Here is a 144179-nt window from a genome sequence, read left to right as displayed (position 1 = left end):
ACTGGTAAAAAAAATAGGATGCTATCTGACAAGGACAGTAGGGAATCTTATTAATAAAATGTGATATAATCCTGCTCTACTTGGTTTGGCTAAATTTAAATTGAATTACTCTGTTCAGTTTTAGAGAGATGTAGTGCAGTGGCAGAAGACACACAAAAGTCCAAGAACAGTAAAAAGACTAGAAACTGTGACATGTAAGTGGAAGGAATGAGGATTATGTTGACTTTTCTTTAGAGAAAGATTGCAGGCAGATATGATACGGTTTTTCACATATATGAAATCAAGAGTAAAGAGGAAGGGAATAAAATATCCTCACAACCTAGTGCAGGTAGAACAAGAAGTAATAGGTTTAAATTGCAATAAGAAAGATTTAGGATAGCCTGTGGGGAAAAATGTAAACATAAATGTAATTAAGTACTGAGATGGATTGTTTTGCAAGGCTGTGGAATCTCCAGTACAGGAGGTGTTCAAGAACAGGTAAAACAAGCATTTGTTGGGAATAATGCAGCTATCACTTAGCTAAGGATGGTTTCCCACAATAGACTAGCTGACTTTCCAAGGTTCCTTCCATCTTTTTACAATTTTGAGAGGGGAATAAGCTGTAATGTGTTAACTACAGCACTATAAGTATGGAGCAGAACTCTAAGAATATCCTTACTGATACCCCTAACATGTGACTTGATTAAAATACTTCTTTTTCCACAATAGTCTTCCTTAACTTTTAATTGCTTATCCTCTAACTTATTGCATTGTACTTCTAAGTATCTTTGATTCAAAAATTTACTTTCAAAAATTTATTTCTTTTCTATGTGCAGGTTTTCATATAGCCAATTATATGGGTCAGTAATCAGCTAGGGTATAAAATAGCATGAGGGGGTTAGCAGAAGATGATCATCATTTCTTAAAATCCCCACTATCCTGAATAACAATTTTATATTAAGACTAAGGACTTCTGCATTTCCCTCCCCTTTTAGACAGCCCTTCCACTAAAATATTCCAGTTAAGAAGAATAACTTTAGCTCCTGGATAATACTGTTCGTGTCTTTAATTACATTGCTTAGTCCTTCAGTCTCTTCTTGAAAATTCAAGTTATTACATAGGGAAGATTTGAAAATTTCATTGTATTGGAGCAGCAAAGTCAATATAATAGGTTTCAGAAGAAAGAAGATTCAACCCACAAGCCAGGACAAAACCATGACAGAGTACCCCAGGATTTTTGAAGACCTTGGCAGAAGTACAGAATGCAAAAGGCAAAGCATTTTTATAATATTAAACAGGAAGTGACTTTAATACTGTACATATATATTTATATATATAAATATATATATATGTAGATATGCCTTAGTTGAACGTTGCTATCTGACCATGTTCCTTGGATGAGCTGAATATGGTCCTTCTCTGTGTGATCTGGAGCTCATGCCATAAATTAAATTCCTCTCCTCTTGAGGACTGCTTGCATATTTGAGTGACTGATTACTGTGCAAACAGAAAGACATGTCCTGCCCTGAGCAGTTATGAGGAGTGACTCTGAGGAGCAGGGTGGATGCCAAACACATTGCTCTGCAGATCTTTTCCCTGCTTTCTTTTCATTTTGGATGCAGTACTGGTAGATTATACAGAGCATGTATTCTGAAACTAATTAAATTTGACTGTTTATTATGTATCTAAAAAGGCAAATGTCTAATTTCCACTTTTTAATATTCTGATTTCATATTTTCCTTAGCAGATTGCTAGTGAAAGCACTTTAACTAGAAAAACTATGACACATCATCTCAAGAAATAAAGATAAGGGTGATTTTTTTCCCCCACGTTTGCAGAACTTTTTTCCATACACTTCTTTGGATTGAAAATTCTCATCTTTGGGACACATACCACAAAGCAGAAGGATAAACCAAAATCTTCCTTGGCTGCTATTGCAGCATGTTGCAGGAATCCCCTATATCCTTTGGGACAGAGCAGAAAGCATTGAAACAACATTTCAAAGAAAATAAATTGTGCAGAATGCTCTACCCCAAAATGAACCTCACCTAGAGTGGCTTCCTAGACCTTAGAGGTGTTCAGTTACTGTTTTTCATAAGCACCACTTTGATGCCCCCTGTTTTGCCTTGGGTATTGGCTGTAGATCCTGCTGGCTTTGGGATTGTACTTTTAAGTCAGCACAGGCATTTTCCACTGACTTTGCTGGTTATGGGATCAGGCCCTATAAGAACATATCCCCCTTTGTGAGTATTTCATTAAACCACTGCATGGGTCCAGACCATCTCCCTGGCTCTCAAGCCTGTGAAGGTGAGGTATGTGGGTAGTTAGATCAGGCTCCCTGATGCTGTCAGATTTTTCTCTTTTATAGATGATTTAGGAAACACTGAAGGAGAATACCTACATACAACACATCATAGAGGTAGGATGAACACACCTATGCAACACCTGTGCAACTGAAAACCCAACTAGGAGCTGAGACATGGAATCACAGAATGATTTGGGTTGGAAGGACCTTGCTCCAACACCTACCATGGGCAGGGACGCCTTCCACTAGGCCAGGCTGCTCAAAGGAGCATTCAGCCTGGCCTGGAACACTTCCAGGGATGGGACAGCAATCACTACAGATGCTACTGTCTCTCTGAAGTAGACTTAGAGGAATTCTCTGGAGGAACTTGAAATGCTTTTGCTAGTCATGCAATATTTTATCATAGAAAGAAATTTTTCCCTAGTGCTGAATGCTTTTAAGATATGACAGCCCCTGTGATTTGTTAATATTTACTATTTTGATTAGTTTAATACTTTAACAGATACAAGGAGGACCAAAGGGGAAAATGACATCCCACCGTGGCCAGAGATGAAAGAGGCTGTAATTTAAAATAAGAAATAACATCTCAGACCATTGTCTTTAGCTTCTGTATTGCCTCTAAAGGCTTATCCTTCTGCAAAACTCTTGCCATAAATTAAATACCTTCTCCACCAGCTGTAAGAAGGAAAAGATGATTTTGAAATCTGTTCTCCACTGGAAGAAAATGTGTATTCAAGCTGGACACAAGGTTGTGTAGGAGGGGACCAGGAGCCAGGTGCTTTGGGGCTGCAATATCTTGATGCTGATCTTGCCATCTCTGTAATACATTGAACATTTTTTTTTGCTTGAGAAAGGCAGCCACTCTCTTTTTTAAAATGCAAATTCTATAAAAATTAACTCTCATTTATAATACTGACACAGCACAGTTTTCTGATGAATAAAAAAGTCCTGTCTTCCTCCAATATATTGATTGCTCTCAAGAGTAAAATAATTGAATACTCCCTTATCATCAGGAGTGAAGTCATCTAAATTTTGCTTAAGGATGCTCATACTATTTGCCTCCAGATCCTTTGAACCAAAATTCTCCCTGGCTATGTATTCTTTGCCTAAAACAATGCCTCCTTCAATTCTTATGCTGATGTCATCTGAGGCATTCAGGATGTGCTTACAAAAACTGATGGATTAAACCTCACAATGACCCTGGAAAACAGAGAATTATTATATTTCTAACTTGGTAGAGTGGGGAATTGAGACAGAGCAAAAAAAATTCTCTTTACCCAAAAGACAGCTACATACAGTCTTAGCAGTGGAAGGCCTAAGCAAACAGAGCCATTTTTTGTTCTCTGCACTTCAAGTCCATTTTCTAGCAGTAATACAACACTTCCCCTCCCCTATGTAATACTTTCCCCTCTTCCTTCAAACATCTGTCCTTGAACCTCCTGCCTCGCTTAAATGCATTTTAATCCTTAGTTTCAATATTTCATTCAAGTCACCCCAATAACAGACACTTTCAAGAGTAAATAATTCCATTTTGAATCATCCCCTTTTGTATGTGAGTCATTCTTCCCATGTATCATATTTGCAGTCAGATGCTTTGTGCTTTCCAGCTGAAAAGTACCTCTTGTCTCAGTAATTATTTAGGAATCAGTATCAGCTTGCTATATATTAGTAAGGGAAAGCTTCCAAATATTCTCAGAAGCTTTCTTGCATTTTCATCACAGCAAATTCAATGGCAAATCTGATTTTTATTCATATAGAATAAGCATGTCAAATTTTGAATCCCAGTACAGTCTTTACAGCAACCCTATATTATGTGTTCAGTTTATCCCATGTTTCCATTGTCTTCAAAAAGCACTGGATCAGGGAGGGATAGAGCTGAGATTTTGGAACAGGTTTTCATTGGCAAAAATAGAGTGAGGTGCCTGACCCGAGGCAGTTTGCATGCACAAGTATCATGGCTGTTCAAAACCTCTGGGGATTTGAAAGTCTCTTCCCAATGCCCAGTGCAGTAAAACAACCAGATCCACACCTGCTTTGTGGAAAGTGTGTCTGGATGGGGTGGAAGTGCAAAAGGGAGTCTGTGCTGTAAACTCACACCTGAATTTGATTCATAGCTGCCCTGTGTAGAGAAGCCTCCAAATTTATAGCAAAGGCAAATAAATTGCATTCACCGCTCTGCTGTTTGCTGTGATCATATTCAATTGGACATTGGAGTTCAAAATTAAGGTCTTGCCATCCTGTTATACCCAAAGTCTGGGTATAAATATGACATTTCCAGTGTCTGTGTGAAATAATACATCATGGTCCTTGCAATATTCTGTGAAATTATTGTCCCATGTCACATCTGTGTCCTGTTTTCTGCCTTGTTTTGTTTTTAAACCCAGGAAGATAATTCACTTAAAACTTGAAGTTTTGGAAAAAGAATAAGAATTTATCAAATTCAGCAGAGGAACAGAATGCTTTTCCTGTAACCTGAAAGTTTATGTGGGATTTTGACAGCTAGAGGGAAAATTATTTCTCTTTTCTTTTAAGCCTGTCTCTCATCTCAGGAATTGAAGCTTCAAGGCTCTGGGCAGGCGAATGATGCCAGAGTCTATTCCAGGAGCACCCTGCAGTGACTGAAAGGACACTTGGCACACCCAGATCTCCTCCCCCATCCATGTTAATGGAGGATTCTCAGCTCGGGTTGGCCTTGGTCACTCAGGCCAGAAAATCCCCATCCATGCTGTCACATGTATAGGAAAGGCTGACTGATTAAATAATTCTTCTACACCATTTTCCAGGTCCTTATGGAACAAATGAGACAGAAAGAAGCCCCAAGAATGCCTGAAATAAGAACAGCAAGGTTCAGCATTTGGTACCCATTTGGGGGGCGGGGAAAGTGAAACAAGGCAGCAGAGGCAGATATGCAAAAAATTGCATTTGGCATCAGGGAGTCAACAGATAATGAAATGTAGCTCAGGAGAAATGTGGGCAGAGGGAATTTGCCTTAGCTTATAGCTGGAATTAATTTGTGCTGTTGTGGTGTTCACACATCAGAGCCCACCTGACAGAAGTCTGCGTGTCTCCATGCCTCAGTAGTAACTCAGTAGTTACTCACAGCAACTACTGAGTAGTAACTACACAGTGTAACTGTAAATGTAGATTTCTAAGAAAGGCTATAAGGATCTATTTGGTGTTTCTAGAGCCTGTTGTTATTTTGTCATGTGTTTGATACCTAGAGGTAATACCTGGAGTTGGTTCCACCTTGGTTCAGGTGAGACAAGCACGGTGTAGGCTGAATCAGGGAGTCAGTCCTTTCCCCACTGCCAAGCACAGGTCAAGGATTTGCTGATCAACAACGATTTTTGGTTGATCCATTTTCAGCAAGTATCTTTTGCATCAGCAAGTCCTGCCTCTTCAAAAACTAAAGTGCTTTGCAGAAGTGTGTCCTTTTGATCACAAATAGGTGAAGGCAGCTGATGTCTGTCCAGTGCTCACACCCAGGCTTGAGCTGTGCAAAAGCTGTGCTGAAATCCGTGCTCTGCCCACTTCACAATTAAGATTTGAACCTGCACTTTCCTATTTCTCTGGAAAGTTTCCTGGCTGTTTAATTGCTTTTTTTTTCACCAAAGAGTTGTATCTGCCTAGCTGGAGTTAGTGCCCTGCTGTTGAAGTACCTGTGTACGTGTTAGTCCTTCTACAACAACAGCTGCTCACATGGCCAGTAGGAAACAAAAAAAAAACCCTTAAGCACAAAAAAAACCACCAAAAAAGCAAAAAAAAAAAAAAAAAAAAAACAAAAACAAAAAACAAAAAATAAAATTGAAGGACTTAATTAAAATGACCAAGTGACCCAATGAACTGTAGCAATCCATGCAAGTTCTTGTCACTTCTTTAAGGTCTGGAGGGGAATTGAAATCTGCAAAATCTGCAGAAGAAACACTCTTCTGACAGCTGGGCGAAGGTGCAGGGTATGGATCTCATCAAAGACAGGCACGACCAGGAGCCTCTTTGGTTTGTGCTCATTCATGCCTTGCCAGGTCTGCTCACTTTGATGATAAAATTCCTTCTCGCTGCAATTTCAAGGAAATGGGGAGAAAACACACAAAATACTTCGGAAAATGTCACTAAGGCTTTTAGAACAATTTTCTGTTAAGGAGGCAATGTTTTGTCTCTAAGGGGGATTTGCAGTGTTTCAACCAATCCTAAATAGGAAGCTGAACCAACCTGTCACTAAAAGTGAAACATTGACTCGTGTTGAAGTTTGAGCCTAAACTCATAACAGGCCTTGGGAAGAACAGCTAAGATCTCCTGCATCTGCTTCCTATCTGGAGGTAGAGGTAATTAACTTTGCTTTACTTTTGACTATGATAAAAAAAAAGATGAATTAGCACCAAAAATATAAACTTGAGTTAAAAATAACAAGTCTCCTCGTATTTATAGTGCCTCTCACAGAGAAGCAAACTCTAGATAAAACTGTCAATACTTCCACAGAGTCACAATGCTCATTCTTTAAACCTTTATTAATCCCATTCAAAGAAAGAAAGAATTCAAAGTATTCCTATTGTTAAATGTGGTGAAGTGGGGAAATGCTAAGAATTCTGCTCCAGTAATATTCACTGTTTGTAACAGCTAAAATAACAACGCCCAAACTCATGGACAAATCTGACATGGAGACAACTTTCCTGGCCTGAAAGTTCTGAGAGCAGCAGATGATGCACATCAACTGTGTTGAGGAGACAGCCTAGGAATATTAAAACCTGAAATACACATAACAAGTGACAAGCTAATCAGTCTTCCATAAAACTTAACACAGCTCTCCAAGGAAGAGCTACAGCCCTTAGGAAAACATCTCTCTAAGATATCTGTCAGGAAAAAAGTAAAGAGCAGCTATTTCCATGAGATTTGTGATGGTTAGAAAATACAGCACATCGACTAAATCCTGGAATACATGACCACACAATGGTAATAAACTGTCTGTCTCAGAGCCTTAGTTTCCCAAACTCTGTTGGAGGTGACTGAGACTCATTTCTAAAGCTTTCAGCTGGGATGTTTTATTTAATAGGTTTTGTTGTGTGGGAACTGATCAACACCCATGATATGATAAGGTCTGCCACTTAATTGGGAAATGGTTTGACTTAATGAATTTGAGCTCAGCCACTGCCAAGTGCTATCAGAGGGTGAAATCAATGTACCAAAAAGCCCCACCAAATGTTGTGTTATGGAAATGGGTGTCAGGATCTGGCTGGATCAGATTCTGATGGACCTAATTTGAGAATCACATGGTGAGGTTTTGTGGTTGGAATTATGCAGAGAGCCAGTCTAGGTGATCTGAATGGTGCCTCCTGGCCCCAGCAGACATTAAACCAAGGGATGTTTTGATCTCTGTGTTGTTTAAAACTTATTTCTTGTGTCTGTTTTCACACTATGAGTGCAAGGCATCCACTTGCACTCATATTTGTGAGCTCTTAGCTGCTCTAATCAAGATCCTGCAAATGTTGTCTTTGGGAATGGGGCTAAATATATTCAAAAATGTTTGCAGGAGCAGGCATTAATCAGAGCAACCCTTTCTAAAAGGACTGCATTTAATTAAATTAATTATGTTTCTTTGTATTTAATTAATTCCATGCTTCAGGGTTTCCACTGGAGGCCTAGAGAAGCCAGGAAGATTTTTCTTCCCACCTTTGATGAACAACTTGGCTGCTGATTTTTGGTGTTTATTTTTTCCCTATTTTACTCAGATTCATCACAGATTGTCTGACATGGGACATGAGGTCAGGGGCACTGCTGCTTCCCTCTTGATTTCTTTTTGCTCCTGTACTCAGGTTTAAATTGCTCATCCATTATAGGGTCAGGAAAATCTTCTCCATATCAGATTTGCAACAATTCTCTGCATTGGGTGGATTCCTTGGGCATTTTCACCTGGCCAGTGTCCTGCAATTGAAAGTGCCAAAATCAATGGTGATGATTTCAGTCTGTTTTGGTCTCATCATGTTCAATATTACAGTTTTAAAGGTGTTTTCCTTTCTGGTGCTACAGATTTAATTTTTAACTTTTTTTTTTCCCCAGAGTGTTGGGCAATGTAGCTGATGATATTTGGATTTATGCAGAGAAAAGGCCCTTGGGGGACCTCCCAGGCTTAAGCATCTGCTACATCTGCTCACAGAGGAGTAGATTCTGTAACCCAGGTAATCTGACATCCCTGAAATAGCTGAGCCTGAAGTCAGAGCTTAAAATTGTTTTCATAATTCTTGGAGAAAATTATGCATCTAACAAAAGGCAAACTACACAAATGACAACAAACCACAAATTTAAAGAGATTCTAATGCTGGGCTCAAAAAAGATAAGTGATATATTTCAGAAATTATAGATTCCCATTACAGTTTATAGCAGCCACCACCCTGTTAAGGGCTCCAACATTGATCCATGGGGAAGACTGTCCCTTGCTGCAGAGGGAGAATGCAGAGCAGAGCCAAGGATGGAGGGTGGGATCTCCTCATGGCTGGCATGAAAACAAGGAGGAGACCATTTCTTGTTCTCCCTCCATGTGACAGGGCTGCATCTGCGTACTCAGCTTGAAAGAAAACCTTATGATGAGAGCTGGGACAGCAAGGTAGCCAGGAATAGATAGGGATTTGTGGTGACCATAATTAATTAGGGCTGTGACAAAATACTTTGCTCAGAAGGAACAAAGTTCATTGAACTTTGTTCAGTGTTGCAGTGGAATTAATATACTGATAACAAAACATGGCTTTATTTTATTTTTCTTTTTTAGAAATAAAGCATATTATCGATCATAGGGTTTAAATTGGGTTTTCTACTTTGCTTTTGATTTGGTTTTCTGTTTTGTTTTTTTTATTTGGTGTGCATCAACACAGAGACACATTCCTCAGAAAGTCCCAGAGGAAAGGTCAACATCCAAGACTACCTTCAATGTGAATAACACAGGGATGGAATTGCAGAAATGCCTTAAGATCATTCTGTGTCTGTAGAGGACAAAGCTTGGTTCCCACTGGGACAGCTGAGACTAAAACCAGTGCCCTTAGAGTGAGGAGCAGGGGTCTACTGGAGCCTTGGGGCTCAGGCCAATGCTCTGGTTGTCCATGTAAGAGATGTAAGGAGACAGCAGCATAGCTCCTCAGCAGTCCACCTTTCTGGGCTCTACCATGTGGAAACCTTAATTATCAGGCAGGTCTTGCTGTGAGCTAAGCCAGGACCAATGTCACTAGATCTTCTCAAAATCCTCCCACCCTCAGGTAGAGAGAGGATGACAGAAATGTTTTGATACAAGTACTCTGTGGTTCAGCTCACAAACTGGGCTGGGATTGCAAATGCTGTGATGAGGCTCAATGTAGAGTGTTCCAGGGCTTGCTTGAGATCAAAGGCTGTGTCATTTTTCTGCCAGAAATATTGGTCTGTGAGGGAAGGAAAATGATTGCTGTTAGTGCATCCTGTCAGGTGTGACTTGCGGGGGTTTTGTGCTCTTAGGGTTCCCTATCAAAAAAACCTGACTTTCCTGGCTCAAGTGAATTTTCTGCAGTAAGGGTAAGAAGAGAGATTTTTTTATTTCCTGGGCCTGATTGTGGAATGAATTTCCCCAGGAATTAATGAACACCACAAGACTCACTGTCCTCTGATAAAATGCAAGGCATCTACCTCTGTGGTACCTCCTCTGACATGGGACTTGAAAATATTCCTTGGGAAAGCAAAATCCCCTATGGCACACTGGTGTCTGCTGGGGAAGGAGTGACACAGAGCAGATGACAAAGGTCAGTCACATCTCTCAGTGGGCTCCTGGAAGGTGGTCATGCACTGTGGTTAGGAGCCCAACACAAAAAACATTCAAACATACCATCCCAGGGTCTGCCAGCCCAGCACGGCCCCAGATTTATAGTACAGCCACAAGTGGATTCTGCCTCAGTAACAGGATGCCTCTTACAGCCTCAGTATTTGTTGCTCTAAAACTCTAGAAGATTTTAGGTTGATTGTTGCATTTTACTTTTTCCAAAAGGTTTTAAAGGGAAAAAAAATATACAAGAAATTCCTTCCCTTTAACAAAGCTGTCTCCTTTTTTTAGATTTGCAGCTGAGGAAGGGTGTGTTCAAGGAAGAGAATGCCAGTTTGTTAGGAAAGCTTTTATTTAACAACAAAAGCAACCAAACACCAACCAAAACAAAAGTCAACAAGCTCACGGGTAAATAGTGCAACACAACAAATCAGAAACTAAATGTAATGTCAGTCAAAAAAAAAAATTATCACTTCTAAGTAAAAGCTACAGATAGAGCAAGCCAGATGCCAAACTGATTTTATTATTCCTCTATTTAGCATGAATAGGCAAATGTCAAAATGCAGCATCTTTTCATTCGACAAAGTGGAATTTTACTAAATTAAATCAAGTTGAACAGAGAGACAACTGTAGTTTAGACAGGCACTCCCTCCCCTTCTGACACTGTGGGCCTGCTTGGCAGAATGCTCAGGTTTCAAATGAAAGAAATGTGTTGGAATAGAGCAAGCGATGAAAAAAATGTCCTTAACAGGAACTTCATTAATTAAAACCCAAGAGGCTGACAAGCCTTGAGCTAATATCATGCAATGTTGGGGTAGAGGGTATATAGTACTCAGATCTACAAGCCAGGTTTATCCCCTGCCCCTATTATCAGGACTGGAATACTGTAATTTAAACAGTATTCACTGCTGGAAAAGAAAAGAAAAGAAACACAACATCAATAAAACTGAGCATGTTGTACTTCTGCTAACCTTAGGGCAGTGTGCAGCTCTCATCATTTATAAAACTCTGGCTATCAGTGTGAGGGTGTTATGCTGGGGCACATCACCAGAGTATCTCTCAAAGTACCTAAAGCAGATTAGCCCCTAAAGCAGATTAGCCCCAGACTGCCTTCACAGCAGTTGTCATGGACTTGTTGACTTCTGGCATTTGAAAATCCACCTTGGATAGGATTGTGGCTGATTGTCCATGAGTTTTGAGTTTCTCTTAGCTTTCTACAGCTGGATTGGACTCTAGGCTGGAGGGGCATCACCCGAGGGCCTTTTGAGAACTTTTTCTGGCAACAGCAGAAGAGATGTTAAGGAAGAAGGGGTACAGCATTTCCTGAAGATCACACAATCAACTAGGTTGGAAAAGACCTTTGAGATCATTGAGCCCAACCTATGACCAAATGCCACCTTGTCAACTACTGTCAGATGTACCTTGTCTTCCATAAGTCCTATAAAGCAGATTTTAACTTCTGGTTTGCAGGGTTGTTCTGCCTGCCATAATGCTGCAAGGTATTTTTCATCATAGGATCCCCTGTAATTATTCAGTTTGTCTCTGAATATTTATCAGAACTTTTTCCCTGCCACTCATTGCCCTTCAAGCTGGTTTTCTCTGGAAGTGTCATCAAAATATTTAATCCCCTTGCCAGTAAGAGCACAGAAAAAATATTTATTCCTGTCAAGTAAGACAAGGAGAGAGTGACTGGAGGGGAGTTTAGACCAGACAAGAACCTTGACAAGACTGATGAAAAATAAATCCAAGAACAATTAAAATAGGACCTCTGGGGTGAGATGGTTCAGCAGTGTCTTGACGGAACCTGAAAGCAAAGAGATAGAGAGACTGGTGGAAAGGCACGTTCCTGGACATTATGTAGTTGCATGAACCAGGCCTCATGTCTCCTTCTACAACCTTTGTCACTTTTAGCTTAATTTCAACATGTGGTGATAAGGAAATTTTGTGATAATGAAGCAGGAACAGCTGTCTTTTCAACTGGTGAGTATTTAGTCTTTTCACTGAGTTCCTGCCCTGCTCACTGACAGAAACAGTGATCCAAAAGCAGGGAAATACCACATCAGATTGGGAAATGTGAAATGGACATTTTTCACTGAGGACAATAGAAAGGAAAGGGCAGGAATTAGGGTTAGCACCTCGCTCATTGTACACTTCTTTGCAACAAGACAAATTAAAGGATCAGTAGACCTTATGAGTCTCCTGTTGCACTGAGCATCTGTGGGATTAACATGAGGCAGAGAAAGAAGAAAAAAAATTGCAATATTGCAAAGGATATCATAAAGGAAACTGGTTTGCTAGCTTTCCTTTTTGATTTGGTTTTAAATTTAATGTAAATTTCACACAGAGGAGGGAGCATATTTTTAAACAAAACCCACAGCCCTGTGAAATTTCATCTTTTCATCATGAAATAACAGGCCTTCTTTCCGTTCCTTCTGCTGGTCAGTCCCATCCCAAACCCAGAGTCCAAAACCCATGCTCAATAAAGTATATGGAATAAAAACAATACACGTTAGAGTACCAAACAACTGGTAATAATCAGGCTTTTGAAATCAGGGGAGCAAAAGAAAAGGAGTTGGGCCCATTTGCCAAAGAAAAAGGAAAACATAACCAAGGCTATTGTAAAAAGAAGAAAAAAAATGGCAATCAGAAAAATTTCTTTCTCTAAACAGAAGTTGCTTACTAATATAAAGGTCTCCTCAGGGCAGAGGAAGGCTAGCAGCAGTTAGACGTAATTATCTCATGGACTTTCACCTCCAGCTCTATGGCAGCCCCAGAAATCTCAGCGGAGGTGGACAAACCATCTGATGACTCCAAGTAAGTTCTCCATCCATTATTTTAGGCCATATGAATGTCTGCATCCAAATCTAAACACAGCTTATAGCCTATGCCTATTTCTAAATTTATCTTGACAGTGTCTAAAATTTATCTTGACAGTAGAGTATTTTTCTATTACTATTATTGGAAACAAGATAAGATTCCAGCTTTGACAAGTGAAGTTAAAGATTTCCACATGGGATTTGATCACAAAATTCTGGAATATTTCCTACGTAAGTTCCTAATGACTTCATGTTTAATGAAATTTTGAAAAATTGGACGGTAAATCTCAAATTACTAGAAATAGCTTTCAGTGAGAAATTCAATCTCAGTTAAAATTCTTCAGTTCATGGAGTTTATCATAAAGATAATTGAGCAGTGATGCAACTAGAAATTTTCACTAGAAAATCTGTGAAAATGCTCTTAAGGTGGGAAGCCTCAGCATGCAATCAGTCTTTACCCAATCAGAGAAAGGGATAAAAGGAATGGAAGCTCTAAAAATTATGAATAGAAATATGACAATGGAAGTGATTATTCATAATTACAAGCTACAAGGAAAGCAATGATATATTCACCTGAGGAACTTTTCAACAGACTATAAAATTGTCAAAGATATATTTTCACCAATTCAGTATTATGGCTTTATCAAACAAAAATTATTGGAGTATTTAGCCAGGCTAGTTTGGATAATCTGATAGATACATCTCCATATTAAATGTCTTTTCATCACTTTTCTGGCTTTAAATTTGATGACTAAATTAGTCTAGTGGTGATGTTCCAGCCTTGAACATCTATGAAGCCACAGACCAAATCCTTGCAGAATGAGCACATGGTTGTGGTGCTTTGGCACAGCTGAGGGTGGTGAGGCACTGGAACAGGTTTGTCATAGAAGTTGTGGAGATGCCCCATCCCTGAAGTATTCAAGGCCAGGTTGAAAAGGGCTTGGAGCAACCTGGTCTAGTGGAAGGTCCCTGCCCATGAAAAGGGACTGGAAATAAACAGTCTTTAACATGCCTTTTGACCCAAAACATCCTGTGATTCTGTGATTATGGTGTTAAAATTTGAAGTAAATTGCATGTTTCTATTTTAAAAGTCAATGCAGGATTCGTACAGCTCATGTATGTTAATTCCCAAATGAGGTGAAAGGGGTTTCGGCTGCTGGAGAAGACTCTTCATGTCAGCCTGTGCAGATCTTCCCTCTGAACAGAAATATGCAGAGCAAACTGCAATTTATCAGCATGAAAGAACTGCCAAGGGAGAAATTAAGATCTTCCAGTGTCTCACATGGAGCCTTTGAATTCAGGCTGTCTTCATAGTAGGCATATTAAGTGATCTGAGGAGACTGCCTTACAGTCATTCCCAGGCTTCTTTGTGGAGTAGCTGGCAGAAAAGATGGGAGGGAAACAGCAGAGAAAGGTGAAAGATAAAAGGAAAATTTTCAAGTGAAGTGTTCCACTTATTTAACTGACTAAAGTTCACCATCTGTGTAGAGCTGTGTTGAGAGCCAAGGAATTTGCATGTTACAGTGAACCATTTATGAAATACACAAATACACATATAAATATATTATAGTAAATTTTCTTGTAGCTGGGGTTTTTTTACCATTAAAAGACCCTGTTTACACTAATGTTCATAACTTTACATTGATCACTTGCTATAAGGAATCAACATTTTTCTAAAGATGCTAAGGATTTCACAGAAAGTTTCTCAGGAATACAGCTAAGGCACTCTTAAGCATTTACTTGAAGTTTTCATTTAACTTCCAAAATGGAAATTTTTTTTTTTTTCCTTCTAAGTGCTCCCACTACCACTTTTAGCTGCCTGATTCCTTATTTTGTTTTAATTGGATTTTACAGTGTGTATTAGGATCAAACCAGGAAGAATGTTGCAGGTGAAAATTTTTTCACTTCATTACACAAATTGACCTCCCTAATCCTTTCTGACACATAAATAAGAAAAATCCTCTCAAGGATGAAGTCACACGTGATATCTCTATGGGTTTGCATGAAGAAATTCAGTTTCCAGCTTAACTTTGTTTATGTGAAAGGCTGCAGATTTACAACAATGAAGAATCTGGAGGCTCAGCTGCTATATTCTAGTAGATCTTGGCATAAAATGAAGTTCTGGGCACACCTGGACACTTAGTGGCAGCGTGTATGGGTAGGGAGAGAACAAGAGAAGATGCACAGAGGTATCTTGCTCCTGTGCATTCTTTTGCAGTATTTGTCAGTCCAGCAGCATGTATAGCTCTAAATTATTCTGCACCTTCAATATCCAATCAGTCTTCAGCTAAACTCTCTGCATCTCTTTAAGGAAGTCGTGATGGGGGTTCGGTTCTATTGAACTCATTAATTCTTCTACCTTCTCCATGAAAATCGAGGTTTAAGTAGATAAAACCTACAGAGGGGTCTCCCCTGGTCTTGCACTTTCAGTATGGGATGGATTTGGATCAGGATGAACTGATCAGGATGAACTGATCATTTGTCCAAAGTGGACAAATGATCTGAAAGAACAAATAGCAGCACATACAAAATTCCAGACTGAAGGATGAATAATCAACTGTACATACACAAGTTGAGGAGTGAAAGTTTTAATAAAAGTGTCAGGGTGTTACAGTGGATCAGAGGCTGAGTGAAGGTCCATCAAAGCTATCATGCTGTTGAGAAAAAAAAAAAAAAGGCAAACACAAGACCATGAAGCCCCTCTTGCTCTCTTCAGGATCAGGATGTCCCCAGCAGATTACAGCATCCAGTTCTGACACATCTCTTAGGGAAGAGCATTCCCTGACCAGGACAGCAGAGAAATTCACCTGAGGTTGGGAGAAAGGCTAGAAAACCTGGTCTGGGAGAAAAAAATTAAAGAACTATTTTTAAGAAGACAATAAACCTGCAGCAGCTCCTGAAGGTATCTACCATATATTCCTGTTTACGTGCAATGTCCATTTGCTTTCCTACTTTAGCCACCATATATGGACACATTTCCCTCTGCTCCCATTACTGAAAACTCCCAGGGATCCATAGAGTCCTCCAAATTTGGCTTTGACCTCCTCATCTCAAGCCTTTAGACAGCTCCAAACCTGTCAGCCAGCAGGTCAGGGCTCTCCCCAGCCAGCTGCCTCGCAGCTTCTGGATGAGGACTTGGCTGGGCCCTGCCTGCTGTGTACAAAATAATCTGGGTTTAGGCATCAACATGTACTTGATTTCTTCGCCCTGTAGAGCAGTGTCTTCCCAGCTAAATTGCAGGAGTTGTTATTTTGTAAGATAGCAGGAAAGTAGTCAGGTATGAGCTATAAATGCAGATCCATTGCCTATTCAGCTCCACAAAATAGCAACTGCTCATCCTTAGGGCCATAAAATAAACTATAATAAAACACATACTTTCCTAAAAGAGGCTGTGATTCAGTGAAGCTGAAAAAGCTTCTTTCTGAATAGGCAATAGAACAGGTATTGGGATTCAGCTCTTCCACAGGTGCAGCATTTGAGCTACACCAGACTTCCATGCTCAATGGCTGTAGAGAAATTTGTGATTTATTGAATTTACTCTGCACTAGGGAGGGTAAAACAAGTAAAGGTTGCAGGAGCATGTGCATTGGCATTGCAACACTTACTGTTGTGCTAAGCAAAGGTACTAATCACAACACAAAAAAAAAGCCTAAACTGCTCAAAAAACCCTAAAGATGCATTTTCATAGCAGAATATCTGATGCAGGAAAAAGTGTACAAATGTATGCAAACAGATGTACTGTACTGGGTAAAGTGTGGACACTCCCATCGAAAAACCTGGCCATGACTGACCAGCAAGTTCAGAATAATTTGCAAAAATTGTTTAATAAGTAATCATTAATATGGAATAATTCCAGGGGAATCATGGAAGCTAAAAAAAATGAGATAGACTTATTAGTTACATATTTTTGTGAATTATTAGCCTGCAGTCTGCAAATAGCACATATATCTTATTAAAGAAACTAATTTTCTTAGAAAAGAAGTCTTAGGATAGGCCTGAACTATAGTCAATATTCCAGCTGTTCAAACTGATTTTATCTTCATGAAAATAATTCAAGCCTCTATTTATTTTTTCTGTTGCTACTGAATGAGAGAACTCTGACTCCATGTGTTGCATATTCACCCATTCAAATATCTGATTATTGGCATTCCAGTCCCCTTAGTCTTTAGGCAATATCTCCAATGAAAAACTTCCCTATGAGGTGATGGAATATTAGATCAGACCTTGTGGTCATGATCAATCCACGAAACGAAGCTAAACACAAGGGAATTGTTTTTAAACATACATTGAACAAATCATCTGAGGGCATTGCAAACACTGAACAAAGGTGCAATTTGGAGAAGAAAATATCTTGTTTTGCCTCAAATGTACCAAGCATCTCCAGGAGCCCACCTTATGGGTGGATGTGTGCACCTACACACACTTGCACACACGCACAGAGCCAGGCACATGCACACACACATCCATGTGCATATAAATAGTTTCATGGCAGGTGCCTCCAAATGGCAGTGTTCCCACAGAATCCCCAGCTCTGTTTCTTGGCATGGAAGCAGACTTCCCTGCCGTGTAAAGACATGCTGTTACGCTCTTATGAGTTTTAATTTTCTGGCTAATTGTTGACAGAAGATCATGAAATCTCAGGGCACCCAGTCAACCCTGAGACTGCAAGGGAAAGTGAGGAGCCCAGACACACTTAGCAGCTCTTAATAACTTGTTGAATCTGAACTTCTGTCAACTCTGGCCTTTATTCTTTCCCTAAATCTGCCCTTGGAGCTGTTTTCTGTGTTGAGACATCTTGGGAGCCAACAACCAGCATGAAAGGAAGGATTGCTCTGCCCATCCTTGTAATCCCCTCTCTACAGGAGATGTGCAGACATCTAAATAAAGAAAATTGCACTTTGTATGTCACCAGGCTCCTCATCCATCATGCTGCTCAGCCAAAATGTGTGCAAATATGCCCCCAGTGAGCTATCTATGGGGGAACAGAAGAGAGAGCAGGAGGGATTGCTATGTCTGCCTGGTTTCTAAGAAAGCAATGGACTCCCAGCCTAGGAAAAAAAAAAAGTGTTCTGATTAGAACACCACAGCCCTTTTTGATTCATTGCCTTGGAGAAGTGAGAGCAGCTTTGGCATATACCCCTGCTATTGTGTGCCAGCTCTGAGAGAAGCCACACTGAGAAGCCTGGGGCTGTACACCATGAGCAAAAAAAAATAATCCACCGCAGTAATTGCTTCTTGTTAGTGCAGCTCAAACCCACAGACTGCAAAAGGTCAAGCTTTCGGTATAAAACCTAAATGGAGTCTGTCATGTTGTTCCCTCATAAATACAGTACTGTACTGTTTAGTTTGTTGTTTAAATCCTAATCTTGCTGGTGCCTGGACCTTCTGCAGAAGTCTGAACATGAGAGAAGATTTCTGATGTCAAATTCATTTTGAGAGTAGACATTTATTTTGTTTTGTTGGGTTGTGGTTTTTTTGGTGGTGATGTAGTTCTGGTTTATTCCTGATTATTTTTTTAATTAATGTTCTTACTCTCTTCACTGGAGTCAGCCAGTGTGAGCATGTGACATGCAGAAACACACGTGTATGATCATGAAACAATATTGTGGCCACGTGCCAAGGAGAAGGTCAGGTCCTCAGGCCATGAGCCCGTGGGTCTACGTGTGAAGACCTTCACTGTGGGAGCACACCTGAAAGGGTTGGAACAGGGCTCCAGGCTCTCTCTAGGGAGGCTGTGGAGAAGCCACAACCCCCTTGCCTGGGCTCTGAAGAGAAAACAGATTTCTCAAGCATGGCTAACACTGTCCCAAAAGACTCTACACACAGTTAACCTGGGGAACTCACCACCACTAGACAGAATTGAAACCAAGGTAGAAGTGCTATTCAAAATATGGCTGCTGAAGAACACCACAGAAACATCCAGAAGTACCTTAGCTTGCATAAAAATATGTGCATATGGAAAGCAGCAGTGAATTTACATTCCTAACAGGCAAATTTCTGCAGTCTACACTCATTAACAAATTGCCTTAAAAGGCAGAGAAACAGTTAACCAAAGCGACATCTCCCTGCAGAAACACTGCATAAAAATGTACAAATGTTGTTTTCCTTCTCTGTATCAGCTTGTGTCCCAATGAACTCCTATAAATTATTCTGCAATACAGATTCTGAGTAGTACAGTTAAGCTCATCCCAGATAAGAAAGGTTTGTTGTTTGCAAAGATGTCATGGTTTTACCCACAGTAATAATGTATCCCTAGACACAGGAATCTCAGCCTGCTCGTGTGAATCCTCATGACTTGCTACAGTGGGAAAATATCAGAGTTAAAGATGGGTCAGAAGATGTCGAGTGAGGGATCAGCAATTCAGTCCCCTGAACTAACCTCTGGAAATGCTTTTACCAAACTCAGGGTGAAACAAAAGTTCATCTTGAGCCATTTCAGCATGACCTCAATTGTGCTGTTCAAGCTATACAGAAGGCAAGAAAGCATTTCATAGCAATTTCTCTAATTAAAAAGTATTTTCATTTAACAGATTTCAAACAGATTCCATTTTTCTATGACAATTTTTGTGAAGCAATTCATTTAAGCACTTATCAGTATGACAAACAGGATATAAAACCAACTTGAGAATGAATGAGATTTCTAAAAGCAATTATTTTGCTCTTGGTTAAGACAAGAATTTTCATAATACTTTTAATTAAACATGTCTTGTAAATAGTCAAATAAAACTAATAATATTGGCAATTGTGCACCCACAAAAATTTATCAGACAACTTCCCTTCTTTAAAGCAAGCAATTTAAAGACATTTGTTCACCTGCTCTACTCTTTTGCTTGAAGCTATTAAACATTCAGTTACACTGATCTGAGATTGCAATCATGTCTGGTGTGATGAAATGTGTTAGATTAGATTTACTGACTGGGGAGCCTGGATCACAACTGCTTCCTATTCACTTCAGAATGAATCTGAAATTACTCCTTTCAAAATCATTTTATGAACCTCAAACCTAATTCTAGTCTCATTTATAGGGTATTTTACGAAAACATAACTCAATTTCTATCCTCTGTCCTGACAACCCTTGTCAGATTCCTGCTCCACCAGCAGTTGCCCATTAGATTGGGTTCCTCAAGCATGGTCCATGCTCTCCTGATCACCTCTGTTGCTGGTCTCTGATTTGGGGGTGGTTGGTTCTGCCCCAACTTGCTCACTCCTACCCTTCCCTTTGGTGTCTGCTCTCTCTTTTCATGTCTATGCTGCCTCCCACAAATGGAACTCACCACCAGCTGCTTCTCTATCACCCCTGTTGGGTACAGAGACTCTTGGGGAGCCAGGGTTTGGCTGATTTCCCTCTTACCCAGTATATTTTCCTCTAATTTTGCTAGTCTTCTAACTAATTTTTTTAGTTGTTATTTCCAGATAACTCTACATCATAATTTTACCAAACCCTTCAGTGCAGTTTTCCTCAGCTCACTTTTCCCTCACCATCTCCACTTTGGAGCTCCTTTCTTCCTAAACTTTCACCACGTCGGATCTCACCAGTGCTTTCAAAGTTGCAGCATCACCTTCCTCTGGGTTTTGGTGCCATTTCTTTTGCTCCCTTTCTGTCTCAGAGCATTCTGCTTCCCTCTTTCTGATACAAACAGGGGCATATGTGTTCCTGCTTTAGCACTGGCAGCCCTACCTACATGATGCCTTGTCAGATCCTGTCATCCTTTCCTCTGAATTTCTCACTTTCTTTTCAATTTTACTGCATTTCATACCCCTCCTCCAATAATTGTTCTCTCACTGCACCTCCAGAGATACTGGTCAGGATTTAGGGTGCCAGCACACTTTGACTGCTGGTTGTCACACTGAGCAGCAGCTGTCACCTTACCCCACCCTTGCTGTCCACAGCCACCTCTTGTTCCCTGTCTCACACCTACAAGACCTTGTTACCAACACCTGGAGAGTCACCAGGACCCACTGAGTCACCAGGAGAGCCTGTGTGTGAGCCATTAGCCCTTGGCAAACACGGTGTAAGACATCTAAAGTGGGAACTTTATTAACACAGGGTCTGTATTTATACAGCTCCTAGTTGGGGACCTGACCCCAGAGTTCAGGTTCCCCAGGGGCTGAGGCACAATGACTAATAATAGTACTAATCCCACAGATATCCGCAAGGGAATGTTTTTCATTACAATACAGATGCTGATGTTTGAGCACAGGGTTTCAAAATCTGCTTGCATTGTAATTTAAAAGAAATGGTTATGCTGTGGAAGGCCCTTTGACCCGTCTATACCTGCTCCCAAAGTGATATGAAATTCATCCCCTGCAGAAAGGCAGAACAATGAGCCAATTAGACCCCCAAGACCCACAAAGGGTGAGTTATGTCCATAGAGCACCTACATGTTATGAAAGTACATTGTTGAAAAAAGTACCCTAGCTCTGGAACAGTCTCTTTGAACACAATATAAATGCTACTGTGGACCACAGGGGTTAATCCATTACAACAAGGCAATTAGATTTAGTGACTGTTTGGAAGATAAAAGCAGCGAGTCATAATCAATCCTGAGAACCCAGACATGATAAATTTCCATAATTTCCTCTTACTTCATAGATCTGAGCATGACAAAGCGAGTTAGGGTGGAGTGGTTACAGTCCCATGTCAGAAATGCAAGAGGAATTTTATTTTTATTAAACAAGTTACATGTGAAAAAGGAGTCTTTCTCTCACTCTCCTTCTGGCAGTCCCATTCCAGATGGTGATGTGTTTAGCCCTCAAATATTTTGACAATGCTTTTTCCTAAGCTTTGAATGTCAGTTTCTGGAGGAAGACAGGAACAAAAGGGGCTTCTTTCCTGCTACAGCCAGGGCACCTAAAATGGAAGGTCCTATTCACCATTTTCTGGTTAAATCCTGATCAGGATAGTTATACTCTGCTTGCAGCTTGTTTCACCCACCATGGTGGGTGGGAAAGCACAATTCCAGTCTTGTCTGGAGGTGGGACATAGTGTTATGCACACCCAGCTGCTTCCCAAGGCACACTTCAGCAGTGGACCTAACAATTTCTGCAGCTGAGAGTGGCAAATCCCCCAGCCATTAAGCAGTGTGCTGTCCACAGAGCCAACACCTCAGGCCAGTGTGAAAGGCTGGCTCAAAAGAAAACCACCCTGGTAGTTTGAGTTCTGCAGCACAGATCAGCCTGGCTGCAGGAGGATCCTGCCTCCCTGACCATGTCCTCCAACCGCTGTGTTGGCCTAAATTAGGTAGCTGAGGTTGGATGCCTGCTTGGTGTAACTCCACTGACCTCTCTGTGTTGTGATATGCCTACAGAGGAAAAGATTTTGTTCTCACTGGGCATTGAAATGTTGACGTGGGGAGTCACAGCTCAAACTTTTCTGGAGATTTGGGTTAGAGGAACAGGCACTGCCACCCTGCACAGCACAGCTCCTCCTGCCAATGCTGCCTGGGGCTGGGGAGCAGCTGGGGAGCTGGGATTTGATCACAGGCAATGGGATTCATCTCAGTTTTGGCTCCCCAGAAATTAGTGGCCTAACCTAGGCAAGCTATTGAGACTCCTTCTGAACTCAGGAGGAAAATATAAGAGAGGGATTAGAATGATAGAAGCATTAGGTTGGGAAAGACCTTTAAGATCAGGAGTAGGCAGAGGTTACTGAGGGATAAAATCCCTAAATAGGAGGGATTAGTATATTGTGAAGGTGCTAACCATACAACACAATAAGCAACTTGTTTAGGAAAGAAATTTAATGTTTAAAGAGCTAAAGCAACTCTTTTAATCTCTAGCAAGTTAAAAGCAAAAAAAATTAGATAAGATACCTGAAAATGTTTGATATGTCCAACAGCTAGTTAGCATCCTACTCACCTTTTCTCCTTTTCCTAAAAGAAAGCCCCAAATTAAGCAGATTGGTCTGGCACTTTGTAAAGATATAAGTTCAGAAAAACCACACAGGGATTCTCAGTAAGAAAAGCTGTCCCTAGTGGGACAACCCTATTTTTTCCTAGGAGAATATCAGAGTTGCCTTCTTCAGTGAACCCCCAGCTCAGCATCACAGGAGTTGCCAACCAAAAAGGTGACAGAGCTCTAAGAGCAAATAAACAGCATCCTTCTCCTCTCCCCATCCACCCATCAGACCCAGCACTGTGCATCTGCTGGCAACATTCGGGTCGGGAGAAGGGGGACGAGCTGCCTCTCTGGCTGTGCTGTTACTCAGTGACACATAATCCCCTGTTTGACAACTGGCCTGCATGTCTGTGGTGATGTGACCAGCTAACAGCAGTTCAAGCATTCCTCTACTGTGTGCAGCTTATTAGGCCTTTCAACATTTTTTCTTATTAATATGAGAATATGTGAGGAGGAAGAACATGGTACCAATTAAGTACAGCCATGAATTTTATGAACAGTATGCTGGAAACCACATTAATGACTTCATCAAGGCTAAGTGCACACATCAGCCCAGTGATATTTACTTCTTAAAATAAATGTAGAGCTCAGGAAAGACTCCCAGCTGACAGCCCTGAGGACCAAAGCACCCTCCCAGCCACAGAAAAGACACAGTGAAAGCAGCAATGGGATATACCTCACTGCATTGCCATGCACGTGTGGGCCCCAAGCCCATGCAAAAAGGTCACCTCTAGACTGGCAGAATAATTCAATATTCCATCCTTTGCTGCTTATCTGCACTTGGAAGAGGTTCCTGTTTACGCCAGCAGTAAGGGGATCTTTAGTGCTACAGTATCCAGAGCCTGGATTCTCCTCTGAACTGCAGCAAAACAAATCAAATTACAGTTCTCCAAGAGTCAGCATCATTTCAATGCACCTCTTTGCCTGGTAGGAAGCAGGGGCTCTGAGCTGCCTGTGAATTTAACCTTTGTTGTCTATTTGCTATTTTTTCCTAATATATTCACACCTTTTTTTCCCCTTGGGTTCGAAGAAGTTTACCATAAATATCCCTAAACCTTGCCTATTTTCATTACTGTGGTTCCCTTCTTCAACACATCCTTTGCCACACTGTCTAAAGATGACCAACATGAAAAAATATCTTATCCCATTCCTTATCATACTGACCAGCAATGCCTCAGTGACTTTACTCCGGGCATACCTGTTGGGTTATTCCCATCCAGCGGGTGGCCAGTGGTCAGCTCTATCCCACTGGATGATTTATTCCAGCTCCAGACATCAGACACTCCCACTGCATTGGTACACCTCAGGAGTGGACAGTCTCAGACTATTCTAATGAATGGCTGGCTTCTGAATGCAGAAAATTTGAGGTTTTTTAAAGACTTTGGGTTTTTTAATGGAAGAAGTCACTTAAAATGCAGTTTATGCAGCGAGAACAGTGAGGTCCAGATCTCCTGCAACAACAACAAATATTTCAGACAACCCCAACCACAAAATTCATATCCAGTTCAGGATTTGAACATCCATAAACTTTGTTCTTGGTTGTGAAATTCAGCTCAGATTCTCATGGCAAATAATTTCTAAGGCCAGTGTCAGAACTGGACCCAGGCCATTCTCTGCTAGGAACTGAATCACTGCACATAGAAAACGGGAAAATTGTCAAGTGAAGTGAAATATACTGAAAAAAATGCTAATGGACAACCCCTTCAACAATGGCTGTTACCTGGGCACTCCATGCATAACCCTGTGGGCTGCTTCACCCTATTTTCTTCAACTTTTATTCCAGTGCTAGTGAAATTTATCACATGCTGGTTTTGCACAGGTACTATTTCATGAGAGGATATTTGAGATAAAACACAAAATCAAGTTTTGCTATGTATTCTTCCTCATACTGAAGGAACTAAAAGAATAAAAGAAATGGAAACAAAGTTTTTCCAAACACATGACAGAAAAGAATTTTTTAACAAACTGAATGATGAACTTGTGAAATTCATTACTTTTACATAAGATTACCGAATACACCTGAGGAGCTAAAACAAATAATTGATTTTAAAGTAATCTTCTTTTGATTACTTTGAGCAATGAGCAGAGCAGATCTATCCTGGAAAAAAAGCCATAATTTAATCTCTCTATAAAGAAATTTCTGAGGTTTATTTTTATGGGTTTTAATGAAGTTAAGCAAGTGAGGAAATCATTCTTCAGATAAATCCAAGTAATTGTGTTCTCTTCAACAGAATTGCAAAATCACAGATCTTCTGGGTCTGGAAGGCATCTCTGAAGATTGCCCAATCCAAGCCCTTGCTCAGAGCAGGGTCACCTGCAGCAGGTTTCCCAAGACTCTTTCCAGGTGGGTTTTGGATATGCCCAAGGATGGAGATTCCACAACCTCCCTGGGAAACTTGTCCTTGTGCATAACCACTCTCCCAGTGGAAATGGTTGCTCTTATGTTTAAGTGGAATTTTGCTGTGTTTCACTGTCCTTTCTTCATTTACTGGGCTCCATGAGATGAGACTGGCTCTGCCTTTCCCCCTAGCCCCTTCAACCAAGCATCTATACACAGTGGTACTTTTATTTTTCTGATGTAAATTCTATATCACACAGTCCTGAAAACACATATGTGTGTATATATATCGATCTAAAAATATAAATAATCACAGTAATGTGGCTGGCTTTAAAACTGCACATGGTCCTGATCATTTTATAGTTACTCTTGTGTGCAAGCCTGCACAGGATCAGAACATTTAAAATAACCAATCTGGATCCCAACAAGAAATATGCATCTGACCTCAGGATGCCAGGCATCACACAACCATAGCTAAGAATTATGTGTGTCAGGAAACTTACGTGGAGAAAGATTAGAAATGGAAACTATGAATATTTAAGTGTCTCCTTGGGTTTTTTAATGTAAATTTCACTGAGGCCAATCTCTTCAGTCCATGTTTTTTTTTAAATATTTCCATACCTCTCGAAGTATCTAAGGTATGTTAATAGCCAGCTTTTATGCAACACAAGCAAAACGACACCATTTCAACTTATCAGAGTTCCTGCTTAGCAAAAATGTCACCTTTACACAGTTTTTCACTTATTTTTGTTGAGAAGTAAAGTCTCTTACTGCACCTTTTCTGAATTAAAAAAGGAAGGGCAAAGGTGGATGATGAAACGTGCTGTGAAACACAGTTATATATGAGGAACCAGGCATGTAATGTGTATTTTCATAACGTTCCCAGCAGCAGCCAAACTTCCACTTCAGAAGTGCTAGCCTTTCACATTTCTTTTTTTCTATGGGAGGGAAGATTTCCAGCACTGTGTTTAGTTTCCATATCACGCTTTTGCTGGAAATGTCCTCTTTCCATACAGTACCTCTGAGTCACGGCTCAACGGGAACGCTGACTATAATCTCCTCTTGACATTAAGATGTTGCTGAGAGACCAGAGGATATTTCAAGCAGTGGAATTCATGTTCAGCCACATGTTTGGGCTGAGGACCAGTTAAACCTTGCTAGAGCAATATTTTTCTATGCCGTTAGTTTTTATACCAAACAAGGTCTGTAGTAACTGGATGCCTCAATTGAGCAAAGCTGTTTACAAGAAATAAATCACTCCTGGCATTAAGAAAGCACAAGGCCCGTGACTCTCAAGCAGAGCATCATTTAGATCTTTATTTCTCATAAACCTAACCCCCAACCCTGTGCATTCTCCTACATGGTGACTTTGAGTTGTGGTCAGTGCATTTCCATAACCCTGTATTACCATGCTTACCTATTCTTGCAGCCTTACTTGGGTGCAAATGCATAAGCCACGATTTTACTGCTCAAAAAAGGTAAAAAAATGCAGGTGAAGACCTGACATGAGGTATAAATTTTATTTGCTTAGTAAACCAAACCTTAATTCTCATGCAAAAACCCCCAGTGATGCATGAGGACCAAAATTTGGCGCTGAAAACCGTGTGTGGCTGGTGCAAGCCCCTGAGTTTCAGGTCCTCTTTCCACCAGCCCACAGAGGATATGAGTTATTACAACTCCTGGTTCAGCTTTCCGCTCTGGAGGCTCCTGGGTTGCACCCTGACGTGTCAGGTAAGCAGGACCCATCTGAGACTTGTGAGCCTCAGGCCTCTGCTGCAGACAAGCTTCCTCCAAGCAGAGGGGGAGTGCAATCCCTGGTGATGAGGAACTCAGTTCTCAGACAGATTTCAGACCAGGAGGTGGTTGTTCTGTTCCATTTCTGGAGCAGCACCCTCAGTTTTACAAGCCCCAGGGAGCAGCTGCTGCCAGCAGGGAGCACCGAGCAAACGCTTGGAAGGAAAAAAGGAAACAGACCCCAGCAGGTTGCTTGCTTCCCTCTCCATCACAGGAAGGTGAGAGCAGAGTGCTGGACCAGAACTGGAAGTCAACCTCAAACCCACAAGATGTCAACCCTGCCCATGGCCATTTTTGCATCAAAGTGTCAGTGACTGGGCACAACCACAAGGTCATCTCCATCCCTCCGCCTTCCAGTGCAAGATCAGATCATACCCAAGAGGCTACAGAGCTTGGTGCTCCTTGGAATAGATTTCTTTCCAAGCTGGAAGTTTCTCATCTCAGATAAAACTGATATTCAAACCTCTGCGTGATGCATGTAGCTATTAGTTCCCCTTTTACAATGTCAGAAAAGGAGTACTTGCATTTTGGTGCCTGTAATCTCATCTCTCCAGACAGTTATCTTTCAGCATCAGAGCCTGCTTCTTCCTCTCTTTCTGTACAACATGTACCATAAGAAGACCTTGATTTTTGACTCAGACCTCTCATTTCCTCGCCATGGAACTGAAAAAAAGTTATTTTGAGACTTTAAACAAGTTCCCACGCAACAGAATTTCACTTTTTATTTCTCATATAGGTAGTAAAATGGTACCAAAAGCAGTTACTGCTCAAACATAAAGTGTTTTACCTAAATCATATATATTATATGATTCATTATTTTATGTGCACTGCCTTTGTCTTGAAACATTTTTTCAAATGTCCAAAGGGTTCTCAGCCCATTTTCCTCACCCTTTGAGATCATCAAGTCCAATCATTAACTCAGCACTCAAGTGCACCCCTAAATTATGTCCCTAAGAACAACATCTATAATAATAATTATAAGTTCTCATTTCTGCTGACAAATTAACAAAAATATTTGTCATTCAATCTCAAGAGTTTATGTGCAGAAATTTTGTTTACTGTAGGAAAGGTGATTGACTAGATATTAATGATGACACTTCTGGTTCTAAAAATATGGCTTACATCCACATGAGAGTCAATTCCCTGTATTGTTTTCAGGTACTCTGCTAATTTTAAACAATTTGCTAATTTTCCCATTCTGCAAATGGCTTTTTAAAGATGTACATTGCAAGACAGGCCAAAGGATCCTGCTCAGAACAGCTACATTTATTAAAATAAATTAAATGGGATCAAGCCCCTTTCTCTGGTCCTAAGAGCAGCTGGCAGAGCATAGATCATACCCATGTGTTCTACTTCATCCCCAAAAATTCCATGTCATTTCCTACAGTGCTTCTCAGGAACACCATGAAGCAGCCAGCACAGACCAGGTGAGTGACCAGGTGAGCGCCTGGCACAGGCTGAGTTTCAGTGCAGAGATTTAGCAAAGGTCACTTTTTCAGCTTTTTTGGGGATTTGTGCTTTTTTACATTATTGAATAAAACATAACCTTGACTGATAATCCAGAGAGCCTCCTTTTCCATACTTCAGCTATGGACAATCCCCTGCCCATCTCTGCACAGATGCAGAAAATTGCATTTTTGAGCAATTTTGAATTAATGGAAGCAGAGGTGAATGTTCCTGTCCCAGGCTCACTCCATGAATGCAGGAGCTGGGCTCCCTGTGTGGGCACAGGCTGAAGCTCTCCTGTGTGGGCAGATTTCCAGCCTCAGTGGCAAGAGCAGCAGGTAGATCTCCTGAGACTCACGACGGGAAACTCTATGGCTGTGAAGTGCCTTAAGATGCTTTGAAGTCTCAGCTGTGAATAATCATAACATTTCCACAAAACTGACATAAATTCTATGGTGATTATACTGAGTTCATGTTAACTGTGGAGCCAGAGGTATAAAGCTGTGGCACCGAGTGGCAAGTGTGCTCATGAAACTGGATAGCCCATGCTGTAATTTGTAAAACTGGAGCGTGTGTTTGGCCACTGGATAAAATTGGAACAGCTTAACTTTGTGTCATCAGTCCTAATAACATTAATAGCACTTTTTTCCTAGATGGTAATTTTGGCCAATATTCCTCAAAGTATTTTACAAAGTGACAAGTAAAATTAACTCTAGTTTATAGGATAATAATTCGAGGCACAGAGCGGTGAAATTTCTGGCATTAGGACTCACAGTCAAAGATCTGAACACCCTGCCCACCAGACTGCCTTCTTGGTGGTGCTAAATCCACATTTTGGACCAGCAGATACTAAACTCATGTCTTTATATACTCAAATGCCCTTTCAATGTTTCATGTATTTTGTAGGTATATTTGTAGGTATATATCTTCTATGTGTGATATAAAAGGTTCAGGCTAATTGTGCTAAAGAGAAAACAATTATTGGAATATTGTTTTGTGCCCAAAGCTGTGTGAGAGAAAAAAGCAGGAGAAAAGAAAGCAGGATAGATTTTTAAATGGAGCAGTATCACTCGTGAGTGCAATTCGCCTTTTTTAAACTGTTTAACCATCCCAAGAACTGTTGTTTTTCAGAGATAGTGAAATAGGGAACACATAGGCACAAACAATTTAGACAGATAAATTAAGAAAAGCAATTAGCAGGTAGGAAACACTCAGCCAGCTCTACTCATCTTATAAGCTCAAGTGTTGCCTTGACCCTCTCACACAGCAGTAAATAGGAATAGAGCCAGACACACTGGGTTTAAAGGTTCAAACACTTCCTCCTCCCCTGCCCAACAAAGAAGAGAGATGTCCAAAATATTTCCAAAGCAAATTACGATGGAGCCAACCACAAGAACGTCCTGCCATTTCACAGTGGCTTGTACCAAGCCAGTCCTGCTGTTTTCCCAGCGGAGTGGGGAGAAGAGTCGCAGCGTGTTCTTCAACCTCAGCCCCGTCAGCCTTTTCCAGCCTCAGGAATCTCTGCATAATTGATGACCAGCTGGCCTCTGTGGCCATCTAGGTGATTAGCAGTGTACTGGCAGAAGGGTGAGAGCCATGCACTTTGGATCACCCTCCATCAAAGATCTCTTGTGCTCAGTGACAAGGTTGAGGATGGACTTGTCATCTGCATGGTACTGCTCCACCATGAAACACACCACTGGAAATCCAGGAGGACAACACCAGTGTTTTTTCTTACTTTCTGACAGCTTGGTTTTCTCCAGAGTTTTTCAAGACCTTTCTCTTGGCTTTCTTAAGAGTGGCTTCAAGTTCAAATGCCCCATTTCTAAAGGGGACTTATTAAAAAGAGGGAAATAAGCTTTTTACAGAGGGTGATAGTGATAGGAAATGGGGAAATAGTTTTGAACTAAAAGAGAAGAGAATTAGATTAGATGTAAGGAAGAAATTCTTCCCTGTGAGGGTGGTGAGGCTCTTGCACAGGTTGCCCAGAGAAGCTGTGGATTCCCCATCCTTAGTAACGTCCAAGGCCAGGTTGGAAGGGGCTTGGAGCAACCTGGTCTAATGGAAGGTGCCCATGCCCATGGCAGGGAGATTGGAACTGAATGATTTTTAAGTTCCCTTCCAAACCCAAACCATTTTGTGATTTTGTGATTATTTATAATACTCTTCATTGCCCAGATGTTGGGGCTAAGAGCCACAAAAAGTCTTGGGTGCTTAACCTGTCCTAATTATCCTTCTAAGATCTAAATCCTTGAATTACCTCCCACCTAACTTTGGAGGTGCCTCCAAGGCACCATCAGCTGTACTCCCTGCATTTGCCACAAATCCTTCCTCCTGGCACTGCTAAAAAGCAAACAGTCTAACATGTGTGTCATTTCTAAATGCTGCCAATCCCCTTTTAAGGGTACAGCTGTATCTATCCAGGAAACTACTCAGCAGTGGGGAGGACAGGTGAATAAGGAAACTCTAGCTCTTCTTCACCACTTGATGTGGGATATCCCTCTGTGACAGCACTGGGAAGGAGCTGGCAGGAGCACAGCCCTCTGCAGAACAGCATGAGACCTTAACTCCATACTATTATTCAGACAACACTGTCCTATATGTGGCTTTCATACGATTATGACTCCTTTTATACATCTTCATAACTTTGTAAACTTAACCATTCAGGCTGAAATTTTACAATTGTGGTTCACCTGTTTACAAAACAGAGCCCAAGGAAAAATAAGTTCCATTGTCTCACAGTATAAAACTCAACAGAACACAAATAGGTGTTTCATTAAAAAATTCTCCTATCCCTCTTCTCCAGAGCAGGGATTTGGAATTCAGCAAGGGGCTTACCCTACTGTCAGAGACATGCCTTTTCCTGCAAAAACCTTCTCTGGTGAAATTACCCGGTGAAATTATCCTATGAAATGAGCCTTTGGGAACTCTGAGGTCGCACACACTCCACAGAGACTTTTTTTTTTTTCAAGTTTAACAGCTTTGGAGTTTCCTCCAGTCCTGAGCCAAATATGAGTTTCTAGATAATTTGCTGCTCTTGGCTGTGGAAGGGGTGCTGGTAATGCTGGGGGAGCACGGGGACGGGGGATGCTTCTCGTGTGCTCCCATTGCTCCTCCTGCTGGAGCTGAGCAGCATGAGGGAGGTTACTGGGGAGGGAGATGGGTAAAGCACCAGCTGTGTGGGTATAACTAGGGCAAGGAAAAAGGTTTGTCCATTAAGGCTTTTCCCACAATTACTGAAGTTGGCAATTTATATGATTTTTAAAGGATAAGTGTACTTTCTGTGCAAGCTTTTTATGCTGTCAGTTGAATAAAAATAAGTAATTCTAATTGCATGGGGAGATGTAAGCACAAGTGTTCCCAGCACCAAGAGCAGGGATCTTAACAAGAAAGCAGATGGGGCCTCTTACACCTCTCTTTTTTGTCCCTGTAGTCCCTTACTCTATTTCTCCACATCCTCTTGAGAGTTATGGGACTGCCACATGGCATCTCCTGGATCTCGAGACTTCTGATCCTGAGCACTGGATGAGACCAAGACAGTTTGGAAGAGACAGGATTTGATCCTTTCATTATAGAGCCACAGAATTGTAGAGGTTGTAAAAAACTTCCAAGAACCTTGAATTCAACAATTAACCCAGCAATGCCAAGCCCCCACTAAACCATGTCTACACATCTTTTAAATACCTGCATAGATCTTCTGCACATGGAAAGAAAACTGAGACTGCAAAAGCTCCCTAAACTATGGCTTTTCCTAATTTCTTGCTTGCCTTTGAGACCTAAAGCTTTTGAAGAATAGATAGATGTATTCATGTGTTTGTGTGTAATATCCATTTTCCCCAGCTCATTTTTGTCTGGAATAACACAGACACCAGACTATCCAGTGTGAAAATGTACAATATCCCAGGTAAAAATGCTGTCAGAAATTGGCATTTGGCTATGGGCTGCAAAGCTGAGAGAAACCCAAAAAGGAAATAAAGGAGAGTGTCATGAATCCAGTTGCTCAATAACCTAATGCAGTTTTTCAAAGCCTCAGTGGTGGATTCCTGTCTCCAGGCTCTCTTGTGGTCAAGGAAGTGTGAGGAGCCACAAATGACAGCATGTTCTTGGCAGCAGTGTGCCCGCCTTGCAAGTCCTGCAGGACTCTGGTTCTTCAGGTCTTCAGGTTTTCATTCAACACAGAAGTAAAAAGGGCATGCACATGATTTTCTAAATTTTCTTTCCATCTCCTGTACTTCATGCATATCCTCTGGTTCATACGTGTGTGAGTCTGAGAATGAAAGAGGAAACTGACGGATTTATCTATTTCACATCACTTTTCAGTAATGTTATTAGAAGGGAAATGAAAAAAAGAGAAGAAAACCTATCAAGCAATGAAAAAGCATTTTTAGAAATGGAGACAGTAGACAGAACTGAAAAAACCTGTCTGAAATGTCATAAAATTTTATATGGACATAATTGAAATTTCTCAGCAAATCCTGAAGGGAACAGATTTATTATACATAATTGTGACACAGGGTAGCAGATGGCTGGATTCACTTTGAATTTCACTATAGTGGTTTTCTAAGTATCTCTCACCACTAGAAGACACAATGTCTGAAGTCCTTCCTAATTGTAAAGGTAAAAGACTTTGTGTTGGACACCATGTGAGATAGACTTGCTTGTTGAGATTCCTAGTGAAAGGAGGTGTTCAAAAATCACTCCTGGCAACTGGGAGAGGAATAAAGAACCATTGCCTCACCTCAAGAGCAGCTCCTCACCAGGCTGCGCAGGGCTGCTTTTTGAGTTACTGAGTAAGACAAGCTCTTCCACAGCTGGAGAATACCAAAGCTTCCTCTAGAGCTTCAATGAAGAAAACCAGGTTAAACCCAAATAATACTCCATGGTGAAAGTGAAAATCCCATTCTTTTAAACCATGTCTTCTTAGACAGGGATACATAACTGAAGTTAAAACTTTCTTTGGAAGACAGAGAAATTGAAAACTCTGCTTTGGACAGTTCAGAAGTTTTATGAGCTTAGACACACAAGGTGCAGACAAGGAGCAAGGAAGGATAAACAAAAAGCGATAAGCTTGAAATTCAACAAGAACAATTTAGATTTGACTAGAGAAGAAACTTTTTAAAGCTAGGAAAGTATATTGCTTAGGAATTTGAGTTTGTCATTACAGGCTGCTTTTTAGAACATGCAAAAATGTCAAGAACAACATGGATCATGTTCAGGTCTTCTTCAAGACCTTCATGAAGTCTTTTCCAGACTTCCTGACTTAATACTCCTCAAATTCTGGTATGTCACATGCACACATGTAAAACTACATTAAAAAGACACCAGTAAGGTTACAAAGCAGGCTTCAAAACATTCATAGAAATTAGACTTTATGTTTTTCCTATCTTTTGCCCCTGCACACATGTGTGATGAGATGGCAGCATTATCATTGCCTGACTGCCATTTTCATTAGGAACAATGGCACTGGGGCTGGACTGGACAGGTATGGGGCCTAAATAACATGTGTCTTTCTATTCCAGACCTAAGTGATTATTGAAGGGTAAACTGACTTTTGCAGTGCATTACCAACAACTGTTCTGGATGTGCTCCCAAATCAGCTTTTTTTCTGCTGGATGTTACAGTGGGATGGATTGAAGACCAGTTTTGGAGCTGGTACAAGTGAAATTGTGCTGCACCTCCTTGCTGATGATGGTGAGACCAGAGGTGTTTAATGATATAAAGAGATTGAAGAGATGCTGTAGACCTTTTGCTTAGGTAGTTTTTGATTTGGGTCTCCCTCAGCAGAGCTTAGGCAGACATCACCAGTTCTACCATGAGTGTGCTTTGGGACAGGTCAAGAAGACCACTACATCCATAACTTGTATTTGTAAGAACACAAATTTGCTCGACTGTCTAAAATGCCTTCAAAAGTAGAACTTCTAATTTTTTTTTTCTACCAGCATGAGAGGAATTAATGAGATTACAGAATCTTGAAGGACTTACCAGTTTGCTGGGCAAAATCTTTGAAAGGTTTAATCATGTTTCAGTATTGTTTTGGTCAAAACAATAAAGGTGCAATAGCAATTCTGGTACATCTCTATAAATCTTCTAAATTTGAATGTGTGTGAAGATTGCATTTATGGTTTCACAAGCAGCTAGAATCTGTAATGCCTCAGAGGAACCACTTTGTCAAAGTGATGAGTGCTCAGATGGTTGGTTATAATCTGAGTCAACACTTCCCCAGTTACAGAGATGAAGAAGACATCATAATAATTGTCAAAAATTTATGATCTCAGAATTAGTGGTTTAATTCCCCTTCTGCAGCTATTAGCTCCTTTTTTTTTGCAACTCCACTTCTGCACTCTGCTCCATTTGATGCAAGCTTAATAAGCAAATCCTCCGTTTCTTTTTCTGCTCCTTAATGTTACATGGGCAGTACTAGACACAGGAGCCTTGAGGAAAAAAATGCATATGATTAGATAACTAAAGACTATCATAATTTACAGTGCCAGAAGGCAACATTTGGGACTTGATTGACACCCTTAATTCTGCCATTTATCAGCTTTTAAGTGCTTGATTCTACAACTATAAAATGTTCTTTCAGGTTGGTTGGATTATTTATTTATTTGTTTTGAAATATAATATCCTAGATCTCAAAAAAACCCCATTTTCCCTTCCCCTGCATGGCTCATCAGGTGCCACCATGCCAACATTCACGTGGGAAGGACTGGGCTCTATTGACCCAGACTGTGGACCAACCTCTATTAAAGATAAAAGAGAAACTTAGCACTGAGACTAAACTGTCCTCTCCTACCAGAGACTTGTGGAGGTGAGAAAACTTCACCAGCAATTTTCACAGACATTTACTGACTTCAAAGGAATAATGAGCAATAGAAATGCTGGGAGTCATCCAGACTGCAGTGAGCACAAAACCAGGGCTCATTCCTTCTTCCCCTTCCTCTCTTACTCCTCCCAGTCTCCTTCCTACTTCTGAGTATTCCTAATCCCATCCTTCTATGCTAGAAGACTCAAATACAGCTGTTCAACTCACAGCAGAAAAATATCAGGAGTCAAATTAAGCATGTGGACATTTAATGATTCCCTGGATGGACAGATTGAAGAACAGCAAGTCAGAAAAACAAATAGATAAAAGCTCCTAAATATGTAGCACAAGCAGAGGTATGATTTTGTCTGACCTGCAAAATACCTGATCTCAGATTTCATACTCTCACTGTGCTGAAAAACTGCATTAAAAATATTTAGGGATGCATTATACTAAATTTACAAAATCTGGAGTCAGCACTTGTTCACACACATCAAAGCCCCATATAAACATGGGCACATTTGACTCCGTTGTACAGATGTTAATGACTTTTTTTTCTGTAGAGGTTTACTTTTTGGTCACTCCTGTGGTGGGGAAGATAATTTTCAAGAAGCCCAGTAAGTAAATTCAGTAAGGCCCAAGGAAGTGGGTATTGTCATCTGTTAACTACCATGTTGAGCTTTGAAGTCAGGAGAAGCCACAGTGCTCACCACATGGCCATGGTTAATTTTGAGTGGTAATGTCTTCCTCCAGATGACATTATGTCAACCACTGTAATAATGTGCTCTCTCTAGCTTTGAAGGGTTTTTTTTTTTTTTTGATCAGTGTCTAGGATTTTATCGGAAGAGTCATGGACCTTAGGGGAACAATTGCCAAAAACTCATTGTGAAATTTTGCAGGATCAGATTACTGTGGTGGAGAGAGGGTGAGAGTCCAAGGCAACTTTAGACAAATCTGTCTAACTCAGTTTATTTGATACAGGTTGTACAATTGCACAAAGCCTTATTTCCCTGTCAATAAGAAAATAATGTTGCTTAATAACAAGAAAATTATATGATGTTATTTCAGCTCAACAGAATGAGCTGAAATCTTGTAGCAAAATCTTTTTTTGCCTTAAGATAGTATATTTCTATTAATATGAAAGAATAATGTAAAAAATGTTTGTGAGAAAGACGTTTTATGAATGACTAAACATTTGTCAACTCTTTATTACTCAGGTATTATGTACTGACAAGACTAGTGCTCTAATACTTTATATTCTTTACCTTTTTATCCTTTGAGTAACTCCTTTTCAGTAAAAAGAAATTATCTTTCAGATCTGTAACAGTTATTAAATTAAATTAGCTGAATCAGATCCTCATTATCTCAATTAAAATATGATCCAGAGCTAATCAGGCCCCCTGTGTATCATCCATTACTGTATTACTCTTACAGTACTACTTACCCATGATCAAACAGCAAAACCATGAGATGACCAGAAACTGAATTTATGTCTCCAATACCCAACTCCAATGCCTTGACCACAACATCATCATTCTCTTAAATTGGTTGCATTTGGTTTTGGTTATCCCGAACCTCATCAATGAGGTTTTGCACAAACAGAAAAGAATCAGCATTGGGCTAAAAGTAGCAGCCAGTGGTAGTTTTCCAATCCCAATGGCTTCTGTGGGCTTGAACTGGTATTAATGAGGGCAGGACTTGCCCTTCTGCTACTTGACCCACAAAAGAATTTCAGTATGCAGTGCTTGAGAGGTAGGGATAACAGGAAAAAGATGGTCAGGATATGGATTTGTGCATCTCAGCTAGTTGGTCTTTTTATGCATTTCTTTTTCTGGGGGAAATGATCAATCATTCCTCAAATGTACTCATCTCACATCACCTTCACTACTATAAGAAGTGTTGCATATTGTTAAGAGTAATTCATGTGTCTCATCTTAGAGTCACGTGTTTCAGCCAAGGCCTGCATGAGACCCACATACAGAGGTTCTCCTCAAGCTCAGGCGGTTTGTGAGTGGGGAGAGTTTGGATTCCAGCCTAACTGCCTTCAAGACACATGCTCTGGCAATCTGAGGAGTTAACAAATTTTAATTTAACAGATCTTGGTAATTTGCACCTAAAAACTACCCGAGAGAGATTTTGCTGGGTTCATGCTTATTTTTAATAACCACAGAAGCTCATAATTCCTGAAGACCAAAATTCATGTTCAAGTTTTCCAAGGCAGAAAAGTGAGATGATGCAGATAGCTGACTGAGGTGACTTAATTAATGGTAAAATTAAAGGAATGTAGTAAAGTGATTCAATAAGCAAAGAATTTAGAACTAACATGTAATTGAGGCCACGCAGTAAGTTCAAATTCAGATCCTTTTCTGAACCAACACATTTGGTCTATAAAAATATCTTCTGAGACATATGAGGTACATAGGCTTTTGCAAGGTCAGCTGGGTGTGTTGTCATTCTCCTGCAACCATGAACTTTGCACAGTCTCAATAGCACAGAAGTAAAATTAATTAAGAAATTATTAGCTAGGAGATGTCAGAAATAGGAATGTCAACAGGAAATTAGTATTTAATAGGGTACACCCCCCGGGCTCCTACAGGGGTTAGTATTGTGTCATGTCATCCAGTGCTTTGATCATTGTTCTGTGAACAAGTATAAATATTACTGTTCATAAAGTTTTCAGATTGCACAGTTTTCCAGGTGGCTAAATAACAAATGAAGACTAAGCCTCAGTACTGAATGAATTGGATCAGTCAGTAACCTCATCCCAATCAAGCAAGAGATGTTTTGGCAGGTACAAATGGAAGTATAGCTCCATAAATAAGTGGTTTAAACAGTGCAAAAGATCTCCAGACCAGCAATGGATGCTTTTCTAGAAAACACAGATAGTTGCATTAAAGTTATGATTTGTCCAGGCAAGATGTAGGTCAGATCACATTATTTCTAAATGTTCAGTTTTGGATCACAAGAACCAAGTTAATCTGACAACAGGTGTACACTTCTGCACAGAAGTAGTCACTCTGGACTCTATAACCACAGAGCCATAGTACCATGGAGTGGTTTGGGTTGGAAAAGGCACTCAAAGATCATCCAGACCAACACCCTTTCCCTGGGCTGGGATATCTTCTACTAGAATAGATTGCTCAAAGCCCCATCCAGTCTGGCCTTGAATACCTCCAATGACAGAACATCCACAGCTTCTCTGGGCAAGTCATTTCAGGGTCTCACCACCTTCATCACAAAAAAATTCTTCCTTATGTCCAATCTAAATCTCCCTTCTTTCAATTTAAAACCATTGCCCCTTGTAGACACAATACAGACAGTGGTAATAAATCTTTCTCCACTATTCCTATAAACCCTCTTCAGATACTGAAAGGACACAATAATTTGGAGCCTTCTCTTCCCCCAGCTGAACCACCCCAGCTCTCTCAGGGGGAGATGCATTTTAAACCCATGATGATCTCTTCCAAATATAGATAACAAAACCAGACTAGATTAAGCAATCCCCAAGGGATCTTATTTCTTTCCTTTGTTTATAGTAGATGCCTGGGTTAGCATCCTCAGTGTTGCTTTCTAAAGTTATACAAGGTAAATCCCACCTCAGGTGAGAACAAAGGAAACAATTCCCTCTAAGTCATGAGATACTAAATATCTTTTACCAAATTATACCTTCAGAACAGCATAAATCAGGAATAGCTCAATTCACTGTTAAAAAATGACAACTTATATTGGAAGATAGTTTAAGAAATGATAAAAGAGTCCAGTTTTCAAAAACAGTTTCCCAGTTTCACAGCGTGCTTTTTGAATCACAGACTGTGTACCCCTCATATTTCATTTGTATCATGATATTGCAGATTGAGTGAAACAGTGTTTTTGTGGTAGTAATGCCATCAGTTTTCTCTTAGAATCAATTCATCAAAGTAAATTTCAACAATAACATCAATGTTTTCTGATTGGTGGAGAGTTCAGTGTGTCTTTATCACAAACTCAACCACATCTGTCCTTCAAGCAAGTCTCCTGACATTTCCAATGACGAGGAAGGGAGAATGGCAGGCCTGCTCACCCCTACGTGTCTGGCTTGCCTCCCTGACGTGACATCATTGCTCATGCCCTACTCCAGCATAATCGAGCAGGTCAGTGGTTATTCCAACTTCACCCATTCCAGATTCCACCCTTAACCCTCCAAAACGAGTCTTTTATAGTTAAATGATTCACTTATTAGGTAAAATAAACACGAAAATAATGTCAAATTAAAATAAAGCAAAGTAGCATGAAGTTAAATTCAGGCTGACACTGAGCAAACAGTCTGGCTGGAATCATTATACCCTTTTGGAAACAGGCACGGATATCGGAGCATGGATCCAATTAGTTTCAATTGGGAGGACCCTTCCTGTTCCTGTCTCCCTGAGCTTAAATCTCACCATTTAGATGTTATTTTAGAGCCAGGGACAACTGTCCTGCAGTTGCCATCTACAGGAACTCAAGAAACCTGCAAACTTTCTTCTGGGCTCAAGACAACAAGGTACTGAAACAAAGCAAGTCATTTATCCTTTGAAAAGATCTTTAAGACCTTCAAGAGGCCTTGGCTTCTATGAAAACCTGGAGAGAGAGCAAACCCAAGCCAGGTTCACCAAGTGCAAGCACTGGTCTTCGTGTCTGGAGCCAACAGAGGGGCCAACATACACAGACAAAAAACGAGGGGAAAGGGATGTGCAAGGGCTGCTCTGCAGCTGCCTCAGAGAAGTGATGTACCACTCTTTCAGGCTGACTTTTATTAATTGTGATCCACAAGGGATTTATTTAGAGGCACTACCAGACCACCTACAGCTGCTTCTTGGCTTTTCTGGTACCACCCCTTACCTCAGCCCAGCAGAGGCACAATGACACACAAAGTGATGTGAAAGAGCAAGTCAGCAGCACTGGTCAGACAGCTCTCCCTTGTTGAAGTTGTGGTATCATATAGGGAAAACACAAAACCACAAAATTAACTTGGTGGTGCCAAGCGAAAGTCAGAGAGGAACTTTTTACAAGGATAGGTAGTGATAGGACAAGGGGGAATGGCTTTAAACTGAAAGTGGTCAGGGTTAGATTGGATATTAAGAGGAAATTCTTTATATGAGGGTGGTGAGGGCCTGGCACAGGTTGCCCAGGCAAGCTGTGGCTGTGCCATCCCTGGAAGTGTTCAAAGCTGGGTTGGATGTCACTTGGAGCAACCTGGTCTAGTAGAAAGTGTCCCTGTCCATGGCAGGAGGGTTGGAATGACGTGATCTTTAAGGTCCTTTTTGACCCAAACCATTCTGTGATTCTGATTCCATGCCAGATCAGGCTATGTTGGACACAGGATTCTTTACTGAGTATGGCTGCTGTTGGTACCACTCAAACACAAATCCCAGAAGAGGAAGGAAGTGCGTTTCCCCAAACTGAGCTTCCTTGAGCTCAGTGAAACAACATTTTTCATGCCCACATGGGAGAACAATTCCTAGCAGCACTTGTAGATTTTACACCACTATGGAAACCATGCCCAGGGTGTGTATAGTGCAAGGTTCATCCCCACTTGTTTGCAAACATTCCACCACTCTGAGAACTGGCAGTTCCTGCCAGCTATGTCACAAGAGGCAACATTTTAATATCCTGACCCAACAGAACCCAGGAACATCTCAGCAGCTACCTGTCATGAGGCAGCTGTGAGCACCACAGATATGAGCAGCTCCTGATTTTGTATGCAGTGAGAATCAAAAAGAGTGTCAGGATGTAATTTCAATAACTAGGTCTTTATTTATATTTTATGAGGAAATGTGGACATTGAATACTTTTTATTTTATTCAAATTATTTGTAAAATCTGAAAGCAAATCGAGACACAGTATTTCTGCTGTGGGTATTTTTCTTCTGATTTCTGTGTATTTTGTGGCAAGCAGTTTTCATCTCTCTCTCTCTGCTACACCTGGAATTAACAATGCACATAAGTGTGTTATCTACATACTTAAATTCCCTTTCAGCCCAACAAAAACCATACATGTATTTCTTATTAATGCACTCTTGAATTTGAAAATTGGGTAACAGTGATTAAAAATAAAAATCAAAGCTGATATCACCATTTCTGCCAAGTCAGAGTGATCCAATCAAAACTTGGCATAATCAAGGGGTATGAATTCTTCCAAACATTCATTACAATCTTTAAAACAATCCCTCATCCAAAATCTGATACAGCATCAGTCATCACTCGCACAAAGCATTAACAAAAGAGGTATAAGAAAAGGCAAAAGCAAGAAGTTCTTATTAAAAATCACGCAAATGGGGCAAGAAAAAGCCTAACTTTATTTTTGCTATACTTGCCCTTCAAATATGACAGCTGATGTTGTTTACTTAGGCTTGTGTAGGTTCAGTATTCTCTGGATGGGGTCATCAGCTTTTCAGCAGGACACTTCACATCCTGGCAGTGTGTCACAGGGTTCTGGCCATACAAATAAAAGCCATGTCTAGACAATTCTTGAGAAATAAAACCAGTAAGATGGCATTGCTGTAGAATTGCTCCCTTTCTGTCCCTAGAGAAGCTGATGATCTGTCTCAGCATTTGGCAGCTGCAGGCCAAAACTACAAGCATGAATGAAAAAAGCTGGGACATAAGTTTGGCTGGGGAAAGAAAAAAGACATGAAGATATTACAATTTGTAGATGTCTCCATTTACTATTTCACGTAATACAGCATTTCATCTCTTAGTACTAAGAATGTCTTAGAAAGAAACATTTAAGACCTGTTTTCATTGTCATCACACTGTGAGCAAGCTTAGCGGACACTATGGCAGGGTAAATGTGTTCCCATTGACCCCACAGAAATCAGAAACTAATAAGAAAGGCTTCTGGAAACACCACCTTGAAGACATCCATGAAGAAAAACACTGCTAATCTCATTCCCAGTAATGCATTTTTTACATTTGTTGCCCAGGGAACCTGTGGATGCTCCATCCATGGAAGTGTCAAGGCCAGGTTGGATGGGGCTTGGAGCAACCTGGTCTAGTGGAAAATGGCCTGCCCATGGCAGGGAATTGGAACAAGATGATCTTTAAAGTCCTCTCCAATCCAAAGCATTATGTGATTCCATGACTCTATGATTTCCACAGTCTTCCCTGGCACAAGGTAAAGTGCACAAATTGGAATCCCTCCCGTATCTACTTTGCGGCAACAGATTGCGCCCATTCTGGCCCCTTGAATTTTGTAAACTGTGCAGTCTCAGCACGCTGGCTACTGTTTTGTATATTAAATTGTTTGGGGGGGGTGATATCAATAAACAGCTGCATGGTCAAATTAGTACTGTTTACTGTCAAATTAACAAGGAAAGTGATACTTTCTGCTCTTTGTTTATAACCCTGCACAGTTGGCCCTGGCATCAGAAAGACTAAATGGAAATGGACAGCTCCTGATGGTAGATGGTCTCTGAGATCAAGCAGAAGGGAAATTTTGTTTGTCTTATAAGCTAAACAGTATCTTTTCAGGTTCATGTGTTCAGAATAACAGCTATTCAGCTGCACCAGCTGTTTTGTATTTCACTGCTAATTGTGTGTCTCATTCCTTGCAGGTCATTGTTTGATTGTTGATGTTCACTCAGGATAAAGGAACAGGAGTCCAGAGCACATATGTGTGCATGAGGTAGAAGAGTGGGGAGATGTTTAAATTCCTGGATGAAAGTTGTATACAGCTGTAGGGTTTTTTGTTGCTGTTGTCGTACTGAGCTTTGGAAGATAGACCCTGGCCTTTCAGCACAGTCTCCTAGCTCTGCTTTTGGAAAGATGATGTAAAAGCAATGTCAAACACTTGTTTGCAACAGTTATGTGATACTGCACCCACACCGAGGGTGTTTTACTCCAAAAAATGCCTCAAAAAATCTACAAACAGACTTTGAGTCTAAAGAAATCTGAGCTTTTCAGTCAAAATATAAATTTTGAACAGAACAGAATAATTGCTTTCATTAAAATATCTACTTTAATAAGGAAACTTAATTTATTCCAGCTGACCCTTTCTTTAGGTGTGGTCTATACTATTTGAATCATGAACATGTTACCTCTTCACCCTGTTTCTTGCCATTCACTCACTCTTCTGCCTTTTTTTTCCTTCACCTCGCCAGTTACTAAAATTTCTCTTATAATAGTTTATTTTCTATGCTCCTTTCACTCAGACAGAAATATAGAAAGGCTGTCATCACATAGCAAAATAAAAATAAATGGCCATAAAAAACAAGTACAACATTTGTTTGATAGTTTTCCCGCTAATTTTACATTATTTGCCTTATTGTCACTTCAAGACAGGTTTTTGCAAGACACATTGCTGTTGGTGTACCCTTGTCTTTAATCCAATAATAATTCTACCATGTATTTACAAAAGTATAGTTATGAGAGCTGTGTGGACAGCTTCCTCGAGCTGTATTTCTTGTCAGAGGAGACAAAACTTGGAGACAGTAAATACACAGACTGTTTGCATCCTTCTGTTAAATGCTCTGAAACTATGTGAATGAGTGTGGCATAAATGCTTGGATGCATTAAACCCAAAATGCAGCTCTTCTCTGTCTCCAGTTAAAAGGCTTTTGTGGTGATATCATGTTGATAAGAACTTTGAAATGCTATAAATAGGTAGATAGGATCTCTAAAGAATGTGTTTGAGGTCATTCTAACTCATCTATCTCAAGAAAAAATTCACTGCAGGCAACATTTGCAGACCACATAATGTTTGGCAAACAGCTAAAACAGTAAGAGGGGTCATTGTTCCAGAGGGGCAGATCAGTACCCGAGTTAGGCATGAAGGGTGGGATGAATCACATCCAAAGTGCTTTCAGGACACAGTTAGACATGTGCTGGGCATCTGACCTGTGTTTTAGTCACTGCAGGTTTCATCCCAACAGTCAGTGAGGTTCATCTGGCTGTAGGCACCCACATCTGGCCGGAAGTTCTTTGCCCAAGGTTCTACTAACCAGAGCAATAAGGTTTTGACTATAGTGGGAGTCAAGACAAATAGTTCACTGGTGGATATTGGCATCTGTAGACACCTGAAATGGTGAGTTAAGGTGGCATCTAAGTAACTTCCCTATGTTCCCTGTGTAAGAGATGGAGGTTAGAGAAGAGTGTTCCTCATTCCACCCTAAAGGGGTAACTGTAAAGTAACAGGTAGGATGCCATACTCTGCTAAATTCTGAAAAAACCTCCTTGAGTGATTTACACAATCCACACAGCTTTAGACAACTCAAATTCAATGAGATGAGAGAGAGGGGATGGGGAAAAGGCATGGGGGGAGAGAGGGGGGGAAAAAAAAAAGGAAGGAAGGAAGGAAGGAAGGAAGGAAGGAAGGAAGGAAGGAAGGAAGGAAGGAAGGAAGGAAGGAAGGAAGGAAGGAAGGAAGGAAGGAAGGAAGGAAGGAAGGAAGGAAGGAAGGAAGGAAGGAAGGAAGGAAGGAAGGAAGGAAGGAAGGAAGGAAGGAAGGAAGGAAGGAAGGAAGGAAGGAAGGAAGGAAGGAAGGAAGGAAGGAAGGAAGGAAGGAAGGAAGGAAGGAAGGAAGGAAGGAAGGAAGGAAGGAAGGAAGGAAGGAAGGAAGGAAGGAAGGAAGGAAGGAAGGAAGGAAGGAAGGAAGGAAGGAAGGAAGGAAGGAAGGATAAAATTGATTTTTCTTTTTTATTAGAAAACAGCATGATGTATTAAGAAACTATATGGTGATCTTTACTGGCATTCTTAGAGAACAAATGATAATGTGCTATAAAGCAAGATATCAAATCAGGATCCTATAAATTGAATTTTTTCCTGTACTTTCATCTGGATGTTTAATGATATACTTCTGAACCAAAAGCCTCTGTAATATTATTCCTTCAGTATAACACTTCACAAAGGACTAAACTTCAGAGATAACTGAAGCTATTTCTGAATGTTTCTGGACATTTTTAGGTTGATGAAAATGTGGAAACACAGCAGCAAAAGGTGCCCAAATAATATACAACATACCTCTGTTAAACTTTGAACATGGTGTCTACTTTATTTTACTCTAACAGCATTTCTGTTATGTGATGCCAACTAATGCAGGGCAACTGTAAAGTCAAAGAGGATAAAGGAAATCACTTTTTCAAATTTGTGCCAGACTCTTTCAAAAGACAACTAGGAATGTAGCAAAAAGTGATCAAAGGCAAAAGAGCCTGCCAGGCTTTATTTACTCTCTACTCTCTGTCTGTTGGGGATTGACATTTTTTATATTTTTGTTTCTTTTTTAAAAACAATAGTTTAGACAAATGTGTCTAGACTGATGGTAGAGCAAATGTGACATTAATTATGGATTCTTACACAGTGGCTCAGCTTATGCGGGCAGTTGCCAGTTCCCAGGGAAACAAGAACTGCCAGGCTGCCAAACTGGAAATAGCTGCTCATCTTACCATGGCCCCATCTCAGAGTGTGACTGGTATCAGATGTTTCAGCAGAGGCTGCTGGCACAGGGACCTGGGCAGCTGCAGGGCAGCAGAACCAGAAATGTGCTGCCATATGTCCAGGTGTTAATGGAGAGGAGCCTGCAAGGAGATTGATTTGTTCTCACAGCTCTGCAGGAGGTACTTCAGATCCCATCATGTGCCAGGTAAAAGCCAGTTTGGCTTGGAGAAGATTTTTCTGCAAATATGGTGAGGCTTTGTTAGCACCCAACCAGGCCCATTTAGTGAAATCCCTGAGTCTGATCCCACAGGATTGGTTTGCTCAGGCTTGACCACACAACAGCAGGGACCCAGGCATTAGGCAATATTGCAGATCTTTTGCAACAGTGGAAAACATCTTCCTTGCTGGGGACATCTTCCATTTTGGGAAGGCTTTTGTGCTATTCTGATTCCATTCCATTGGTGGCTCTGAATAAATGTGCTGTCAGCTAATAAACTAATGTCTTTCATGTCTCAGTTGCTTCAAAGTAATGGGTCTGATATTAAAACATATAATAATAATAATAATAATAATAATAATAATAATAATAATAATAATAATAATAATAATAATTTTGAAGTTAAATCCTTGTGTTTCGCTCTGCTGAAAATTGTGTCAGGACATCAGATCTCCCTGCATGATAACCCTTCTCTTTGTGACATCAGCAAAATATAGAATTATGGAATCACAGAAGGATTTGGGCTGGAAGGGAACTTAGAGACCATTCAGTTCTGAGCCCCTGCCATGGACAGGAGCACATTCCACTGGACCAGGTTGCTCCAAGCCCCTTTCAACCTGGCCTTGAACACTTCCAGGGATGGGGCATTTATAGCCTCCCTTGGAAGCTCTTCCAGAGCCTCATCAAACTCATAATTTCTTCCTAATATCTAATCTAAACATACCCTTCTTCAGTTTAAAGACATTTTCCCTTGTTCTATCACTCCATGCCCTTGTGAAAAGTCCCTCTCCAGCTCTCTTGGAGGCTCCTTCAGGTACTGGAAGAGGCTCTAATGTTTCTGTGGAGCTTTCCCTTCTCCAGGGTGAACAGCCCCAAGCTCTCTCAGTCTCCATAGAAGAGGAGCTCCAGCCCTTTGATCAGCTTAATGGCATCTTCTGGACTCATTCCAAGAGGTCCCTGTTCCCCTTGTGTTAAGGGCTCCAGAACTGAATGCAGCACTCCAGGTGGAGTCTCACAAGAGCAGACTGGGTGATCAACAGGCTTTTATGCCAAGATGACCAATGGCCATATTAAATGTGCTCATTCTTAAGAAATGGTTTGTGACAAGCATAATTCATGAAAAAAAATCTGATCCAGTAGCCTCCTTCCAGCCAAAGACATAACTTTTCTCATGGCATTCATTATTTCTTTCTGTTGAGCTGATTCCTTACAGATCTTCCAGCTGATTCATATTTGGTCACTGATGAGCCACCACATATATTCTGAATTCTTGTGGCGTTTTAGGAGCACACAGCAAGATACAAACACATTGTAATAACAGGACAATCTCATTTAGTGTGGAACATATTGCTGACCATACTCAGTTTAGGCATAAAAGCCTGAGTTGTATTAGTGTCCCAGACCAGGTTCTCAGCTTCTACACAAGTTTATAGGTTTTGTGTTATCAAGAAAGGCATTTTTTGATATTTGAGCTTATTTAATAATCTAAAAAAACAATATGAGATAAGAAAGAAAGAGAAAGAAAGAAAGAGAGAGAGAGAGAAAGAAAGAGAGAAAGAGAGAGAGAGAAAGAAAGAGAGAAAGAGAGAGAGAGAGAAAGAAAGAGAGAAAAGAAAGAAAGAAAGAAAGAAAGAAAGAAAGAAAGAAAGAAAGAAAGAAAGAAAGAAAGAAAGAAAGAAAGAAAGAAAGAAAGAAAGAAAGAAAGAAAGAAAGAAAGAAAGAAAGAAAGAAAAAGAAAACTATAGGCAAATTGTTCTGTCTTCTTTTAACAAAGACTCAGCATAATAATTTTTAGAACTTGCCAGTGACACAACCCATTATTGGTTTGCCCATATTAAAAACTTCCTGGCTTTATATTTAATCAAAAATAGCTCTGACTGGCAGAAGTGCTGAAGGCTGTAACCTTCTGGTTATCCACAGAACTAGAATAACAAGGGCAGCAGGGCAACCTCTCCTCACCCTGCCTCTTCACACTGTCTCTGTTCCCCCAGAGGGTCCAACTCTTCCCACTCAGTCCAGGGCTGTTTTGCTGAGTCTGACACCAAAACTGTGCGACTGAGTTTCCTGTAGGGATGCCAGGGATGAAACCAGAGTCAATGTGCAGCCACAAAGAATCCCTTAAAACTTAAGACTCAGAAAAATGACTCAGACTGGCTGAGGAAGCCAATTCATACAGATAACTACTCTCTGCAGCACTCAGGCTAGGGTGAAAGAGGTGGGTGAAAACTCCTGCCCTGTTATTAAAAAAGCAATTTCCCTGAATTCTCCCTGAATTGAATTCTCCATTGCCTTAAGTGATCTGCTGGTAAAAGTGCAGCAGTCAGCTACCCTGGTGCCAGAACCACAGGCGCTGGGCACGGCCGAGTACCGCGCATTCTCTGCAGTCAGCGCGCTTCCCAAAACTTCTAATTCCACGCTTTTTGAGAGGTGTAAATACAAGGCCACTGAAATCAGGTTGGGTGGGGATGGACCTTACTCTTCCCTCCTGTGTGTATTTAACATGGAGAGGCAAAGGTTATGGGGAGATCCCATTGGAGCTTTTCTGTCCTTAAAGGGGGCCTAAAAAAAGAGGGAGACTGGCTTTTTTTAGGAAAGATAGAGAGAGGAGAAAGGGGGAATGGCTTTAAAAGAGATTTAGTTTAGATGTTAAGCAGATAATCTTCACTGTGAGGGTGGTGAGGCCCTGGCACAGGTTGCCCAGAGAAGCTGTGGCTGCCCCATCCCTGGAAGAATTCAAGGCCAGTTTGGACAGGGCTTGAGGCAACCTGATCTGTTGGAAGGTGTCCCTGCTACCTCATCTTTAATATCTGTTGATGTTCATGCTGAACATCAATTCATGGTTCTTTTTTCCCTAACGCACACAGAAAATCCAGATGCACAACCTCCTATTGGAGGATCCATAGTGCAAAGGCACTAAGCCCATTAAAAGCGTTTATTTCATTAAAAGACCAGGCTAGTGCCTGGTGTGAAAGGAACTATCAAGAAGGATAAGAAGAAGGTAGGACCCCCTGGGTAAAGCAAGATCTACCAAATGGCAGTAAAAGACACTGAATGACATGTTGAGCTTCCTGAGTAGCCAAATTCCCTTAAGTGACCAAATTCTCCTAGGTCCACATTTGGACTGACATTGTCCACCTTCCAATTTTATTTTTTTTTTAATTTCTAGGAGAATATTAATTTTCCATTACATCTTGGGCAAAGAAAAATTCCTCTTTTTCAGTTGAATGTATAAGTAACATCATCACATGGATTACAGAAATGAAATATCTGCCATGCTGTTCCCACTGTGCACAGTTTTATTCATTTGCTTAAACTTGTTCAGCTTCTGCCAGTAGTCAAATACTTACCTTGAGTGCACAAGAGGAGAACAGTGACTTTCCATCTACCTCCATTTACAAGATGTTTCCTTAACCATGTAAATTTAAGAAAGTGGTATTGTCCCATAGAGATTTCATCAGTGAAGAAGCTGGAGATATATTCTAGATATTCTGTGTTTAAGTACTTTTTTCATTAATGTTTCTCTGTGCCTCAGGTCCCTTGTTCTTAAGCATTAATGCATCCTAATGCAAGTAAAGTAAAATTAATCAGCTCTGTTTATTTAGCAAATTCCAAAACAGAAGTGATATTTAACATTAGTAAATAATGTAAATAATAAATGTGCATGTAAGTCTAATCTGAATTCATTTCCAAGAATGCCCTAAAGGACTAAAACACTGCAAAACAGTTGACTAGGTGTTTTTTGAAAGGGAATTAAGAAATACTTTTTTTATTTTCCCTTTGATTTTAAACTATATTTTTATAGGCTTTTGTAAGTTTCTGGTAATTTCCCTGGTTTTGTTCATTCCTAGTTTTTTATATTGAATAATGTCTATGTTTTGGATTAACTTATTTTGCTTTTCCCTTTCCAGTATTTTTTCATTTAATTGGTCACTTGTCATGAAAAGTGCTTATCTTTCCCCATCCTTACTGTGATGAGAAATGTCTATGAGACAGCAGACAACAGGCATTTTTTCATAACTTTGTTTTTTATATAATTGGTCTTCTGGAACAGAAAATCCCTTAAATACATAGGATGCAATCTCAGAATAGGGTTTTTTATTTTATGAAAACTTGGTTTCTTCATGGGGGTGAGTCTGAGGCTGTTGCTATGAATTATATGCTCCCAGCATCCAAAGATTTTGAACACTCACTGCCAAATGCCAGAATTTACTATTAATTTATTTTGACTTCTTCCTGCCCCATAAATGACAGCTCCTGATACAGAATGGCTCATGCTTAGCATGAACAACACATGTGCAAGACTGAACACTCATGGAATACACACATTCCCTGTGAAAACACGGGCAAAGGCACAGCAGAGAACAGCAGGGGGAAGGGAATATTATCTAAGTTGTGAGAGGGAAAAGAAGAGCCAAAACACAACAAAAGGAACCTCTTGGATGGTGAGTGCCAGGGGAGGAAGCTGTGCAAGCCTCTGTGTGGGATCTCACCAGCATCAATGGGGTACTGATGGCCCTGGCTCAAGGCCCGCTGAGACCCTTGGAAATCCCTCCTGTGCTGCATCCCTGCCCTTTCTCCTTGACCCCCAGCCCTGTAGTTCTTGTCCCAGGCCTTCTTTGCTGACTTTTTGCTCAGCTAGCTCAGCTCATTAAAGTACCAAAAGATATATCCAACAAAAATGTGTGGAAATTAGCTGTTTCCTTCCATTTTCCAGTGGTAGCTCAGCTCACATAGACATTGGATATGCAGAGGAGCCACTCAAGGGAAGGTGCAGGACTGCAGGACGCTGGTCCTTGGCTGTCCCATGGATTCTACCCCACTGCCTACAAAAATCTGCCAACAGTTGTTTGTGATGGATAAATATTGATGGATAATAGGGTTACATACTTTATTTTGAATTCAAACACACTGATGGCACCTATACTAGTACATAAACATAGGAGCAATGCTTCCCTGAATGTCCATGTCCACACTGCTAAATTCTCCCCGAAAGTGAGAAGCTGCATCTGAACAGCTGCTGGGAACAGTCTGAGCTCTCTGTTAGCTCCCAGCTCACAACTGGGTCCTGCTGGGTTCAGGCCAGAAACATGTTGGGGAAAAGTCAGGCAATTCAACAGCAGAGACAACAAAGGGGCTGCACATGAAATGCTCCTTGGCACTGGTTAATCTGTCAAAAGAGGTGAAGATACTGTGTCTCTTATTTTAAAAAATTAAACAAATAAACAAAACAAACAAAAAACCAAGAAACAAACAAACAAAAACCCCACCAATAGCACCAGCAACATAAAAATCTGGATCGACCAAACCCACTACTGCTTCCCAAGACACTGTGGGCTCCATCCACATTTTGCTTCCTGAACCCCTCCTAACAGGATGCCTTGAGTCAACAAGTATTTTCTCACTAATTTGTTCTATATTTATCCCAAGGTTGAGTGACCAATCTTTATTGATTTCTTGCCCTCCATGAGAGTTTTGTTACATCTCCCCATCTCCTCTTTGTATCAGATGACCGTGCCATATATACATTTCCCAAATACTCCCAGTATGTGCACTGTTGTCATTTCTTGAGTTCAGAGCTCAGGACTTATTTTCAATGCATATTCAGGATGTGGGGGAAGGAGAGAAAAGGGAAATTTTACAGAGTGAATTTATTTCTTTTTTTTTGCACTAGAACTAGTCCATATTAATTCCAGTTGTGCTGATGAAAGAAAAATTGTTCTTGGTGTTGCCCAGGAGGCTCTTGTAGACTACAGAGTATTCCACTTCTTGGTTGTAGACCAACACAACCTCACAGAACACAGAGCTCTCTCTTCACAGCTTTCATCTGGCTCAGCCCTGATTTGCAGAGATATCAATAAGAGCTTTTCTCCAGGCTCCACTGGGAGATGTCTACAGCTCTTGCCCAGTTTGCTTCCTACTCTTCACGTTTTGCTGGCAGCTCTCTCTGCCACTGGAGGGACAAATGTGTTCTCAGTATCTCCTAATCACTAGCCTATGGCACTGCAATGAGAGGAGGTTTTTGAGGGACTGGAGCAGAATTTGTGCCTTTCAGAGGGGTGTTTCAGTCAGTGGAAGCACAGATACTCCTGGGGGTTGGCTGTAACAGCAGCTGACAGCCCAATCCAGCAAAGTGTGAGAGCCCAGTACTTCAGCTCAGGCCACCCCAATCCCCATTTGTGTGCACCTGAGATAATTCTCACTTGACTCCATCCATCATAAAGCTAAATGTCTAGTCTGAGATGGTCCTGAGATGGTCTTCTGGAAAAGAACAGAGCCTCCCTTCCTAGGGGGGTGTATCTACAACAAGAAAGGCAAACAGCTTTGTGGGGGTGCTCATGTCACATCACTGATGGCAGATACACCTTGGTCTGAGGCAGCCAATGTTAGATGAGGACAAGCCCATCCCAGGGTTTTGGTGTGAGCCCTCATCTCAACAGGGTCACACCAAGGTGCTCTGGCCTCTGCAGAGGCCACACACAGCCCTTACTGATCGGGTAGTTCCTAAAGATAAATGAAACCCTCAGTTGCCCTCCCATTCCACCTCTGCCTTAAGTAAGTGATTCTCATGATTCATAGAATCATAGAAACATTCAGGTTGGAAGAGACCTCTAAGATCATTAAATCCAACCATTAACCCAGCACTGGCAAGCCACCTCTATCAGCACCACATGTCTTTTAAACCCCTCCAAGGCTGGTGACTCCACCACTTCCCTAGCCAGGCTGTTCCAGGGCTTGATAACAAAGTACTACAAATAAATTAGCAGACTGGTGATTCACAGGTGCAAAGTTTCTAAGACAGTTTAACATTTTTCTGATTGAAGTTTTTTGCAGAGTGGGATATCACTGTCCTGGTGGGAGACATCCAGTGCTGCTGCCTGTATTAATTGGAAAATCTGTCCCAGCCTGTAGATACCAAATGGCATGAAAATCAGCTCCTGGATTTTTAGAAAACCCAGGCCCTTGCATTTCCATCAATTTCTTTTTTATCTCCTCCACAGCTGTCACCTCTTGCAGTCCACAGGGAGTCAGAAGCAATTCAGTGCTAGAAAGTAGTAAATAAAGAAATATAGAGAATTGCAAAGAAAGGACCAGCAGGCCTTATTTTCAGAGCTCATCTTCACTGGTACTGCAGACATGGCATCAATTTGCAGCTCTCTGAGACCCAACACTTGCTATTCACAAAGTTGGGTAACCACCTGCTCCTCTCAGCCACTGCATGTGCGTAACCTACATGGCCAAGAGGTTTTTACTACAAAACGCAGCAGCTCCTGGTTTGTACCACTCCAGGCTGCCCTTCTGTGAGAAGCCACACAGCTCCTCAGGATGCTGCTGATGGCAAACACCAGGAAGGGGTTGACCACTGGGTGCCACCACCAAGCCACGGCCCAGCTGGAGAGGCAGCTGCAGGAACCCAGCGGGGATGGACGCGCGGGGTCAGACGTCCGGTCTGAGCCAGGAGCTGGTTTCTCCCTGCCTAGAGAGCATGTGGGCATGCAACACATGCTTAAAACAAGGAGAGGATGCTTTGGAACTGGCATCTCCACCACTGCCTTCAGTGCCCACAACTATGTTTGCACAAATATATGAGGGGTATCAAGAATTTTATAATGATACTCCCTCGCCCATGGTTCCAGTTAAAACCGCTGTAATAAACAAAACACACAGAGCACATCACTGGCACCAGAGGCTATAATTTTCTCTGAGCAGAAATATTACCAAAAAGAAAAAGAAAAAAGAAAAAATGCAGGATTTCATCCAATTTAGGAAGAAATCTCTGCAGACCTTTCATTAAACTTCTCAACCATTATTAAAGGAAAGTCAGTAGCCAAAAATTCTTTGATGATGACATTGAATCATTTGATGACAGAGTATTTTGGGAAAGGCTACAGATGGAGATCACTGGTAAAAACTTTGAGTCCCAGGAAGAATAATCTTTCAAATGTCACAATACTTTCTCTTTTGTGGGGGAACATTTTAACCCTCTTTTAAAGCGAGCTCCACCTTTTCTCTGAAATCCTTTGGTCTTGTAGCTATGAGGAAAACAAAATGTGACATCTTTCCTTCTGAAACTGCAAATATCTTGAGTGATGGCAAAGAGAAAGCAAGTACCAAACAAGGAATCTTGGTACTGCAGGATATGAAACACGCAACTCTCAAGCATACTGGGAGCAGAGGTGTTTACTTTCTTATTTTCCTGCTAAAGACATTTCATAAAACCACAATGAAAACATGGGCTACATAATGAACAATTCATCACCACGTGACTCCTCATTACTCAAAATTCTGTTGTCTACATATCTTTATGTTTCAAATATCCCAGATTATTTATTTTTCACTAATTTTTAGGCACCCAGCTGTGGACACCTTAAAGAAACTGCTTTTGAAGGTGCTGGTCAGTGCTGGTCAGAGGATGGAGTTATCTGAAGGTGCTTCTCTTGCTGTGTCACACCTGTCCAGTGACACTGACCTTTTATATGATCTTGTTTGGGTTTTTTTCATTTATATGAACGTCTCTCTAAATTCTGTGGAAATGCTCCTACTCAGTAAACCAAATGAGCACCTCTTCAAGCCCATGTTAAACTCTATCCCAGCTCAACAGACCATGTAACCCCTTGACTTCAATCATGGATTTAAGGATAAGTATGTGCTCATGCATTTTTCCAGGTGGCAGTCAAAGAAAGGATGTGATCAGAGCTGCATCTGGCCAGCTTTGATCACCTGCAAAACAAAACTAAGGGCTACCTGTGCCCACCCCTCTGAGACCAAAACAGTGATCATTTACCACAGAGTCATAGAATAAGTGTTTGTGTTAGAAAAGACCTCACAGGTCATTGAGTCCAACCACTAACCCAGCACTGCCAAGGCCACCACTAAACCATGTCTCCAAGTGACACATCCATACAACTTTTAAATACCTCCAGGAATGGCTATTCCACCACTGCCCTGGGCAGCCTGTTCCAATGTTTCACAACCCTTTCTGTGAAAAATATTTTCCTAATATGCAATCTAAACTGCCCCTGAAACAACTTTCCATTTCCCCTTATCTTTTTGCTTGTTATTTGGGTGAAGAGACCAACACCCACCTCCACAATATCTTTTCACATGGCTATAGGAGCAAGAAGGTTCCCCCTGAGCCTCCTTTTCTCCAGGCTGAACCCCTTTCCCAGCTCCCTCAGCTGATCTCCTCAGGCCTGCGCTCCAGACCCTTCCCCAGCTCTGTTCCCTTCTCTGGACACACTCCAGCCCCTCAATGTCTGTCTTGTCATGAGTTGCCCCAAACTGAACCCAGGATTCAAGGTGTGGTCTCACAGCACAGGGGACAGTTATTTTCCTGGTCCTGCTGGACATTCTATTGCTGAGACACAAATGAAGGTGTTCACCCAGTCCCCAGAGAACAGCAAATGAGTAGAGCAAGCAGGTGGCAATGACTATCAGCCAAACATAGCCCATTTTGGTGCTCTGGAAGGAACAATTCCTTTTGAGATGCTATTTCACTTAAAAATGCAATTTAATTTCTAAATGCTGAATTACAATGAGATATTTAACTTTGGTAAATGAAGATTAAATGTTTTGGTGGGGTTTTGCATGTGCATCCAAACCAGAAATTTTATTTGGAAAATTTTGACAGGATTACATTTTTAGTGAGAATTTCCTATGGGCTGAAAAATATTTTTCATCTGGGATACACATTGCTCAGAAGATCCTTTAACTCTCATGAGGTCTATGAGATGTGCATTCAAATTTTTGGGAGGTGATGACAGCATTTAGCTGTTCCCCTGGGAGCTCAAGACACCTGTGCAGCAAGAGGTTCCTGACTAGGTCTCTGCAGGTGATGAACCACACTCAGGGAGAACATCAGGATTTCCCTGGCCTTGTTCAGAGTGGACAAAAGCAGGAGAGGAGCAGGCCTGTGATGTCCATCCCTTTGGCTGTGTTTTAGTTTGGGCTGGAATATAGTTAATTTTCTTCACAGTAGCTGGGATGGGGCTGTGTTTTGGGTTTGTGCTGGAACAGTGCTGACAACATGGGGTTGTTTTTATTATTGCTGGGCAGGGCTTGCATAACACCAAGGCCTTTTCTGCTCCTCACCCCATCCCACCAGTGAGGAGACTGAGGGTGCACAAGGAATTGTGAGGGGACACAGCTGGGACAGCTGACCCCAGCTGACCCAGGGGATATCCCAGATGATAATGTATCCTGTTTCAGAAGAAGGAGGGACGGGAGGATGTTTGGAATGACAGCATTTGTCTTCTCAAGTCACTGTTACATGTGAAGGAGGCCTGCTTTCCTGGGGTGGCTGAACACCTGCCTGCCCATGGGAAGTGGTTAATGAATTCCTTGGTTTGTTTTGTTTGTGTGCCTGGGTTTTGCTATACCAATTAAATTGTCTTTTTCTTAGCCCACAAGTTTTCTCACTTTTACCCTTCCGATTCTCTCTCCCACCCCACTGGGGGATTGAGCAAATGCCTGCGTGGTGCTCAGGGGCTGGCTGGGAAACCACCACAGGCTGATGCAGGACTGGTGGCACTGAAGGGATAAGGGCTTCTTAGTCAGTATTATTTATCAATTGCATTATTTAGCCCCAATGCATGGTGGACCTCAACCCTCTGCATGAGATGGGAGGTGAAGAGCTAAAAGGGAACATGGCACAGGGAGATGTGGCAAACAGCAGGAAGGAAGAAATGGTAATGAGATTATCATGTTTATTCAGTGTCTGGTGTCCTACATGTTCCCAGAAATAATGGAGCACTTGGAGCCTCAGAGGAGAGGGCTTCAGAGCATGATCTGTCTATTTTTTTCCTGTAGGACCAGCAGATGGAAAAAAGGCCCTAAGGAAACATCAATCCCTTTGCCTCTCACTCTGTCTTCCTAACCCACTGCCCCTGGGTTTGCCTTGCCACAGCCACCACTCGCTCCTCTCCTCTTCCTTTCTGTGGAGGAGAAAACCCTCCTGTGAGTCAGGAAAGGGAAGGGATTGTCTTGTTCTTCACATGGTATCAAATAATTGATACCTGATAATTGAGACAAATAATTAACCTGACTGTTTGAGTGATGAGTGAACATCTCTGGACAATCCTCTCTGTAAGTGGAGGCTCCAGTATGAAATCTTCCTTTCATTTGGAATAAAATCTTAATTTCATTTTGATTGCAAATTCATGGGAGTAGCACAATGGCTAAAGAACTTACTGTATTATTTGCATATAGTGTCAGATATCTTCATTATTTTATTGCTATTACTATGACAGGATGTCAGGCTGGGTGGACAATCTCTTTCAAAGCTTGCTGGCATTACCTATTGATGATTTGTCACCATCCCTTATGCTTCCCTGTAGTTTTTTTCAGAGGAAGGGATTAACCAAATGCTCTGCCCTCACCTCGTGACAGAGCCAGGCAGGTTCTGCTCATCTAAACTACTCTGGATAAACACCATCACTGAATTAAGGAGTGCTCAGGCAACCCCTTAACCGTGGAGAGAGTTGTGAATGTTGTAGCAAATACATGGGACAAGGACATTTTCCAGCAGCTCAGTACTTGCTTAGCAAACCAACCTCCACAGTGTTGGTTACAGCCCCCAGGGGCTCTGTAGGTAAAACAAGACCAAAGCACTGGGCAGAGAGAGGAGTGTTTGTGAAGGAGGATCTCTGCCCTCTGCACTGCCCAGGGCTGTTGGTGCCACCAAGGTCCCACCTGGCCACTGTGACTTGTGGCACTGGGAAATGCAGTAAATTTCATTCAGGTCTCTCCCAAAAAAGCAAATCATAAAAGTACATTAAAATGTGATTTGTTGAATGGCGACCAACATAACAAGCCACCCCAGACAGCTGATTTCCCCAGGCCTTCCCTTCCTGACAGGCAGCTGGAACTGATAAAGCCATAATTGCCCCTTCCCCTTCAGAGAGCATCATGGGGAGGGGTGGAGAGAAAGCAGCCTCTGTTCTACTTGGGCACAGGACTCTCGTGCAAAGCAGATCTTTGGGTGGAACTGGTGCAAGGGTGTAGAGAAAACTTGTATTTTAATCAACAAGTATCACATATATTTATAATACCTGTAAATACTGTTGTCCCTCTACGTTTCCCAGCCCTGGTGCTGCTGGTCTGTCAGGTGCTGGTGGAGAGGATGGATCAGAGCTCCATGCTGCTCCTCCATGGCACAGATGAGCCATCAGCAGTTTGGCTGCCAGAGGAGCTGTGGAATCAGGCTGGTCTCCCAGGAAACAATGGCATTGTTGCCACTGGAACAAACATCCTGGTGGGCCATTTGTGTTTATCTGGTATTTCCATTCTCTGCTGATTAACCCAGCCAAGTGAGGTCTTCATGTGGTAATTACAGCACAGCTCATTTGTGTGTGTTTTACAATGGTGTTGATATAATCCCACTAGAGCACCCCAAGCATGTGCAAGGAGTTCCCACCAGAAATCCAAATAACGCCCCAGCACTGCTGACAGCTTAATAACATGACAAAGTTCAGTCTTGCTGGATGTCAGGGACAGGAATGCAGCTCAGGCTGCTCTGACCTGGAGCTTTCAAAATACTGTACAGTTGAGGCTGAGTGTTTGACAAATAACCTTTTCTTTGCCTGCTCAAATCCATCAGACGCTACCAGGTGCCATGGAGAGGCCACATGCCACTGTTAAAATGTTAAATTGAGTGGCACAGCCATCGAAAGCTCTGAGGAGGGACATTTATCTTTATTATTATTGTTATTAATAATGCAGATATTGCTGTGCATTGCATTCCAAGGTATTTTTGCAGCACTAAATCATCCAAACGCCCATTGACGGCCCTGATAAATCACACAATAAACCAAAATTCAATACAGCTGTCAGCCCAGACCCTAAGCAAAATCTCAGTGAGCTTAATTATAAAGTTCAGGCAGAGACTGAGCCTGCTTCTGAGGGGACAAGGGGCAGCCTGGCACTGGGATGAGGAGCAGGCTGGCACTGCCACTCCAGGAGCTCAGGAAAGGCTGCATCAGCCCTGTCCTCCCATCCACAGCATCCCAGCCCTGCCACAAGCAGCAAGGTGGGGATAGCTGCTCATGGCAACACCTCTCATTGCTTTCTTCTTTCTGCTCTTTCCACTCTGCTTTACTTCCCATTTATTTTAAGGTATTTCTCTCTCTTTGTATTATTTTTGCTTTTCCTTTTGTTCCTCTCCTTTCCTTCCATCCCTTCTCTTTCCACCATCACTTGCTTTCTGTCTCACCATCCCTTTCTTGCATCCCTTTCTTGCTCTCTCCTTCTTCTTCCCCCCCTGACCCCCCCCTCAAATCAAAGCAAGGAAACCATAACCCAAAGGAAGAACAAGAGTTGAACCTGTGCCAACACAATGGGCCAAGAGGCTACATATGGAACCAGCAAATCACAGAGCCATGAAGGATGTTAGTGATTTAAAGTTATGTATATTGAAGTCTGGATCTTAAAATGAATCCATAATAGTAGAGGTAACTAATGGAGAGACTTAACTGACAGCAAGCAGAATTTTTTTCTCTAACATTGTTATGTTCCCACAAACTCCTCTTTTCCTGTCCCCACCCTTCCCCTGCTCCCCTTTCTGATTAGTTCAACATCCATGCTGACAATGAAAGGCTAAATCTGCTGCTTTATGAATAAAGATTTTACCCTATACACCATAAATATGAGTGCTGGTTGCAGAGCAAAGCATCCAACTGGCTCCAACATCTGTGGGGCTCTCCCTGGGGAATCATGCCAGTGGCAAGGGATGGGGAATATTCCCAGCAGAGCAGGCAGGCAGCACAACTCTGGCTGTGGTGTGATAGATAACCTTCTGAGGATTTGGGATTCGGCAGAGATGTGGTGCCAAAGCCAGCTGGCCCTGTGGTGGCTCAAATCCCAGCTGCACTGATTTTCTGCCATCATTAAGGATGACAAGGGAAAACCAGACTAAAATGCTGCTCAAAGGGAAGGATGTCACTGCACATGTGTGCATGTATGGATAGGTGTGCATATGTGTACAAAACATTTTACAAAGCACAACTACAGCAAAGCATTGCTATAATTGCAAAGTCACTCCAGAGTCAGGAAAGATCAAATATTGTTCATTTGCCCCAAATTTGCTACGTTTTATATGCAAGCTTCATGGTGGCACTGGGACCTGAGGCAACAGCTGAGGGGCAGGAGCTTCTGAGCAGGCACAGCTGCACGTGGAACCTAACCCAAATACCTGCCTTTACTCCTTGGTGGATATATGTATAAAAATTTATAAGTTTTTATTTATAAATACATAAATATGCATGTGTATCTTGGCTCAGGCCATCTAGTACCCTCCCAAACTAACCTTTGAAATCAGCTGGAAGCTCATTTGTCCAGGGGGTGTTTCTAACAAGCCATTTGCAGGCAGCTATTCAGTTGAGGAGAGTAAACCAGTATGGACAGGAGCCAGTTCGTGCCAGTTTGTCCCAAAGGTTGGGAGTGATCCCAGTACATTGAGTTTATTGGTACAGCAGTCCCCTGAAATCACAGCACAGTGTGAAAATCACATCTTTAATAGGTGAAATGTAGCATCTAAAGCGAAAACTCATCTCTGAAGTTTTCAGTCTTGGTTCCCCACACTGTGAAACATCATCCTCTGCCCCTTGGGGACACAAGAAGTGATCTGGTGAATGTTTGTGAAGCAGTCACAAACAACGCTGCGCAGAGAGCACATGATATTGTGACTGTTTTAAAGAGTTTCAAACAGGCTGAGCAATAAGGAATAAAGAAGGCCCAGCACGACTCTGTGCCAAGAAAACAAATTGCATCACCCATTGAGGGCACTGATAGGCCAGGAGCTGTGCAGGATGTGGTGCATGAGCTGATGAAAGCTGGTACCACAACCCGTCCACACCAGGAGTTGGATGAGGATTACACAGGTGACCTGAACTCCAGCAGGTTCTTCAAAGTCCTTCCCTTGGCACCAATAATGTTCTTTAATGTTTTTTTAACAAAGGATTGAGGGAAGGGGGGCTTCTTGCAGTAAGTTCTTTCTCACAATTCCCAATGAATGCAGTTTCTGTCCAGCTTTTCCCAAAACTTGTGGCTTTCAGTGCAAGGGAACAAGAAGAATTCCCCTCTGTTATCTCTGCTTGAAAATTCAGGAGCATAAGGGTTACAAGGCTTACGTGTATGCTAAAGAAAACACCCTTTCTTCTTGTTTTTGGCAGGTTAGACTATTCAAACTGCTGCACCTTCTTCCCTATGGCATTAAATTTCCCTTTTGCATTCTGCAATGCTGATTTAGGGAAAAACTCAAAGAGATTAAAGTCCCTGGGGTGTACACACAACACCCAAGAGAGAAGAGTTTTGTTTCCCTCTAGCTAGTGAACAACAGGGTGGGTTGGAAATTGGCCACCAGCCACTGGCATGGCCATGCTGGGCTCTGGAATGGTGGAGGAGCCAGTTCCAGTCCTGCTGAGGAGTGACCAGACTGTGGGTTTTCCTTTTCCTCCAGGCTCCTCCACAGAAAGGCTAGATCCTGTCAGCGGTGGCTGAATATTGGCCAGATTGTGGGGCATGTGGGTATAGCCTATATTTATTTTTTTAAAGTATATATTTGTTTGATGTTTTGCAAGCATCTGCTTAAGATTTCTGTGCTTATCTAACGGGAGGAAAGAGGCCATTCTTCCCAAAGCCAATTCAGTGCAAGAAAATGTCATAACACTGCTGGGCCCCTTCGTTTCATCCTTCGCCAGAGGGACTCCATAGTTCCTCTGCTGCTCCTTGGAAAGCCAGGAACCGAAGGCTGGCAATTAAAGGCATCTGCTGGGCTCATGAAAGGAAAGGCATGCATGAGATATGAAGGATGGATGACACCTGAAATGTCTAAACTCTTGTCTGGCACAGACTGGACTGATTGCAGCATGTGGAGCAGGATGTGTGGAGTGTTACGTCAGGTAGTCAGATAAAAAAGAAAACCCAAACTAAACCCTCCTTGACAAAGCTTCCCCACACCCCATTGCTGAAGGAAGAGGTGCCAGCAGCTCCGTGGAGCCCATCGAGGGCTTTATTTTTTACATAGCAAGCAGGGAGAGACAGCAGTACAAATCCCCATCAGAGAGAGCGATTACCTGGGTAGAAGTGAATTTTCAGAGACTGAATGACCAAAAAAATGACCAGCAGCAGTGAGACATTGCTGTGGAAAGGGGAAGCTTTGGCTTTGCTCAGAGCAAATGCATAAGGAATGATAAAATGAAGACAGGAAAAGTCACAAGTGATCTAGGTTGTTACTCACCCCATTTTTCATCATTCAGATCCGCAATCACAATCACTTATGCGCAGAAACCACTTATTTTACACAGTGCCTAACAGATCTGATGCACTCAGTTTTACTACTGTCAAACATCACCCAGACCAGTGTCCAGAGAGCCTGAGATCTGTGTTAGGTTTGTTTGTACAACAAGAGGGGACAGAGCTGTAGGGAATAATTTTTAATGAAATAAACTACAAAACCACCAGTGTCAAACATTTTTTGTGTATGGTCAGTAGGTCAAACCTCGAGGGCTGGGGCTCTTGGCAGCCCTCTGTGAATTATTCAGTACTGACCACTCTGTCAGAGATACTCATCAGGATGGAGCAGTCTCATATCTGTGGTTCTGGCATGACAGTGACATGATGGAGCTGTGCAAGGTGTGTTTTTTCACAGCAGTGTCCCCATCAGCCACAGCAGTGCACAGCAACCCTCAGCAGCTGAGTGACTGAACAGCAGAGCTGAACTTCCATTCAGGACTGGCTACAAATTGAGCAAAACAAGTATTTATTAATTCTTTGATGTGTCCTATGGTGAGTTTTTCAGATTCCCTGGATTTCTTTCATGCTTCCATGACTGGAGAGAAAGGGAAAGATCATCTGCTATGAAGGTGCACCTGGGTGTTTGCACATTTAGGGCTCAGTCCAAAAGCAATCAGTCAAGGCTCTGGATTTGTACAGTGCTGGACAAGTGAAATGGCATTTCAGTACTAGTCTGAGCAGAAACATTAGGCTGGCACTTACCATCTTGGGTCTGGAGAATTTGAAACAGATGCCCATTTTTATATCATGCACAACATCAAAAGAGATGTGGTACCAGAGCAGTGCAGCACTAGAGAGATGTGACCCATTGGGTACAATGTTTGGGAGCAGAAGAGGAGTCGATATGTAAATTCAGAGAAATCCTGCTTGTTCCTCTCCAGCTGCAGCTGTTGGATGATGAACTCTTGTTGTTTCAGATGGAATGTGATTCCCTGTCATTTGCTATGAGAGGGATTCTGAGCTTCTGTATCTAAAGCACCTCTGGAACTGGCTTGCTTTGGGGAAGCTATATTCAAAGTTCTGTGCTGGAATTCAATTTACAATACTTCACATTTGTGTATTGTAATCCCAGGAAGAACATCCTGGAGCCAAGGCACCCAGCCCTCCTGTGGCTGTGTCTAATCTCTCACAGCAGAAACAACATAAGAAATGAGGCAAATGGAAACCTACTTCCTCATGGATTTTCTCTCAGCCCTGGTGTTTGGGGACTTCTTAACTTGGATATTGCTTCCAAAGTTTCATGTTTAGCAACACCTATGGATCTATTCTTCAGGAAGTTGAACCCCATACTCATTTTGATCTGCACAGTATCATCCAGTAAAGGGCTCCAAAGTTCTATTACACATTGTGTAAAAAGACTTTTCTTTCTGATTGCTTTAAACTTGCTGCTTGATTATTTCATTAGGAGCATATACCATCTGATATGAGAAATAGTGAATAGTCACACCCCATTTCACCCCTCCATTATTTTATATTATAATCACACCAGTTCTCATATCCCAATCTTAGAGTAAGGGATAAATATAGCTGTACTCAAGCTCTGAGCTCACATTTGGTTTTTTTGCAGGCAAAGAAAAGTTGCCTGTTTAAAAAAAATTTACAAAATTAAACAAAGTTCCACAATAACCCAATGAGAAAATAAACCACTTTTATTCAAATTATAAGGCGTTAATCACTCTTGGAATATAATTATAAACAGCTCCAATTCAGGAAGGTGGGTTTCTTCATTTAACACATACTCATTTGAAGGATACAAAAGAAGTATTTGCTTCTATATTCAAAAGCTTAAAATGAAACAATGAGCAGATACTTTTTTGTGTTTAAAACTTAAATTTAACTCTTCAATAATAAAATATACTACCTATTATACAAAAAGGACAGTATTTTATTCACAGTTGACAGAGTCTCACAATCATCATATTAAACGTGAACTGCAATGACATTTTAAATAGATTTTTCCTATTATTACAGATTATGAGGGTCAGAGCAGCACACAAAGGCCCTAATCAGGGTCCTGTCATGTAAAGAGCTGCACATGCAGAGAACAAATATAGAGTTCCTACCCGAAGAGGTTGCACTCTAATCTAAAATTGCACATTAAGAGAGGATGTTCCTTGACTGAAAAACACAAGTACACAAAGGGATCCTGGCTTGCTTTCTTATCTGATGGAGGCCTCTGGATACACAGTTACTTTTCACTGTCAGACACTATAAAATAGTTGTTTACAAATAAATTACTTTCCTTTGAAACTTATCTGGTCTGAGTTTAAAGGTAATTCCTGATTTCTCCACATGAATTTCAGATCTTGCTTTTAGCCCAGCACTTCAGGTGGGAGCCCTGAAGAAACCATTAGACATTTCTGTGATTAATGACATTTTGGAGGAGGAAATCCAGTCATGTGAACTCAGGTCTTGACCAGTAGCTAAAAATTTAAGTGTGCTTTCAAATGAGCTCTTTTTTGCCTGTATGATGCCCTGAAGAGGTATCAATGTCTGACCATCATGTCATGGTTCACTGCCCAAATTTTGCCTTTCAATATCAGTGCAGGTCTAAGCAACTGTGGGTCTGTTGGGGCACAGGTTGCTCACACACTGATAGGAAACTTGTCCACATATCTATTAAGACTTCCAGACTGGTTCCTGCTGTCCTCTCTCAGTGGGCTCCCCTTCCTCTCCTTCAACCTCAGACCTCCTCAAAGTAACCAGAACTGTGCTCCAGATGAGTCAGGATTTGAAAACTAGGTTTTGGAGGGGAAAAAAGCACTTCTGCTCACCCCCAAATCTTATTCTGCAACTTGGTTTTGATCTTCAGGCTTTAGAACTGAAAACGGGTCACAAAAAGAAATCTATTGATAACAAAATCATAATTTTCTAGGAAATACACAGCAGGACCCTTTATTAAAAAAAAATAAAAAAGAAAGGATAAAAAGGAGCAAAGGGGAGTTACCATCATAGCTCTGAGGGTTTGCAGTGATGAGGACCTGTTCTCCAGGAACCAAACCAAGCAGCTGTTGGGAATTTGTTCATTGCCTCTGAAAACACAGTCAGGAGTAAAAACTGTCAGGTTTGCACCAGGAAAGAGGGTTGGGTTGGGGAGTGGGGTTTTTCATCCCAATTTCTTACAGTCGATAATGCCCAGCAATTTCCATCACTAAACAACACAACATACTCCTGGTTTCTTTGAAACACAAGGCTGGGAAACACAGCAGCACTGGAAATGAGAAGTGAGGCAGCAGCAGAGCAGCTCGGTGCACTTAAGGGAACATTTTTAAGCCATTTAGCAGGAGTTTATTGCTCCAGCACTGGAGGCTTTGAGCATTCAAGCACGACAGGGTGTGCATTGTTGTGCCAGAACTGCCCGCCCTGGGTGTGTGTGGTGTGGGGCAAGGGGCCAAGGGCTGTGTTTAAACGCACCCACACGAGAAATGCGATTTAGGCAGAACAAAGCACACTCCTGTTGTGCCTCCCCGTGATTATAAAATAGATCTGTGTCATTATAAATAGAAAATGACTGGTGACAAAGATGCTGCTTTGACTCACTTCTGAGGCCAAGCTCCTTCGCTGCGGTTCCTGATGTCAGACCAATTTAGCGGCTGCGCTGCAGGCGAACGTGTCTGGTTTGGGGTTAGCCAGTCCACATCTCATGATGGCTTAATCTCATTTTAAAACAGCAGGGGATTCGCTGGGGTCCTTTGCAAGCATCGCTCCCTCACCCAAGGACGGCTCCGAATGCCTTCAAAACTCGCTGTGCCCACTGCAAGGCTCGGATTGCTAAATACCAAATTACCCTGCCCTCCAAGGGACTGCCAAAGTTTCGGGGTCTGTGAAGTTGAGGTCCTGCTTCCACACAGCTAATGGTGTGGTTCTTGTTTATTCCAGTGGGAACTAAATCAAAGACACAGAAATAATAGCGCTGTTTCAAAAGTGTAAGTTTTCCTCCTTATGCCACTTTCCATCCCAACAAACTTCACAGCATTATTAAATTAAATAATGCAGATAAATACTCTGAATATATAAATATATGTATATGTGTATATATAGTTTTTATGTTGTACAATAAGTAATTAAAAAAAAAAAAAAAACCAAACAAAAAAACCAAACACAAGCCCCAAAAACCCAAACCAGAAACTAGAACTGAAGCCTCTATTGCAGTATCTGGAATATTCTGTTCATTTACTCCTAAACATGCTCCTTAAAAATACCTGCAATCTTTCTGCTTCAATAATTTAATCAGAATCCCACTTACATTTGTATTTTATACCACAGGTTATTCCCAAAACTGGAGATAACCTCTCATTTCCTGAAAGCTCTTAAAAACTTTCTTAATGAAAGAGTAGAGAAATCTGCTGTTTGCAAATTCTACTTACTTATTGCTAACTTCCAAACTGAAGTAGTTAATTTAATGAAGGAGGAAAAAAAAGGAGTGAAAAAGAAAAAGACTAATTTGGTGCCTGTAGCCATTTCCCAAATTCTTCAGAGTTTATGGACCTAGAGAGACAGGGAAAGAGCAACTTCTCAGCAGTGCAGCAGAAATGGCCAAAATGACCCTGTGAAACCCAAGCAATTCTGGGAATTAAAAGATGTTCACTCCTGTTATGGTTCTACACTGCAAACTGCTTTTAGGGCTCCCAGTAGTACCCATTAGCAACAGCCAAGCTTTTCTGTTTTAATTTAATTTAATTTAATTTCCACCAACAAATTCCACCCTGTGGTGAGAATTGACAGTATCATGTTGAGAACCATTAAAGCATATTTGGATTGTTTTTACTCCATGTATACATAAAAAAAAAAAAAAATCCCCCACCCTTCTTAGTTTTCTTTGGAGAAGCCACTTCATAATAAGAGTGAGGCAGACACAATGGAGGCATCGTTGTGCTGTGGGATCCCACCGCAGGGAGTGTGGCTGGAGATACAGCAGAACATGCCTTGGCATTGCACTGCCAGCACAGCCTGGGCCCTGCTCCACTCTGAACCCCCCATGGGACCAGAGCAGAGCCTGGCAGCCCTGCTCATGTCCCTGCAGTCACCACCTGGTGTCCTTCCTCTGCACTAAGAACCTTTATACCACTCAGCCTCCTCCCTGAGTGCTCTCTGTTCTCTCTGTACCCGAAACATCTTCATGCTTATACCACCTTTGGCTTTACTGGGAATTCCTATTGGGAATTCCCCCACTGGGAATTCTGCCACCAGATTTCAAAGGGAAGAGAATAATAATGCCCTTCATTAATACAGACTTTTCTGTCATGGCTTTTAGGCCCCTCTCCAGGCAGGCAGGCAGGCAGGCAGGCAAGCAAGCACATGTTTAACACATCAGTAGTCCCTGTTCACATGCTGCAAGCTAGAAATGCTCATTAGTGCTGGATCTTGGCTCCAGCTGAGCTCCAACACTTCAGCCAGGGAGGCAGGCTGGAGGAAAGGTGGCCCTCAAACCTTTCATCAGGGCTGCATCATCACTGGTGGAGCAGTTTTGGCTCCTCCAGAGGGTGGTGGGTCCCCTTGGCAGCAGAGGCACAACCTGCTGAGCTGTGACAATGCCACCATTCAGAGCTGCTCAGCTGATGAGCACAGCTCAAATCCACCACATTCAAACGCATCCTTGGGAGTGTTTTCAGGATTAGCATCCCTCCAGTGAATGGTGAAAGGGGAATGAGCTGGGGCAACAGGGGAATAAGATGATTGCTGTGGTCTCTGAGAGGCTGCTGAGTCCTGAGTGAGGACTGCTTGAGGGGTTACACGGGACTATTCGGGCTTTTACGTCACATGTTAAAAAATGGACATATCAAGCTTTGGAAAACAGAACTGGATGGGGTTTCTGGGCTTCTCTGGGGCTGAGTGTTGTTGGAATGTGGGACAAGGGAATAAAACATCTTAAGGCTCTCTGCTTTCCCTGCACATGAGCTGGAAGGGGAGAAAAGGGAGCGGGACTCCTCATTTCACTGCTGAGCACTGAGTGGGCTGTCCTAGCTCAGTGTCCAAGCCAGCAGAGCCCTCCTGAAAGGAGGAAATGGGAAATCTGTGACTCAGAGGGAACATGTCTACTACCTGAGAGAAACCCCCAGGCAAAGCCGCCTTCAACATGCTCCCTTGCTCATGTCTGTGCTGAAATTCAGAGTCCAGACTAAACAGTTACTTAACTCTTGGTTAAAGGGTCCCAGATGAAAAGACACAATTTTAGAAATTATTTTAATGCTGTTTTCTCCAAAAAAAAAATCATTACCTCCTTCAACTTCTCAACAAGTATAAACCTCCCAGCTTTCCTGCCTCCTCTGGAATTACTAAGTCATTGCAGACATCAAAATTAATGAAGAGACGAAAGATTCAGCAGAGAGACAAAATCTTACTGGAAAAATAGTTCTTAATATAAAAAACAATTCAAGAATAATGGATATGTTTAGAAAAGTAATAAACAAAGACAAATTTCCTGATGCTTAAAAGAATACACATTAAGGAGGACACAAGACCTAGGGGTTATTTTTTCTTTAAAACACCAATTCTTTTTTTTTTAAATAATGCTTCCATGTGCTTCTGGTTTTACAGGAGTGTGATTTCCACTGGCTAAATTTGTGCAGTACTTTCAACTCAGTTTATTAGCCAAACTCAGGTGATGCAGACAGGGGGCTTCATCCCACCAGATGGAAGGGCTACACTAAAACAGTTTCTCCTGTGCCCATCCACAAGAATCCTGCTACTTATCACTGAGGAAATGGTTATGGCTAACTTGGAACTGAATTTGAGCACAGACAAGAGAGGGAGAAAGGTGTTTAGGGGTTAAAATAAAATAAATATATATCTAAAATAAATAGCATGTGCAATTCAGGTGAACTTTCTTGTAAGAAACAAAATTGTCTATTTTCTTTGTGCTATAGACTGTCACTTGCCCTGGCAGTGACTTTTCAGCTGATGCAACCAGAGGAGTAACCAGTAGTTCCATATTCCACACTAGACCTGATAAAGTAATATCATTATATGATTTCTATAGGAAAAAATGTTTCTTAGAACCCCTGGTTTAAACAGACTTTAAAGAGATACTCTTTAGTCCTACCTGTGCTGCAAAATGACCTCTTGGCAATTCAAAGAGTTCTAACAGAGAATAAGGGTAACTAATCTATGGGAGCCTCAAGAACTCCCATACCACTGCTAATAGAAGAAAAATCAATATTCCTTCCAATATGAATGGAGTGTTGGATTGACTGAGCAGGGAGCTTTGAAATAAATATCTAAGAAATGTTTGGATGAAATGGACATCTTCACAGACATTTGGTCTGCATTTCTGAAATGTAGATGATTAAATCCACATTGTTGGCTTCTTCCCTCTCTGCACTATGTCTTTCTTTACATCTTACAAAAAATTTATGAACAAAGTTATTGTAAATCTGCAATGTCTGTCTTGTCACTTAGATTATTTTCAGAAATGCTGCCTTGCCAATGTAGATATACAATTCTGCATGATTAATATTTATTACTTATAATTCTAAATACAATGGAAGGTCACCAAAAATGCTCTGCCTAAAAGAGTCTGGAGCCCTTTACAATCTCGTTGGTGATGGATCCTGAGCCTTGAGAACTGAGCTCAAAATCTTAGCAAAACACTTTTCTATGTAGGATTTCCAGTATTTCCTGCTTCTGGCAATGGATAAAGCCAAGAAGCACAAAGGTGAGTGAAAGTTACAGATCTGAAAACATGAGCTTGGATTTCAAACCCAAACAAAGGTCAGGGAATGCCTGAACCTGTCCATGATCTTGGATCAGCCTATAATAGAGTTATGAGTAAAATGCAAAGTTAGGATGCAGAGTGAGACTTTAATTCAGACAGAACTGGCACTGTAGTTGAAAACTGCTCCATTTCCCTCTAATTTCTCATATACATCATTATATTTTATCTAGATATTTTGGAATACTCTGTGAAAAATTAATATATTTAAGGATTTTTTTGCAGTTTATTGAAAGGAAATTAGCCTGGGGACTTTTAGATTTTATTATGAAATCTTAAAAAGTTTTTAAGAACATGCAAATCATCTCAGAAAAAGTTCATTTCATTTATAGATAATTTTCTTTTTGATATAAGCCCAACCATTTTTAAACATATTTTTTTTAAAAAACAGATGCAATTTGAGGTCACTGAAATCAACTGATTGTGATTTGGCCCTCTTCTATGAAAAACAGAGACAAACTTATAAGAGAATTTGAGAACTATGAGATTCAGCAAAATGGTGAAGATTCTGAGATGGAAATCAGGGCAGACCTTGGTTCACCTGCCTGAGATCTGCTGCATGTTTGGACAGTCTTCTTTTAGGACACAAATATAATAAGCAGAGAGTAAGAATCTGCATCTGCATCTTTTTATTCAAAAGTTCAAAGCAACTGTGACTAAGAAAAGCTACTGACTGAAGTGCAAACTTGGGAAAAGGCAAATGAGAAAAATGTAGTTTCTTGATTGACAGGATCATACTGAGAGTAAAAAATCCCCTGGACCATTGATCAGATAGAAGACTTTTCTCTAGGAACAAACTTGCAGAGCTTTGCTAATAACGCTTTTCTAAACTGACCAAGCCATCCTGACCCAAGTGTTGAGTGAAAACAAAAACCAGAATGACAGAAAGAAAGGATCAAGTCAATTAAGATAAATAAATAAATAATTGCCAGAATTTTAAAAAAGAAAAAATAAGAAAATAAAATCACAGTAATTTCAATCTCATGAAGAAATGTTTTTAACAAGCCACATCTGCTTGTGCAGATACTTCTAATCTCATCTGATTTTTCTGGCTGCTATTAGTGTTCTCTGAGCCAGCTGATTTCTCAGCAATATTTTAAGGAGTGCCAGCCTTCGCCCTCCAGTCTAGCCACTGCTAAAATAGCCCATTCTAGGAGAAGACTTGGGAGTTCATGGATTTTCTTCCAAGGTTTTGAAAGTTCAGAACAAATTGACCATTGCATGTGAAACAATAGTCAACCACAAACTCTCTTCAGTCAATGAGCAACATTCTGCTCCCAGCTGGGTTAGTGTGAAAAGAGGAATTATCCCACTAAAGCAAAAGGATGGTTTCAGATTGTCATCAGCATCATAGGGCAGAGCCTGACTTTCGATGTTGTTCCACTTTCCCAGCTCTCTCACTGCAAACATTTCTGCTGTGAGGTTCCCCTTGGTCACAGCTCACCAGCTTAGGGTTTCCCTCAAATCACTGCAGCTTTAGCAGCTCTGATTAGAAGGGGAGCCACATCAAGTTACAGTTCAGCTTTATTTTATCTTTTAAAACAGCAATAAATCCCTTCACAAACTGAAACCCATGAACCATGTGCTCTCCTGTAGTACTGGAGCACATGAGTTTCAAGTGAAAGAGCTGTCATTCTGAATCTGCTGAAGAAATGTGCAAATAATCACCAGTGTAAAGCAGATGTGCCAGGCAGGCACTGCAGACAGAGGAAAATAATCTCTTTAGGAAAAAATGCCTAATTCAGAATTGCAGAACCTGGCTGGGCAAGGCCTGGATGAGTGGGATTGAGGCACCATGCACGGATTTCTGCTAGCACACTTGCTGAATTCCTGGCTGGAAACTTGCCTCTCACTGTGCCAGCCTGCCCTCTCTGAGGCTCTCACAGCAAACTCCTCCTGGGGTGAGATGCTGAGCACTTGCAAGTGACCCATCTGGAGCCCAAGGCGACAAAAGCGCTTCCCCTGCCTGGAATCCATGTGCAGCGACAGCTTCCCACTGCTGATCCAAGTTTCCCAAGATAGCAATTACAGAGGAACTGGCAACCAGGCAGTCAAGATGACAATATCCTGCGTGGTTTGGTTTGCTGTGCCAATTCCCTCTGTGGGTGCTGGAGTCAATCTGCTGCCCCTGTTATTGCTGTGTCTGTCTGTCTCTACCAACCAGCAGATCCACTGGGCATTTTGGCACAGGCCCTGCTCTTCCAAGGGCTGCCTGCTCAATTGCTCTTTCACCCTCTTGCTTTAAACATTCGGATCCAACAACACGATGCAAATTTTATGCAGAGTAGCATCTGCAAGTCTGACATATTCACTCAGGCTTCCCCCTCTTGCGCCAAGTTAAAAATTAATACCCTATAAACTCCTGGGCCTGCTAAGACAGAAGATGCATTCAGAGAGTTTAAATATAACTGCTAAGAGCATTTCTGCTTTAGGGTCAAACTCCTATTTTTCTCCTCTCTCTCTCCTAAATTTTGTTCTTGCCTCAAGGATCTTAATAGAACTGAAGGAAAAAGCGTCCTTGAAATAATCTAGAGAAGAACCATAATCTAGAGAAACCACCAAGTTCTATGTGTTCCTAAGTCTCTTACCTGAAATTTCAGCTGTTTTTAAAACTCTAAAGGATGCAGGTCATGATGTACCCCCAACACAGAACAAGAAACTAGTCAAGTGGACTCATTTCCAATACTGATTGCAAATAATACTATTTGAGCCAGATCTTGGGTTAGACTTCAAAGGGTGTCCACCCCTACCCCCCACCTCCATTCCCCCACCCCCCACCCCACTACAGCTGCCTTCCCTTTTCTCCAGGGAGAGGCAGATTTGTTGCTGCCCAATACACTTGGAACAGGTGAAGTCACAAAGATGCCAACCAGACAGCATAATGATAAAGTACATGTTAAGGCAACAAGGAGCAGAGTCTGTAAGAGGGGATACTGTGCCATGGCTGGGGGCAGTTAGGACTTGCTGAGCCTCTTGGCCACATCTGCGTAGGCTTGCTCGATTTCTTTGTCTGCTGCACAGGTGTTGGTGAACTCATCCCTGCTGTACGCGTTCTTCAGGTACCGCCACAGCCCCGTCATCTCCGCCGGGAACTCGAAGTTGCGGTATTTCTTTGCAACAATCTAAAGCAAAGATAAAACACCTGAAAAAAACCCATCTCACAGGGGATGCATCTCCTTCTCAGGGAGCTTCTTGCTCTCTTCTGTCATATAATTAATAGCAAATGAGAGGAATGTTTGGAGAATCAGGGTTTTATCATAGAAAAGCCGTAGAAGTGCTGCTGGTTGTCCCATATCATGCAAGGCTGCTGCTTGGCCTAAGGATACTCTAAAGCTACGACCCTGGCTACTGTCACCAAATTTCAACTTTTATGGTACTTGAAGTTAATTGATTTTACCATATTGGGGTTTTGGGGGGTTTTTTTACGAGTCTTAAGTACATTACTTAAAGCTGAGACACCACATAAGAAGGGGCTGAATCATCAAGAGCAAGACAGATTTAAGAGAAAGGCATTAGTAATGATTATAACATATTTTCATATTAATTATTATATTTAACTTTTTTATATTATGGTATTATATTTTTAATATATGTAATATATTTTGCCTGGTAAATGGTGTCAGAGGATATAACCACCTACAGCTGTTGGAAGGCTGTTGGAAGGCTGTTCATGAAAAGGAAAAATTCAGGGTGGTATGGGTACCATGATTAGGAAACCAAGATGATTTAGCATATATTAGAAACAGGAGCATTGGGATAAACTGAGGGAGAAAATGGTTATTTCAAGACTTGTTAGACTAGGAAATTGTCTATCAAGGCAAATTTTCGATTTCTAAAAACACTTAGGCCCTTATTCAGGAAAATAGTTAAGTGCATACTTAATTTTAAGCACCTGTACAGTCCCATTGAAGTCAATGGGATTAATCTGCACTTAAAGCTAGTTGGTTGGTTAAGTACCTTGCTGGATTGGGATATTTCAGTTTCTCTGTAGGAATATACCATATAGAATAAGCTTGTGGTGACAGAGTGAACTATCTGATAGGAAAGGATGGATTAGCTAATTTAATGAGTGCTTCTCTAATTTTTCTGACAGTATAAAATTGTTCCTGGGCATAAATTACACACATATGTGCCACAGAGCTCCCCTTTATTTTTAAAGCACATGGTAGAGCTGTTTTCCATCTCAGATTTCTTAGGACAGTCATGTTCTCAGAAACGACTATGATTTGTTTCTATTACCAGGATCCACTTGGAATAAGCAAGTCCAAATCCTGTCCTAAACTGCATTTAATTAAGCATTCTTGCCTTCCCTGATGCTTCACACGCATATGGGGGAGATAAAACCTGCTGGGCAACTTAAATCAACATTTTCAAAATTTCCAGCACACATCTTCCATCAAATGAAAAAATAATTCACCCTTTTCTTCTATCTGTTAAATGCTTTTCAGGCAATAACCTATGGCTACACTTGTCTGAGAAAAATTTAATTCTCTTTTTACATCTTTCATTTCATCCCTAGGAGACAAGAACCAGTGAGGGGCCACACATTCATTTTGCATTGTCTGACTCCAACGTTGCCAATGAAGGCAAGCCAGAATAAGCACTAAACCTGTGAGGATATTATCACATTTCTCACCTGGTGACTTATGTGCTTTTTTAATTTTTTTTTTTCTTTTTGCATGTGTGCAGTCAGCTCCCAGGCTCGGTTTACGTTTTGGCTCACAGAGCCAAATTAGATGCATGACTTGGCTTTAATTCCTAGCTCACTCACTTGCCAAGGTCTGCCAGGTACTTGCGTTATTCTAAAGCAACATGTCATCTGATAAATTAAATAAATGCAACATTTAGAAGTCAAGATGATGTACATGATTTGCTCTTTACCAGCAACCATAGTAATCTGAAATCCTGACCTTGGCAATGACTTTGATTTGTTAACTTCTCTGTGTGAAATACCAGATGGAATAAAAATTCCCCCAAGAGATGGACTGCTGATCTTAAGTTACAAATGGGTGGGAACTGACTAAAGTTTTGACATGTTTCTTAAGGGCATTAGGAACTAATTAATACAAAAGACTGCTGCTACTTACAGCTGGGTAAAAATAAAGAGACAGACATCTAGAACTTAGTACTGTCTTCACCACTAATAAGTGATGGGACAATTTTCCCATGAACTAAGCATAAAGTTCCTTTATTTAGCCTGTAGAAAACACTGAAGAGCAAAACTGTGTTTCAAACTGCTCTTCTAGGCCTTAAGAACTCTCTGCTGAAATCCACTTTGGCTTTGGCACTCAGCTGTCAGAGCAAGGCACATCATATAACCATCTTTGACCAGCTCACGACATTTTTTACCTTCACAACGTGGAGCTTGGGCAGAAGGTTGCAGTCAGCAAGTGTCAGGTCATCTCCATCCAGAAACTTGCGTTTAGACACTTTTTCCTCTTCAGTGCTGTCTGCATCAATCTCCTCGGGAAGGGAGTTCTCAGGTAGTCATCCAGCTTCTTCAGAGCCTTCACTAAACCCCTTTCAAGTGCTTTGCCAAAAAAAGTAAAGAATAAGTGATTAGGGTAGAATAAGAATTGTTTAGAAATGCTCATCATCAATGGCTATGGTAGTGTCAAGAAAAAAAAGCCAAGAAACAATTTATTCGCTGTTAATTTGTGCTCCAAAGCTGACACAATCCAATGGCAAAGTAGCCCAGCAAAGTACATCTGCATAAAACTCATCCTGCAGTGGGAAAAGGGACACAGGGACCTTGCTGTACCATGTCTTCTCCTGACAAACAACAAAAAGCAGTGGAAGAGATCACAGAAGGAAAAAACAGCTTGTCAAGATGAGACACCAAAAAACCACATATTGCCTATGATACTCTTCTGGTCTGTTGAAAGCCATCACACAGGAACTGGGACCCTGTACACTGCTCCTTCATTTTTCTAACCAGCTGCATAGGACTGCAATGAAGCAGAATTTTCTAGCATTACTTCAGCTCTATCAAGTCTTAATTTTACTTCTTTCAACACCCTTGCAGAGTAATTAAAGGCAATAGCAGTAATTCCAAAGATGCTAACCAGAGCCCCATAGAGCTGAAAGATATGCTACAAATGAGATGAGATATTAGCCAGTGTTAAAATTCCCATTTAACTCCAGTTCAACTTGGGTGCAAATGCTCTTTTTGAGAGATCTCAAATAGTCTTGCAACGGAGAGGAGACTCCAGACCTCTTAGTTCAGTTACTGAAGATCATGTCCCACACTGTTGCTGGATCCCACAAATTCCAATGTTCAAATGCCACCTAGACCTTTACAGCAGAGTGCAAATTTTTCACTCAGGCAAGGAATTTGTGTTTTTATGCTTCACTGTCAGGACAATAGAAAAGCTTGCTTGCAATTGCAAGTGCAATTTGCACTTACAAACAGCTGGATAACTCTGTGCAGGCTTGTGCATTACTCAAACTGCAAACATTTGGGGCAAAGAAGGGTCTTTCGTGTTTCTGTCTGAAGGGTGAAAAGTATGATGGAGTCCTGGTCCCCCACAAGTGCCCCAAAGTGCTAAAGCAACATAAATAAGAAACAGCAAGAATTTACAATGTGCAAAAATAACAACATGACTCATGGGCTTAAGGCCAGAATTTTAGCTGGTGAAAATTACCTGTGGTGATTTATACTTGCTGCAGATGTGGCCTAGAGTCATTATTAATGGCCTAATACTGTAAAATCTTATATCTCTGAGTAACTTACTGCCACTGAACTTAGGGGAGAGTTACTCAGGTGGTATAGCACCACAAGGCCTATGGAGATAAGTACAAGGACCAATGGGTTCAAACTGAAAGAGAGGAAACTTGGTTAATTACATGCAAGAAATTATTTATGGTTGCCCAGTGAAGCTGTGGCCCCATCCCTGGCAGTGTTCAAGGCCAGGGTGGACAGGGCTTGTAGCAACCTGGGATTAGTGGGAGGTGTCCACAGCAGGGGTTTGCAACTAGATGATCTTTAAGGTCTTTTCCAACCCAAACCTTCTACAATTATATGGTCCTAAATATATTTATGGACCACAACAGGCACTCGAAAGGGCTGCAGCAATCACCCTTCACAGAGAGCCTTGCTGGCACAGGTAACCACAGGCTCTGCTGTCAGCTGCCCCTGTGCTTTTGGCACTGGGAGAAAGGCAGCACATCCAGGGCCACTGAGAGAGTAGGAGCTGAACACCACAGAACATGATTTCCCTGCTGCCCTAACATCCATTAAACCTGTGCCAGCAGTGGAAGTCTGATTAAGCCACTTGATGCCTTGCTCCCACTGAAGTCTCTTGGCCCAGCACCAGGGAACCATACCAGCTCTTTTGTGGCTGACTCTGAGACACAGTGGCAAACCCTGGCTTAATTGATTGACTGGAGAAATGACTGCAATCCAACTGAAAACACCCCCACAAACATAGCAGGGAGGGAAGGAATTTTATTTCTGAAAGCAGAGCATCTAAAGCGACTGAAGTGCTGCCATGCATAAAACAAAAGTGTTGCCATCCTTCATTTAATCAATTCAAATTGAATTTTGACACTGACATTCTGCTGTCAGATGCTGGCAGTGGTGCCTTTAATTTCCTGCAGCTGTCCTGCCTCACAACTTCCACGGGAGGGTAGGAACTGTGGAGTGTGGCAGCACTCAGAGGATTTAGCAATGTCTTTTTGGTTTGACCTGTAACACCTGTTGAATAGACAGTTCTGCTTCTCTTGGTCAGCCTCAGACTACGTCTTACAGTGTGTTCATGCAGAGAGAGTGGACTCCAATTACTGTGATTTCATTAGTTTTGTTCATCTGGGTTTTAGAGATGGCTCAACACTGACCACTTTCCAGTATTCCCTTCACCCAGTAGGATTGTTGGTTCTCCAAGTCATCTGAGCAATATTCCAGTGTCAGGAGGATGTTTGATGCTTTGTGCTAGTCCATGGGATCAGTCAGGTGTGTGCACAGAGACAGCAGCAACAGCAGGTGAGGTGTGCTTATGTAACTCTTCTGGAACTTATTAGGTTTTGGGGGATTTTTTTGCTCTCATTGCTCTATCAAAGTGCGTCATGGCTGTCCCAAAAACAATGCCTGGAGTGCAGCCTGTTTGTGACAGCAAGAAAAACAACTGTCTGAATTCATAGCTGGCTCTTGCATGCAGCAGCTTTAGGCCAGAAATAAGTGTGTATGTTCAGGGCTCAATACATCTGTGACCTAATTCACAGCGTTTGCTGGAGCCCACAGGATGCTGACACCTCACATTGAAATCACCACAGAGTCAGGACCATCTTATATCCTGACAGGCAAGAGCTGAACAACTACTTGTGACACCAATGACCCCATTTTTTTAATCAAAACTCTTCTTAGTAAACTAGATCTTAGATCCTAGTAAAGTTCTCAGGACAGCCTGGAAAATAGGAAAATAGTGAATAAGAGAGAACTGCTCTCCTCCCAATTAAATTGTGACAAAAAATTGAAAAACTAAGAGAATTAAAATCCATAAATTGCCACATGAAATGGATTTTAGGTGCACAGGGTCAGATTTTTAAAGCCTGCTGATGATTACCAAGGCATTTTTTGAAATCCATATCCAAATATCCATGTTGCAAATCCTACTTTCTAGGTGCCCTAACACACTCAGATCTATCTGTAGGATTTGAAATCTTATGTTCCTTGAGAAGGTACTCAGGGAAATCCCCACTCAAAGTAGGAGGATGCGTAAAAGAATCTCATTTTCTCTCTTACCTGGTAGATACTTATGCATTATTTGAAAGGTGAAAAATTGTGAATGGAGACCAGGAAATGACCTCTTCAGAATAGCCTACAGCTCTGGAACTCTTCCTCTTCAGAATAGCCTACAGCTCTGGAACTCTTTCCTGAAGAAAGAACTGTCTGGGTTCACATTACTGACCAAACTCATCTTGGATTAATTCCTTAAACTTGGACTTAATCCCAAATTTCCCATACTGTGGCTATTTCATTAAAAGCTGGGTGACTCTCTACATTGTCTCCACTGAGAACACAGGGGAGAGGATGCACTCACCAAGGTAGGGGCCATGTGAACACCAGTCAGCACCAGACTGGATGAAGACATTTAAAAAGATGTGAAGATCTAAAAGGTTCCTAATGCCCTATTTGTGAGAGTACCACCCACAGTGAATTTCAGAAGTGGCTGAGCACCTAATTCCCTTGGCAACTTGTCCTCTGGGAAACATCATTAAAGAACTAAATAGCTTTGCTGATAACAGCCAATGGGTGGGATTAATCTTCCCCAAAGTGAGTAAAATTAAAAGAATAGGTTTGAATTAAACACCCTGGGAGCTTCCTCTCTGTTCAGTGGAGTTTTCTCTTCTACACTTGGTTTTGGTGACCCCTAAATGAGCTCTGGGGAGAACTTCTCCTGAAGTGTCTAATCACACCCTCGCATTGTCTTGGTAACGTCAGGGTGGAGAATTCAACATTACAACACCAAGTAGAGCCAGGCCTGAGTATGTAGCTCTGTGCTGCTTTTGAAACTTCTACCTCCAACTGCTTCTCCACCCTGCAGACTTTCAATAGGAACTTAGAGATCCCAAATATGATCAGCTCTGAGAGAGGAGCCCTGTCATCAGCTTATCCATGCTACAGCTGAAATGTCTGAACTCCTGGAAACCATTTTTCTGGACAGTGGAATCACCAAGCACAAAGGCACCAGCATCATATAGCCTTCACTGGGATATATTTAATATAACCTTGAATTCCAAGAAATTCTACCCATGTATAGACAAAATCCATGGTGGAACCATCTCTCTCAACCTGCTCTACTTCATTCTGGGCTACTTATGCAGCCAAAGACAACTTCTAGCAATGACAGTCATACCCTGTCGTCCCACCAATAATAAACAATAATATTAGTAAAAAAACCCTCATGCGCTTTTTGTGATTTTTCTTCTCCCTTCAAAACTAGGATTTTAAACAACTTTACTTAAGAATTCTGAGTTAGAAGCCAGAAAAATAGCACTTTCCAACCTCAAAGCAACCACAGAACACTTAATGAATGTATTACCATCTGTCAAATGCACAGGGTGAGGTTCAATTTAGCTGATGATACCTAATTCACATTGACATTCTGTTTTCAGCAGAAGGTTACTTGATGTTGAACAATGAGATTAACAAATTCTGACATGCACAGAAATACAAATAATGTAACAAAAGTTAATAATGGGCAAAACTCTGCTCTCAGTTACACTGACATAAAAGAGGAGTAACTGCATTGTCAACAAGCTATTCCATATTTACTCCAGTTCAACCAAGAACAGACTTTGGCTCTGTTACTCAACTCTTCAAGCAAAAACTTCCTTAAACTCTTAGTCTGTGCAACTATTTCCAGGGGATGGAGAGAAACCCTTGTGCCTTGAAGTACTTATACTACATCTGAACAAAACATTGGAAAATGTAATGCATGGAGCAATCCTGCAAGTCTAGGAGAGGGCCAGATGACAAAGATACATTAATAGGTACTCAGGGTGAAATTTTGGCCATCCTGGAGCTCATGGAAGTTTTGCTGTTGACTTCAGTGGGATTAGGATTTCTCCAGAAGCTTTTAAAGCCAAAAGAGACTATTTTAATCAGTTAATCTGACCCCTGAAATAATACCAGCCATAAAACTTCCAGCGTCATCAGTCGTTTCCATCTCTGTTTTCTGTGGGTCAAATAAGGCTGAAGCAAAATGGAAAGTAACTCGAAAGTAGTAAAAGAAAAATGGTTTGGAAAAAGTAGAACTGATTCAGACTGCTCACACCCACAGCATTTGCAGAGGTCAGGCAAGGACTCTTTTTCCCCTTCCTTGAACTCCAAATATTTCCTTCCTTGTTTAATGTTGGGACAAGGAGAAATAGCAAAGCAGACAAAGCACATAAACACCAATCTCTGTGGCCTGAACGAGCCACTGGAAGGCAAATCATTCCATCTTAAAATAGTACCCAAGGAAAAACTGAATTACCACCAGAGAAGCCTCAATCTCACTTTCTCTATCTCTCTCACTCCCTGTCATAGGCAGACTGGCTGCCTAAATTTGAAATAGCTAAAATGAGGTGAGATGACTCATTTTTTATGTGCTTGTGTGGAACCTCTTGCAGGTAAGGATTTCACGTGATAGTTATTATGGAAAAAGATTCAAAGCATAGAGGGCACAATCAGAGTATGAAGAACAATAGATTTTTAAGCTAACTGAACATAAAAACTATTTGATGTATGTGAAAAGAGATCAAAAATAGTTTTTTAAACAAACTTTAAGCAAAAAAAAGAGCAAGATTTCTAAACAAACATAAAAACAAGGAAGTCATGTTTGGGAATGGTTGGTTAAGTCAGTCTTGCCTAGACATCCAATAATTTTTGCATCACTTTTTAAATGGTGACAATCTTCAAAATTAACATATCATTTCCAAATTAAAAGGAGAACAACCTTCTGCTTCAAACAGTTTAACAGAAAACACTTTTACTTTCCAAAGCAAGTTATTATTCACAAAATTCCACCCACATTTGCCAATAAATCAGGTTACTCACACCACCCATGGCATTTGCATTAAATAAACCTTTTGTCACAAAATATTTTCTCCAAGTCAAGGACAAATATATGCGGCCCTCTTTCTAAGTGATTATCCCTGTGACAACAAGGCTTCAAAGTGATTGAAGCCCAGCAACATCTTGTCTTTTGTAGCCAACATCTGAAACTACCTGAGGCTGATCTTGGTACAACTGCAAGGTTCTTAATTGTCAAGCCCAGGCAAGTACAACAAACCATGATCCATGTACAAAAATGAACAATTCCTGCTGCTACCCTGGATCACTGATTGATGTTTTCCCTTTTTACTGCTTTCTTCCACTGCCCTCCTGTAAGATTTATCCTGTAACACACGCAAATGAACTTGGTGAAATACCAATGAGGGAAAAGGGGGAACAGTACATAAATATTCACAGTCTCAATCAAACCATCTGAGATTTATTTTTCCTTTAAAAAAACAAACCACCTTTCCTGATCACTTCCAGATTCACAGTTTGATATTATATGAGACCCAATACTGTTTTCTGGTAGGAGAAAGGAACAGGCTAAGAAACAGCAATTTAAGGTAAGAAAATAATATCATTCCACTAGTCTGACAGTCTGATTAAAAATCAAGGATTCATATTTTCACTCTATTTTTTCTCCATCCTGCCCTCTTTTGGTTTTTTTTATTCAGGCTGGCTCAACAGAGTATTGTAACTTTAATCTGTATAGATTAATTCTTCTCCATGGAGGAGCTGTGACTGCAATACACGTGACTCTGTACTCCATATTGAACAGTTTACCTTCCCCCCTGTGATTTCAATAAAACCCATGAGATCTGAGTGCTGCCTTGACTTCTTCTGTTCAGCCATTTAAGAGTTGGGTGCCTTGTCTAAGCTGATTCTGTAGGTTCCCTCTCTGCTCAGAGGGACTGAGCATCTCCAGAGGGTAATTCCTCCCAGCTGCCTAAGACACCTGATTCAGAGCAGTGTGACTCACTGCACACATGCCCTTCTTGCTGCATCAATTACAGATGAAACCTAAAGGACTAGCTCAGACTAGACACCTCACTTTCAGGGAGGTGAAGTCAGGCAAGATGAATCCTACCCTTTGAATGTAATTTCACAGTTCACCCAAGTGATCTAGGATAATGCCTCCAATTTTTTTTAAAGTTACTTAAATATTAGGGTTTACACCCCACAGGGCAAATAGATTGCCCATTTGAGCATTGCAGCATCCTTTCCAGGCATGTTTCTGCCTCATAAAATCCCCAGCTCTGAGCAGCAAATGAGTGGGAGGTCACTGAGAGAGCCATTGGAAATGCAGAGGAGGATGAAGGTTGTGTGCTCCCATGCATCCAAGGCATTTAGATGCCTAAGTCTGGGCCAAAGGGAGTTTCTGGGGTGATTCAGCTCTACTATTAAAGATGTTCCACTCCAGATAAATAATTCAATATTCACTGGAAAAGAGACTTGTGCATGTTCCCACAATAAAGGTGAATGCCCACGCAGCCTTGTGAAAAAGCCGTGATCTCTCTGTCTCTGCCCACTTAATGAATCAACAAATACCTCGTGCACACAGAAGAGAAATAAATTAGTGTCTCTTACTCCTCAAATCCACTTTTACCTGGTTTGGGGTTGTTTTAGGGGACAGGGGCTCATGTTCATCCTCCAGACAAGTCAGAGCTGGGACTTGAAAAGGGGTTTTTTACTCCCAGTCAGTGCTGGGGTGAGCAAACACCAGGAATGGGGTGAGTCACAAAAACACAGGGGCACACATGGAAATAGCCACACAACTCTGGTCCTAAATCACCTTTCAGACACTGTCTGAGCCAGGCATAAACAGGGACACATTTTCCATACATGTAGACACATATATGTTGTTCTGTGTATTTGCAGTGACAGAAATGGAGGTGCTAAGCAGCAGAAACTCTTCCTCCAGAACTCAGAGGAACATGAAGCTGACACAACTGAGCGATACCCCAAGCGCTCTCAGAAACCTGGACACATCAAAGATCTGTTGATTTGCTTATGCGTAAAATTCCCCTTGCCTGACTTCTAATTGTTAAGTAATTAGTCTGATCTAATTGGTCAAGTATCCCTTATAGGTAGCAACAAGAGAAAAGCACCTCCAAAGGAAATTCTCCCAACTTTAGACTCATATTTTAAGAAAAATCAAAATGCCCTTTAGAAACATCTCTCTCCATTGATCAGAAATAAACCAGAACTTTTGAATGACTAATATATAACTTTTAGACAGATTTAGGTGAGATGATCCCACCCTTATCATCTCTCCTCCCTTCTCACCCCATCTACAGACTGATGATGTGGATTGATTGATTGATTGATTGATTGATTAGAGCTTCACTCAAAAAGTTTGGGATATTTTGACAGATGTGTCTCAAAACCTCCATAGAAGGAATGAGAAAGACTGAAAACTCAACTCCCAGCTACCTTTTCTTAAGAGAGAGAACAATGATCCAAGGATTAAGAGGCTACCTGGATTTAGGAGACTTTAGTCTCTTCTTAAGTTTTCTATATTCTCTTGTAAAAATAATTTAAATCATTTGCTTTGCCACCTCCTATATACAATATAAAAATAAAAAAACTCTTTGGCCACAAACTTTACATGAGTAAAGCAGTAATGCACCAGCTGTGGAAATATGTTTCAGGTTTTATGTGATAAACAGTAAATATAACAAACAGAAGAGGCATCTTAGCATCTTTCTATTCTTGTGATACCATTTGTCCTATCCCCAAATTAAACCTAGCAAAGCAAGTGAATCAATAATACCTTAAATAGTAAATTAGACATGTTTTTCAAGCATCTAGAAAGATTGTTTTCACGTGTTTCTATTTTTTTACTGAAAACTCAGGTTTTCTCCCTCTCTTTTCTTATCCATTGTTACAATGGAGGCAAGAAATAAATGCAATACTTGTAACATTATCGTGAAGAATGCTGTCAGAGCACCTTCAAATGCTGTTTTTTAAGAAGAAAAGCCAGGTGTTCAAATGACACCAAAGGAAAGCTTCATTCTCAAGTCTCTTAGGAGTCCCAGTGACCCTGAGGGCAGGAAGCAAGTGAATGTAAAACTACTGGCCTACAAGTGCCCCAGGAAGAACAGCACCAAACTTGCCTTTCACAAATCATCGTGACCCTGTAGCAGCACATAAGTGACAAGAATCATTTCTAGGGCATGTCCCCAAGGGCCTAATCCTGACCTCTGCCATGTTAGTCTTGTGCAGGTGTCCCTAAAGCAACTGCAGACAGCAGCAGCTGATTTGAATCAGGAATTTGGAAAAATAAAATAAAATAAAATAAAATAAAATAAAATAAAATAAAATAAAATAAAATAAAATAAAATAAAATAAAATAAAATAAAATAAAATAAAATAAAATCAAGCCCTGCAGATTTTAAACACACATTATTTTATAGTATGAGATTATCCTACCACTATCTCAATTTTTAAGTGTGTTCACTCAGAGTTTAAACTTTTGTTTTGCTACTGAAGAGCAAATAAGACGATTCTGGGACTAACAAAGGAAAAGTAACTTCATGTGTCTGTGTTCAAGTAAGAGAAAAGTGAGATTCTGGTAGCGAGTGTAGCTGGGCTTCAGCAGCAGTGCTCTGGGGACCCCTTGTGTTCCAAGACTTAAGTGAAGAAATGTGTTCCTGTACAGGCTGTTGGTGCTTGAGTCTTTGATACTAATTTCTTCCAATTCCACGCATGTAGAAGAATAAAGTTTTCTTCTGCTTACACCAGGATAATCCCAATTGCATTCCACTGTTTTCAACTATGTAATTTAATTCTAGAATCAGTGAAGACATGAGAGGGAGACAAAGCAATGCCTAGCTAGCAGCACCTGAGGATGAAATTTTAAGTTCAATTTTAAGTTAAAGCTATTAAGTTTCCAAATCCCTTACTTCACTTGGGAAAATCTCAAATAGATTTATTATTTCCAGAATTTTCTGTGTTCAATTTTCCAGAATTTTTGTGTTCAAAAATTGTTACTGAGACAGAAAAAGCCATGAGGCTATGAGATTTACAAATGAGTCACATCTTAATTCTTTCCCATTGTTTCTCTGATTTTGAGATTATTTTGTTTCAAGCCCCTTGAAATTACTTAGGGATCATCATGATTATGCCTCAACCTCCCTGAAAGGAGCAGAAGCAAAATCAGTTATAATTAAGTCTGGATGTATGAAAACAATCCAAGAATTAGTAGGGAGGTCACATTGCCTCTGTTGCAACTGAGCTGCTGTGGCAAGTATTAAAAACATTTTTCCCAGTTCTGGTGTCCACAATATAAAAAAAGGAAAAAGGCACTCTGAATTCCAGCAAGAGGTCAAAGGAAAACAGTAAGACAGTGTTCAAGGACTGGAAAAAAGCCTCAAAGACAAAAGAAACTTCAATGCACCAAGGACACTTCAGTTTCTCCTGTTGTCCGCTCAATCAAACCAAATCCTTCTAAGGATGGAACATTAACATGTTTGCTCCGTGGGCAAAACTCACTGGGATGTGATTTGTGGGAGATAATAACACAAAGATTCTTCTGACCTCAAAGTCCATGAAATTCAGATTACCTTTTTCTGCAATCACAAAAACCAGGATACTTTTACAAGAATTATTTCTCTAATTCCCATTTTGTGACCTCATATCTAGCAGTATTTTCAAGCTGAAAGTCAATGACTTAAGATACATCTAATAAAGAAACTTAGCAACATTGATTTTCATTCACATCTCATTCTTCTTTTCCCTGTTATTTTATGAAGAACGTTTTCATTCTTTAAAAAAATAATAATTGAAAATATTCTTTAAAAATCTGTTTAGGGAAAAATAGACCTGGGCCAATTCTTTTCCCATTGAAGTCATCAGTGGTTTGGCAAACTGATTTCCAGGAGCCAGTCACTTGTCTATCTACCATGTGATAGCTTGCAATGGCTAAATGGAAACCTGTGAACAATCCTGTCGGGACATCAAGGCCAGTTGGGTGTTTAAACCCAAATATTTGGTTATATAAGACTTGGACACTGAACTGAGCAAGGCCATAACTTCATTTATGCCTTTGCTGTGGGGAACACACTTAAGATACACCAAGTCTGTCACAACAAAGGGAGTTACCCACCAGGGCAAAACCATAGAGCAATGAAGTTAAAACTGAATTCTAAATAATAATGCAATTTAGGCCTCCCATTCCAGCAGCAAGGCGCTTAATTCCTCCCAGGACTGCTGCTGCCAGATTGCTCTAATCCACCTCCAGCTGTGCTACTGCTCCTGTGTGCGAGCATGGGAGCTCGGCTGGGAAACAGAACAAAGCATCCCAGCAAAGCCAGCAGCACTTGGAGGAATATTCCAACACACAGGGGAAATAATTCCCTCTTAAAGGAGAGTGTCTGCCAACTGCTGCTCCCATTGCAAGTGTTTCACTCTAGGCCTGGCCATGCATACAGGCCCTGACTCAGCAAAGGCTTGAGAAAGTGCCTTAATTTCATCATGTCATTAACCTTGTTGACTTCAGCATGTTCTATAACTTTAAATTATATAAATAAATATCTTCTTTTTTTTTCTCTCTCTCTCTCTCTCTTCCTCCTTATGGTATGCTATGTCTTCAAAGTTGCTTCAGCACAGATATGTCAGAAAATTTTGTCTGTTAGTAAATTTATTGCAAATATTTACTATTCCCAAAATGGCTGCATCTAAGACTGTTAACCAGGCATATCAAGTCCCTGCCTTGGAGAGCCTGCTGTCTGATCACATCTGGACTTACAGAAAATGTTCCTTTTGTGTTGTTTTTAAATAATGGTTTTCACATTTCCACCAGGAAATCTTTGTTCCTCAATTAGCAAGGTATTAGAAGATGGAAAGTTCAGAAATATTCCCATGTAAGGTACAGATTTCTCAGATTAAGGGGATGGTGTGTTATCATTTTAGAAAACTGAAAACCTCTTCCTTTTAATGACATAACATTTCAGTTCTCAGTTTTGGCAGGTCAAAAGATATTGGTCCTTAAAGCTGTCACTGGTACCAGACAGAATATTGATGGCTCTGGGCCTCCAGCCAGCACCATTTTGAGAACTTTCAAAGAAGTTATTTCTCAAGAAAACTTATTTTGCAAACTGCTGTTCCTGGGCATTTTAGACTTTGATTACTGGGCAGAAAGTAGATAAAGCAATTTGGGACAGGTGATAAATGCAACTTGCAGCACTTCTTAAGAAGTTAGCACAAAGCTACACCACAGTTTAGTGATCTTTATATGTGTGTTTTTATAAGGAGACAGAGTGAACAGTTTTATTAGCATATCATGAGTGAGTTATGTGGGTCATCCCAAATGAATGGCAATAAAAGCTTTATATCACACTCACCAATATGTATTTGGTACTTTATGTGCCACAAATGTTGCAGAAAAGCTATTTTACATATGTTTTAAAGACTGGGTATTTTTTATATTAGGGCTGGTTTTGTAAAGCTGCCAAGCACTTTAGCTACCATGAGCCCAACATTATTCAGCTCAGGGGGAGTAATAAAAACTTGTTTAAAACGTTCTGAAATAGCTTCTTTTTTTTTTTTTTTTTTGTGCTTCAATAGGCCAAAATTAAAGAATCATGGAATCAGCATGGAATAGTGGAATGGCCAGGGTTGGAAGGGACCTTAAAAGTCATCTATTTCCAACCTCCCTGACAGGGACAGGGACACCTTCCACTAGAAGAACTGTCATCCTTACATATTCCATCACTAAGCAAGTCCTTTTCTCTAAAACAATTATAACAGCTCTTTTTAGTCCTTCCTGGTTGTATGACAGAGAAAACTTGGTACTGTCACACCACAGGGCAAATTGTGGCCTGTTCTGGGCCTTGGACTGATGTGGGGTTTGTAGTGGAAAATGGAAATTCTTCAACTAAAGAGAAGGGATAAAAAAAATGTAATGGCAAGTTGACAAACAGACATCACACACATATTTATATTTTCACCTATATATTTCTATGGCACCTTGAAAATCTGTTCAAAAATCATAAAGCGTAATGTTGGTCCCAAATTAGAGTCTGATCCAAGATCCCTGTCACAGGAAACTTTCCATCAATACAAGAGCATTCAAACAGATTTTTAAACTTGCTCTGGCAAACTCAAGAGCAGCTTTGCCAGGAACTTTTCTGGGCACAGGGTGAAGCCTTCAGGCATGGAACAGGTCAGAAGGACCAAAGACTCAGGAGAAGCCATATCACAGCTACAGCAGTATTATGTCTCCTTTGGCTGAGAGAAGCCAGGCTGGAAGGAAGAGGGGTGATTCCCTGTCCTTCCCCACCACGGGTGGAGATGCCCTGGGGACAGATGTTTTGCTCTCCTGCTGCTGGAGCCAGATCACACCACACATGTCAGGATGTCCCAGGCTGCCCCATCACACATCAAGAAGCTCCTACCCCTGGCTCAGGTGCCACAGAGGGTCTGACCATGCAGCTGGTATTACTGTGAATAGTCTAAGCTGGGCTTGGAGTGAACAGATTTTCTGCTTAAGACAAGAGGCACACGATGGCTTCTAGGAAGGATCAGTGTGCACAGTTCAGCCTGTGCACATCCCTGTGCTATGGGTCTGACCCTCTGCTTAGTAGGAGTAACTCCACAGTGTAAAACTGATGTAGGGCAGTGTTAATTGCAGGCCTGTATGTGTGTGTGCATTTCTACTGCATGTGTGCATACACAGAGCACTGAGAGAGACATTTCCCACCTCACGCACCAAACCACAAAGTGTGATGGAGCTACTGAAAGAGGTGAACAGCACTTAATCACATGTGAGTTAATTATTTAAATGCGCTTTTATTTTTGGCCTCTTGATGTAAATCCAAACCAGACAAGCAGAGTCCTCTGGTCAGACTGCTGGAAATTCCTCTGCACAAAATCATGTTGGTGGTCTCCCAGCTCAGCGCCTTCTGAGGAGCCCTACAGTGAAATATCCTTCCGTACCACTAATGAATGCGCCCACCCACACTGGAGCTGGTGCCCCCTAAGAACTCAATTCAAGAACAACTTTTTAAACTCCTACATGAAATCAAAGGGCTCATTCTGTGAGCCAAAGAACTCACAATTTTGGGCGGGACGGTTAATGGGTGGTTACCCCAGGTTGTCCCCTTGGTTTGCAGCACACAGTCTCGCAAGTAAAAATAATAAGCAGGATACTGACTGTGTACACAGCATTCCAATTAATTAGATTTCATCCTCCTCCAATGAATACATAAATTGTTGCTTCCCTGGTGACCATACAGAGCATGAGTGACTTGCTCAGCATCAACCAGAGGAACGAAAGTAAACACACAAGACCTCAGTTTACTTTCCTATGCTCAGACAAGACATCCTTCTTGATATTAAACAATCACTAAGCAATCAAAAACTCTCAAATCGGCCATGAAAACTTGAGCAAGAGCATCCAGGAAATAATTTTCAAGACTACTGCACTGAACCCTCCCAAGGGCTCTTGTCCATGTGTGAATGAGCCCTTGCCATTTCAGGCACAAGGGGTGAAGCCTGGTGACAACAGCCAGAGAACTGAATAATCCAGTGGTGCTACTGAAACACAGATCTAATCCCACAATGAGGAGAAGACTCCTTCAAACAGGCCTGTTATAAAATTATCAAGTGGCACAGGGGGTGGAAGGAATCGAGTTCTGATTGAACTGACTTGAAATAATAAATGCACACACTTTCTTTAAACACAGCTTGCCACATCCTGAGAATCTGGAATCAATTCCTTCCCTTTCAAGAAGCTTAAAAGTGGTAGGACTTTGATATGGCATGAGCATGTTTGCTTCTGGGCTTACAGCCCTCACCAGCCTGTTCCAAAACTTTCAACGTTTTTATATTATAAGACAGAAAAGTTAGGAAAACAAAGATGGAAAAAAAGAATCAGAAATTCAGGGAACTATTAAATCAGGGCAGCCTTGCTGCCAAATACCTTTGGTAAGTAAATGAATCATGATCAATAACATATTGCCATGAAGACTTGCAGGAGAAGGTTATCACCTGCTTCTGTGCCAGGCAAAAAACATAACTGTGTGTGGCTAATGAAGTACTGCATGAATCCAGAAAAAAAAAAATCACAATTTTTCTCTGTAATGCTAAAGTATTTTGACTTCAAAGTAAATTTAACTCATGCAGAAAAAACATAATTTTTTTCCATGAAAACTTTGTCAAAATTGATAGGTTACTATGAAACACTTCTCTTTTGACAATGTTACATTTGTAAGAGGAAACTGTCTTGACAGAAAGAACCCTGTTTTGGTAAGGGGATGTTTCCGCCCTGATTGTAAAGCTGCTTGTGCAGAGCTGCTTTATACATTCATATATTTGCCAGCAGAGGGTGTCAGAATCTCAGGAACAGACCTACAAATGTGTCCTTGCATCTGTTCACTCAGCTACAAGGACTCAGACGCACACTAAAACAAGGATTTACCAATCTCTTGTCCTCACTGACTTTTCCACTATCAGGGGGAAAAAAAAAGCATTTAGCTATGTAAAGGCTGTGCTAGCAATGCCATCTTGCCAGTGCTCCCAGGCCAGGAAATACCACAGTGACACAGCCAGCAGTGGCATCACCTGAAGTGTGACACTTCTCCATGGCCTTGGCTGCAAACTCTGCTACGAGTGATAGCAGCTTGTTCTTCTCTTTGGTGTGCATCAGATTCCCATCAGTTCTCACATCCAGTACCCTCACACTGCACAAATATCATTAATTATCCCAACCACTTCATGAAACTTTTCCACAGAGCTGTAATTGCCCCAGGCTGGGGTGAGAGCTCACGTTGCACACACCACGAGACCTGTCCTAAACCAGTACCCTACAAGGAATGGTCACACATAATGACACCTAACCCACACTTCTCACAGCCAGAGACAGGCTGATGCCACAAATGCCCAGCCTGATATCCCACACATTATTGAATTCACTTCCCTGACTCCTGAGTTAAGAGAACATAATTTAAACAACTTGATGTTTGGTGCTTTAACCACCTTGCTGTCCTGCCCCCCATCCCCTAGCCTCTATTGCCAATTAAAAGAAATGAAAACTATTGTTTATATAGCAATGTGGGTTCTATAATCTATTTTTAATTCACTAACAACTCTTCTTCTATTTGTGTTTTGATCATGTGCAACTGATGTTCCAGTCACTGGTGTGGCTTTCCAAATTAACACAAGCACTGGAATCAGCTGGAGCTAGGAACAGATACAGAGGATGACTATGAGACACATATAACCTTTATCTCAGAGCTGGGAGCTACAAAAAACATTTATGATAACCACAAGCAGCAATCTCTGTTCTTTTTGGATCTCACCTGCTCATGTGGAGACAGGGAAAAGAACTTCACCTAATTATATTTTATGTTTATAAAATGTGGGGTTTTTTGTCACAGAACTATATACAACTACTTCTGCTGTTATATAGGATAAATAAAAATATAATATAATAATATTAAGAGAAATAGAAGATATAATACAATACCAATATAATGTTACAATACATTAAAATGAATGTATAAAATTTATTTAACATATAAATAGAATAGACTATAATATTAATACAATATAAAAACTATTTACTTCAATAGAAAGCCTCAAGCTGTACTAGGGGAAGGCCTGGCTGGACATCAAGAAGAATTTGGTCAGTGAGAGAGCTGTTAAGCATTGGAATGGGCTTTCCAGGCAGGTGCTGGAGTCACCATCCCTGGAAGAATTCAAGAAGTGACTGGATGTGGCATTCAGTGCTATGGTTTAATTGACAGGGTCATGATCAAAGGCTGGACTTGATGATTTCAGGGTCTTTTCCAGATTTCCAGACTCCAGGTCTTTTGGGATTCTGTGATTCTATCCTATTATTTTAAATAATGCTGTAAAATGATGCACACCAGATGAGAACTAGAGCCCCAGATCCCTTTTGAATCAGTGTTGCAATTTTACAAAAAAATTATTAAATACAAATCAAAAATAAATAGGTTCATTAGGAAATATGTACACAGTGTTGCTCTCCTTTCCTCTTTGCACAGTCTTTTTACTGCTCAAGAAATGTAAGACAGCTACTTTATGACTAACTCATTCTCCTCCATCCAAACCAGCCTTCAGAAAAACTGCTGTTGTTCAGATGAACCAGGCAGAAGGTGAATAAAACATCCCTGGGATTAGGGAGAAACTATTCTTCCTTAGCCCTTGAAAACTGACAGTCAATTACTCAGCTGAAATTGAGGTCTGCACTGACAGTCACAGGGACCTTACTTCATTGACAGAAAGAACATAGTTATAGATAGAAAGATCCAGCTCCACTCTGCCCATGTCTGCTTTATTCTCCTTGCAGTGCAGCACTCCAGCTGTAATAAAATTAGGCTAAAAGCTTTTCTCTACTTTGAAGAGGAAAGTTGAGCATCAGTACATGCAGAGACTGCAGTGTCTGGATAGGACAGGAGCAGGAACCAGCTAACAAAAATGGAGTGAGGATGTTTGCAGGGAGCAAAGATTGTGTCTCTCCTGCAGCTTAAAAGCTCTAGTCTCTAAAACTTTGGTGTGCTCAATTGTCATTTACAAGAGTACCTAAACCAAGAGTTTGTTATGCAGAACTAGGGAAAGCTCTCTTTAATCATAATGCAGCTTCTGAAAATGTGGAGTGCCTTGTGGGGTTAGCGTCCTTATCTCACCATAGTGGGTATCAGACCTTGAATTGCAGCTTTGCTTATGGACAGATGCAGACACCTCTAGGACAACCATTTATTCCTGGCTGGAGATGCCAGCCCTTGTGAGCCCAGGGATTTGAATATTGCAGCCACTGGAAGCAAGAGTTGGGACTGTGCATGTGGGGTAGCACAGCTGAAGATTTACAGTTGCACAGCAGACCATAAAACTTCCTTGTAAATGGCCAGAATATTTTACTTTCATTGTTACATCCATTTAGTCTAACTCTTAATTTATCTTCCTTTTACAACTTCCTATAAAGGTTAGCTGAGCATCCCATTAGCATTAGACAAAAAAGTTTTTAGCATCACTGAGAAGCGAAGCACTATAATTATTTCCTTCTGTTAACAACACAAATATATTACAGAAGAGATAGTTATCTTACATAAATCATCATTTACCCACTTTTATCTCATAGGTCAGCCCCAGGCAATGAAATATAATTGCACAGATGAAATGTGTGGCAGAGCTGGAACCTGCAAAATTTGGTGTTTTCTGAATGATATGATATAAGCCCATGGTATTCAACATGCCTTATGTCTCTGAGAAAGCAATAATACAAGGGAGGAGGTACATCAGTGAATGAGTGCAAATATTGTACTAGATCATCTCAAGGGATAGGATGTGTAAATCCACAGCTTTATGGAGCAACAGGAGCTCAGACTCGCTGGAGTTTTGCCTCTCTGAGGGGAAAGGAATGCGGAGGAGAACAGCAATTTCATTAAGAAGACAGTGTGGGATGCATATAAATATGAATGGCATCTGGCTTTTGGGGGACTCTTTCTTTTCATAAACAAATGTGAGGGAAAATCTGGAGCTTACAGAGTGCAATACACACTCCTCTAAGCAGTGCTGGGGCAGAGGAGGAAGTAGCACAGGCCAGTCTGTTCAGTAAGCAGTTAGGGAGCCTGTTCTGGTGAGGGAGCTGGGCTGTATGGACAGGAGTCATGCCATAGCTGTTGGTAAAGAGCCTACCAAACACTCTGAGGCTCTTTTATTTACTACTACAGATGTAGTTAATTCAACTGTGGACATGTGAGTTGAGTCCAGCTAACCAACCACCTCAAGCTGTTCAGCAGCAGTGCCTGATGTCATCTGAACACAGTTTACAAAAAAAAAAAAAAGATGAGAGAATGGCAAAATTCTTCCATTTCTAAGCACACAAACTCCCTGGCACATTTGGCAATGGTAATACTCACCAGCATTATCCTGCTGCTTGGTGTTTTTGATGTATGCAGAAAATTTGGAAAAGATATCGATTCCAGCAGTGTTTGATTCCCGGTGCTTAGCAGCCAGCTTGGGGTACCTGGACAGGAAAAAGCAGTGGGGAGAGCAACATCCTGTTACCAGCATCACAGCCATGGCTACAAATATAATTTACAAGAAGAGAGAAAACCCTCCAGTGTGAAGAACTGTAATTAACACTCATTATCTCAAAACAACAGCTTGGCAAGACCCTCTCAACCCTATCTGTTATCTGTCTGTGGAGGCAGGCATGTGGGGAGCTACACAGGGATGGTGTCAAGACAAAGGTAATTGCACTCGCGCTTTAGGTAACCACAATCCAAAATCAGCCTGAAATCAGAAGGAAACATAAATTTCCAGAAAGGTGCAGGGGAGTTTGGCAGCCAGATCTCTCCATTATGAATGGCAGCCATGTCTAATCCTCTACTCTGAAAATGTACTCCAGGATGCAATAGCAAAGGGTGTTAGGATTAACCATGTGAAGGAACATAAATGTTCCAGTCTCCACATCGCTTTTTACAGACATTTAGTGAGAAGGAATATATTGATTTGAAAGATAAACACAAATTAATGACTCCTACTGACTTCAGTGGTCTTGGAGCAGAGTATAGAAAATTTAAATGCCGGATCTCTTGCCTCAGGACTGGCCTATAGCTGCTGATTCACTTGGAGGTAAAATGCTCCTTAAGGAACCAAGCCAAATTTGATGGATTCATAGATTCTAAGGTCCAACTCACAAGCCAACTATTTATTTTTTCCATTATCCTTGTATTAAGTCCAAAATGTTTGACTTAGTAAGGCATATCTGGTAAATCTAAACCTTTCATTGGTACCTTTTTCATACTGAAAAAATCTGGGCCTTATTCCTGACCTGAATTAGTTTAGTTATAGTTTCCAGTTATGGGCTCTTGTCATTTCTTGACTAGAATAATGAGCACTTTTCTGCCTCCCGAGCCTGTCGTCCTCTGTAATCAGTTGCCCTTCCAACCTTCCTAACACACCATACAGCTCAGAAACCTCTAGTTGTTCACTGTAAAATGCTTTTCCTGGCACAGATATTTTGTGTGGCAATTCTCAGCATCTATTCCAAGTTATTTTTAGCTTTGCAAAATGTGGCCACCAGACCCCTACAATTTTTTTCTAGTACTGATCTCCTTAATTCTGCATACAAGGGCATCCTGAAATGTGTACAGAGAAAACATTCTGCAGTTATTAGTCACATAAGTAACCTTCACACATGGAAGTCATCTCACTGAAGCCAGCAAGTTTCATAAATAAATATTACTCCTGTAAGTAAAGGTTGTAGGAAGGAGTGCTTTTTAGGAACTCTTCTTAGGACATCTTTCATTCCTAGGAAATGGAATATTGACTGAAAAAAATATCTGAAGGTCTTACTTTGGAGGTGCAAGAATCTCTTCCAAGAATTCCTCAATCTTGTTAACATCTGTCTTGACTTCTCCATTAAATGTCAGGAAAGGTGGGTGGGTCCCAGGAGCCAGATTGTGCAGGTCAGCTGGCTTTCTGCAAGCAGAGAAAAAGTCATGAAATCACTAATCTTTATGGTCGGGTAGTTGCACAGATATTTATAGTTCCTACAAAATCAGTCTGCCTTTTTTTTTTCCTCTCCAGTAATTTGTGGTTGGAAGACTTTGAAACTACCCCAAGCACCCTGTTTAATATAAAAACATTCCACAAGTGAGAAAAAAAATAAAAACAACAGCCAAACCTGAATCCCAACTATTTTGTTGTGCACCACAGGCTCTCTAGGCCAGATAAAAATCTGATTTAACTTGGAGGGGTCTTTCTATAGTGGAAACACTAGGTCATACACCTATTTTCAATTAAACAGAACAATTTTTACCTTTTCAGATCAACAGTGGTGACATTGAACACAACTCCTTTGAGCCACAGGATCATGAAGAGACGCTGGGAGAATGGGCAGTTCCCAATGCTTTCTCCATCTATACCAGCCTGGGAAGGGGAAAGGAAAAATGGATTTCAGATTTGTTACTCCTTTACCTCCCTCAAGACCGAAAATTGAATGGTGAAAGAAAAATGAGCATTTTAAAAATAACCAGCAGTGCCTGTTATTTAATACAGTTTATCATCAACACAAGAATGGAGTTATTGCAGGATTCCGCCCTTGTCAGGAGCTCAAGGATGCAACATGGAGCCTCTCCTGAGGACATCCCTAAGGAGATGCGCCCCTTGCTGATGGCAAGCAACATCCAGGGTGCTCTTTCAACTACTCTCATCCCTACAGGACTGCCTGTCTCATGGACAGGATGGACACACATTTCTGCTTTATTTAAGTCTGTAGACCACAGTTTATATCAGCTCAGTATCTGCTTCACTGTTTTACTATCTAAAACGTGTACTTTAGAGTTAAACCTAAAAACTCTGGACATTGAGTTCACTCTTGTTCATGGAGTTCATTCTTGTTCACATCAACAACTGCCTCAGACACAAACAGCAAGGTCCAGACAGAAATGTCCATCTGAATCCTTCTGAGGTTCAAGGCAGGCTTCAGCCACCACATTCAGTCTGTTCCTATCTCTAGTATCTAATGAATTGCCTACAAACCACTACACAACACAAAACTGCTAGTGTTAGCATTGAGGAACAGCCTATTTTTTCCTCTAAAAATTTATGGTCCTTAGCCATGCAAATTCTAACTTTGAGCCACGGAGGGATACAAATAACAGCAGCTGAACTGAGCCAAAGCTGTGGCCAAGGACAACATCCTTCTACAATAATCATGCTTGTGGCCAAAGCTTTCAGGACGATAATTGTTTTGATAGATTTCCATTTTAATTTGTGGTACCATTGTGTTTAAAAGATTCTTATAATCCTGGTGAAGCAACCAGCCTTCCGTTGTTGACTCACATGGATTGCATAAGTGCATTTTAAGCACAGTGTGTGTCTGAAAATGGCTGATGAAAGAGCTAAGCAGATAAATGGCCTTTTCCTTTGGAGACAATATTACTTATTATAATTATAATCATTACATTACTTGGTTGGCTGTCATAAATTTTCTTTTATTAATATTCAAGCTGTGAGGTAGCATTTCTCTGTCTTAAAGAATGAACCCCTTCTAATTATTGCAGCTCTGTGAAACATCTTGAGACATGTCCACTTGGTACAAATTCAGGCCTTGCTTGTGAAATGTTCAGCCAAAAGATTTTCTTGTGAACATCAAGAGTCTTTCTCATGTTTGAATGCAACTTTTTACAGTTCTGGATTTAAAAACAAATTCCACATTTCCTGTCACCAAACTATGTGGAGAGTGTGAATTCAAGGCTTGGAGAGAACCTGACATGAATTCAGAGCTATGTAAAGAGATTTGATCTGGGTTCAGATTCAGTTTCAAGCACTCAGAATCTAGAGGTACTTGATTATAGGGGGGAACAGTCTGGCTTCAGTTTTACTTGGAAAATTATGGATCTGCAATATGTCTGGTACATGGCATATGCAAGGATCAACAATGTGGGTGAAAGAGTGGTAAAGCATGAGAATGAGTAAGAAAGGATGCATTTCCCATCTATCTGAGGTGAGAGTAGTCCGGTTTTGCAAAATGTCATGGATTTAATCATTAGGTCTGTTCTGGAAATTTCATGGCAACAGCAACAATGTCACCGTGGGAATACCAGGGACCACCATAGTGCATGCCATACTTACTACAAAATCACATTTTCTGATTTGGATTTTGGTTGTTAAACCTTTGCCAGGAGCTTTTGACTTCTTACCCTTCCGGAAAAGAGGCAAACGCCTGGGAGAAAACAGCAATATGACACCAAAATTCCCCTTGATTTTTTCACCATCTTATTCATAAATCACAATTTCATCTTCTTCAGGAAAGACACAGGAACACAATTTCCCTGGTCTGCATTTGTTTATTCTCATGCAAAGATAAAGGATTATCCAGACTTGCATCTTATATGTTCTCTGTCCTTCAAGGGAATGGTGAAAACCATCTCCAGACCAGAGGACTGAAGGAGGGACAAAGCAGCTGAATGACACAATCATAGAATCAGCTGAGTCACAGAATCAGCTGAATCACAGAATCACACAATCTGCTGAGTTGAAAGGGACCCACAAGGATCACTGAGTCCAACTCTTAGCAAAGGACATCCCCAAGAGTTACACCATGTGCCTGGAAGAATGATAATGACAGGGGAGAAACAGAAATGATGTGTTGTGTGGGGCTAAGGGATGTAGAAGTCATAGAAAAAAAGTCATAGAAAAAGTTGTGAAATCTGGAAGAAATAAGATTGATTTGGTGATCAAAAATAAAATCATTTGTGTAGGTCAAATGAGGCCTCCAACAGTCCCAATGGTCAAAATTCCTTCTCAACACTTCCAAAGCAATGGGAAACATTTATTGCCAGAGACAGATTGGGAATAGGCAGAGGAAATTTCAAAAACAAAAGATAAACTAAAGAAAAAGTACAGTATGATCTCTGTTCAAAGCTCTGGGATCTGGAAGCCCGGCTCATGATTTGGGTGGAGACTGACTCATGGGTTTTGATCTCATGTGACTGGCATAACTGAAAATGCTACCACAAATCACAAGGCAAACTGGTGACAGAGGAGGGAACAGAATCAAAATCTCCCTAGCAACACAACTTATCTATTATATTCAGCTCTTTTTCTGTGGAAATTATAGGCAAGGCACTCTTGGTTTTGTGAATCCTTTCTCATTGCCTCTAACAGCAGTCAGTAATTCAACGTTCAGCACTCATAAAGAGCAAAACCTTAGTAGGTAACAACTTCAAAGGCTTATCAGAGTGTTTTGAGATCCCTTGTGAAGTCTATTAACTACCAGGAGGAGATGAGAAAGAAAACTTGCCAGGCTTAGTCACTCTGAGGTTCAAAGAAAAAAAGCTTTCTTAAAGCACTCCAGTAGTGCCTAAATGAAAATCTGTTACATATTTGTCCAAGAGTAAGGGCTCAGAAAGGCAGGAATTAAATAATACCATCATCAAGATCAAGAACTCAAGCAGTGGATGGAAAGAAAGGAACATATAATTGACAAGCTGGAGAACCACCATTAATCCCGCTGTTTTTCACAAAAGCTTTCTCATGCAGCTTCCCTGAAACACAGTAAAAGTGATGAAGCACTTATAAAATGGAGCAAGTTGGTGACATATGCACTCTCCCTGCCAGTAATATTGGATATTTCTGATACAATGATTGCAACTAAGGACAGGCTGACAATTCTGAATAAAAGACTGCAGCTAGGGACAGATTTGAGGCTTTGTGGGCACTAGGATAAAGAAGATAGAGTTGTTAAAGTGCACTCCCAACTGAGAAGAGCCTCACCTGAAAAGGCAAATTCCCATAGTGACCATGGAAAAGTAAAATAGATTTGAGGATTTGCTGGGTGAGACTCTTTGGCCAACCACTACTCACTCCACTGAAGTTTAACTGAGGTGCCCAAGGGAAGGTCTCCTGTGAGAGCAAGGCCAAGATGCACATCTGAAAGATGAATCTGTCCACCTTTCACTTTGACTGCATCCACTGAGTGCCTTAGTTTTAAGTGAGATGAATGTGGACCCCAGCAACAGAAAAGTCTGGAGTTTGCGGAGAGAGAATTTCTAGAGATTTATGTTTCTCCATCTTGGAAACAGCACTTTCTGCTCCCATTGCTTTCCACAAACACAATTTTATTAGTTTACCTACTCAAAAAGTATGCTTTTCTACTTAGTCTCCAGCTGTTTCTGTCCTTCACACTAAGCAATGCAAGGTCCTGCCCTGGAACTCAGTACAACCACATCAGGAAAAGCCTCCTGTCAGACCAGCTGCTTCCCTCTATCTGAGTAATGGCAAGAATGAACAACATGTTCTCCTTTATTAATTATAAGGGGCTCCCCCTTAAACAGTTCAGCTATTTTTAGTGAATTACTTAAACCTTAAAAACATTTGTGTGCATGCGTGGGGGCTGCATGAACTCATTATCAATTAACAAAATTTAGGTGGTTTCAGGAGGGAGAAAAAAATAGTCTTAGTGATTTTATGAACTTGTGTCAAGTATTTCTGTGAAGTCATGGCAGTATCAAAAGCCTCCAACCACTGCACAGCACAGCTGATCAATGTGAACAAGGAGCTCTTCTCAAGTTCAAGCTAATACTTTGCTATAAATGAAATAACTGGAATAAATTTCCTCACATATTCCAAAAAATACACCAACTGGTACATGCAATACACAGAGACAACTGTATATTATTTAACTAACCTTAAGGGAGGAAAAAAAGACAAGTTCCAGTTTTTCCCAAAATACAGAACTTCAAAGAAATACACCATCATTAATAATGACTAAGCATCTAGCTTAAAAATGGCAGCACTGGAAAGAATTGCATATGGCAAAGCACTGTGGTTTTTCCAGGCAAATAATGTATTTGGGTTTATCTATCCCCCTTCTCCTTTCATTTTTCACTGCATTGAGGTCACTCTACACGTGGTCCAGGGGCCTGTTAGACTGTGGGGTAAAGCAAGGAGATATTTTTGATTGCATTAAAACACTTTTTTTTTTTTAAAGGATTTTAACAAGTTAACAAAAACAAGCAGGCTAATTCACCTAAATGTTTCCCAGTAAAGATTAAGGAGGGATTTGATTTCATCATCCCTACAATCAAACTCAAGGCTCACATTACACATGGTTACATCCTCTCTGTTTTAAAACTGGGAAAGCTCCTGCCTTTTGACACTTACTCTCCTTACACCCAGAATCCAAATGGGAAGTGAAAATCCTAATGGAAACGCAAAGCTGGCCAGGAAATATCCTATTTATTGTGCAATTAAGGAAAAAAAATCTGTCTTAGTAATTATACCACACACAGAATAGCACAAATCTCCATTGTAGGGAAAAAAACATGGGTTGCAACATGAGATCAGACATGCCAAGGTATTGCTTTAGTAAGAGGTTTTGTTTTTTTTTTTCCATTTTCTTGTCTTTTTTTTCCTCCCCATCCAAATGCAAAAGCCAGTGAGCTTTTTGGAGTGCCACCAACCAAGAGGCAAGCTAAGAACTGTACATTCATAGAGCAGCACTGGTAGGTCTTAGGTAAGAAGTAAATCTTGTCTCACAAGCCCTGTGTATCACAGGACACTCTTGTTGACTGTGGCTCTGATTCAGGAAGGCATTTAAGCATGTGCTGAAATACATCCCAATTCAGAGGAAGTATATGTTTGACTTTAAGCATGTTCTTAAGTCCTGTTGATTTCAATAGGACTTAAGCACATACTTAAGTACTTTCCTGAACAGGGGCCTATAAAAACAAGACTAAATTTGCTGTACAGCATTTCAACTTCATTGGACTTTTCCCGAGATTTCGTTTTGCTAGGAGAAGCTGTGGGCAGCAGCCTTCCAAAGGAGGGCAAGATAGAGCAGGAATATGTCCCTAAGCACACACACATGGAAATGGACCATGTGCATATATGTCAAACAAAAATAGAGCCTTGCCTGAAGGGCTGTCAGGGTAGTAAGAAAACAAAAATGAAGTGGTGAGACTCTAGCCAGCTCCCCAAAAGCCAGCCAAAATGCTGTCCAAGCTTGGCATTACATACAGGCATATATTTCAGATGCACATAAGCTGAACTGGTCTGTGCTGCTGGCCAATTTGAGGGGAGCTGGCTTCTCACACTGGGTTCCAAGCAGCTGAGCAGGGCTGAGCATCTCCAAGGAGCTGCCACTGCTCTCTCAGATCCCTGCAGCTTTGGAAGAGATGCATTTGTACTCTTGAGATGTTCAGGACTTTCAGGAGATGGAATTGCAGGTTGGAGACCCCATGGACATCATGCAGTTAGGACATGACAAATACTATCTATAGGTTTGGTAAATCATGATTTTTTCAACTTTTTATATCCACATGAGGGGCAGCATGGACAGGAAGGGATCAGTCCTATAGGTTGGCTTCTTCTAGAGAATCTTTTCGTTATGGTTTAGGATATTCACAGTTAAAGATTAGATTCATCTGCCACATCAGGTGAGGTCCTGCTAGCAGAGCAGCTGCATGCACAGGGATTAACCTGCACAAATAGGTCCCAGTTGCCTCAAGGGCTTTGTTGGAGTCACTGGCCACTGTATTTGCTCTTGCATGAAATAATTTTTGCTCTGAAATAAAGCTTGTGATGTCTGAGAACTCCAATCAGTCATGCGCAGTTTAGACTTGGAAAACTACAGACTAGACATGGGTGAATGGTCTGATCACATGGAAAGAATTCCGTGCTATTCCATCACCTCTTCTGCTTGCTTTTAAAGTTCCATGACTTGACAAATATCAGTGGAGTAGAAGAGCACAGTCTGACACCCTAGAACATGATATTATTTTCATTTCATTTATATTTGTAGAGTTGTTACTTAGCTTTGCATATGGTCAACCTAATGAGAATTTAATATTAGATAATCAGAAGTAGTGGGAACTATAACAAAACTTCCTACACCAAATATAATATATATATATATATATGCAAGAAGTTTGGTACCAATTTTTTTTTTCTAAGAGAACATATTCCAGCCTGCTCTGCTGTGAGGAACTGCTGAACACCAAGACTGACTTTCAGAGGGTGACATATAAAGGAAAAGCCCCCAGAAGAGTGAGAGTCATTAAGTAACACCAGCAGTACTGTAGAAAGAAATCACATAGAGCCTGTATTTATATTCTTTTAATGTCAGCAAAATACAAGCTAAAGGATGGGTGCTAAATGCAGGCTGACATTTTCAGAGTGGCTAACAGTTTAAGAACTTGTGAGACAATTTGAAGGCAGCTGACTTCTCACAAGTATCAACTCTCTACACTTGGCAAATCATGCCACAAGCAACCCAAAATGAAAAGCTGATTTTAAAAGCCTCAGTAAGAGGAAAGTATCACTGACTGTGAGTTTCTTGAGCAACTACACAAAAAATTCAGAGTGTTCAAAAATAAAATCTCCATTGGAAGAATATTCTTTGAGGAACTCACTTGGAATTTGACAAATACTGATGGAGATGCATGAAAGCTTTGGCCATATCACCTTGAGGAATATACCTGGAGTTGTGGTCTTTGGCCAGCCCCCAGGGATGGGAAAGGTGCTGGGACCACACAAACCTGGGAGGTCACAACATGCAGGACTCTCAGGGCTCCTGGCTGCCCAGCAGCCCACCCAGCAGACAAAATTTCCTTCTAAAATTCCTATTGCAGTTTCCCTCCCCACAGAAAACTCACCACAGCCTCTGTTCAGTAATGCTGTGAATGTTTTAAAATGGGGTTTTTAGACTTAGCACAATTTAGAGCAAAATCTTGAAATTCTTCATAACCAAAAATGGCCATTCTTGTCATTGCAGATTGTACACAAAGTTCCTGTGTTTCAGAACTTACTGGACTGAAAATACAGGTGTTTCATTCTTGGCTTGATGGACAAACAACAATCATCCTTTACACTTCTTCCTGAGCCTTTTCCAACTTAATAAAGCAACTGTGCTCCCATCACTCACAAGGATCCTGGCACAGGATCCTGGGTACCCACACCAGCCAGTGGATGCAACCTCAGGAAACAGCTTTTAAAAGCTTTGCTTTTTGGGAACCCATCAATAATTCACTGTGCATGAGACATCACAGGAACAAGAAAATAACTCAAGAAATGTCAGCTATATAAGTTTAACATATAGAAAGATACTGGGAAAATGAGTAACAGTAACTCACAAGGGAATGTGGAAATCTAAAGTTGCTAAGAAAAGACAATATGGACATATCAGGAACAAATAACATTAATTAACCCAAGTACATTTTGTTCTCTGCCAGGTTTCCCAGCACATTGGGTAGGAAAGAAGAAGCAGGTACCTAGAGCTGACCTCTGTAAGGTTTATGACATCAAATCCAGACCATATTTTCATTAACAAAATAGAAAAACAAGACCTGTATGAAACCTCTGCAAAGTGCTTGTACGAGTAGTTGAAAAGATACTTATAGAGCAGCAATAATCAAGTTTTCTGTTAGCACATAAACATGTAACAAATAGAGGTACCATAAAGGTCTGTGACAAGATGAGTCATATTTAATGTTTCCATTAGCAAAATGGAGGAAGGAACAGACAGAACCTTACAAAATTTCCTGGCAACAACAAGCACAGAGAGGTTACTGGGATTTCCCAGGAGAGGAGTAGACTCAAAGTGATGCTAAAAAGTTGGAACAAAGTGTCTGAAATCTCTTAAATGAAATTCAGCAAAATAAGCTTCAAGGTGTAAGATGTCAGAAAAACAAACTGTGATGTACAAAATGCAGGATGGGGAATACTGGTGAGGGAAAAGTGAAGGAGGTTTTACGTAAATCACAACGTGAATCATCTCTCTGTGCCTCTGCAGGAAACAGCAACAAGTTAATGAGAAGTACACGTGTTGCTCTACTACAACATAACAGTCTCCTCAAGCATGCATAAGACTGCTTCACAAAGAGCATGATGATCCATTGTTGTTCATGCCCACAGAGGATGGGATTAAGTATTTTGCTCAATTTGCAACACCAAAGATTTAGGAGGGGAAAAAAACTAGTGTAATTATAGCACTAATGAAACACAAAGCAGGCTTTCTAAGGAGATTGTGTAATCTGCATCACACTAGTAGAGGCTTTGAAGAAAACCAAAAGAAGCTGGTAAAACTGGTCTTGATTTATTTCATCTTGCTGCAGAGCAAAGAGGGGGCATAGAATGTTTTAAAAATCCTTTTTAACAGTATATATTAGTGACTCTGACAATAAAGCTGCTCCTGCTGCCAGTGCTGGATGCTTGGTGGCACAGACTTTTGCCTCCCTCTGACCTGCACAGGATGAAGTCTGGCCCCAGTGAAATCAATTGCCCACGACTTTGACAGTACCAGAACTTCACTCAGAGGTTTCATGGCCAGAGGGGACAATTATCATAATCTTTCCTGACCTTTTTGCATCATACAAACACTGATTTTGCTCAGCCTGTAGCCAACATTCTGTGGCTGAACTATAACATATGTTTTGGAAGGGTTTCTGGGAGAGGCACAGACCTGACATAGAGTGGTAGTAAAATCCCCTCTAGCGTTGCCTGTTTGCATTGCAGGGAGCAGCTCCTGCTCCCAAGGAAGCCAACATCCCTTTTCTGGGGTTTTCCAAAAGGTACCTAACTTGTCACATCAGTTCTACATGCAATCTTTTTTCCTTATCTATCAGTTCCATTTATGCACCTGGGTTCAAGTACTGGAAGGAACCTTAGTGACAGGATTTGGGCAGTCAGGACACAGCAGCATTCAGAAAATTCTCACGATTTTGTAAAAGTCAATAGAGATGCTGAAGCACCAGCTACTGTTGGTTGTTTTGGATACAATGGTGTATCTCCCAGGAAGAAGTAAGGGCTTTGAACAAGGAAGTCACAAATCCGTTTTATTAAGATAAATACTTAGAATCATAGTGGTTTGGGTTGGAAGGAACCTTAAAGATCATCTATTCCCAAGCCCTCTGCCATGGGCAGGGATACCTTCCACCAGACCGGGCTGCTCCAAGTCCCACCCACCCTGGACACTTTCAGAGATGGGGCAGCCACAGCTTCTCTGGGCACCCCGTGCCAGAGCCTCACCACCCTCACTGGGAAGAATTTCTTCCTAATATCCAATCTAAATCTCCTCTCTTTCAGTTTGATGCCATTTCCCCTTGTCCTGTTACTCCAGGCTCTTGTATATGTGTTCTCTCCATCTTTCTCGTTGGCTCCCTTCAGGCACTGGAAGGATCTTGTCCTGCAAGATTTTGATACCAGTGCCTGTTCAGCTCTGCATATCCATAATGCAGCTCCTTCATTTTGGAAGCTCAAGCCTGCAGGATCTTGTTGGGGTTTTTGCCTTTAGGTGCCACACCCACTGATGGGTTATATTCTAATGGAGTAGGTGGTGGATGCCCCATCCCTGGAAATGTTCAAGGTCAGGCTGGACAAGGCTCTCAGCAAACTGATCTAGTTAAAGGTGTTCCTAATTACTGGAGGAGAATCAAACTAGATGACCTTTAAAATGTCCCTTCCAACTCATAAAATTACTTGATTCAGTGATAATGTACCATATCTAATTCCATAACAGTCAGTATTCACACAAAATATTCCCACTACATTTTCCACTGACTTCAGTGAAAGCAGAGTCATACTTTGGATTCACTAGTTTCTTCCTAATAAATGATTAAAACCACAAGTGCTCTGAGGAAAGAATTTGTGAATAACTCTTATTTAGCTATTCACAAAGCACCAATTTTAATATTTTCAGATATTGATGATTCTATATCCTGAGAGCTAATTAGATACCAAAAAAATCATTTCCCCCTGGGGAAGCTGCTGAAAATAAAATGAGAGATAGATCAGTGCCAAAAGGTGTCATAGGCAATGCAAATTCTAGCCAAATTATTCCTGTTTCTAGTGGAGATCAGGTGCAAATCAGGTGTTTCTCCAAAACAAGACTTGTGCAGAGTTCCCATTACAGTACCAGAATCCTACATGCATTTTTTCTTGTAAGAATTAAATCTGGCACATCTGGAATTTGGATGTCTGTTAAAAATGTCTGAGCCAGGGGTAGTAATCTGGCCACACAGCATATTCTGCAAATGTTGGTGAATAGCAGCCAAATTTCCATGCCTCTAAGCAGCATATCAGACTAACAAATAATAACAGCAGCCAGGTGCTGAAAGTCAATGCTGAACCTGAAATAAGATCCAGGGCTGAATTATTTATTGAAATTCCATGACTTTATTTGCAGTCTTAGGAAAGAGAGTCACTTGCAGGCACTGCAAATAAAGGTCTGGATGGTGGGTGTTGCTGATAAGTGCATTTACCGTACCAGCTGATCCCATAAAGTGTCCTGGGGGTCTTGTTCTGTACCTTATTAACATCATAAAAATACTGAATGGGTTAAAAGAGCAATTGGCAGCCCTCAGGAGGTGTCCCAGAGTGGGCAGGACCCGGCCTTCCTCTCTCCTTTTGCATCTCCAAAGTTCACAGCCCTGCAGAGGGCAGGGGGAAGCTCCATCCTAGGATGTGATGGGTGTTTCTGACTTCCCCTGAAAGCAGATCAAACTGCAAAGGACCAGCAAACCACAGGCCCAAAGCAGTCTAATGTTTGATGTTTGCACCACGTGTGACTTCCAAGCACAACCCACAATCACTCCAATAAACTAATTGTCAATACAATATTACTGGTATTTGGACCAAGCCTTAATGCCCTGAGAATAAAAATGCCTTATAAATAAATTTTCTGGTTTCCAGCTATTCACAGAGAAAAAATTACAGAGTTCAGTATCGAGGGGATACTTTTTTTTTTACTTTTCATATTTTGTTCCTTGCTGTATTTCATCTGATCATCTACACAGACATGCAGTCATATTTAGCCATTAGAGGGACATTGAACTACAAGGCAGTCTTTTCTGATGGCACTCCCTCTGAATATTTCCTTAAACAAGAAACAGAGAGCAAGTTCTGAGTTTATAAGTAGAAATACCTGCAGTGAAAGCAAGAATCTAAGATATACACACAAACAGCAAGTAAATGTTCCTTGGGATCCACCTAAAAGCAAAACAATTTGTGTGTTCAATATCAAATGATGGAGAAAATAAACAGTGGTGCTTTCCAAAAGCTACCGAGAAATTCTGAATAAGTGTGTGCATTAGTAAAAGTAGAATTCACAAGTATTTTTTTGTACAATGGGCTTCTGAATTTAATGTATGATAAATATTGTAAACATAAAAGAACAGATCAAAGAGAGAAGTCTGGAACACATTTCTTGTTTGCTCAGTATCCCAGTGCAGGATGATTTCTTAAATTCCTTTGTCTGTAATGTTTGGGCCAGTTCGAAATGCTTTAAAAAGAAATGGTTTTGATAATTTTCTCAAAACAAATTTTTACCTGATGCTCAGAGTGAATTTCCTCTGACTTCATTTTATCCTATTATACAGCATGAAAAACAAAAACAACCAAACCCAAAACCAAAGCTTAATTAAGTTTAATTCAATGCTATTCATCAAAATAATCAACTGCACTTTCCCTAGCACCTCTTCCCCTCTTACTGTCCTTTTGTTTCTGGGATCTTTGATGATGCTGTTAATTCCAAATATCATCTTTTTTTTTTTTTATTCTCATCACTCCCAAATTCCTCGTGCTCCAAGTGGAGCAGCCTCCAAAAGGCCCAGCAGTGACTCCAGCATGGCTGTACAGCAGAACTCTTCTCCAGCCTGTTCTCTCCTCCCACAGCTTCCTCAGAAGCAAGCAGTAGCCTTCTTCCCCAAATGTCTCCTGCTTGCATTCTTCCCCTCACAAGAAAATAATCACTATGTTGATTTCATTTCATTTCATGCCCCTCACCTTCCAGCCATATTCTCCATTCCCTGGCTTCACCACTGATTTGGTGACAGCAGCCAAGGATCTGTCCCCAGCTCCCATCCCTTTCTCTGGCTCTCCACTCTGCTTCTCTGCCATTGTTACCCAGCTGCTTTATTCAAATTAAGCAAATCCTTTTTGATATGGTGGAAATGTATGGTAGAAATGGAGTGTGACACAAGGGTCATGCTCTCTAAATCTCCTCATCCATTTATTGTTAAGTTCATCAGAAGGTGCCACCTTCTCTGGAGACAATCCAGGTTAATCAGGTAATTGAGAAACCAGGATTTGGCAAGAGAATTTCTGAACATTTTCTATACATTTGTGTACAGCCAGGCCTAATTCCTCAAATACCTGGATAAGGTCTGAAAAATAAGCTGTTTTTTAAATCTTTACCTACAATTCTCTCTAAAATGGAGAGTTTTTTTCCCCTATTATTGTAAAATCTCAAGCACACGCAGCAGGTCTTCAAAAAATAACAAGTAAGAGAAATCCTATAATTTCACACTTCCAATGCAAAGCTAAGCATCTGTTAGTACAAAATCACTCTTTCTGGCAGAATGGCACAAGGTGATTAGTACTACTGCTGCACTCACTTTCAAAGATCCTGCATATGGCTTAAAAGAAATGTTAAATAAATATTCAAATAGTTTTAATAAGCTAAAAAATTATTAATCCTTGGTGCCTAGAGTGAAAGAGATGTCATGGGACTAAGTATAACTTTATAAAGATTATAATATTTATATAACTTTATAAAATATATATAACTTTCTATAAAAGTTACATAACTTCTTCACAGCTCCCATCTTGGCCACAGCCTTCCCCAGCTCTTCAAGGCTGGACATGAGGAGCTGTCTACAGTCAGCATTTCTGAGATTTACTATTATTGTTGAATCATCTGTTTTGAGATAAACTCTGAATCATGAGGGCATCGAGCAGAGATCCTGCTCAGTCAGAGAACAAGGTGTTCCCACAAGCACAGGTCATAGGGCTGCTGGTGCCAACGGGCCAGGATGGGCAGGGGATGCTTCCCACTCTGAAACAAGTCTTCCCACATCCATGTTCACCTGCCTTTAGTAGAGACTGAATAGCAAGAGGACTCATGGAGTGTTTAGAGAAAGATGTAATGGAAGATTTGTAAATATGGAATTGAAGTATGTAATAGAAGATCACATTTGTGCACTCTGAGGAGCTCCTTGTGGCTCCATCTTGGACCAGGCTGAGTACAGAGTGCTTAATGCAGTGGAAACATCATTTTTGAACCTCAAGCAAGACCCAGTCCTAGGACTGGATCTAGAGCTTAACTGTGAGATTCAGAGATATTGTTATAAAAAAGAAAACAAAAACAAAAATTCAAATTTAGCACAAATCAGTACAAGAAAGGACAAAACACAATTCCTTGTCAAACTGCAGGAGTGAGTTAACAATCAGAATGAAAAGTGAATTAAAATGAACCAAATTCTAATGGAAGACTGAAAATAAGCTTAATAATTAAGGGCATTGTTGCACTGAATCCTCTTGGCATGTCCTGGGCATTTAAAAGAACTACGCACAGAAAAACAACTAAAACTGCCATTCTGAGAGAACCTAGAACCTGCAAGAATATTCCATGATTCAATCCCTCTTCATTCAGGAAGAGCTTTTTAAAAAAACACTATAAATAAAATAAACAAGCAAAACAGGTCTCCAGTTGCACACTGAATCAGCAGCAATGGCTCATTACAAAACACAGAGCAGTGAAAGAAAATAATTTCCCCCCATGATATGCATTTGCATCTGTTTGAAGTTGCCCATTCAGCAGCTAAAAGCAAAAGGAAAGCAGTAACACAACGTGCCTGTTGACCCACACAAATTGAATCACAATCTAGAAAAACACCAGCAACAATAGCAATGATCCATCGGGGCTGGTTTCTCTGATTTCCACTTGTTTGGGACAATACACAGGTACAGGCACGCACCAGCAGGCAGAACAACAATAGCTACGTGCCCTGGATGTCAGGGTTCAGGGTGGTTTTTTTGGGTGTTAAAATGTCATGAAGAGGACAAGCTTGGCAATCCATACACAGCCAGCTGTACAGATACCAGCCCAACCTGAAAATTAATTCAGTATTTTGTCAGGAGTTAATCCACGATGATTGGGTAGCTTTTGCAGTCACTCATCTGTGTAAAGGGAAAAGAGGGGAAATTTTACCTGGACATGCTACTGGACTACACTGATACGAAAATGGATGTTGGGGCAAACGTTTCAAAGGGAATGAAGCCAAGGCACGGGGCTGTGGCATGACTGAGGCAATGACAGACAGAAAGGGCATTCCACTCTTGTATCTCCCAGTTTAGCTCTTCCTCATCTCATCTTCAAGGTCTGACCTGTACTGGAACAGCAATCATCAGCTCAGCCTTTGGAGGCCCTTCCAAAGTCTGGCCCTGGCATAACCAGGTTTGATAAGCACATAAGATAACCAATCCCATATTTAACCAGCACCTGAATTAATCACATTCCATTATCACACCCAGGACACGTAAGCAACCTCTCAGCATCATTTCTGTCAGACTAGCCTCAACCAAATTTGTGCTGCCATTCAGAGACACAGAAAGCAAAGATTCCTTCTCTGCTTCAACCAAGCCCTGTTCTTTTTTGTCAACACCTCCTCCATAGCAGTGCCCTGCTGGTTTGCAGATTTTCTGGTGTGTTTATTCCTTTCTTGTCCCTTGCTATGTGTGCTTCATTACAGCATATCTAGTCTTGGTCTGAAGCAGAGGCAGACAGGGCATGACTTCTTTGGTGGTTCATTCCAACAGGTAATCACCTTTACAATTACTATTAAGCCTACTCCTACTCTGACTACATTTGACCTTAACTATTAATATGTTGCACAGAGAAGTTGTGAATTTCCCATCCCTGGAAGGGATCAAGGCCAGGCTGGATGGGGCTTTGAGCTACCTGGTCTAGTGGAAGGTGTCCCTGTCCATGGCAGAGGGATTAGAAATAGACAGTCTGTAAGTCCATTCCAACTCAAACCATTCTGTGATTCTCTGTCTTGTTACACCTCTTACCACTGTACTAAAAAGATCCCTCAGATACATTTAATATTGCAGTCAAGTGATGCTTGCTCTTTTAGTTAAAGGAGAAATCTTAAGCAATATTTAACCTTAAAATTATTCTTCTCTACTTCTTTTTCAATGTCCTAACACACATAAGCTCTGTGTGTTATTTATAACACCCAGTCAAAAGATAATCTCCACCTTGATCCCTCCCTACTAACAGCAGTGGCAAAAAGAGAAAGTAAAAATGCATAGCTGTGATTAGCATGATTTGTGTGTTTGTTATTGGGCTATTTACTGTGAATTACCGAGCCTGAATCAGTCATGCTAAGTGCTGAACAAAACCCAAAGGACACAAGAGCTATTGACTAGAGGACAGAGCACAGGACCAAGGCGAGTTCTTGCTGGCCCTCCTTGCACAAGGCAATGATTCCTCAGCTTCTGCACCTGCAAAGTACTGACCAGGACTGTACAATGCTTTGGAAATACTATAAAAAGGCACCTGTATTTATTTTTTACCTCAGGGAATGGGTTTTGCAAAGAGAGTCATGTTCAGAGGTGGCTGCCAAAGCACAGAGCAGTCTGCACAGCCTCCTTTGCAGAACTGGGATCTAAGGATGCTTAATTGCTATCAACATCTAGGAAGTATGGAGAATTTCTAGTATCACCCTGCGTTTTACTAGCAAGAATTAAAAAAACCCAGCACTCACAAAAAAATCCATCTTCTGAACATTTAAAACTGAGGCCAAACAGTATTTTCTGAATAGAGACAGTTGTTGAACTCAGCTGTCAGATTTCTGAGATGGAGAACACAAGGATTAGCTCCTCATACTTTGAACTCCACTGTGAGCCTGCAGCAGCACAGTCTCTTCAGAGGTGATAAGCCCCTCTCCAAGAAGTAGAGCATTACACTTATGTCCTTACCAGCAGCAGAAGTTAAAAGTCTTCTTCGGCATCTTCTTGGTTAAGAGAAACAGAAAATAAAGCCACAACTAAATCAGGCAAATTCCTCTGTCCACAAACCCCATTCCCAGAATCATGAACAGGTTTTAACACCTGAGATATTGGTGAACAGTGACCTGAGTCAGATGTTTTTCTTAGACCAGAAGAAACAAAAAAATTGGCCAGAGAAGCTGTGGATGCTTCATTTCTGAAAGTATTAAAGGTTAGGCTGGATGAGGCTCTGAGCAACCTGGTATTACAGAAGGTGTACTTGCCCATGACAGGGGAGTAGGAATCACATGATCTGTAAGGTCCCTTCCAACTCAAACCATTCTATGATTCTATGAAATGCAAGAGAAGCAACAGAAATAGTTAAGAAATGGCTTCTTTACAGCAGGATTTACATAATAAAGGGGGGGGAGAAATTTACTACTCCTATATAATATCCTTGCAAGTTTTATAGAATTTAAAGGAAATGAAAATCAGTGTCAGCCTTGAATATAAGGCCTTGAACATTTTAATTAACTTTTGCAGCAAGCACATACAGGTGAACGCCATGGGCTTCTGTCATCTGCACTGCACACAAAATTAGCATCTGCCAAGATGAGGATTTAGAAGAGCAAATTGTCACTATCTGAGCATCTTTATCCTCCTTAATAGAATGTCCTTACACCAGAGTAGCTATAGCAGGGGCAGTTTCAACTCCTACTGTCCTACAGATGCATTAATACAACACAGCCCTCCTGAAATGCATTTCAATTAGTGCTTTATTTCAGTTTTATGAAGGGTTGCCAGAAATACATAAAAAGGAGTTTTTTTAATGTGTTTTGGAAATCAGGTGCACAGGGGAAAAATTGGAGAAGCCCTTGAGCTCCAGATATAGAATACCTCTTAAGAAGTAACCAGGCTGCTTTGGGGACCAGCACAGTAATCATGGGGATTACAAGACTGGTATAAATTTAGGAGTCTGCTTGTGTGTGAGAACACGCAGGAAAAGCAGAGAAGATGCAACACATGTGCACAAACTTGGCACCAGAGAAGGACTGGTTATCAGCATTTTATCAAGGTAAGGAGAGCCTGAAACACCTGTCTTGGGTCACCGAAGGAAGCAGAAAGCACAAAAATAAAGAAATCCTGCAGAGAATTTGGGTCAAAACCTGGAAATATTACTGAGCTTAACATGTAAAATTCACATTGCAGGACCTTTTCACAGATTATAAAAACTAATAAAAATCAGAGGGCTTGAATGATGGCAGCTGTGCTGTTGCTTTCTATTAAGATAAAGTGCTGAAGTGCTCATTTGCTCATAGACTGGAAAGTAAAAAAAAAGATGTTGATTTGGATTTTGACAACACTAGGGGCCATTTTAAGATGGCAAAGCTTTGCTAAGGTCTATTAGAGAACTGCATCTCAGGGAGCTTTGTGATCAAATTTCTTTTCTGAACACATCTCCTCTCATGACACTGTACCCGTGACATTTCTGTGATGCATCAGAGTCACTGAATCAAAGAAGATTATGTGTTAAATCATGGAAGATGACTTCAGCCAGTGAACACCGTCATTAATAAAATATAGATACATACAGAAGAGTAAAATCATAAACACTTCAAAAAATAAGTCATGAAATTATTCTTGAGAGGGACTCTCAATGATACTCATTTACAAAGAATCTTTAAATTTAAAAGAGTCAGAGAAAAAAATCCTATCAACTCATCATTCTACATTTATGTGTGTAGTGGCAATCAAGTTATGCAACAAACAGCAATGACATGTTGTAAATGCAATCAGTTTGATTAAGTTCTACCCTTAGGTATTATTAGACAAAATTACTGGCTTTGGAACTGCAAAACACAGCTGGATACACTTTGAATTACTTCTGTTCCAGTGTAATAATTTCCAAGTCTTAAGTTTAATATAAAAATCATGCCAGGAATACATGATACTGATTAAATTCCTCAGATATACAAAACCCAGATTTTTTAAACTCATAGCTCCAGATGTACATATATGTCCCTGCTACCACATCTAGATGAATTTTACTTCATGTCAGCAACACAGATGAGCAAAAAAATGGAGAGAACAAGAGACAAGGAAGGAAAGGGAATAAGGAAATTACCACATGAAATTTTACTGTGCCAAACAAATCACTTCAAGCTATTCACAAAGTACCTACTACAGCACTTCAGGTACTGGCTCTCATTTCCTACATCATGTAAGATTTATAGACTGAATCCAGTACAAAACAAAACCCTTCCTTATCCCAACTGATTCTTCCTGACTTTAAGTCAACCTTAGCTTAAAAAAAAGTTTATCACTGAAACCTTCTATTATTCATGTACAAAACTAACACATAAAGTCACAGCCCTTTAACATGTGCCCAAATCTGTTAAAAAGGAGTAATTTCAAAAATCTACCAGAGCTCCCAGCTGAACAATGGAAATACTACTAACAAAATAATATTTCTGTTACCCCTGCAGCACTGCTGGGATTATTTCGCTCTTATCTGCCACATTTTGAAGAATTATGTGCCACACAAGAACTACATGATATTGTTGCTGTGATGATCAATGTGCTCTCCTACACAATCCTTACACAACCTTCCATTAAAGCCTATTTGCCACAGGCAGGAGGATTTGATACCAACATGAACTCCTGGAGCAGGGGCAGACGTACTTCCTGCGGGCTCTCCTGGAAAGGCTCCCTGTGTATTTTTGGGATGTTATGTCAAACGATCCCAGCAACATTTGCTGTTCTGGATTAGCCTCAGCAGAGCCATGTATTGCCAATAAAAGTTTCCTGAGGACAGTGGAGCTTCACTGTCATTGCTGAACCACGACACAGCAACCTGTGAGCCTGACTGGATGGGAGCTGCTAGAGTTGGAAAAAAAGCAACCTGCAGCTAAACATAGAAGCACCCAGGGCACACTGGGGGCTAATTCTAAGTACCAGCAATAATAATTACAAGTATCACCAGTTCTTCATGGTTAAATTAAAACATAGGATTTACCCAATTTGACTGTGTGGCTCAAAAGAGCCAGAAAAAAGGAAGGAGCTAGCAAGTGGAGTTTGAACAAGATCTCAAATACACTTAGGCAGGCCTAATTCTGCTGCCACTGAACTCAGCAGTACAAAACTGACTTGCTTTTGTGGCCATGACCCAAGTTGAATGTTTCTGAATTCCTATTTATTCAAATGGATCCCATTTATAGAAAGTAGGCATGCTCAACAAAGCATTGAAATATGTTTCATTTTAATCAGATGTTTTGATCACAAGTGACATGTATATCAATACCATCAAGTTTAATAAAAAGCAAGTAGTCACAGCTGTTTATAGAGGAAAGCCCCCCAAACCATGGCAGATCAGGGTATCAATCACCTTTAATCATAAAAAAAGGATGAGACTGTGAACTTAGGCAGGAGACACAGCTGGAAATCCCTTCTTAAATTGAGAAGCAGTTTCCCAGGCAATCCTAACAACATCCCAGACTAGCTTCAAGGTGGCTGGGATAGTGAATATATCCCTGCCAAGTCACTTTATAAACTTGGCCTGCTTAAACAATTTACTGCCTGTCTCTAATATTCCCACCAACGAAGCCCTTGTCCTGACGCAAAACAAAACCTCCAAAAGCTCAGAGACAAAACAGACACACAGACACACAGACGCTGGGTTGTATAACTCAGGCTAAAGCTTCTTTAAAGTATTGTTTCTCTTATCACAAGGAAAAACAAGCAACTTGTAATTTTAAAACATTTGCTAGGTGGTTAAATGGCAATTTATTGAATTATTTTTTAAATATGTCATTTTAAAGCAAAGATAATTCTTGCCAAGATGGATGTTTTTCCTCTATTTTTAATTATTTTATTGAAAATGCTTAATTAAAAAAAAAATCAGAGGAGCAATGGTCCCTCCAGATAGCATTTCCCTGATTTAAGCAGGTCAGAAGTGGAGTTTTTACTGATTTGTCACTCTGGTCACTCCTGATTTGACAAGATCTTAGCAGAACCACTACACTGAAATACTCGAGTCCCCCTGCATGGAACTTTCTAAACTCATTTACAGATGTTTAAACAAACCTAGTAAAATTATTTTCCTCCCTGGTGTCCAGACTACTGGTAGACCCTGTAAATGTTGTAACCTTAATACCAAAGCACAAGGCCAGGATGCTGGAGGAGGAGACTCAGGCTGCTGATCATGCACTGCCTCATCCAGAGCAGTTTGAAGAGACACAAATCATGGTGCCCATCACCTGCTTGGCAGCTCCAGAAGGTAAAAATTCAAGATACACAGTAAACTGTGTTCCCACCTAGACTCCCACCACTTCCAGGGTGACAGCTGAGAAGTGTCAGAGACTGCACCCACTGTACACATCTGCTTTGTAGGGTGGTTGTGGCTTTTTCAAAATGTGAAAGGCTTGGCAACAAAAAAATGTTATGGTCAGTCTTGGAGCACCAGACAGGTTGGACCAGATGTTTCAGTGTCATTATTCTTCCTTGTGCTTTTTTTATCTTTGTTATTTCCTTTTTATCTAGAAAGTTTAGCTAAACATAGGAATGATTTTGTATGAAAGCCAAGCTGAGCTCAGGAAATACCCACACTTCTCAGGAAACAGAAATTAACTTAGAGACCTCCAGATCTGATTCTGATTTCTAATCATGAGCAAAACCAACTTTTTGAGGGCAGTCTGTGAATCAAATACACTGCAGAGCCTGTCTTGTTATAAAGGGTTAAAAGGTTCCTAGCAAGTTATCTTTCCCTGTTTGCAAAGCCAGTACTGCTTGTGATAACCCTGAAATTCTGAAACTGAAATCAGTTTTCTTATCAGAGTGACTCTCTCATATTAAAACCACAAAAGCCTTAACAGTAGGGAATTATTGCTTGCAACAGGTGTAACACTTTTATTTATATCTCCTTTTAAGGCTATGTGACAACACTTCACCAAAATCCAAACCAAGGCTGGTTTGAAATCACCTTTCAAGAAGAAATAACTTAAAAAATCCAGAAAATGCATCCAAAAAAGCCAGAACAAAAAAAAAAAAAAAAAAAAGAGCAAAAACAAAACCCCGCCTAACTTGCTCCTCCCTGAGATAATTTCTGGGATAATTGTGTCCACAAGAAGGGCAGCAGCACCTTCCTGAGAGCAGCAGCTCCTGGGGCTTTGCTGGAGCACACTGCTGGGGATGACTGCTCTGTCCTGGCAGCCAGGCTCCCTGACTGACCCATTCACTCAGAGCAGTAAGCTTGGTACTAAATCCTGCCATCACTTTTAGACATAATCCTAACAGGTCCAGTCAGCTGGAAGATGGGGACATGTCAAATGTCTGAAGTAGAGACTGTGGAAGTTCAAGGCCTCTGAGGTCTCTTGATTTCTACACTTGCAGCACCTTCACATTTTCCTAGAAGGGCTCTCAGTGTGACTGGGGGAACACTGAAAAGTAAAGCCTTACACATTTTAAGCAAAAGCTCTTGCTCACCTAATCCTAGAAAGGTTTGGGTTGCAAGGGACCTTAAAGGTGATGTCATTCCAACTCCCCTGCCAAGGGCAGGGACACTCTACAATGCCAGGTTGCTCAGAGCTCCAGCCAGCCTGGTCTTGAACACTGTCAGGGATTCATAACTTCAGGCAGCCTGTCCCAGGACCTCACCACCCTTATATACAGAACTTCTTCCTAAAGTCTAATATAAACCTAGCCTCCTTTAGCTTACAGCCATCCCCCTTTATCCTGTTTGCCCTTGTGGAAGGTCTCTCTCTAGCCCCTTTGGGTACTGGAATGTTCTGTAAGGTTTTCCCAGAGCTTTCTCTTCTCCAAGCTGTTTTCATAGCAGAGGTGTTCCAGCCCTCTGATCCAATTGGTGGCCTCATTCCTGTGGGTTCACATCTTCCTTCTGCTGGAGGAGCCCAGAGCTGGATGCAGCAGTGCAGGTAGGGTCTCAAAAGAGTGGAGTAGAGGGAAGAATCACTTCCCTCAACCAAGGACCTTCTGATTTGAGCTCAGCCCAGGACACCAATGAACATACTCCTAATATTAATCCATCAGTGTCACAGCAATGACTCCTTCTAGAAGCAGCTGCCTGCTAGCCTACCACACATTCTCCTACCACCATGATATCACCATCTTTCTATCATAAATAGGGGTTAGGATATATCTTGTTACAGAACGTTTCGAAAGCAGGAAGGTTTTTAAAATTAAATTTACTTTGGTTCACTTGTGGGTCTGTTTGCTTTCTAGACTGCATTCTGAGCAACGCAGTCCTCTTTGCATCGTGTTTTGCTTTCCATGGGTACTATGTATCTCCCTTCAAATTAGCCTTTGATATTAGGTACTACTCTAATCCTGAAAGGCAAGGAATGTACATCCAAACACCTGTTTCCATCGCAAACAAAAAGAAGCCACAAAGTCCTGTGGTCCTCCCTCATGGGTTTTAATTGTATTACTTCACATAATAGGAGCGCTATTTCAATTCTGTCATTATGTTCACGCATACAGGTGCAAGACTGCCAGGAAAAGCTAAATACACCTTCCAGCAGGGTGTCATTGTCGTTTATACAGAAGCACTTTGCTTCTCCAGCACACAGAGGACTGAAATCAGCCTGAGTTACAACAAGCTGGGTTAAGCACAGAGCAGCACAACCTCCCGAGGTTCCCTTCCCCACGCCGCTGCTGCCAGCGTCTCACGGCAGCACGCATCAAGCCCTTCTCTGGGGCAGCCTCCCCCAGTTCCCTGTCAAACGAGTTTAGAGAGGGAATGGCTGCTGCAGAGTTTCAGTGCTCAGCAAGGGCCTGCTCACACAAGCTGCACATCTGATCAAGGCAGCACCACCTCCCTGGCAGACCTCACCGCTCCCACCATCGCTCTCGTCGTGTCCTGCCCCAGATTTGGGGGGGGTTTGCTCTCAAACACTCGTTCACAAAAAAATACCTCGCAGATCCAGGCTGGGGCACCGTTAGAAAACAAGTGAAATCAATGGGGATGATAACAAATAGGTGTGATAACCACTTAACCTGTCCCTGCCACAGCAGCTCAGCTGTGTCCTGGTGGTGCCCAGCCTGTCTGTGCAGCTCAGGAGCTCCTGAGCCAGCCTGCATTAGGTTACAGAGCAGCTCTTTTGGTTACAGCCCCGCTCCCTGCTTGTCTGTCGAGGCTCCTGCACTCCTGCTTGACAAACAGCAAAGGGAAATAGAGCAATTGTGTAACACCTTTCTTTTTTTAACCTGAGACAGAAAATGCTTTTACTGGGGACACTGTGGCTGGTGAAAAACAGCCCTTTCTGGTTTTTTTGGGCTTGTGGAAGATACAGTTTCCAGCAGGACACATCTACTGCCCTACATTTTCTCACTTGTTGCTGCTTCTTCTGTGTGTTCCTTCAGGAAGCAGGACAGAACTCTTTTAATGGGTGAAGTATCACCTCTATAAAACTCAAAAGTTAGGAATTGCTCATTGATCCAAACATCCTCTCTGTTAGAACTTGCCTAAAGTGTGGTCCTGTATATTTACATTTGCCACTTGGCCCAGTATCTCATGGTCCTCCAGAAGTGACCACTTTTCTGTTCTTTCCTGCCTTAAAACAGGCAGAATAAGTCTCTTCTCCTTTGCAGAGTTTCTCCTGGATCAGCATTCCTGTTTACCTCCCCCTACTAATATTCTAATCTTTGCAGTCACCCTCCAGAAAAGTTTTCACCTGTTCATGATTCTCATATTCTCCTATTTTTCAGCTTTCAGCTTGTCTTTCCTTTGGATGGTCTCTTTTTATTTGAACTTCTGAGGTGTATAATTTAATACTCTGGTCACATGCTTTACTATAAAACCTTTTAAACTTTTAATTAAATAAATGGCACCTTTCCAAATCATCAAGAATTGCAATTTTTCAACCTAAATGGAAAGTCTCCAGGAAGATACCAATTAATTCTTCTGTTCCAGCTCTGAGTTTTATGTGAGTCTGTATGCAATTCTGTAATATGCATTATGCAGGAAGTCACATTACTAAAAATGTTCTTTCTGGAGTTATAAATCTTCAGGTGGTGGCATGGCTTGGTTTAATGCAGTGCTCATTTTCCCCCAGTATCTTATGGATCCAGAGCTTCACACAATGAATCTGGGCAATGACCTTCACTTTAACAGCTGATGCAGTCAAAGAACCACATATCACAAACATCCATGTCAGCCTCAGTGAAATAGTGTGAGCACTAAAACAAATCAGTAGCTGCACATTTCCATTCCAGCACACATTTGACTGATGACAGAGTACCAAACAACATCACAAACCTATTTTTTAGCCCATAAACATCTCCATTAAAGACATTTTGGTAGAAACATCTTGTAAGAGATGAGGTGTCTGGTTGTATGGAGTCATGCTGGTCATTTTATTACATTAAGCTCTATGTAAAAAGTATCTATGGGGCTCTTATGAACCTGAAATTCTCGTCAAATCTGTTTGCTACGGAAAGAGACCTCACTGCTGGCTCAGTCACAGCACCTGCACCTGAACTGACTGGTTTTGGAAGATGTGTGAAGAGACTGTGTATACACATCATGGATGTGGCTGACATTTCAACTTACAGCCCAAAATATCCATCAGGGAGTACAAAGCAATTACATACTCTCATCTTGACAGAAGGGAGGGGTTGGAATTTGCTTTCCTAATCATTCAGGGCTCTGTTTGCTAAGGGTCTGAGGTAACTCCCACATATTTATAATAATGAAATGGATTTACAGGAATGGATTAGGCTCAGAGAGACCAAACACCTGCAAGTGTTCCAGGCCAGACTGGACAGATTTTAAGCAACCTGTTCTAGTGGAAGATGCCCCTACCCGTGGCAGGGGGATTGGAACAAGATGATCTTTGAGGTCCCTGCCAAACCAAGCCATTCCATGATTTTACATAGGCATAGGGGATCTCAGCCTCAATTTGTGTAGAGGCCTTAAAACATCAAAAAATCTGAGCTCTTCACTGAGACAAGGTTTGCATGAAGTTTGCTATTAATAAGGTTGTATGTGTCACGGGTTTCAACCATGCCACTGATTTTAATGGTAAGGTTTTCACAGCCCAAGACCAACAATCATACATAACTTGAAACATTCTGAAACCCTACCACATAAAAGGTGTGGTAATTTTTCTATATTTTCATTAAATTGCTTTCTGTTCTCAGTTACTCTTCTATAAAATCAGAATAAGCTTCAGTCTGAGGAAACTGACAGTAAAAACTGATGAAGTTTTTATTGGTTGAGAAAAAAAAAGGGAAGTATTACAGCAAATAATCAGAAGACTGACAGCTTATCTCAATCCTCATTGTTTTATGGTACATCAGCATTTCAGACCTGACAGCCTCTGCTGAGGTACCAAATCCTCGTACCCCCCAGCTCTTCCCAAAAATGGAAAAGAAAGCCAGGATCCATAGAGCAAAACCTGAAGCCTACAGCCTCAAGTCTAAAGTTAGGACACAGTACATTGCAGGCAGCAGGCTAAGAATAACAGAACAAACTCAGGAGGAGAGAATTAACAATAAAGCACAGGAACTCTGACTCTCCCTCCACAACATTACCTAATTCTAATGTCACGAAGAAGAAAGCAGAGTGAGTGTGTGTGCAGGAGATAACAGGCTGCCACAGCACCGCTTCCGCTCAGCGCCAGAAAATTAAAGTTTGATTATTCAGTAGAAGCTGAGCCGATCTGAGAGTCACACCAGTGTCCAGTTCACAGTGCAACTTACCTTCACAAAGAGCTCAATTTCAGGGTCCTTTCCTTCCCCATTAGCAGCAATAGAGTCTGTCATTTTTCACCCCCAAGGCTACCAGCTGATCTCTTGATATTAAGTGGCAAAAGGAGGTTTCAACTGCACGGCGGGGCGAGTTTCCCTTCTGAACCGCTCCCACAAAGCTGTTAAAACATCACTTGTAATGATAAAGCTCGAAAGCACTGGAGTAAACAAGTTTGCAGGCAGTTAAATTAATAATAATTAAGAAAAGGCAGGCAGCAGAGGAGCAGTCCCTGTTACGGTAGTTCTGAGCAACAAGTGCTGCTGTGCTCTGGTACAGTATCCTCATCTGTCAGAGCTGCAGCCCTCGCTGCCTCCCAAAATAGCCCCGAGCATAAAAAAACAGAGGGTGGGGTTAAACTCATAGGGGAGGAGACAACCTCCTGGTACCTACGACAGGATCAGTCTCTGAACAAATAATTCTGCTCTTCCCTGTTTTCTGCGTTTCTGTTGTTCCCTCCCTCATTCTACAGCGGGGAGCACCAGGGACAGGGAAGAAGGAAGTCCTGCAGCCGGGCTGGTTTCGTTGCTTTGAGCAACCGTGATGTGTTTTGCTGCTTTTCTGAAGGGTGTTTGTCCTGCCTGTAGCTGTTCAAAGTCCTAACATTGTTATTCCTAAGAAAGGTAAGAGAAAAAGAGCCTGTGCAGTGGCTGTTGCATCAGTCAAGGAATGGGAAGAAAAGCAGAGCTTTGCCCCAGCAGCCCCCGCCATGTGTGGGGTACAAAGGGGTACAGGAGCCAAAACTGAGTACTCAGGTAAGAGAAGCACCCGTGATGTGACCACTGCTGATGGAGCTCAGGAGCAGAGGAATGGCAATGTTTGGGTCCCATAACTGTTTCTCAGCATGTCCCCCGGGGTGCTGGTTGTAGAGGGGGGACAGGAGGGCAATGATTTGCTGGGTGGAGCATGGGAGGACAGTTCCAATGGCCTCAGCCTGCTGCTGACATGCTGCTGTCATCCCTACTCCCTTTCCTTCACCCTGCATTCCTGGCGTGACTCACAGGGCACTGCACAGCAGCCCTGAGCATGAGGTGGCACCTATTGAAAGTCCTGACACAGCCAAAAGGCACGAAGGGAGGGAGTGCTGGCACAGGAGGGGACAGCAGGCAGAGGTGAAGGGGTCACTGGCACCTCCTCCTCATCCCCATCCCTGCCTGGAGGGACTTTGTGTCTTCCTGCCCTCGGGAAGTCTCTTGCTACACTTCTGCCCCGATCCTGCTTCAGGACTGCCAAAGCTCTGGCTCACAGGGTGTTGGCAGCTCGAGCTGCCAGACATGAGCAGTTTTATCTTCCCCTTCTGACCCAGCCATGCCTTTTGGGGAGGGTTTGGACATGATCAAACACTCGCCTTCCCTGAAGGTGCTCTTAGCTGTGTGCTTCTGTGGTGACCTCCAGTTCTCTCTGTAGGCATTTGACACAGCTCCAGAGCAGTCACAGCCAGCACCTCCACGGCCCTTTGGGTACGTTCTATGGGAATTTTCCCACAACAGCTGCTTCATGTGCACTACATGAAGGACTGAAATGGTTAACAAGTAAATCTCATTATGCTGTTGCAACTGTAATTACAACATAATCATCATTATAATTACTGTAAAAGTATGCTTATGGTTTTTAGATCTAATTAGCACTCATTCAAATAACTGGAAGGTTAACTATAAGAAAATTAAGTGTTATTACTCCTTTGATTTCAAATTTTTACATGTAATTTTTGGACTAGGCACATTAATTACCAAACATTTAGAGTACAATTATTCTTAAGCCTACTGGCAACTTTCCAAGGACATGGGCTAAGTGTACTTACATGTGGCAGAAAGAATCATTGCATTGTAATTATGCATTACAGTTATAAAAGTCTGCCAAAAACTTGAGAATAATCACTATATCTCTAAAATGCATCCCTAAATAATGCATTATTAACTATACAATTATAAGCTTTTGGGATTTGCAGAAAAACTGTTTTGCTCTAGCACCTCGTGGCGACGTAATTTCCCTTTAATAAGGGTTCTTGGGAACAATAGGAAATGGATCATCTTGACTGAGGTTACCTTTAGCTCACTGAAAACATTGTTTTTCAGCCTCACTGAAAGAATTGTTTTGATCTAGGCAGGTGGTTTGAACAAGTTATATCCCAGGACCATTGGCTCTGGAAGAGAAGATACTGCCAGCTATGAGCACAGTAATGAGGTAATGCTGCTAATGCTAAACCAAGGGGTAGAAATAAAATCAGCTTTCCAAACATCAGCACTTACAAGTTGTGATGCATGTGACCTATTTAGATGTCTATTTTAGAATGAAAAAATATGCCCTAGAAGTGTCTAATTTTTTCCACTGAGCCCAGGGTAATGAGATAAACATGTAATGGTCAGACAAATCCTGCAGTAATTTTTAAGTAGAAGAAATCTATGGCTTTAGAGCCTGATTCCTGTGCCTGTGCCATCCCTCACTCCAGAAGTTGTGTGTGCCTTGTGCTTCTGAAAGTCAAACTCTAGATGTAGCAATTTCAGTAGAGCCTCAACATGTTAAAGCATTCAAATCCTTCCCTCCCAATTACTGTCTGGGTTTAGTGGTGCGTTATAATTACTAATTAGTTTGCAGATGAAGATTGTTGTGCTGAGGCTCAGCAAAGCAGAAGGGAAACTTTGCAATAAAAGGGAGCAAAGGTGTCCTGCAGCCATTTCCATCCTAACCCAGATATAAACTGCTGCAGGGATGGGCCAGATCCCACCTGGCTCAGGGTGCTCTGGGCAGTGCTGCCTCTGGGAGGTGCCTTCCCCATCTGCTCCCACCTCACCCCCTGCCCCAGGACCTGATATGGGTGCTCAGAGGCTACAGAAGTTGAGGAGTAAATACCACACATCTGGTGTTCCAGCTCTGCTTTTAGGTATCCATGGAAAGAATAAGCTAGCCCACCTCAAAAAAAAAAAAAAAAAAATAAATCCCTCTGCTTTACAAAACTACCCCCATGGAATCCCTAGAAGAGACCAAACATAACAGACAACATAACTTGTTCATATAATGCTGGTTTTTTTTAAAAAAAGAGATTCTGGAAGCTGAATTTAGGATAAACATTGTAGAAGGCAGTGAGTAGGAGGAAATATATATAGATATATGGATACATATATATATATATTTATATATGCACTGCTTTAGGAATCTATTCATGCATTTACTGCTTTTCTGTCATATAAAACTGACTTATCACTTACATCTGGGTGGAACCTTTCTGACTATAATGGTTTTTAGTGTCTACACAGCTCTTTTGTGTATTATGAAATCAGCTCTTTCTTCAGCCAAATTAAGGGTAAGATACTGATAAATAATTAGTACACTCTCATTTTACTGCAAAGAATGAGTCACTTCGTTTGGCCTATCATTTTCTCACAAGTCAGAAGTAGCAGAGGCTTTGAGTTACACAGAAGAACATTAGACACTGAATTATGAACTCCTCATAAGCCAAGTCATTATAGTTTGAGGTTTATGAGATATAGAAATGAATATGAGCACATCATCCCATTAATAAAAGAAGAGGACGGCTTCAGAAAGGGAACAGCCATGTCCCTACGTAAGACTCTATTGTAGGTGAGCCCTGGTGCACTATCAGCTTTCACAGGCCTGATCCAAGCTTCACTTCCAGCAAAGATTTGTCCCGAGGGGGTGAAGCAGAGGCCAAGCATCCAGAATGTAACTCTATCAGTTCTCCAGCACACTGCTACGTTACCAAGAAGGATCAGAGCACAAAGCACATCCATCCTCCAGTGCTTCCATCCAGCTCCTTCCATCAGAGCAGGTACTGCAAGTTTTATACGACACAGGCAACGTTTTTCATTGTTGGGATGAAAAGATGTAAAAGCTTGGTGCAGCTGCAGTAAATGCAGTAAATGGTATTCAGGGCTATGATTTTACCAGGAATTATTTATCTGCTTAATTGTCAAAAAACCCCCACACACCTAAGCAGCAGCCAGGGTTTTAATGGGTTATGGAAACATCTCTTCCAGAGGCAGTTCTGAATTACTGGCAATTTCCAATTGGATGCTGGTAGTTTTGATATGCAACACACTTAACAAGTTAACAACTGCAAGGAATCAATCCAGGGTTTTTTTGGTTTTGTTTTTGTTTCTTTTTTTAGTTACAATGTGTCATTATTGATTTCTTGTCTGAATTTCAGAAAAATCAGAAGATTTGTCTCAGATATTTGGGGCTAGACAGCAGGTCTGTTCCCATTCCCAAATGTACAAGACATGCAAGGACATACAAAGCTCTTTTCATCAGCCTCATGCCAGCACTCGGTGACCAGATACTTTCCCTTGACTCTAAAGATGTGCAGTACCTCAAAATGTGTTGGTTTGATGGAAGAACTTTGATTTTGTTCCTTTTTGTAAATTTTCCGACACTCTAGGTAATGGAAGAAAAGACATCAAGAGATACAAAAACAGCTGTGCAGCCTGAATGTTCCAATAAATGGGATGGGATGGAAAAGCCTAGAGCAGAAAACTTTGCACTTCATTAACTGGCCAGTTTGAGGTAACCCACTCTATACCCACCCCCAGATATTATGAATCCATCACAGCCATGAGCTACAGCAGATCTCCTTTATCTTTTTATTAAAAAGCATTTTAGCTCTAAAATGATCTGGCTGAAACTCTTCTGTTTAGCAGAATGAAACAATTCAGACTGGAGTTTTGCAAAGTTCTAGTCCAAAACCGTGGAATTATTTTAATACATAATTATGTTTTCATGTGGATGCAGCATCAAACTTTGTTGTAACATTAATAAGCATTAACACCTTCAAGAGAAAACCTGAAGAGAAAAACTGAACCTGCTGTTCAGTGTGAAGAGGGATTGCATTATGGATTATGATCTCAGTGCTCACATAGAGACAGTCTCAGGTATCCATTTGTAAGGAAGTAGCTCTGAGAAGGTACAAAATCATCTCCTAATGCTGCATTCAGTACAGAGGCTTCTAGAGGGCAGTGGTTTATTTCACTATCATTCCAAAACTGACATTTCAATTAAAAACAAAAGATACTTCCAACCAGGACTGAGACTGCTCTGGAAAGTGGTATTGTAGGAGATACAATGGAGAGCATGACAGATTGTCCCAAACTGTGGGCCCTATGGATAATGCAGCTGATAAAAGGAGAAATGCAGAAATCCTCAGCCCTTGCTTTTCAAAATGAATCCTCCATGCTTTCAAGTGTGGTGGAGAAAAACAGAACCAGGTAATTGTGATGTACCCATTGTTGTTGACTCACTACTGTCATAGAAGTAAAATTACATTATTTTACTTCCAAGTCTGCAACCCAGTAAGTAATGCCTATTCCTGTCTTGTTTTACAGGAGTTCATCATGCAAGTCCCTTTTTAGATTATTTCTGTTCACTTCTTTGTATACTTCTTATAATAAATTAAGTCTAAATTAATTAAGATTTGAAGTATGAACATGCAAACTAGGATTAAATCCCTTCCCAAACAAAAGACCAGCACACAACACACTACTTTAATCCTGATTTATGAATTATTATTTGCAGAAAGTGTTCAAAATGGCATGTACAACTCTTGCATATCTCAGGCTAGGCTTCAGTTGCTCCCAGAATTAAGGCTCAAAGAATGCACAGTTGCTGCTGATTTCATTGGACACATTAGTGTTTCACACTGTTGTTTAGAAAACAATTTGGCTGAGAGCTGAAATTACTTTCTATGTTCTGATGCACATTATTTCTAAAAGTTGAAGCCTTCAGCAGCTCACTTTGAAATTACTTATGACTCAGGCTAGTCCTCATGGGTTTACACACTGGCATCAGTACCTGCAGGGCAGGTAATGTGCATGGATCTGCACCATGGATTTTAGAATCCTTTGCTGTGTAGGTCCTGTTTGGCTTAAGAAAAGGGCCTCTGGATTTTTGCTCCCTGATAAACTCACACTGGATCAGTGTGAAATAGCAGGGCTCAACATCCTTACATCCCTCTGTGGCAGCAAAGTTTAACCTCTGGTGATGCCTCTGGTCAATGGCAGTGCTGCTAGCCTGGGTTAACGGAGCTGGCTGACCTTGAGCCTCTCAGTGAACTGAAGAACTCTTCCATACTCCTTAATAAATTGCCTTCATTCATTTTTCATTTCACCTTCTGGTACTTCTGTGATAAACTTTCCACAAAGTTTGCCAGCTCACTTGCCTTAGTGCATCACCTCAAGCTGTTATGAACTGCGAGTTCTTTGTTCTTTTTTTCCTTCCTAAGAACTTCAAAGTAAGAGTTCAACATCTTGCAGCACCTGAAGTTGACTTGGTGATACTCCATTTTAGGTTTGGTTGGGTTTTTTTGCTTGAGGACCCTTTTCACTGCAGAGTTAATGCAAACAACCAGGATGGGTTGAAGCAAGGTGGTGAGTTCAGCCCACATGTGTACTTTTCTTCTGCAAATGCTCTTTTACATTAGCAGATTTTTGCTGGTAACCATCACATTAACAGATTTTTGCTGGTGATCAGCAAACCTAGCTCATTAGGACTTCAAAGAATATGTTCCACATCCTTAAGTGAAAGATGGTTGTGGTAATTCTTGAAAAGGTGGTTGGCTTAAGACCAACAGTACATTTTTAGTGAAATTCATCACTGAGCACAGTCTAAATAACAGTAGTGCCTTATTTAAGTCTGTCAGAACTGGGAATACTGGGTGATCTAACCAGAAGGACATAAGGGGGTTTTTTGCCTCTTAAATGGAAGATTTTCCAAAAAAAATTCCATCTTTTGCCAAATCACAAATTTTGACAAAGCATGTAGCACGTATCACTTTCATAAGAAAAGTGTGGACCCTTGGCCACTGGCTGCAGTACCTGGGAGCAACCTCACAGACCACCAAAATGTCAAAGCCCAGTTTGTCTTTGCAGTGTCACTGCTCTGACACAACTCTGCTGCAATTCTGTAGAAAATGGACTAGGCTTTCCTGTGAGACCTACATCAGCTGGAAAAGTTCTAATGAGATATGGACCCCTTTACTCATTATTAGCAACTTCTACCCATTTCTAGCCAAGCAGCAAGTCAGAGTTGATACCAGACTAATTAATAAATATATATAAAGGTATCTCATGATGTTGAGAGAAAACTAAATTCCCCTGCTGAGGGTGGCAACAAACAGAGATTCTCCAGTTAAGCCTTGCCTACAGGTTCATACAGAAAATTGACCTTCAGAGAGGAAAAGCAGAGTTCAGAAGGGTGAAGTTGTGTGTGCTGTGAGGTTTAACTCCTCTCAGCTCTGGATCTCGACTAGGTGGAAGTCACTATGAGGGAGTTTCTGTCATCTCTGACCATGCTGGGTCTCCTGAGCAGAAAAAGATGACTTTGGGGTACAGAATTATCAAACTAACAAGCTCTGCAATTCTCTCATATGCCACAAGAGATCTAGCAATTAAACAACAAATTCAAAGGTAATTGAAAGGTAATTAAAAGGTAAAGCCCTTTTTAGAGAACTAAGTATATAGAATAAAAAGTGAAAGTAAGTTAGCCAGGTCATCTATCACTCTCCCAAGATACAAACCCTGCACTTTATTATTGTAAACCAGAAAAAAAAAAAAAAAAAAAGCTGTAATGAAAATGAAGGGGAATCCACACATAAAAACTTCATAGTGCAAAGCTTCATAAAATCAAAGAGGAGGACTCAGAGCCACTGGAAGTAATACATGTGGGAATAGTTTACAATTGATAGGGCTGATAGTGCCACTGTTTTTTAATGCTTCCTAATTCTTTCCCCATTTACACCCTGTTTTCAAGTCAGTGTAACTTTTGCCAGACTTTAAAAAGGGAGCTTTTCAACACTGGTGTTTTCTTTATTCATCCAAAGGACTTCAGACACCCAAAGATTTATCTTGCAATGCACTCAGCCACTGAACTCTGATTCCCCAGGCTACATCTTAAAACAAAAGCTCGAAAGTGAACAAAAATTCAAGGAAATGACCGAATTTCCCCAGAATCAACAGCAAGCTAAGAATAGACTCCTGAACTCCTCAATGCCAGCTTAGTCAAACCATTGTCAAATGAAAATACATTGGTTTTCCCAAGTGTTCAGAACTCCATAGTCATGGAGTACACTCTCCATCCAGGTAATTATGTGAATATATATACAAGTACAACATTCTTGTACACAGTATTTTATGGGCACGTTTCCAAAGACATTCCACCAGCCCACCTGTCACGCTCTGCTTGGAAAAATCTGCTTGGAAAATGTGGCCTTCAGTCTGTTTCTTTTTTTTTTTTTTTTTTTTATTAACATAAGATGTACTTGGTTACCATCCCCATGAGTCACACAGTCTAGTCCTGACAAGTTAATTGTTAAGTGGAATTAGGCAGCAGAGCGTTCTTTGGTCACATCCTTGCAGGGACTTGGTGAGTGCGGTCTCCTCCCTGGCTGGCGGTCGGGAGGGAATGCCAGGCTGGCTGAGCTGCTGGCTGGGCTTTTATAGCCGGCCTATTTTTAGCTGTTATCAGCCCCTGGTGCGGGGCCAATCCGCGCCCGGGGCCGCACAGAAACTCTGCCCTGGCCAAACTTCACTGGCAGCAATCTCCCAGGGAGGGGCCAAGTGACTCTGAATTTGCTGCTCTGAACTTGGGCTGTTCTGTATTCGGGCTCCTGCAAGGCGCCAGCGCACCAAGGACGCGCGTTAGGACCGTGAGCAAGTTACTGATTCAACAGATAAGCATCCTGCCTATATTTGGTGAAAATGAGTGAATTTAAGGGGCCTCATGAAGTCCAATAAGTGATGCAATCATTCAGTATGATATACATATAAATCAATCTCTGGTGTTTTTACAAAGGGGGTGATTTTTATGTCACCGTGTAAGTATGTACTGTGTAACTGGAAACTACTTACTGTGATTATTTACAAATCCATGTGCTCACCAAAGAAAGGGAAGACAGATTGGTGCCTCTTCAAAACAGGCCACATGGTGTATAATAGACTCTTGACACTGGACCTTTGTCCAACATATTCTTTTAGTAAGTTTTCGGAGAAATAAGACCTTGTAGTAGCATTAGGCTTTGTTTGAGGAATTAATTTGAAATAGTGAGAAAATGTGCATTAAAATTAGGAAGAATTTCTGATGATATTAAGAAAAATAAAAATTTTATAAGTTCAAATTAGTTCTCCTAGTATTTCTGTTTACTGAGGACTTGCCAGTATTATTTGGGCACCTCACTGGCCATTTCTGGCTAACAGAGACCCTCTTGCAATGAGGGGCCACCCAAAGTACCAATGTTACAGCTAAGGATGAACATTTTTATAGAACAAGTATAAACGTGGGCAAATATAAAACACTTCTGCCGATCAGATTTTTAATCAAATAGATTTTAAATTAATCCAAAAGTGGTACAAATACATGTGAGCAGAGGTCTGAAGAGTGATTAAATATCTATATTTCCGATGCAAAGCTTCCACTCTTTCCATTTGCTCCTCAACCAGGCTTCAAGTTACAGGGACACAGTGCTGAGGTCTCCCAAAGCACAGCAACATAGACATTTCACCTCAAATAGAATTTGTTTACTCAAACAATCACAGGTATCTTAAAACAGGAGGTTATTAAAAGAATCTTTTTGCTGCTTGTTTAGTTTAGCTATAAAAGCAGAAGCAACCTGAGACAAGATGCAGCTGTGAAAAAAAAAAGGCACCTTTGTGTAAAGAAAATATGTGCAGAAGGGGATTACTATGACAACTGGCAGAAACAGAGACAAAAAGGATTGGCTGGTTTAGCCCCAAAACATCTGAGGTTGTCTAAGCCTAAACTGATTTTTAAAAGAGCTAAATGCATGAATGACTACTAATGGACCATGCTGGCACAAGAGCAAAGATGTTTTAACTGCACATAAATAAAGGTAATTTTGAAATTAAAGTGTCAAACCTTTATAGCAGTGACATTCTGAAACAGATTTCCAAAATTAATGATAATAGTAATAGTTTCTAAATAGACTTTGATCACTTTATGAATGAAGTATTGCATGATGAGGCTGTCTGTAACAGAATACTTGATTTCATGTCCCAAAAAGTCACATCCAGTCCTATGAATTTATTTTTCAGATTACCTAGAATCCTCAAGGAAACCATCTTAGTCAGTGTGCAGATTATTTCTACCTTTCTGTGCCTCATCTTTTATAAACCTATAAGCAGGAAGATAATGGTTTTCTCTCAGAAGATGTGTTCTCGAGTTTTACTTCTTTAACACCTGCATGGAGCCTGCAACAGAAAATCAATTAACTTGTAAATCAAAATCCTGGTTTTGAACACTGCTGGATGTACTGAAACCAGACCTGTGCACTGACAAATTCACCTCCCAGCTATCCCTGAGCACGTCATTGTAACGTCATGAACTGTCACTGACGTCTTGCATTACCAGAGACGAACAAATTCACCTACAAACAGTACAAATTCACCTACAATTGTTTCACTAATTGATGTGAAAAAGATCATCTAGAGATCTAAATATAAAAATCATACCTGCAGATGACAAATAAATGACTCATTTTAGAATGACACACTTCCTCCTTTTCTTCTGCTACACAAGTCAGTTTCATACAGGTTCATAACATTTTCCACAAAGAAGTAAATATTTTTTATGTGGCCACAAATACATAAAAATATTTATATGTCTCGTTTCAGCCACAAACAAAGTTATGAGAGGACATCGAGTAATTCTAAATGAACTAGTAAATACAGTGGCACAACAGTGGAAAATTTGCCTCCAATGCAGGGTCTTATGACCCAAAGAAACAAAGAATTTTTCTTTTCCCAATTAAAATCTTAAGCTGTGTTTGAAGCAGTATCTAGGAATTCAAACTCAGTATGTTCAGTTAACTTTTCTCTTCTACTGTGGTGTCTGAAATAAAATGTAATTCTAAAACAAATACAGTTGAAAGACACATATATGGGGATTGCTGTTTAAAAAAAGATAAGATTTGACTGAAGTTAAAGGAAGAGTGCTGGATCTCAGTCTTGGAAAAATGATAAAATGTATTAGATAATTTTATCTGGTTAATTTAGACAGTAAGGGAACAGCAGAAGTGTCCAACATCACACTGATCACTATTGCACTTCAGTTGTTGCTGAGTGGGGACACTGAAACAAAAAGGGAAATTAAATAGCCTGAAAAAAGAAATTCATCAATCCAAAGTTTGTTTCCAGATGTCCATTACTAGAATTCACTTAAGTCCAAGATTTGTATTTAAACTGTCACTGGTAGTATTCCATTTATTTAACTTCAGGTGACCATTGTTTTCAGTGAAAGTTTATGGCTTGATGCAGTTGCCTAAGCCTAGATATCCAGCAGCATTTGGAAGGATAGCTGAGGAAATCCATAAACATATATGAGACAGGATATATGGGCCAGGAAAGAAGCCTTTAGACATCTAAACCAGCAGGGGATGCCCGTGGTTGGAAAACTGAATTAGGCCCTGCTCCATACAATGAACAGAGTCGACCTAACAAGTAACCTTCCTCTACAGGTGGTGCTTGCACTTGGCCACAAGAATTAACATCCCATCATGCTATTTCAGATAGCTTTTTGTTGCAGAAAGAGCCTAGATATCCTGCAGAGGTCTAGTTAATGGCTTACAGACACACCTTCAGTTGGATGAGCCAAATCCAACCCTTGATATCTAAAGAAAACAAAGAGCAGAGCAGAAATGCTGCTTTCCTTTTGCAGACTCCAAAATAGTTGACATATTATCATCACTTGTTGCTCTGCAGGGATTATGCATTATTTTGCATTTGTAAAATCTTTGTCTCAGTAGAGCTGCTCTCTAGGTACTTCTAAAATAAGCAATTCAAAATAATACAAATTTCTCTGTTTTGGACAGGATTCATTTAACAGTTGACAATACTGCTACACAGATAAGTTTTCAAGGCCAGCAAAAAATCAATCCACAAATCCAAACATTTTTCACTCCAAAAATGTAGGTGCTGAGATGTTTCAAAAAAAAACCAAACCAGTCCATGCTGGGATAAGAGCCTTGTTTTCAGAACATCAAAGAGAGTATCACAAGATTAAATATATATAAGGAAAACAAACGAGTAAATAAATCCTGGTTTAATTTTCTTTCGGTGTGACCTCCATTACTTACATTGTGTTTGCCATTGCTGCAATCACTGTGCAGGGACAATTTCCTAGATAATCCAGGTCTGTATTTTGAAGCTGTTGCTACGCTGCTGCTCTATGCCCGGACACCGCTGTGGCTGGAGCCGTGCACTGAGGGGGGCACGGAGCACCAGCTCAAAACGGACTCATGGACCTTTCCACAGGTGCCTGAGTGAGGCACAGACTCAGCAAGGGTTGGAAGCAAGACCTTTTCCCCTTTGTATCCAAAAGATTAGGCAAACTGCTCTGCCCTGCTGCTGAAACACATTCTGCTTGTGTCTGATAGTTGGGGGAGTGGGTGTTATCTGCAGCAGAACGGCTGTCACTAATCTTTTCACACACACACACACACACACACACACACACACACACACAGAGTAATTTGGATAGGCATAAATCCAGCTGTGAAGAGACCCACAGCATGGTTTTCCTCCTCAGAAAGAAGGGTTAGTAGCTATTTGGTTTATATATGAAGACTTCAGAGATTACCAGTCTGCTGTACATGACAGAGTGGAGGAGGGAGACATAAAGCCACGCTGGGTCTGCACAGTGATGTGGAAGTGTTAAGGGTGTATCTTATTTTCTGAGTTAGCAGAGCAAAAGCTCTGGTGAGGTGTCCTTCACACTGGATTTATGTCAGAGCAGCTCTCTGACTCCAAAACCATGCTGTTTTCAGTGAGGGGTGATCAGAGTCTGATCACACCACTAAGAGAAACCTAAATTCTCACAGAAGAGAAACCTAACGCTCTACAAGTCAAATGGCAGCCACAAACTGTGCAGTACTACTGGTTACACCTGCTTGCAAATGGGCAAGACTGTTACTGAAGCATTTATTGGGAAAACATCAGGGCTGGAGGAACCATACAAATGTTAAAGGATTCAAAAATACATTAAAATAGAGCAGATAAAGTGTTCTGACTAGAGAGTTGGATAAATGATGAATTAAAGAGGTGCTTGCTGTAGTAATTTTTATTAGCATTGCTATGTGCACTATCTGTACCTCCAAATTGGAGCTTAAGAATTATATAAATTAACTGGAGAAAGACTGGAAAAGGTCATAAAAATGACCCCTAAAAAAAAAAAAAAGACCAAACCACAAACATTAAACCACTCAATATTTAGAAATGATGACTCAATCTTGAAGGCAAGCTGAAGGACTTGTTTAGTTCAAGAAAGCAAAGACTGAAGGAAATTTGGTCTGTGTCTTCTATATACATAAAGGTATTGTATATTAAAAAGAAAAATAGCATAATTCAGAGCAATAGAATTTTACTAAAGGAAAATATTGTCTCAGGACAATAATTAAGCATTGACAGAGACTAATTGTTTTAGGTGCTGAATGGGCATCACTGAATGTTCCCAAAGAAGCATCTGTTAGGGATAGTCTAGATAAGACTGAGAGCAGAAGGACACATTACTTGGTATTCCAGACTTGTATTTCTATACTTAATTGTACTTGTAAGGTATCTCAAGCTATTTGCAGGAATAAACAACCATTAATTTCATTTTAATTATCAAAACAGGCATCACATTAGGATATTGGCTCCCCATGAGTCATTTCCCGCTGTGTACATGTTAACTTCAGCATCTTGGTCTGTAAATCTGCCAAGACTGGAAGATTCTGAAAATAGTTCTTGGATCATTTCTTTGCTCAGATTGCTCAGTTAACGCTGTTTAAAAGGTGGATTATGAATCACTCAACCTTTTTCTAAGCTTATTATTAACCAAATAATAGTTGCTTACTTCTGTTAGATTCATTATTTATAGTATTTTTAAAGGCCAAAATGTTATAAAAAGACAAACTATAATTTTATGTACATATGGAGAGTTACAGCTGCCACCTGGCTTCAGCCTGAATTTACCTTTCTACCTGCAAACCTGGTGGAGAAGATATAGCTAAACACCAGCCTCATGTGCTGTATTGGAGTCAATCAGAAGACTAACTGGTTTCCATTGCTAGGAGGAATCTGGACACCCAGTTATGCTTACAAATATCTAACAGCCCACAACTCCCAATACAGCTGTTTTCCTCTGTAGATTTTGAGTATAGTAAGAAATGCTCAGTTCTGCTAAGCAAAACACCAGTTTAACCACTAACTTCTGACTGGACATCCATGTGGTTCTGATCTCTTCAAATTATACGTGCTTAAAATTAGATTTGTCCAGTGACTTCAAGTTCTGAACCATTAATACACATTCCTAAACAGAATTTTCTCAACAGATTCCAGAATGCTTCATAAAACAAGAGAAAAGCCAACTCATTAGGAAGAAGTGTGATTTCCCCAGTGACACAATGAGTCTCACTGTCCCCATGAGGAACATGGTCTGTCATTCTCAACAGTTCAGCTCAACCTGGGGAGTCAGTAGGGAAAAGCACAGAGTTAGGTGAGCCACCAAGTTGGAGTCCTCAGGTAATCCTGGCTTAGAAATCAAAGAACCACAGAATCATAGAATTGGTAAGGTTTGAAATAACACCAAGTCCAACTGTCAACCAGCACCACCACCATGTTCAGCATTAAACCAAGTCCTCAAGTACCACATCCACATGTTTTTGAATGCCCAGGGATGGTGACTCCACTTCCCTGAGTGGCCTGTTCTAGTGCCTGACAACCCTCTCCATGAAAAAAAATAAATTCCAAATATCCAACCTAAACCTCCGCTGGCACAACTTGAGGAATTTTCTCTCATCGTGTCACTTGTTATGTGGGAGCAGAACCTGACCCCCACTGGCTCTGCGCTCCTTTCAGAGGGTTTGGAAAGCAAGAGCTCCCCGCTCCCTCAGCTGCTCCTCATCAGACCTGTGCTCCAGCCCCTTCCTCAGCTCCATTCCCTTCTCTGGACATGCTCCAGGCCCTCAATTTCTTTTTTGCCATGAGGGGCCCAGAACTGAGCCCTGGATTTGAGGTGTGGCCTCAGCAGTGCCCAGCACAGGGGACAGTCACTGCCCTGGCCCCGCTGCCACACCATGGCTGGTGCAAGCCAGGTGCCTTTGGTCTTCTTGCCCACCTGGGCACACCTGGCTCATGCTCAGCTGCTGTCACCAGCACCCCCAGGTCCTTTTCCAGCTTTCCAGCCACTCTTCTCACAGCCTGCAGCACTGCAGGTGTTGTTGTGACCCAAGTGCAGGACTCAGCACTTCAAATGAGGGAGTGGGAAACATCTTGTTGGAAAAAAAAAAATGTCCTTTATTTTCCAGCTCCTGACTTAATTAAATTTTACAGAAGGATACCATAATTCCAAACAGCTAAATGTGTAGGTTCTGATTCTTAAATATAAGCATTGGTATCTACTAAAAGGACAGGAGGCAACAAGCACAAATTTAGATACACAAAATTCCATTTAAAACAGTTTTCCCATGATGGTAGGACATTAGAATGGTTGCACAGAGAAGTTGTGGTTTCTTCATCTTTGGAAACATTGAAAACCAAACATGACCCTCAGCAAGCTGTTGTAGGTGATCCTGCTCTGAGCAAGGATTGGACAAAGTGATCTCCAGAGATGCTCTCCAGCATCCATAACTCTGTTACTCCAGTGCAGTGATCCAACAGGTGCAGGCTGATGATGCTAAACCACAGCACAGCATTGGCATTTTTGCCTAACACAAGGTGTTTATTGCTTAGGGTAAAGAATTGCCTCCCTTCTTTTGGGAACTGTATTCCTATGGCACAAATGAGTACAGAGAGACTATAATCTGCAGTCAGTCTCAGGTCATCAAAAAAAACAGAAAGGCAATAATTTTCTTCTGAAAGAAAATTGGAGGACTGCTTTTTAAATAACCACTTAAGCTTCAGGAAACAAAAAAGTTAATATTTTCAAAGAAACCTAAATCTTCAGAACAAACATCATGCTCAATAGGAAACTACAGTGTACAGGGGAGAAGGCTGGACCTTGGAGCTATGATTGGGTCAGGCTCTCCTGTGCACTCACTAACACAGCTTGTGTGCCAGTCATATTTCTGTTCAAATTGCAAAGGCTTTTGCTTGAATAAATTACAGAGTTATTGAAAAGGCATTAAGGTGGCTGTGACAAGCCTGGACGTGCTGGAGTCACACAAACAGATTCATGTTGTTACATGCTGCATTCTGCTGTTAAAGGCACAGGGAATTCCTTTTTTACCTTGTGGCACATTCTGAAATAGCCCACTGACATGACATAGTTACCAAGCACTGATAATCAGTGAAAAACAGAGTTAAAGTGATGTAAACATTTTCTTGGTGTCTAATGAATGGACTACTGTAAACATTATCCATCCAGCTGCACTGTGAGTTAGATACCATTTAATCTTCCCACTGTTTCTGGTTTTTAGTTCTCTGACACTCACGTTTCCAGTCTTTCACAGAGATTTATTAGGTCTACAAGCAAAGGGAGGAATAAATAGGGGCAGAATTGTCATGATCACTATTGTCCTACAGCACCAGGTCCTGCTGTCACTGTTAGTGTCTGCAGAAAAGTGCAAACCCAGATGAACCCAATTTCAGAGCAACACTGGCCTCAGGTGGACTAGAGACCATGTGAGAAGGGAACCATCTATGAGTAATATTTATTGACACAACTGAGATATTAACCCCATGTGCAAGACGTCACAGACCTCAGGGATTTCACTACTCTTGTTATATATTATTCTGTGACCTTCCATTTTACAGGCTGACTTTTGCTATCTAGATAATTAAAGAGAGCAATGCTGGATCTGCACTCCATGGAGTTACTGCTTTATTACCTTGACACCAGAAAGATAAAAAACCAAAAAGCCAAAAACTAAACATCAGCACGTTCTCAAGGAGTAAAACACTGTAACAGGAGCTCAGTTCAGTCACCCACCCAGCAGTACCCAGTGCCCTGCCCACTGGGCACAGCATGGATCACCGGAGAGCCTCATGTCTCAGCCTTTCAGCCAGGTGGGGATCTCTTGGGGCTCAAGGACATCTCAAAGACACCAGGCAGTCACGTTTCCAAAGTGAAGAGAGCACAGTTTGCCTTTCTCTCTGGAGTAGCTGATAAGGACCTTTATGGGATAATCAACTACTCTGCACAACAAAAGCAAGGAAAAGGACTTCCTCAGACCTTGTCCCTGACAGTTTTATTCAAAATGCCTCTCTTCTCACTTTTTCAAATTAACCCAAACTACTCTGCTTGAATGGGAACATCTGCACACATTTCTTTTTTTATCCATAGAAAAATAAGACGTTGTTATTTTGAAATAAGAGCAATGTAAAAGAATAAGAAAAATAAAGAGATGATTTTAAAGCCCAAATACAAGTTGCTAACACCATGTAGTTGCTAACCAACAAAATGTAATCAATTGCTGCAACTTTAAACACATACACAGGACTACATGCAGAAATATAAAATAGAATTAATGTCACAGCTCTTACTTTGACCATATAACCAATATATTTTAGTAATGACCATGATCCAGTAACAGAAATAGGACAGGTGCTGTTTCAAGGAGTTATTTAACCAAATAATGACTGCTGAAAATACTTCTCATTATGTGTTGTGAAAAAATCTCTTCTCCAGCTTCCAAAACACCCATGGAACTGAGAAACAGATTTTGATAATATTATTTATGTTGAAAAGTGACAAACTTCATGAGGCTTCTCTTGAAATGACAGAATATTATAATAATGGTGTATTGTTCAATTCAAGGTACACAAGATCTTGAACATTTTTATATAGTTAAAAAGAAGGAATTGTCAGGCTTGTGTTTCAGCCCAATGAATGATGAGAAAGATTAAATACAAGTGTGTTTCTGAAAGGAATCATAGTGTTTATTCAAGAACACAGGTGTTTACAGTTTTGAGACCTAAGTAATCCTTTATAAGGTGAGAGAAGGTGTGAAAGCCCTCTCAGTAATTTATACCTAACTGGAAATTAATGAAAATACATATTGAAATTGTTACAGAAATACCTACATCTAAATATTGAAAGAAAGGAAAGAAAAACTTCTTTCAGGGATGAGCATTATTAAAACTATATATTCAGTTTTCTTCATAGCATTCACAGTTATTAATTTTGAGCTCTCAGTTACTAGATAGTGAAGTGCAGGGATAGCTGAACTAGCTCAACTAAGTAGTAGCAGCCTAGCTGTAACAGCAGACAGATTTCCCAGAATAAATGAATTGCAGCAACAATCAGAATACCTGCACCATACTGCCATTTGAATGAATAAATCCCAGGCATTTCCACACAACACAAATCACCTCTTTCTCTGCTTACAGATGCAAGAGGTAAGTGAAGAGATTGGCTCCCTGCAGCAGAGTTGAGAACAAAGCAGTGGGTAGCTGTATTTCACTGATTTGGAGGACACACATATTGATTTGGGTTTAAAAGTAGAGTATGCTTAGGAGCACCCAGGTTCTTACCTTTACAAAAACAGAAATCTCAAAATCTTCCTGAAAGTTGTTTGTTTCTCCAGAGTTATTGTTAAGGGGAAACTTGAGGGAAGTTGAAGAGTTGATAAAAGTGCTCTGTCTCTGACGAAACTGGAAATCCAGAGGAAAATGCAGGTTGCTCTCAAACGCTGAGCCCTCTTCATCTTTATCTTCCAGAATTGGGCTCATTAGATCCATCTGCTGCTGTGGGTAGTCTTCTTCAGCACCATGGTGAGATGAAGAATCATCTTCTCCATCACTTCCATGCTGAGAGGCCACAGAATTATTACAGCTATCTTCTGAGTTCTTACTACCATCCATGTTTTCTGGGGTATTAGTGATGGAAAAAGGGGATGCTGAATCTTCATGGACATGATCAAAAAGATCAGCCCCTTTACTTTCCTCAGAATCTGAAACCTCAGAGACACTGCTGTTGTTAGCATTTTCATTGATTTCAGTGAAGACTGGATCTTCCATGGCTGCTGGCTGGTGAGCTTTGCCTGCCTGCTGGTACCTTACAGACTACAATTAAAGTGAGATGTTGACAGACAAGGCTCCTCAGGAGGAAACAGAGTCTGTGGTGTACTTTCTGAATGCTCAGCTACACATGGCAGATCTCCAACAATCATTTACTGAGAGCCTTGAATCAACAACTGCACTTCCACCAAGTAAAAGGCTGTCTCACTTTTAACCCCTTTGTCGATCTGACTCCTGGAAACTGTATCTCAAGAGCTGTAATCAGCTGTTCCTCCAGATGTTGCCTGGATAAGTATAGCAAAAACCAGCTAAAGAACCTATCAATACTAGAAAGCTACAGTTAAAAAAATAAGTATTCTTACATAGGAAGTTGAAAATAGTTCTACTGGAAATCTTATTTATGTAAAGAGGTATAAATGCGGACTTCACCCACTCACTCATATTTTCACAAAATAGGAGTGAGTTTTTTCACAAAAACTTCAAGGAAAAGCAAGGCAAAACTGCCTCAATAATACAAGCAATCATCTACAACATTTTAGTGGTTACTTACAAAATCATCAACAACTGAAGAATATTTATGAAAAAACTACCCAAAAAATTGTAAAGAGATAAATTTTATCTCTTTCCAACATTGCCACTTGTTCACTTTGGGGGCCACACATTTCACATTTGGCATTGTCTTCCTCTGAACTATAAACTAGGGCCAAAAACTGTAAAAGCTCTCATGAGCTACCCTGGGAATATAGGAAAATAAAGCAATGAAGAAGTATTAATCATGATTACATATACATAATGCATCAATTATAATCATGTTTTGGTTATGTATCTCCATGTTGTAAAACATACACTGTAGAAATCTTGTTTGCCACCTTGTGTATACAGTACCTTCTCTCTAATGAATGGAGAGACACACCAAACTGCACAGAACCTAAAGTGGTGAATACTGCCAGCTTTAGCAAAGAATTAACTGCCCTTATAGAGACAGATACACATTCCAGAGCAACTGAATTCAACAGACCTGAAACTTCTGGAATATCCAAACCTGCAGTTATCAGATTATTATAAAGTTACCAATCTATTAAAGTCATGAGAACTTCAAGCCTTATTGACTAAAGCCTTTTGATCTCCGTGTTTACTGCATCTGGATTACATAGATTATTACATGAATTCTTATAAACGAATATTTAATCTTTTGGAGTTGAGTCAAAAGGAAAATGAAGGTGTACTCCTGGCCCAGCCTTGTAACTTCCTGAGTGGTAACTGCCACAGCCAGGTTAGATTTCTTAAAGAAATAAAGAAAAGAAGTGAAAGAGAAAGATGGTAATTCAAGCCATTCCAGGCAGAACAAGAAGGGAACACAAGATGTTTCACAGTGTAGGACAGCAGGTGCAGCCTGCCTGGGATTTATGACTGTAGTTAACTGCCATTACCCTTATATTAAGAAGTTTAGAGTAATAATAATAGTTAAATATCAAAAGCAAAGCAATATTTCATCGTATTTAAACATAGGGCTCCTAGATAAGCAGAAAAGTGCCAAGATCATGGTCACAAACAAGTTTAATCACTGTGATTGTACAGTACAAATATGCAGGTAAGTATCAGAGATCAATGAGATCTCTCAGTTCTCGAGGGCATTTCTGGTCTGCTGCAACTCAAGGACTGCAAGGATACATTACTCATTACCAAGGCCTAATTTCAACTCTTACTACCCCCTCATTCCTGCCTGGCACAAGTGGTCCATCACCAAACAGGACAAAGCACATCTCTTTAAATTAGCTGTATGTAACTCAGCCACAATTCCTCACTAAATCCTGGAAATCCTAACTCAGAGATTCTGAAATGGGTGCTGTGTAATCTGTCTTGCAAACTTCTAACACTCAAGACCAAGGCTAATGATAAGACAGATTTAAAATCATGAACTTAAATTACTGAAGTTCCAGAAACTTCACAAAAGCAATAAAACAGCAGGTAAGTTTTATAAATTCAACTTCTTTTAGGACTACTTTTCACTTCTAAGAAAACACTTGGATTTCTTCATATGTTGTAGAAAGACAAATGTATTTCTGCCTGGGTCTGTTCAGCTTGCTCTCAGCATGACTTTGATCAGCAACTCCCACTGATCTTCAACCCCTTCTTACAGAGTGCTTGCAGGATTAAACTCCTGGGATCATAAAAACTCTCTCCTTAATAACTCACCTTTGAGTTATTAAGGAGAGTTTGAGGGGAAAAAAGAACACAGAAATATGCACGACACAAAACAAAGAACAAAGTCCAGTTGTAGTCCAGTCCGTGACATTTTTTTTTCCCTCCATGAAGACATTTGCAGGATGCAGCAGCACCTGCTGGAGGGTTTAAAATATCAGAAGTAAAACAAGGAGTAAGAGCATAAGGTGAGTATTATTTAAAAATAAATACAGTTCATGTGGGTTTCTTTACTGTGAGTTATCCAAGTTCTTCTTTCCTCTGCCACCCTCCAAGAGCAACGAAAGTGATCATTAGGTGTCCAGTGAAATGGGAATTCTCTCCTGCACAGAAGTGAGAGGGAAGAGGTTGTATGAGGCAGGAGAGCAAAAAAAAGGTCTCAGCACAACTAAAGCCCTCTGAGTAACAGTCCCACCCTAAAGCCATGAGAATGCAAGATTACAAAACAGAGATCACCAATCTGATCCATTCCCTAAATTCCTCTGCTCCCAAATCTATAAGGTGTTGAGTTAATGTGGGAGTTAGTAACATAATACTTTCTGCTGCTAATTCTGTAATCCAGGTTGTGTCACTGACCATCTGGACCCACGTGAGCCATTGGTAATCCTGGTCACCAGCTCTGCAGAAACACAAAAACCACAAGCAGTAAAGTTCATAAAAGGACAAAGAACATGAGCAATAGAACTCCTCACTTTCAAGAGAAGCTTGGTTTTTACTTTATGA

The 144179-nt window shown here is 40.9% G+C and overlaps 1 protein-coding gene and 1 long non-coding RNA gene across 2 annotated transcripts; one reads left to right on the top strand and one right to left on the bottom strand.

Moving 5' to 3' along the window:
* Window positions 1-72541: 72541 nt before the first annotated feature.
* CLIC5 (chloride intracellular channel 5) lies at window positions 72542-141254 on the bottom strand. Its single transcript, XM_036381440.2, is given in 7 exon segments — window positions 72542-72870; window positions 75098-75219; window positions 75222-75278; window positions 94172-94278; window positions 95613-95738; window positions 96079-96188; window positions 140769-141254. Coding segments are annotated over 7 exon segments (1176 nt in total). The 3' UTR covers window positions 72542-72702.
* LOC118685768 (uncharacterized) lies at window positions 122719-126819 on the top strand. The gene is made up of 4 exons (XR_004980029.1): window positions 122719-122921; window positions 123706-123758; window positions 124402-124482; window positions 126695-126819. It is a non-coding gene; the product is annotated as an uncharacterized LOC118685768 (long non-coding RNA).
* Window positions 141255-144179: the final 2925 nt, after the last annotated feature.

The sequence above is a fragment of the Molothrus ater genome, chromosome 3, assembly GCF_012460135.2.
Source record: "Molothrus ater isolate BHLD 08-10-18 breed brown headed cowbird chromosome 3, BPBGC_Mater_1.1, whole genome shotgun sequence".
Classification (NCBI taxonomy): domain Eukaryota; kingdom Metazoa; phylum Chordata; class Aves; order Passeriformes; family Icteridae; genus Molothrus; species Molothrus ater.
The sequence above is the reverse complement of the archived record's forward strand: the minus strand, read 5'-3'. Positions and strand labels throughout refer to the sequence as shown.